General features: G+C 37.9%; 2 protein-coding genes and 1 long non-coding RNA gene across 6 annotated transcripts; 2 read left to right on the top strand and 1 right to left on the bottom strand.

The window, feature by feature from the left end:
* Positions 1-67,242: 67,242 nt before the first annotated feature.
* On the top strand, positions 67,243-99,766 carry LOC133854376 (O-fucosyltransferase 29). Its single transcript, XM_062290560.1, has 9 exons — positions 67,243-67,816; positions 67,981-68,071; positions 75,395-75,471; positions 75,728-75,816; positions 75,941-76,130; positions 76,436-76,617; positions 82,794-82,896; positions 83,188-83,516; positions 98,977-99,766. Exons 1-9 carry the CDS (start codon positions 67,532-67,534, stop codon positions 99,377-99,379), a joined length of 1,749 nt encoding a protein of 582 aa, XP_062146544.1. The 5' UTR covers positions 67,243-67,531; the 3' UTR covers positions 99,380-99,766.
* Positions 99,767-100,787: 1,021 nt separating this feature from the next.
* LOC133854374 (uncharacterized) lies at positions 100,788-124,469 on the bottom strand. 4 transcript variants are annotated; one of them, XM_062290559.1, is made up of 17 exons: positions 124,107-124,469; positions 118,359-120,346; positions 117,782-118,261; positions 117,041-117,196; positions 108,473-108,888; positions 107,777-108,255; positions 107,357-107,409; positions 107,167-107,274; positions 106,869-107,080; positions 105,264-106,790; positions 104,919-105,027; positions 104,446-104,626; positions 103,300-103,367; positions 103,080-103,195; positions 102,088-102,978; positions 101,282-101,378; positions 100,788-101,152 (listed from the first exon to the last, which is right to left on the bottom strand). In XM_062290559.1, exons 2-17 carry the CDS (start codon positions 120,334-120,336, stop codon positions 101,136-101,138), a joined length of 6,888 nt encoding a protein of 2,295 aa, XP_062146543.1. In that variant the 5' UTR covers positions 120,337-120,346; positions 124,107-124,469; the 3' UTR covers positions 100,788-101,135. The 4 variants fall into 4 exon arrangements, with proteins under 4 accessions (XP_062146543.1, XP_062146541.1, XP_062146540.1 ...); XM_062290557.1 differs by having other exon boundaries at positions 105,264-107,080; positions 124,080-124,176; positions 124,288-124,469; XM_062290556.1 differs by having other exon boundaries at positions 105,264-107,080; positions 124,107-124,176; positions 124,288-124,469.
* Positions 124,470-130,944: 6,475 nt separating this feature from the next.
* Positions 130,945-133,520, top strand: LOC133853678 (uncharacterized). Its single transcript, XR_009896702.1, has 3 exons — positions 130,945-130,992; positions 132,185-132,217; positions 133,117-133,520. It is a non-coding gene; the product is annotated as an uncharacterized LOC133853678 (long non-coding RNA).
* Positions 133,521-144,179: the final 10,659 nt, after the last annotated feature.

The following is a 144,179-nucleotide window of genomic DNA, read 5'->3' as shown; positions in this document are numbered from 1 at the left end:
TGTGGAGTTGGAGCACAGAGCCTACTGGGCCATTAAGCAGCTAAATTTCGATCTCACAAAGGCTGGCTCACAGAGGAAGCTCCAACTCAATGAATTGGAAGAGCTGAGGAACGATGCTTATGATTGTGCTAGGATGTACAAAGTACGGATGAATAAGGTTCACGACCAGAACATATTGAGGCGATTCTTTGAGCCCGGTCAGAAAGTCCTTCTTTACAATTCACGTCTGCATCTGTTTCCAGGGAAGCTCCGATCTCGTTGGACAGGCCCTTTCATAGTTCGATTAGTGTTTTCTTATGGGGCCATTGAGATTGAGGATCAAAAAAATGGCAGCATGTTCAAGGTAAACAGGAGACGACTGAAGCCATTTTTGGAGTTATAGAGCTCAGAGGTTGAGACGACCCTTTTAGAGGATCCGAGTTACTCGGAGTGATTGTCATCAGGATGGAAAGTCTGGCTGAAGACTGAAAACTTAGCTCTTGTGGGAGGCAACCCTCATCATTTTTCCTTATCATTTGATTTTATTTCTTGTATTTTAGTTGTGATTTTCAGGCCAGTGTCTGCCGTTCAAGTTTGGGGGAGCGCTTCTCTTGCAGTGTGCCCAACTTACATCACCATTTCGGTATTGTATCTCTAGCCACATTGGGGACAATGTGTCATTCTAGTTTGAGGGTGGGGTAGACATTTCTGTCTGTTTTCATTTATGTTTGCTTTGTTAATACTTGTTAATATATATACCTTATTGTTAGTTGAGCATGGTTACATCTTACTATGGTTTGCATCTCATTGGTTTGTTTAACATGTTGAATTTTGCATATTATTAAAATCTAAGATCTTTTGACTCATCTTTGGATTAGAGAGACTTGACATGTTTAAATTATTTATCACAAGCACATTAGCATTGTTTCTGTGGGGTATGAGATTTGAATTAAAAATAATGTATCTTGAGATTTGTAGGATGACTTGTTGATGAAACCTTGGCTTATTGTTATATATATATATATATATATATATATATGTAGATTCAAAAAAAAAAAAAAATCTGCTTAGAATAATATCACCAATTTGACTTCTCATTGAGTAACCGGGCCCCTTGCCTCATTAAGCATTGGGTGTTCGCGTAAAAAGATGAGAATTTCAGCTTGGATGATTGGTTGGCTAGTTTGACTTCGTAGCCTTTTTGACTTGAGTAATTAAGCCCTTAGGGATGTTTTTACATCTAGTGCCCTAAAACCATCTGGTTTGGGAGTCACTGGCCCAACACTCGTTACATGGGTCAATTAGAAAGCTTAATGGAGTCAAGCATTGCACAGCTGACACAAAAATAATAAATAAATAATAATAAACGTAAGATAAGCCTTGGTTATTTGATGGGAGTCCTGCGAATTTTTGGATATATGTGCTTTGAGGAAAATCGAAACCCCATAACTTTATGTTATTCACACCTTACACTTTTGAACATGTGTTGTCTCAATTTTCCATCTATGAGTTGATCAATTTTTGATAACATGATAATATGATATTCATTTTGTTAAATATACTCATGATGTGTGAACCATGTGTTTGAATGATGATTTTTGCTCAATTGATAATTCAGTTTCAATGTTTGTGGGTATCATTTCTGGCAAACCCTCACGAGACTTCACTCGTCCACTAGGGAGTCCTAGGGGTTTAAAAGGCTTGTTGCATATGCTAAATGCAATCGTTTCTCCCACGAAAGAGGATTTATGTTTCATGCTTTGATTTTGTTTTGCTAAGGGACTAGCAAAATGTAAGTTTGGGGGTATTTGATGAGTGCCAAATATTGTGTATTTGGACCCCTTGATTTACATTAGTTAGACGTTTAGCCTTGTTATTTTCTAATGATTTGGTTAGTTTTTGTGTTTTTATGTTTTGTAGGTTAATAAGTGAGGAATGGCAAAATTCATGTGGAATTGCTTGGAAAATTCGGAAGTTCTGAAGAACTCGATCGATCGAACTTAAAATCGATCGATCGAATTTTGCCCGAAGTCGATCGATGGAAATTTCCCAGAACTTACTTTTGCAGAAGCGCACCAGAACACCCAATCAGGAGCTTCTCCATGACAAAAAGCAGTTCTCCCTCTGATTTTCGCAGCAGAATACGCTGGTTGTATGACCTTGGTTGTCTCTAGCAAGAGAGGAACCCTAGAGGGGGTTAGAAGAGTCATTTTACATGGGTTTCTAGCCCTAATTTCCTTCTATAAAAGCCATAGCCATACCTCCTTGTTGGGAGTAGTTCAGAGAACAGTAGATAGGGTTTGATTTCGTGCATTTTGTAGTGTATTCCAGTAGCTTTTGTTCTTAGACACTTTCTTTTTGTAAAGCTTTCCTTTTATTTCCATGGTTGTTCTTCATTCTCTTGTGGTGTTCTTAGTCATGGAAGGCTAGTAACCTCAACTAAGGTTGATGATGAAACCTTTCCATTGATGACACTCACACTCTTGTTATAATACTTGCACATTTGATGACATATCATATTTGTTATTCAGGTTCTATTCATTTAAATGCTTTATCTTTTGCAATAAATGTGGTTGTTGGTAGATATAGGACATTTAATGTGTTTCAACCGATGGATACATTGTTTTATCGGTTTGAATGATGATATCCATTGTGATTTGTTCATTGAATGGATACATTGGATGATTTGATTTCAAATGGGTACTCTTTGTGATTTATCTTTGAGTTGGATTCATTTAATGGTTCTAGAGTATGTGGTTGAGAAACTTGAATGACACTCTAAGCTTAATGTTCTTTGGGTGTTCAAGTAGAAACCAAGAAGTGTGAGTTGTTGGATTTGGTTTGGTGGATTCCTTAGCCTTAGTTCCTTTTAATTTGCATATTTCATTTCATCTCTTTTGTTTAGTCTTTTACTCTTGAATCAATCCTCCAACCTTTAGAACTAGGTTAAAATGAGGTTGATTAAACAAGACACTTATATTTGACCATTTCCCTGTGGATTCGACCTCGCACTTGTACACACTATATTGCAAACGATTCGTGCGCTTGCGAGTACTTATTAAAACACACATAAAAAATCAAAACGGCATCGTTTTTACTATGACTTGTAAGCGCCTACGTGGACAAGTGCTGACTCACCCAGACGGAAGTTAGAAAAATGGATTGAAAAATGACGGAAGGATCATTTTTAAATTCGTGAAAAAAGTTAAGCACCAAATACTTACTTTTAAAAAGTGAGGGATCGAATTCAAATAGTGCTCTGACTCAGGGATTTATTAGATATTTACCCTTAATATATAATTTAATTAATATTATAAGAAACGATAGATTTTTTTTTTTTTTGGGTGAAATGTATTATTCCAATCTAGACTTTGTTAAACTAATTAAAGGCAAAAAGTTTTATTGTTGTTTTCACAGTTTTTGAGGTAATGACGAAATTGCATTCGACACCACCACCGGTCGGGGAAATTGGGGATGAAACTAGCTAGAATTAAAGATAAATGATACCTTTACAACTTTCATACAACTCCTCCCGTAAAACAGTTTTTTTTTTTTTTTTTTCAAATTAAATATTGTATTTATTTTTTACATGTGGATCATACATATCCAATGGTTGATTTTTATTTTTATTTTTTTAAAAAAAAAAATTATTGAAGTTGTACAAAAGTTATAAACGTATCATATATACTCAACTAACTAAAAATTCAATTTTAGGGGGCCTGGCTGGACTGTTAAAAAAATAAATAAATAAAAATTTGGGGCCAAAATAAGAAGAAGAAAAGACCTAAATTAATATATATATATATATATATATATATATATATATATATATATATATATATATATTAACAAATTTAAAGATTAAAAAAAAAAAATTATTTTTTTTAGAAGTGGGGACCCCCACCCACCCTCCGCAGTTCCGTCCGTGTCGCTGGCTGTATGTGTATAAAAATATGGATTTTCAATTAGTTACTTGTGAATACACTCATAGCTTACTAGACTTCAATGTGCTTTGGAGATTTGTCCAAAATATAACAAATTTTATCTGACTAACCTAGCTCAGTGAGTCTGAATCAAAGCAGAAAAGATGTCATCAAAGTTCTTCCTGAGCACTCAGAGTTGAGAAGCCAACAAATTGAGGTTGTCAGGTTGCAAGAAGATTGCTAAGATGCAGGTGGCCCGTGGCCGCACGCTACTGTTGCCTAAAGATACAATTTTTCACCACCTTGCCTATGTGGCAAGGTGGTCTCCCACTACTTTTTGAATTTTTTTTTATTTTTTTAAAATAAATTAAGGTGAGGGACCACCTTGCCACATAGGCAAGATGGTGAAAAGTTGTATATTTAGGTGGTAGTGAATCATTACTCTAAAATTAATTCAAAAATTTATGTGGTTGACAAATTCTGCTAGACATCACGTCAGCATTCACAAAATGGTGACATGTGTCGATCTTAATAAAAAAAAATATAAATCTATTAAAAATATAAATAATAAAACTTTAAAAATTATTTTTTTAAAAAAATAAAAATAAAAATTGAAAAAGAAACTGGGCAGCCACCCCCACCACCTGAGGTGGCCACCCCACCCCTTTCCTATTTTCAAAATTTTTATTTTTATTTTTTTAAAATTAAGTTAACATAGTGCAGCAATTGAGAGTCTGAATCAAAGCAGAAAAGATGTCATCAAAGTTCTTACTGAGCACTCAGAGCTGAGAAGCCAACAAATTGAGGTTGTCAGGTTGCAAGAAGATTGCTAAGAAGCAGGTGGCCCGTGGCCGAACGCTACTGCTGCTTAAAGATACAACTTTTCACCACCTTGCCTATGTGGCAAGGTGGTACCCCACTACTTTTTTTTTTTTTTTTTTAAAAAAAAAAATAAATTAAGGTGAGGGACCACCTTGTCATATAGACAAGATGGTAGAAAAGTTGTATATTTAGATGATAGTAAATCATTACTCTAAAATTAATTCAGAAATTTATGTGGTTGACAAATTCTGACAAATTCTGCTAGACATCACGTCAGCATTAACAAAATGGTGACATATGTCGATCTTAATAAAAAAAATATAAATCTATTAAAAATATAAATAATAAAACTTTAAAAATTATTATTATTTTTTAAAAAAATAAAAATTGAAAAAGAAACTGGGCAGCCACCCCCACCACCTGAGGTGGCCAGCCCACCCCTTTCCTATTTTCAAAATTTTTATTTTTATTTTTTTAAAATTAAGTTAACATAGTGCAACAATTGAGAGTCTGAATCAAAGCAGAAAAGATGTCATCAAAGTTCTTCCTGAGCACTCAGAGCTGAGAAGCCAACAAATTGAGGTTGTCAGGTTGCAAGAAGATTGCTAAGATGCAGGTGGCCCGTGACCGCACGCTACTGCTACCTTGGAAATGAACGAACTCTGCTCACGTTCTATCACATGATAGCAAAGTCCTAAGCTTTTCCTTTTTCTTTTTATGAAAAATTATATAATTAGTCCTTGTGGTTAACTTAAATTACAAATTTTTTATTTTTTTTTAATCAAAATTAATTCAAAAATTTCTATGGTTGGCTTAATTTACAAATCACTCCCTAGAGTCAAATTCCCTTAAAATGTTTGACAAATTCCGTTAGACATCACATCAGCATTAATAAGATTGTTGATACAGTTTTCAGCGTGGTGACATAGCCTAATGATTCGCCTTCTTCTTCATGATCTGTAAAATAATAAACAATGCGTCAGAGGGAGGGTCTCCCGACGTCCCCTCTCCGATGCCTAAGTCAGTGGGCAGTTTTTTGGAGAGTATTGAGAGTCGAGAGATTTTGAGAATTGAAATATAGCAATAAATTAGGTTCTTCATAGAAATTATTTTTCTTCTCCTCACCTGATACCTCCTTCCATTTTTATAAGATTATCATGTGGGTCAGTCATTGTTTGATGTGCTCCACGTTCATGTAGTGGTTGAGTGGGACCCTTAGTGGGATTAGATAGTGACTGAGTGGGAAGGTGGGACCCATAGTGGGATGAGATAGTGATTGAGTGGGAGAGTGGGACCCATAGTGGGATTTTATCCCCAACAGTTACCCCCCGATTCCCATGGCTGACTTGTCCAGTTAGTCGGGCATTGGGAATCTTCTTTGTACTTGCGACTGTAGTTACTTTTGTTCATCAATACTGCGGGTGCAATGTTTGTCATAGGTTTCGGGACTATCTCAGCATGCCGAAGAATCAGAGGCTAAGGATAACTTGGTTGTAGAGCTCAGAGAGAGCCAGAAACAGCGTGATGCATTTGAGGCTCGGGTATGTGAACATTAGACCGGGTTTTTGAATGACTTAATCGAGGTTAATGAAGATAAAGACCAGGTGGCCTCCGGGCTCGATGCTTCTCGGGCCGAGGAAGGAAATTGTTCAATTTTTCGAGCTTTCCCCAACCGAGGAGGATAACTGCCAAGTAGGAAGAATCTCAGTCCTGTTAATACCAACGATAATATTGGGATAAAGATCCCTTTATATTTCGCCCATATTTGCTTTCGGGACCAACTAGATGTCAGATCTGCGCGTGCTCTTCTTGTATTTCCTGGAGTTGAGCTTTCTAAGATGAAGTATGTTCCCAACCTAGGGGACGAGGTACTCAAAAGACTCTGACGCCCGGTCGGGTTCTCTGGTTTAGGTCGATTCGACTGAGCTTCCGATTTGACCATGGGCCCACACAGTCTCGGGTGCATGCCGACAGCGAGTGACTTAATCGGTGTTAACTGAATTGACTGATTGCCAAAAAGATAAAGAGTGTCTTTTTCGGAGCTTAATGCATATCAAACTCGGAAGATAGTGCTGGCTATATAGTTGTATGCTACTAAGGCTGAGAAGGAGCAAACTGTGGCCGGGAGGCAAGCGGTAATCCAGCTGCAATAGAGTGCTGAAGATCGATATAAGAGATTTCAAACGAGTTCCTTCACGGTCAGAGTATACCTGATGAAGTGGCATCTGAACTCATCAACTGAGTCGAGGGTTCTTCTCGGATATTCCGATGTTGGGGCGAGCGGGCCCCTAACTCCTAGAGTGGTAAATTCGTTCCCGACTTCTGGGCCCCCAATTGATAGTATTGAGGGCAATTGTGAAGAAGAATTGGACAACTTGTAAAATGGATATTTCTCTTTGACGAAATCTAGCTGCTGTTAAGACTGTTTGAGAGAAAGCCGATTAGGAAAAAGCACAGGCTATAACTTGGAAGAAAGTAGTTCTTCCGATCACGGAATTCGAGCGTGCATCTGGCATAGTAGAGTCCGAGCATGCGTTCGCGGATGGAGAATCATCTGGGAGTTCCATTTTGCAATTTTGGTTTTCGAATTTTGTTAAACTTTGAATAACTTTTCCTAGCCCCCTTCCGTTGGCTGCGTCCCTTCTGGGGCGTGTGCTTCAAATGAGGATTGCCAAGCAATCGACCGAGGCCATAGCTCGGGAAACCGTTCTTGAAGTTCATATTGGGGACTCTCCCAGGGCTACGCGAGATTCGAGCCCAGTGATGATTTTGCCCAATTTCCACATAGCGGAAGAAACTGCTGAGGAACATGTGTCTAGGGGGGAGAAACTTTGACTCTCTTCGGGAGGTTGAAGGGCTGTTCATCAATCGATTGCTTCTCGTCGAGTGAATACTGCCACACAGAAGCGCGAGAATGCTGACAAGGAGAGTATCATGGCCGGTGAGGCTGCAAAGAGGCTTCTGCCCGCTAGGGGCGAACTTGTGCTTGGTTTCATGGGCCAAGTGAAGAGTGTATTCAACCATCAGGAGTATGAATCTTCAGAGGAGCATATATCCACAAGGGATGCTCCTAGTGTCGAGCATGTCCCAGAAGAATCTCTATTTGATGCTGAGATGACAAATCTTTGTTTTCTCGTTCTTTTCATTCGTTGTCAAGTTGGTTGTGTTATGGCGAAACTTGAAAGTTCATAGATGTTAATCCCACGCCGGAGGTTCGAGTGGCCGAGATGCAAGTTGGCACCCGAGGTAGAGCAGTTGAAGAAGGATGTCCGGGCTCTGGACCAAGAACTGAGTGTTCCAGATTGACTGAGAGAGACTTGGGGTCGGGAGCTCAAGGTTAGTTGAAAACAGCGAGAAGAATTGCAAGGCCGGCGTTTGACTGAGTTATCTGAGTTATTCCCGAGGATGTTAATTATTTGACTGAGGTACCTTACAATCCGAGGAATGTAGCTCATATATGTGACCGAGTTATCTCTCAAACCGGTTGTATTTGAATCATTACTGAGGGAAATAATCGGAGTGACTTGGTTGTCTTCCCGAACCAGTTGTATTACAAATCGAGGGAGACAACACCTTGAGTTGATCCGAGTCACCCCCCATGTTCCAAGCCGATTGTATTTAAAACCGAGGGAGAGCACTTTGAGTTGATCTGGTTTGAGTGGAACCGGGTCACCCCCCGTGTTACCGAGGGGCATGACCGGGTTTGTTGTAGGGGTTGCCTCCCCATATGGTTTGTTGTAGGGGTTTTCTCCCCGTATGGTTTGTTGTAGGGGTTTTCTCCCCGTATGGTATGTGCTAGAGCCGGACCCCTGAAATTTGTTAGAACAAATGTATATATATTGAATAATGATTAGTTTGCATACCTGAGTTGATAGACTGATTTCCAAATATCTGTGGTTGTTGGCGTTGCAGCACAGAAATGCACTTTGAAAGCGCAATTATTGTTGATTTGATCTGGTCTGGTTTGATCTGGTTTGATTTGAACCGAGACATTCCTTAATGACTTAGACAAATTTGGTTATTTGTCCGAGTCATTGTTAAGGATATGATCGGTGCATGCTCTGGGTCGGTTGTATTTCGAATCGAGGGGAGCAACGCTTTGATTTGATCTGGTCTGGTTTGATCTGGTATGAGGCTTACGGCAGCTCTGGGCTTATGGTGGCTCGAGGCTTACGGCGGCTCGGCTTCGTGCTCGGACGTACCGAGGCTTTTGCTCGGGATTGCCGGGTCTGCTGGAGGCCATGATGAGGCTCTGCTCGGGTATTGTCAAGGCTTTTGCTTGGGATTGCCAAGGCTTATGTGTGCTCGATGCATGCCGAGGCCTTTGCTCGGGGGCGTGAGTCATGCCGAGTCTACTCGAGGCATGATGAGACTTTTGTCTTTTTCTCCTTTTGAGCTTTTCGATGGAGTTCCTGTATCAACACATCACCATAAGACAAACAGATCAAAAATATAAGTTTGGACTAGATGCTTTGAGTGACCATTGATTCTCGTGAGGTTTTCATCGAACGAGGCGACATGAAAGCTCCTTTGTGTGTTGTACAAGCTCGGGGTGATGTAGCCCCTTTCCTCTAGCGCCTGTGTAGAAGCTTTGAAATGTGCCATCGGATTGGACCTTCGGTCGAATTTGTGCCTTTAGGAAATTAGGCCCTCGAAAAATTGGACCCTTGGTTAAATTTGAGCCTCGATCGGATTGCTCCCTTGGCTCGGAATGATCTACTCGGATGAGATCCACGACTCGGAATGATATTTGGCTCGGGATGCACCCTCGGCTCAGCTCAGGATGGATCACTGGCTCGAATGGGATCCTTGAAATCCTCGGAGTGGATCCTCGACTCGGGATGAATCGTCGGCTCGGATGGGATCCTTGAAATGAGTTCTTGATTGGACCCTTGGCTCGGGATGATCTGCTGCTTAGGATGCATCCTCGGCTCGGGATGGTCCCTCGGCTCGGATGGGATCCTCGGCTCGGAGTGGGATCCTCGACCTTTTTTACCGACTCTAATAATATGAGATGATGGAACTGCCGAGAGGTAAGCAGAGGATGCCCATTCTTTGATCTCAAGCGTATTTGTTGGCATTGTACAGAAGCACCACAGACATGTTGGGCTTCCATAGTGGTTCAAGCCTTGCCAGCCCAGTCTCGGACACCAAATCCATAACTCAGTCCAATGGGTAGTTTGAATTCTTCGATTCCAAATGGTTCCCAAATGTCTTCCCAGGTTGCCCATTCTACGGCACCCACTATAGATGCTTAAATACCATATCTCCCTGTAAAGCTTGCATATTCTCTGTTTGTTCCCATCTGATGTTGAAAATGACTGAGAAGTCTCATCGCCGGATAGGTTCTACCATTTATGCTGAAGTGCACGGGGTTAACGCCCAGATCAGTGAACGCCTAACTGCAGACTTTGGATCGCCCTTTTTGAGATTCCAAAATTTGTTCTTCGGACAATCTTTCTTGTCCATGGACGTATGAAGGGTCCATGATTAGCAGTAGGAGGTTTTCTGCTCAGATCACAAGTATTTAGTGCCATTGACGCCAAAAGTATGAGCACATAAAGCAGTCAATATGTTCTAAAAATGCATAGTAGACACTCTTTTCTGTAATCACAACATAGAGTACGAATTTTTAAAAGTTTATGGGCACAGAATTACTGCTATCATGTTTTCAAATAGTCACGCTCAAGGCAGCAAGATTTGATTATTGTCCACTTCCGAAGGGACATATCAGATCAGATATTTATCCTAGCCATAAATTTATAATTTCTACAATTTAACAAAATGGAATGAAAAGAGAGGTAGGGAACTTATCCGGAGTATTTGGTGAGGACAAACTGCAAGTCCAGATCTGCAATCGCAGTAGGGAATTCCTTGGATCATCTTCAGGTATTCCACAATTTCACCTCTGTTAACATCAATAAGCACCTTCTATGCATGAGCTAGAGCATTCTATATCTAGCTTGAGTCTCCTTTGACCGCACCTCCAATACAAAACTCGAGCAACTAAACCTTGATATTGATAGACCAGTAAATGTTGATAACGACTTCACCATCTGTATCTGAACATCATCGCTAGGGCATTTGAAGAGGAAATCTTTAATAGAATTTGTTTGTCTGAGTTTTCCTGGAAGAAGGAGAGGCGGTCCACCAGTTACCCGATGGAGAATCTTTCCAAAGTCCGCCCCTTGAACAGCGATTCACCGACCTCTTAAACAGTTAAACCTCGCGGCGAATTTTGGACACCAGAGGACGTCGGGAAGTTCAACTCAAAGGAGACCCCTTCACTCCCTTCTTCATCGGGTCACTGCCGAATCGCACAAGAGACTCCAACTTTGCTCTGATGCGGTCGGGTCCGGATCTGATGGCCGCATCGATGTTGCCAAATTCGCCTGCTCGGGGTGACCGTAGCGGGTCCGGTGAAGGCAGGAGAGGTAAGCCGGTGTGGGCCACACCGTGGGTGCACAGATCGACGGATATACCCAAATCTGTGCTTGGGTTTCTAACTGGAGATCTCCAACTTGTTTTCTGCTGGGAAGTTCATCCCAGAGGAGGCCCGCCCATATCCTCCTTTACCGAGTCACTGCCGAATCGCTCGCACCACCTGAACCAGCGGCGAGGCTAGATTGTTGGGCATTCGGTGCTTAGAGGAGAAGTAGCGGAGGGATCATCCGTAGGAGAATCCACAAATCGGACTGGGTTGGGTCGACCCACTGGACTGGGTCCCTTTTTTTTTTTGTGTGGGTTAGGCGAATCCACAACTTGGACTGGGTTGGGTAGACCCACTGGACTGGGTCTTTTTTTTTTTGGTGGGTTAGGCCGACCCATCAGGCCTACCGAACCAGGGCATTCGGGTTAAGATACCCCCCTTTTTTTTTCTCTGGACTGCCGTCGCCCATCTTCAACCTGAAATCAATCACCAGCATATTTGAGGAAAAATGAAATCTTCTTTGAAATCCTCCAATGTCTTCGTCACATATGAATGTAGATCTGTGCGGATTTAGATCTGGCCAGTAGGATAGGTAGGATCTAAGGGTTAGAGAAGAAGACCCATCAGCCAGAATTAGCCGTAAGATTTGAGATGAGAACTGACATTCCTAAGACGTAGTCACCATTGCTGATTTCTTTTTTTTTTTTTTTTTAAGGAACGATTTGTTGTTCCCACAGACGGCGCCAAACTGTTGATACAGTTTTCAGCGTGGTGACATAGCCTAATGATTCGCCTTCTTCTTCATGATCTGTAAAATAATAAACAATGCGTCAGAGGGAGGGTCTCCCGACGTCCCCTCTCCGATGCCTAAGTCAGTGGGCAGTTTTTTGGAGAGTATTGAGAGTCGAGAGATTTTGAGAATTGAAATATAGCAATAAATTAGGTTCTTCATAGAAATTATTTTTCTTCTCCTCACCTGATACCTCCTTCCATTTTTATAAGATTATCATGTGGGTCAGTCATTGTTTGATGTGCTCTACGTTCATGTAGTGGTTGAGTGGGACCCATAGTGGGATTTTATCCCCAACAAAGATGGTGACATGTGTCGATCTTAATAAAAAAAAAAATATAAATAATAAAACTTAAAAAAATTATATTTTTTTTTAAAAAAATAAAATTGAAAAGAAACTGGGCAGCCACCCCCACCACCTGAGGTGGCCAGCCCACCCCTTTCATTTTTTTCAAAATTTTTAATTTTTAATTTTTTAAATTAAGTTTTATTTATTTATATTTTTAATAGATTTTTATATTTTTTTTATTATTATTGACACGTGTCGCCATCTTATTGGCGCTGACATGCACCTAATGGAATATGTTAAAAATTTTAACAGATTTTGATTCTAGGGAGCGATTTGTAAATTAAACCAACCATAGGGATCTCTGAATTAATTTTGATACCAGATGGTACGATTTGTAATTTAAGCTAACCACAGGGACCAAAGGTGCAATTTTCCTTTTTTTTTTAAACGACAGGTTTGGAAATATTTAAATTAGTTTTTGGGTTTTCAATTTTAAGAATAAGGTCTTTAAATTTTACTCAAGTTTGAAATTGTTCTCTCTATCACTTTACTATCAAAGCTAACAATTTTATATATGTCAGATGTGTCTTATTTGACACGCCACAGTCCATCTCAACATGAAAGTTAATGGTTTTTTCTTTAACGCTACAAATTTAGAAGATTAAGATGACAAAGAAGATAATTTTTGTTTTTGGAATTCTTTCGTTTTGTTTTGTTTTTTTTTTTTTTTTTTTTTTTTGTTTTTTAATAGATGATTCGACTTTTAATGATATGACATTGATAGTAGATGTTGATGTGAACACTAACGTATTAATTGAGACACACGTGGCATATGATAAACCATTCATTTTGATCGAAAAGTGATAAAACGACCTATTTAAAATCTTGGCAAAACCTAAGGACTATATTCTTGAAATTAAAAACTCAGTGACTAAATTAAAATTAAACAAAAAATTAAGGGCTAAATATGATTTTTTCCAAAAATTTATTCTAATTCAATCACTAAAAGTATTATGTCTCTTAATAAATGAGAAATATATATATATATATATATATATATATATATATATATATATATATATTAATATCACATACTTCTCACATGCTCAAAAAACACGTGGGAGTTTTAAAAATTTAGATTCCTCTAATCCAATTTAAAGAAAATTTTGTCCCTTTAGGAAGAGAAATGTTTGGTATTATTTTTTTTTTGCATATTTCTTCTCCATCTCTGTACAAGAAATGTACAAATTCACCGTTGAATCAATGGACTACATGTGAGCTTCACCGATTCAATAGTAAATCTAAAAAAAAAAATATGTAAGAAAATGACACTAAATACATGCTTATAAATTTTTTTTAGCCATTTACTGCCATGTAAGAGATAAGAAGAACGAAAAAAGTACATACAAGAATCAGAAATGATGATAAGTCTGTCTTTGGTTACTTTTGTTGAAGACAAAATAAAAATTAGCATCTCGTTAGTCTCAAACTTTCGTTTGATAATCTCCCCATGCATCTAAATATGTGACCTATAATATCTTGGGATAATTGCACCATTGGTCCTTGTGGTATGTCATTATTATTTTTCACTCTCTATGGTTCAAAAAATTCACGAGAGGTTCTTGTGGTTAGCAATAATTACAAATCGATCATTGAAGTCAAATTCCGTTAAAATTTTTAAGAAATTCCGGCAAATGCCTAGTCAGCGCCACGTGTCGCCAATAAGATGGCGCGACACGTGTCCATCTTAATAAAAAAAATATAAATTTATTAAAAAATAAATAAATATACTTATTATTATTATTAATTTTTTTTAAAAAAAAAAAGGGAAGGCAAAGGTGGTCAGGGGTGGCCCAATGGCCACCCCCAGCCTTTGGGGAGGCCGCGACCACCCCCAGTGGCTGGGGGTGGCCATCGAGCCACCCCTAGTAGATCCAGGGGTGGCCCGAAGGCCACCCCCAGGCCATTGGGGGTGGCTGTGCGCCACCCTCGGCCATAAGGGGTAGCCACGTAGCCACCCCTTTGCCTTCCCTTTTTTCTTTTTATTTTTTATTTTTTATTTTTTATTTTTTATTTTTTTATTAAGATGGACACATGTCGCCATCTTATTGGCGACAAGTGGCACTGACGTGGTATTTGACGGAATCTGTTAAAATTTTTAACGGAATTTGACTCCAGGGATTGATTTGTAATTATTGCTAACTACAAGGATCTCCCATGAACTTTTCAAACCATAGGGAGTGAAAAATAATTATGGTATACTACAGGAACCAATGATGCAATTATCCCTAATATCTTTCCTTGGGGGCGCGCGTAAAAGAATATAAAAAATATCATAAAAATGATGTTGGTACAGTTTTCGATATGGCCGTGATAACTCACTCCTCCTCCGTGATCTTCGTCGTTCGTTTCCTGCAAAAGAAACATGGTGAAGAGAACACACCGGGGGTTGGCCTGCGTTCCTCCCTCCGATGCCTAAATCAGTATTCGAGTGTGTATTAAGTATGTATGTAACTAATTGTTGTCTTCGTTTCATACCTGAGGTCCTGGTATATTTATAAGTCAGTTGTTAATTACCTTCTTACCCTTAGGGTTTTGTCTCTTTCTCACTTCCTCCCTTAGGAACGCCGCTGAGGTCAGAATTTAGCTCGTAACCGCACTTTCCATATCGGAATTCTTTCCTTAATAATCTCAAGAAGAGATTTATGGAGGCAAATTCAGGATTAACATCAATCTCTGATGGTTTCAGAATACTAGGGATGACGCGGGATACGTTCCTTAGATATTCGGGATCGCACATAACGGATTTCCGGTCCGTTGCGCTCCTTTGGGGCAATATGGTGCCCAGGGCTTCTGAACGCCTATTCTTGCGGGCTTATATCAAGCGGGCCTTGGGCCCAGGTTCTAGCCCAAACCGACATGGGTTGCCAAGCTTGTGGCTCCAAATATGGGCCGGGCCAAAGCGGGCCGGACCAAAATGGGTCAGGCTGAAGTGGGATTATTCCCAACAGTTACCCCCAAATTCCCTTGTCTGAGCTTAAAGTTCGGATAAAGGGAATTATTATCAATCTTCCAATCTGGGTCTCCATTTTCTTAGGATTCCCAGTGAAGTGTCCAAGGACTTTAGAGCACGTGACCTGTACTTATGCCACATACTGTGATGTTTCCCACATGCAGTCGTTTCGAATTCCCGCTAGTTGTAATCCTCGACCTGTGACGTAATTTGGGACACGTGCCCAGTATCTGGTGGTCCACCGTCGAGTCATAATGGGATGTCTCCATACGTCACGCGTTGACCAGCTCGTCTGACATTCCGACCATTACGCATCTTAATATAAGACGTTCCAGGTTTCCGCGCGGCATATTTAATGATTACCCACCATCCTTCGTCATGATGCTGCCACGCATCCCGGGGGACTGAAAGGTCTCATCATGATGGGCAGTCACCAAAGATTCTATCGTTGTCCAACTCCTGACATTCTGACCATTGCACTTCATGGGGTGTACCGGTCGAATCCTTATCCAAGGTATTTACTACCAACCGTTGCAATCGTGCCACATGTCCTGGTGCTTTTAGTATAAATACCCCCCTTCTCTCATTCGAAATTCTCTCCTTCATTCGTGCTTTTTCCTCAAAAAAACTCTCCTTTCTTAAGCTCTGCAACCCAATCTTCCCCTCACCAGAAAAAACTTCTTCCTCTGGTAGCTCTTTTGCATCTCTCTTCGACGACGATGATACGAATCTTGATCTTGCCCTCCTCGGCGTCGATTAGCCTGAGCCGATTACCGAGGGCAGCGAAGTCTCCGGCACAAGAGAGGTTTCGCTAGTTAGAGACGTTTTACCGAATATGGGGTACGCTCTAGGGCTACGCTCCCTATACTCGTTGGCGGACGAAACCTTCCTCTGCCACAACTAATATATTCCGGCGTCCATGAAGCTTCATTTTCCCGAACCGGATGGGACTGTTTTTCGGGAGCTTGGGCTCTGGGATATCTGCCTTAACAGGCGGATGCTCATGGCGGGCTTTCGTTTCCCCCTCCAGCCCATCATCCGGGAGCTTCTCGCTTTCCTTCAACTATCTCCATTCTAGGTGCTACCCAATGGATAGTGGTTGTTCCTGAGGTCGTACATGACCTGGACAGTGATCCATCTAGGGCACACGATGCCCATTCCTGAATTCTTCCCCCTCTACCACCATCTTTTGAAGGACTTTGGGACCAAGACAATGTCTTTCGCTGCCTGGGCGAAGCTAGGGCTTGTTTGGATAGATCCAAAGGGCCATTATTCAAACAACAAACACTGGGACCAAGAGTTCTTCTTTGTTTTGGGAGAATGGGAATCTCCCGTCGGTGAAGTTTTTCCCGAGGAACAGAGGGTGCCCCAGCAATGGGGAACACTGAAGAAGGAATGGGACAAACTTCCCAAGCTGACTCAGGACCAGAAGAAACGGGTCAAGGCGGCCCTCAAGTTCACTGAAGCCAAGACAAACACCAAGAGGGACTTCGGCGTAATTGTTATCGATGCCTCCCTCCAGGGGATGTTTGGGTATCAAATCCTAGAGGGGGACTTGATGAAGCAGCGGTAGTCAAAGAGCAAGACCCCGGCTATAGGGTCCAAAAAGAAGAAGGACAAAGCTGCAGGGGGGTCGTAGCCACCAGCTTCTAGAGCGATTCTAGCAAAGAAGCCCCCAAAGAAGAAGGTCCAGGAGTGTTAGTATTTTATATTAGCTACATTTTGGATGACAAAAAATACTTTATGTAATGGTTGCAAATTAACAGGATGATCGGTTCTTATTCAGAGTCTTCATGTATTCAGACAGTGTTCATTTCAAAGCATGTGACTGATCACAAGCTTCTAGAAGATGTCCATGAGGATTCCTTACAAATTCCAAGCCAAATCAACCGGTTCCTGTGCAACCATCCGGACGAGCCTTTGAAGGCGTCCAGACGCCCCGCAATGTCCAGCAGATTGAGTTGAAGACGTCCGGACGTTAAAGCAACACCTTCTGGATGCTAGGTCAATCATTATTCTACATTGAGTTGGATTTCAGAAGTCGACACTGTTAAGGAAATCTCTACAAGTCGTCCGGACGACGTGGCAACACGTTCGGACGCTGTCCAACATTTCAGAATATTCCAGTGTTCCGTTCGAACGCATAAATGAGTTATAGCAACGACCGTCCGGACGCTCGGCCAAGCCTTCCTGACGTGGACCTGATAAGGATAGAATTGCACTGTTTTTAAAAGGCGATCACAGAAGACTGTCTAGACTTGGCTAACTTCCGTCCGGACTCTCGACAGCCAGAGTCCGAATCTCAGCAATTTTAGGTTTTCTGTAAGCCTATAAATAGAGGGCCCTAGGCTTGTCAATTGTATGAATTCTGTATCGAATTCCATAGTGTTGTGAGAGGGTGTTTAGGGAGAATCGAAGATTCGCTAGCTCTCAAGCTGTTGTCGGTGTGTGCTCAACAGTTCGTGTGAAGTCTATCTCAGGGATCGGCCCTAAGGTAAAGGAATCCATTGAAGACCCCTTCAAGTAGGAGACTTGGTTGGGAAGCGTTCACGATGGGCTTCGTGTCAGAGTTAAAGGTATGACTACTGCATAAGGGTATGTGAGTACGAGTGTCTTGTAATTAGCTTGGTTTTCAGTATAGTGGACGTCCTGGGTTTGGCTGCTCCGAAGTGGTTTTTCTCTTCATAGAGTTTCCACTTCATAACAAATATCTTGTCTTCTTTATATTCCGCATTTAAGATATTTTTTTGCACACAAACACACACACTTGGTTGTTAGAAGTAAATATTTAATTTTCAAGGAGGATAGGAGGATCCCGACCTTGAATGAGCTTTTTCCTAAGTCTCCAAATTCTTCGGCTGCAAAGTGATCCCAGCCTGAATCTCTTAAAGCTACTCCTCCGCCCCCGTTGTAGTCTCCTATCGTACTCGGGGAATCCTGAGTAGAAGACTCTGCCAAGCCCGGCTACCATGTTCCAGGGGGCCAAGATGATATTGGGGTGGAGCGTGTTGGGGCTGAAGAGTATGCAAGAGACCCACCCGATGTGCCCATCCTGCTTCTGGATGGTGCACTTACATCCACTCATAGTCCGGTCTTAGGGATCCGAGGTGATGATGAACAGGACGGCTATGTGACTATCCTCTCCCGGAATGAAGACGAGATACAGGAGGAAATCTGAGCACTTGTTTAGAAGCGTAAGGCGAACAAAGGGAAGGAAAAAGTCGGCGAATCTCCAAAGACACCCCGACTGGATACTCGGTCGCAGGAACTTGGGAGCATCAATTCCGGGATAAGGGGGTCCTTTCCACAGCCGAGCTTCCCTAGACGGGAGAATCTCGGGGTATCAGCCCATCCTGCTACCCCAGGGGGCGGACTTGAAGCAGTTTCGGCCAATGCTGTGGCTTTGGGAGTGATTCTGGGGACGCATCGGTCAACGTCGTGGTCCCGGGACCCACTCCGAAGATGCCCCGGTCACGACCGTGGCTTGCCTCACCAGTCCTCCTCCGCAAGAGGTTAGCATCTCCTAGGGGGCTCCGATAACTTCTCCAACAACTCCCCCTTCATCCAGGGCTTCTGGAAACTCCAGTGCCGTGTACAGTGCCCCCCGGTGACTAGGCCTTTCGAGCGTAGGGCGCCTATGCTCTGATCTCTCAACGAGGAGTTGCAAGGAAATGTTGTGTAAATATCTAATTAAATAAATAGATAAATATTTGTACGTTTTACTCGCAAGTTCACAAGATCAAAATGATAGTATAATAGGCAAATACGAGATCATTCCCACGAGGATTGGTAAATTATGCTTTGAAAGATTTCCTAAATAATTGAGACGAGTGAAAAGAAATAAAAATATTAATAAGATCTAATAAAAGAAGAGACAAAAATATTGAGGAAATATAATAGGAGGTAAGGTATGGCTTCGATATCTACCGCTAATCATACTCAATTAAGATTCACAATGCCAATGTTACAATCATAATTTAATAGTTAATGTTTACCGGCCACAAGAGCATGGTATCTACCCCTAAAGCCATTGATTTCCCTAAGCCACGAGTTAGACATGATATTTATTCTAACTCTATTCTTCCTTGAAGGATTTAGCATGGTATCTACAAATTTGTTCTTCAAGAAAGCATATGGAAATCGGTAAACACACTCAGGCTGGAACATGGTATCTATTCCAATTGTCTTCATGTTGATTAATCTAAGAACCTGTGATGGGGTTCTTTTAAAAGCCTTTTTTTAAATATATCCTTTCCCGCTTTTCTTTCTTCTGTCAGTAGTTCCAACCGGTCCCTTTACTAGTAAGCCTCTATAAGCCTTTATAGGCCTCTATCTCAAATCTCTCGCTTTAATCGGTCGCAACTCTTGCATTTGGAAACTGGAAATGGTCTCTTGCTTGTTGACTTGCGGTCTGTCCATTCCAGTGGTTCAGGACTCGGGGCTATAAGGCCTTTTGACTATCGAAAAGAACCCTATTCAATCTATCTGATGTAGGAGGAGGTTACTTTATTATGCCCAGGACTCGGTCATCCAAATTGACATAAATAACAAATCCATACCACATGCATATGATGATCAAGCATAAACATGAGAGGAATTCAAGAAAATAGGAAATAATCAAGTTAAACATCAATATATAAATTATAGTAAAGGTGCCAATTGAAAACCTTAACGAGACATAATTAGGGCTTCAATTGAGCCCTAACTAAAGTATTAGTTACAATTAATATAGACTAAAATTATATACATATAGAAAATAAATAAAGTAAGAAAGAAAAACCAAAATCCTTCTTGAAGTAGCCTCCAATTCTTCCCCAAAGCTTGTGTGTTTTTTCTTCAAATGTTAGAGGCCTATTTATAGGGATTAGAGAAGGTCTAGAAGCCCTAGGAATCCTAGAGAAATTGTAAATAGGTCTCCTAGTCCAAATAGAATAAGTACAAGTATTTTCCTTTTCTGAAATTCCAATCTAAGTAAGAAAATGATTCCAAATTCGTACAAATTTGCGATCCTTTATTGCGAGGTGCTTTTGGCATAGTAAACGTCCGAATTGTTCCATTTGTTATTAACTTTCCAATACCACCAATTTCGTTGTAATCTGATACTTGAGACGAAGGCTATGATTAAATTACAGAGACGTACTTATTCTGGATTCTTTCCAAAAATAACGAATTTTTGCCGACTTCTCTTTTCTTAAATTTAATTTAATTTGGAGTTGAATTTTTCCAAAAGTGAGTTTGCCGACTTCATTATAGTCATGGAATTTGACGGATTTTCTTTCAAAACCTGTAAAATACAAGAAAACACAAAAACAATACAAAACATCAAACTATAAGAAAACCAAGAGCTTAACATATGTAAATTAAGGGGCTTGAATGTATAACATTCAGTGCTTATCACACCCTCAAACTTACATATTGCTAGTCCCTTAGTAAAACAAAACTGAAAATAAAAGGAAAACTAAAACAATAGCTACTCTACTTCCTTTGTCGTGGGAAACACATTGCATTTAGCGTATGTAATAAGCCTTTTAAACTCCTATGACTCCTTAGTGGACGAGTGAAATCTCCTGAGGGTTTACCAGAAATGATACCCACAAATATTATGAAAGAATTCATGCTATCCAAAATAGTTAAGTATCACCAAAATTATGATCCTCATTCATTAGCAAGTTTAGAAAGAAAAACTCCATCTTCAAAATAAAATAGAATTCCGAAGTTTAACCACTAACAAACGACAAGCTGAGGCATCACAAATTCAATTTAGTGTAAGGTGAATTAACACATAATTATGAGGCTTCAAATTAATTCCAATGTGCAATGACTCAATATCTCAAAGTTCACTAGGATCCCTGAAAAATGAAATTGACTTCTAAAAATAAAAGGCAAGTGTGTGCTTAACGTGTTAACAAAAATAACAATGCGGAAAATAAACAACACAAGAATTTTTGTTAATGAAGTGGAAACTCAAGATGAGAAAAACCACTCCGGGGCAGCCAAATCAAGGATATCCACTATTCAGAAGACAAAGCTAGATACAAAGCAGTAACACTCACATACCCCTGATGTAGTGGTCGTACCTTGCTCTCTAACATGTAACCCAACACAAACGTTTTTCAACCAGGTCTCCTACCTGAAGGAGTCTTCAATGGAATCCTTTACCTTAGGGCCAACCCCTAAGATAGACTTGCAGTGATATGTATGGACGCCGTCCGGACGGTGAACCTGAGCTGTCCGGACGGACAACTGTGCGACCAGAATTTTTGAGATCTTCGCTAAAAATCTTTCCTGTTTGAGAGCCGCATCCGGATGGTGAGGCACTATCGTCCGGACGGTCGAACGTCCGCTGCAAGTAATTTCCATATAAGGCTTTCGTACGTCCGGACCAAGGAGGATGGTCGTCCAAACGGTTAATCTTCAACACACAATTTCCATGTCAGATGAGCGCGCGTCCGGACCATGATAGGCAGGCGTTCGGACAGTTGAAGTTGAATGCGCAATTTCCATATCTGCTGAACGCGCGTCCGGACCAAGCTGGCTGAACGTCCGGACGGTTGTATTTGAATTGTGATTCTTGCCTTATGTATGAGCGCATCCGGACGGGAATCCACATCGTCTGGACGGTTGCATCAATCTTCCCTTATTTGAACTTGGAAAGAAAATCTGAAGCTGATCGATCACTGGACGTTGTCCGGACGGGCTAGTGAGACGTCCCGTCGGATGCAAGCTGGCACAGAAGCTTCTCGATGCAGTGAAGGGTCCGGATGGATGATGCTTGGTCTGTCTGGCGTCCAGACGGTATGGCACGTCGTCCGGACGGATGGAACAATGGACAGATGAGCGTCCAGACGGGATGGCACGATCGTCCGAACGGCTGATAGGGAACCGACTTTTCTGACTATAGAATCTTCTGAAACACTTCTGAATAGCGGAATCCCTTGTAAAACAGCACCTTACATACAAGTGATTTTGTCCAAACAGAATGAGGCCAATCACAAACTAACAATCCCCATCAAATTGAATAACCAAGGCATAATAGCAAAAGCTTTATTTTTTTATTTTTTTTCTCTTTCCTTTTTTTATTTTTTATTTTTTGGTCAAGCTGTGCAATGCTTAGCTCTCTTAAGTTTTCTAATTGACCCATGTAAGGAGTGTTAGGCTAATGCTCCCAAACCAGATGGCTTTAGGGCACTAGGTGTGGAAATACCTCTAAGAGCTTACTAACTCGAGTCAAAAAGGCTACAGAACTAAACTAGTCATGACTTTAACCAATCCGAATTTTTCACTTTTTGGCGTGAACATTCAATGCTTAATGAGGCAAAAAGTCCAGTTACTCAGTGAAATTTTAAAAAATGGCTTATTATTATTATTATTATTATTATTATTATTATTATTATTATTATTATTATTGTTATTATTATTATTATTATTATATATGCCAAGGTATTCATCCAACAAGTCACCCAGCTTCACCCAAGACATTGAAAAATACACAATCAGATTCATATGTCATACCTTACAAATTATATGTTATTGTGCTTGTCATAGTTTAGATTAAAACAAGTGAATCCTTAGATACCAAAAGTAAGTAGTAGGGCTTTAGAATCAATTTCAAATGATCGTGCATTCAACATTCTAAACTCATCAATGAAATTCAAATCACAATTTTTAGATCAACCAATGTCTTAAAAATAACATGAACATGCAATTTCAATTTTTTTTTTTTTTAAACAAAAAGTGTGTGTCCCATACCCCAAACTTAAATTACACATTGTCCTCACTGTGTAGATAGAATGGAAAGATCATACCCGGGAGATGAGAAAACTGGGCGGACTAGGTATGGCTTGTAGCATACCCCCAAACTTGAATGCATACATACTTTTCCTAAAAAACAAAACCAAGGAAATGAAAAGTAAAAAATAAAAAAGAATAGAAACTAAAATTAACCAAAAATAAAATGAACTATAATTAAAAACAAAACCAGAATTCTTTAAAGGATAAGGATTTTTAGTGCATGCAGTGGCCTCAGTACCACTAATCTGGGCAAATGTGCTTGAGCTCCTGGATTGCTCGAGCGCTTTTGGTAGTAGCTTTTGAGTTTAAACTTGAAGCACCAATCTTTTCTCCTCTTGGACCATAGAGAATGAATTCTACCTATAGAAAGATAATTCCTAATGTTCACATATCGGGGTAGATCACTCTAAGAATTCACAAACAGTTTCTCATCTGGAAGGGAATCATGAATGGAAATGCTCTGAGGAGAATACTTAGAGAGTTTTTCTACTTTGATGACCTCAGTTTGCTCGTCTAATAACCCTAACAGACTATTCTCGTGGCCTCTTGATAATTCAGGAATAGGAGTTGATGCTGAAAAAGCCTCAGTGCTCACTTCCTTGCCTTTTTCCCAACGTAGATTCTGTGTGACCTCAATTTGCTCCTATCTCCCCTCTTCCTCCTGATTTTTGACCACCTCTTCACTCCTCAATGTGGGGATAGCTTGCTCATGATAGGAAGAACTCCAATCCTCCATGTACTATCCACTAGGATTAGCCACTAACTGATTCTGAAGCTCTTATTCTCTTTCTCTTTTGATGTGGTTGATGATTTGTTCAACGAGAGCTTCCATCTTGGCGTCTATCTCGGTGATGAATTGGGTATATGTTTGATTAGTTTTCTCTATCTCACTTATAATATTCAACATTTTTTCATTAATGTCCGAATTCGACAGGAAAGATGGCTCCTCTTGGTGTGGTTGTGGCCAAAAGATCGAAGATGGCTCCATTTGGCTGAAAATAGCTAACACATTCTTTAAGGTCAAAACTCTATGGAGGGTGTGGCTCGGCCTGACATTGCTGGTGTGGAGCTGATTGAGAGGAGTATGATTGATCATAGAATTGCAGATATGCTTGTTGGAGCTGTTCTTGCAATGTCGGAGCATGATTTTTAGGAGTTTGAGCTTGCCATGAGAAATTAGATTGTTGGCTCCATGCTGAATTATATGAATCAGAGTAGAAGTCATTCCCCGGTCTAGAGAACGGTGTGTTCATATGCTCATAATGATAGTTAGAAAATTGTCTCATTTCAGGAGAATCTCTAACATGATGATAAGGATTAAAGCAATATGAACATGGTCCATAGGATCTAGGAATATCTCCCACATGAATAAAATAACAAAAAGAAATTAAAAGAACAAAAGGGAAATAAAAATCAAAAATAAAAATTAAAAGAAAAGCTAACAACCAGCCTGGAGGTGCAACCTTGGAGAATTGGAATCTGGACAAGTGCGCTTGATTGCAAGACCAGACACAAAATTCTACAGCTAAGTACTTAGAAACAAATAAGTTTATTATTATTTTTTTTAGATTAACATAAACAGAAATAACTAAAATAAAGAAAAATTTTAAAAGCACAATTTAACACAATCCCCAGCAACGGTGCCAAAAATTTGTTGTGCAAATATCTACCTAAATAAATAAATAAATATTTGTACGTTTTACTCGCAAGTGTACAAGATCAAAACGATAGTATAGTAGGCAAATACGAGATCATTCCCACGAGGATTGGTAAATTATTCTTAAAAAGATTTCCTAAATAATTGAGACGAGTGAAAAGAAATAAAAATATTAATAAGCTCTAATAAGAGAAGAGACAAAAATATTGAGGAAATATAATAGGAGGTACGGTAGGGCTTCGATATCCACTACTAATCATACTTAATTAAGATTCACAATGCCAATGCTACAATCATAACTTGATAGTTAATGTTTACCAGCCATAAGGGCATGATATCTACTCCTAAAGTCATTGATTTCCCTAAGCTACGAGCTAGGCATTGTATCTACTTTAACTCTTTTATTCCTTGAAGGATTTAACACGGTATCTACTAAGTTTTTTCTTCAAGAAAGTTTAAATCTATGAAAATCGGTAAACACACTCAGGCTGGAACATGGTATCTATTCCAGTTGCCTTCATGTTGATTAATCCAAGAACTTGTGATGGGGTTCTTTTGTTACTTTATTATGTCCAGGACTCAGTCATCCAAATCGACATAAATAACAAATCCATACCACATGCATATGATGATCAAGCATAAACATGGGATGAATTTAAGAAAATAGGAAATAATTAAGTTAAGCATCAATATATGAATTGTAGCAAAGACGCCAATTGAAAACCTTAACGAGACATAATTAGTTACAACTAATATAGACTAAAATTATATACATACAGAAAATAAATAGAGAATGTAAGAAAGAACTTCAGTTATTATTTTTTATTATTTATTTTTATTAAAACCAATAAAAACATGCTACAAAGGTGAATAGACAATCATAACCCTATCATATGGTAAGATCAAACCTGCCTTCATAGAGAATGGATCAAAATTAATGATACAGAAAAACAGTCGCCCGACGTACTTTTTCTGTCATCCCCAAATAGTACCTGCAAAATTTTCTCTAGAGCAACATGAGAAATATGGGGCAAATAACAATGGTTCCTGAATTGCAAAGCAAACAAAGATATGACATGTAGAGAATAATGCAATGCAATCAAACCTAATGCTCTAGGATTAGGAACCATATGTGTATCCTCACCAACTAGGTGAGTCCATTCCCCCTGAAGGGGTGAATGTTTGCCTCCTTTATGACCCATGCTTGCCTTCCTTGTGGTGGTTGTTGACAGGACTTCATCTTATGATCCATCCATTGTATCATACTCTGCATCCATATAGGCAGTTCCCTATTGAATTGATAATCCTCCATCTTCTGCTGCTTCTTCATGAATTGCCTTGATTTGTTAGTCTTAGGTTTGCCATTCTGATTGGCAAAAAAAAAATTTATGTTGATGCCGCTGATGCTGAGGAGCCTGATGCCGTGGCGCCTGGTGCCTTGGAACCTGATGCCATGGAGCCTGATACTGGGGAGCCTGATGCCGTGGAGCCTGATGTTGGGCCAGAGGTCTAGTGCCAAAATTAGCTTGTCTTTGGACCTCTTTCTTGACCTTTGATCTCCGAGCTTTGAGAAGAGAACACTAGGTTCAGATGTGCCGGCTTAAACCGTAGTGATGGCATAAAGAAGGTCGTCTAATGGTTTGGGGCTTCTGAGTGATCGGAATCTCCACCAATAACGCCCTTTCCTTTGTCCACGACTGTGAGTGGAGGCTCAGGGACTGTGGGCTTGACAAAAATAGTCCTAGAAGTAGAGGGAATGTCAGAGGGAGGAGCTACATATCCGAGTTCAATACTGTCTTGTCTATTGGACTCTTCAGAATTGACAGCATATGGGTCAGCTTCTCATCAGTGACCCTCTCCAACTGTAGTTGTGTCTCCAGTAACTTCTCCTCTAGATCCTATATCTTGAGCAGCAGAGAACTCTTATCAGTCTGTAAATTGTTCAGCTCCTGAATGTGCTGCTTACAAGTCTCCCTCAACTTCTTGAACTCTACATAAAGGATTTTATAGGCCTTTTTGAGTTCTTCCCCATCTTCATCACTGTGCTCACAGTAGTAAGAATCCTCATCTTCTTCATGTGGAGCCACAAAGGCAAGAAACTGATCTTGAGCAGGAGTTTCTTCTTCTTTGGACTGATCACTGAGAGTCGCATTATAGGCCTTCCCTTTTCCCTGGTTGAGATTCCCACAGTCAGCCCGTATATGTCCAAAGTCTAAGTATTCAAAACATTTGGGGCCTCTTGGGTCTTTCTTCTCAGCTTCTTCTGGTTCCAAATCTTTGGGGGCCTTCTTCAGTCTTTCAGAGAATTTCTTCTTAAATTTATCATTCTTCATCAATCTCCCAAAATTCTTGGCCAGCATTGCCACTGCATCTTCTTCTTTCTAAGAGCCTCTTCAGATGAGACTTTGGTTTTCTTCTTAGATGCCTTGAGGGCAATAGTCTTCACCTTCTTGACTGGGGGTAGGAAAAGCTCATAGGTTTGAAGAGATCCCACCAACTCTTCAATCTTCATTTCTTCTAAATCTTTGCTTTCTTCAATGGTGGTTACCTTGATTCTGAAACGCTCAGGCAAAGATATTAGAATTTTTTGGATGAGCTTTACACCTGAGACGGACTTCCCAAGACTCACCATCGAGTTCCTTAGGTCGCTCAACTTAGAGTAAAACTCTCCGAATGTCTCATTTTCAAGCATCTTAATCTCTTCAAATCTAGAAATCAACATTTGAAGTTTGGCAGATTTAACAAGTTTTGTGCCTTCATATGTTAATTCTAAGATTTGCCATGCTTCTTGAGCAATTCCACAATTTGAAATTTTAGTAAATTCAGACGGTGAGAGAGCTTGACACAGAGCATAGTGGGCTTTTGTCATTGGCAAGTCGTGCGTTCTTTTCAGTTACAAGCTCAATATTTGTATCTACTGGCTCAGTCCAACCAGTTTCAATAGTTTTTCAACAATCAATGGATTTGAAAAAGAAACGCATATGAGCTTTCCAATAGCCATAATTCGTGCCATCAAAGGCAAGAACGCTCATAAGATTTTGAGACATGATAAAATAAAATAGAAGTCAAAGGATAACACTCAGGAATTAAATCTAAATAGAGTGTACCAAGCTTTGATACCAATTGAAAAATAAAGTGACTTCTAATTTAACCTCTATGTGTGCAACGTGTAACAAAATATCAAAATGCGGAATATAAATGAGACGGATATTTTGTTAATGAAGTGAAAACTTAATTAAGAGAAAAACCACTCCAGGGCAGCCAAACCCAGGATTTCTACTATTTAGAAGACAAAGTTAGTTACAAAGCAGTAGCACTCACATAGCCCTGATGCAGTGGTCGTACCTTGAACTCTGACGCATAACCCAATGCGAACGCCTCCCAACCAAGTCACCTACTTGAAGGGGTCTTCAATGGAATCATTTACCATAGGTCTCCTCCCTAAGATAGACTTCAACATGGGCACAACAATAGCACTTCGACAACGGCTTGACAACAAATTGATTAGCACAGTAACTCTTAAATTATACTCTGTAAGCTCTAAGGAATTCAATAATCGAATTCTTACAAATTATATGCAAAGATGCTTTTATTTATAGGCTACAGAAGACCTAAATCGAATCTGATACGATTTTCTCTAGGCGGCGACTAGACGGTAGCTGAGAGCGTCCGGACTGCCAACTATGCAACCGGCTTTCTAAAATCCCTGATATTCTATCCTCAATAGGGCCGCGTCACGACGGTTGCACTTTAGCTACACGCAATTTCCATAATAAGGACTGGCATCCAGACGGTGTAGACCTGATGTTCGGACGGTTATAAAATTGCTATATGTCTTGCCTTATCAAGGATAGAATCTGGACGATGTAGACCTGTCCTCCAGACAAATGCAGTTGTCTTCCCATATCTGTGTCTGCGAAAGAAATTCTTTTACTTGTCGAATACTGAATGGCGTCCGAACGTGTTGCTGAGACGTCCGAACGAATGCAACCTTGAATAGTTCGAAGCTTCTGGACACTAATGGGAGTCTAGATGGAATAACCACGTCCTCCGTGAAAATAAACTATGACTTCTAATTAACCGTGTGTGTGTGCACAATGTGTTAACAAAATAATGTAAAAGCGAAATTCAAATGACACAAGTATTTTGTTAACGAAGTGGAAACTCAATGAAAAGAAAAACCACTCCTGGGTTGCCAAACCCAGAATATCCACTATTCAGAAGACAAAGTTAGTTACAAAGTAGAGTTTCTAGTAGTAGATCCATAATCAAAAAAGTGTTTGTGATTGTTCCAGTAGCACTCACATACCCCTAAAAAACCTTCAATAGCTTGATTTTGCAAAGCCTGAAACTGGTTTTCAGCAAATTGACATCCTTTAAGCAACTGGTCTAGAAGATAAATGAGAAGATTCACCACTAAACCTCTAACTGATACAGATCTGAGGAAGATGCTACGGAAGGCTATGCATGAGCTGGGGGGAAAAAGCTCATCTTAAATCATGAGACCTTTGGAAATATTGAACATATGACCTTAAACAAAATTAATTTTCCAAAGGATCCATCTGTCGGACACTTTGCTGGGAGCTACTAGATAACATATTCCTGAAAAAAAAAAATAGAAATATCTCCAAACCAAGAAAAATCAGATCCTGTTAGTTCCAAAAACAATGTGGTATTTATGACGGCTGTCAATTGGATGCCAAAGAACAATATAAACAATGCAGCAATTTATAAGGCAAAAATATATCATATCAACCCAGCACATAGACATAATAGGATTTTCATACACAATATCTCAAGAAAATATTCCAATCACCAAATATTCCAATATTCTAAAAAGCAGAAGAACTTTAAAAGAACAAAGGAAGACACAGCAAAAACCATGGAATGAGAAGAAATGTGCAAAGAATGCCAAAATCTCAGGAGAAATCCGCGAGAAGAATTCACAACATGACAAAAATAAGAGAACAATGCAGTGCAATATGTTAGTTTGTAATTGGCTTCATTCTGTTGGACAAAATCACTTCTTTGTAATGATGCTTTTAAACAGGGTTCCACTATTCAGAGTGCTTCCAGAAGATTCTGCATAGTCTAGAAGTTAGAAAAATTGAATCCCCTGTAGCCGTTCGAACGACATGATATACCGTCCGGATGACCAAATGTTCAAAGCATCATCCGTCCGGACGACGAGAACTTTCTGTCCGAACCTTCCTCTATGTCGAGAAGCTTCAAACTGCTCCAGCTTGCACCCGTCTGGACGTTTCAGCAGCACGTTCGGACGACACCCAATGTTCGACCAACTATGGGATTTCCTTCCAAAACACAGATATGGGAAGATCGCTGCAATCATCTGGATGAGGTGGATTCCCGTCCGGAGGCGCTCATCCATAAGGCAAGTCACGCATTCAAAATCTAGATGCGTGAGCTACTTATATGGAAATTGCGTGCATCTGATCAACTGTCCAAATGACCATTCCCTTGGTTCGGACCCGCGAAGCCTCAATATGGAAATTGTGTGCAGCTGAAGTGCGACTGTCCGGACAGCACCATCCGGGCGAGGCTCAAATCAGGAAAGAATTTCAGCAAAATTTTGGAAAGCAGATGACTACCGTCCGGATGGCGCCTAGGTTTTATCAAGCCAGATGCTCAGTTGAACCTACAGCCTATAAATAGAGGTCCCTAGGCTTGAGAACAGCAATAATTCGGTATTGAATTCCTTAGTGCTTAGAGAGTTCTATTGTAAGGTTATTGTGCTGAGTCAATCTCTCTGAAGCCATTGTTGTGTGTGCTATTGCTGCCCTTATCTGAAGTCTATCTTAGGGGTTGGCCCTAAGGTAAAGGATTCCATTGAAGACCCCTTCAGGTAGGAGACCTGGTTGGGAGGCGTTCGTGTTAGATTACACATTAAAGTGCAAGGTACGACCACCGCATCAAGGGTTTGTGAGTGCTACTACTTTGTAACTAGTATTATTTTCTGAATAGTGGATATCCTGTGTTTGGCTGCCCCGGAGTGGTTTTTCTCATATTGAGTTTCCACTTCGTTAACAAATTCTTGTGTCTTTTAAATTCTGCATTGATATTATTTTGTTAACACTTTGTACACACATACACTTGCTTTATAGTAGAAGTCATTTTAATTTTTCAATTGGTATCAGAGCTTGGTACACTCTGTTCTTACTTAGAGCATAATGATGATGGGGAAGAACTCAACGAGGCTTATAAAACTCTTTATGTGGAGTTTGAAAAGCTGAGGGAAGGGCGCAAGCAGTACATTCATGATATGAACAGTTTACAAACTGAAAAGAGTTCATTACTGCGCAAAATACAAGAGCTAGAGGACAAGCTACTAGAGACACAGTTTCAATTAAAGAGAGTCACTGATGAAAAGCTGACGCACATGCTATCTATCCAGAAGAGCCCAACCGACAAGACTGGTCTCGGGTATGTAGCTCCTCCTTCTGATACTCCCTCTACTTCCAGGACTGTCTTTGTTAAGCCTGTAGTCCCAGAGCCTCCCCCCACTGTTGAAGATAAAGGGAAGGACAAAATTAATGGAGATGCTCCGGGCACTCAGAAGCCTCTTTCCATAAAAAAATCTCCTATATGCCATCACTGTGGTCTAAGTGGGCATGTCCAACCCCAGTGCTCCCTTCTTAAAGCACAAAAAGCAAAGGTCAAGAAAAAAGTGCCCAGACAAGCAAATTTTGGCATAAGACCTCAAGCCCAGCATCAAACTCCATGGTATCAGGCTCCTTTTCATGCTCCTTGGAATCAAGCACCAAGGCATCAGGCTCCTCAATATCAAGCCCCTTGGTCTCATGCGCCACGGCACCAAGCATCTCAGCATCAGCGGCCTCAGCAGCGATTTGTACCTGCCAATCATAGTGGCAAATCTAAGACCAAATCCAAGCACTTTAAAATGCCGCAGAAGGTGGAAGATGATCAATACTGCAGGGAGCCACCTATTTGGATGCAAAGCATGATGGAGTTGATGGGTCAACAGATGAAGTCCTGTCAGCAACCACCCATAGGAAGGCAGGCTTAGGTCAGAAAGAAGGAAGACGTTCACCCCATGAGGGGGAATAGACTCACCTAGGTGATGAAGGTACTCATGCCTAGGATTTGGTTCCTAATCCTAAGGCATAAAGTTTGATTGCTTGATTTTTACTTGATATATTCTGTGTTTTCTGTGCAATCTGGGAACCATCTTTTTGCCCCTTATTTCTCTTGAGAGAATATTGCAGGTACTATCTGAGAAGACAGAAAAAACAAGTCAAGCAACTGTTTCTCTGTATTGGCAACATCGAGCTTACACAGGTTTGATCATGCCTTGCATGTTATATGATGTCATTTCCATATAGCATTTTATTTGATAAAAAAAAAAAAAAAAAAAAAAAAAAAAAAAAAAAAAAAAATTGGGGGAGAAATTGCAGGAAATTTTTTTCTTTTCTTGGCATGTCAGATATTGCTTGTATTTTTACCTGATATCTCAATTCTTTTTTCATTAATTTACTTTGCTTAGATATGATTGAGAGTTTATGACTATATCTGCCAAGTTTTTTTTTTCTGTACATGAAAAAATTGGATAGCTTCTTTCCTCATGCAATGAAAAAGTACACTATCCAAGATTCCCCTAAAAGTGCATCTTTCCTTCTTTGATTATTTGCTTTTGGAAATTCTGAATAAAAGAAAAGGTTTTTGATAAGATGGTCAAATTGACCAAAATACTAGTTGAACCTAGAACCTAAAAATTCTAGCACTCTCTCTAGGTTGCAGCATCAAAAGAACCAAGCAGTTACTCTTATGAATTCTGTGCTATGTATATTCACTGCTTATGTGCTGAATTAGCTATATACCTTGTCCTTCATGGTGCAAGTAAAATTTTACCTTGTCCTTCATGGTACAAGTAAAACAATTGGGCGTTGCATCTTAGGGGGAGTGTATCAGATGAGGGTGGCTAGGCCCTAGTAATTAATAAGGTTTGACTTTTGACTAATCTTTCACTGATTTTCTCTCTTGTCTAGAAAATCTGGTTGCTTTTTGTCATATCAATGAAAGTCATACCTTTTGGGAAAAGTCTTCACACACACACACACACACACACATTGCATGAGTTGAGTAATCTATTAAAATTTTATGTCCACAGGAAAATCTTTGTGCTGATTGAACTCTGGACTCTCTTTTATATCTTTGAATAATTTTGAGATGCTATTTGATTGCTTTATCAGTTGATTATACATGCCTGTTCTGAAGCTGACTTTAGAAAAAATAATTTCTGCAAATTTTTCCTCAGCTTTTGTCTTTTCAGTGTGAAGCGTCCGGACGGGTGTGGCTTAGACAACCGGACGGAAATGTTACACGTCTAGACACGCGCGGCTCCAACGGCCGAACAGTATGGTTACACGTCCGGACACGTGCGGCCTATCGCATGTTTACGAGGCAGCTCACGCCCGGATGGGTTAATGAGCAGTCCAATCGGGGACCCCATTGGTTTTAAAAACCCTAGCCGCCACATTTTTCAGCTACTCCACTCAATTTCTCACTTTCTTTTGGCTTCTAGTGCGTGGTTTCTCAAGATTTTTGCATTATCTCGCCTTCTTTTGTCCTTTTGTGCATTACTCTCCTCATTCCAGGTACTTTTTCTAGTTAACTTTATTCTTTTCAGTTTTTTTTTATAACTGCTAAAATATTGATTATTTTGGGAATGTTTTCGAGATTATTTGTGATATCTGCTGTGTTGGGATTATCTGTTTCGATATTATTGTGGACTGTATTGTGAAATTTACTGTGTGTAATTTTTGGAAAAGTCTCTTTTACTGCCAATATAATGCCAGATTTTCTATGTGAACTAGCAAGATTTTTTTTTGAATTATTATTGGCAAATCTTGTTGGTTACTTTTGCAAAATCATGTCTGCTGGCAGTCCACAACGCAGAGTCCGACAGAGGACAGAGGGAGATAGGGCAGCCCTTCGAGCAAAAATTATGGACTGACCAGTCATCGCTGAGAGAAATGTAGTTCGGTCAGACATCATGGTGGCACCTCTGGACAATATCCACCACACTATCCAGACCTTCCACTGGGGGTATCTGCACAACTGTGCCTGTGTTGTGTACACCAAGCTGGCTAGATTATTTTATGCCAACCTCGAGGTGGTTCAGGATGATGACCGTGGGGTGGTGCTTCAGTCCACTGTGGATGGGCATACTATCATTGTTGATCCCCAGATCATCAGTCAATTCATAGGGGTGCCTATTCTCCAGATCTCTGGCAGCCCGTACAATGAGGTGGTAATCCCTCCTTCTCTGGATGATCTCATAGAATTTTTCCATGAAGTTCCCCAAGGAGAGGAGCGCGCCACCACCATCAAGATCGGTGCCTTATCTACCCAACATCGCATGCTAGCCAAGATTGTCCAGCATAACCTTTGGCCCGTTGTTAGGCGTAGTGACCTGATATTGAAGAGGGCGCAATTCATCTATGCCACCAGTCTTCGCTTGCCCTTTTCTCTGTGCAAGCAAATTTTGGGCGTTATTCTGGAGGCTCGTGATGAGGGCAATACCAGTCTCCCGTTTGGCTGCCTGCTCACGTAGATTATTCTACAGATAGGCATCAGTATTGCTGGAAAGCCGAAGATGAAGATCCAGGACCCTATCAGCAAGCAAACCCTGATGAAGTCCAATGCTTAGCTACAGCGAGATGATCAGGATGATGATGTGCCCGCGCCTCCTCATATTCTTGTAGGAGTACCAGATGTGGCGTCCTCTTCGCATACTGCTCTACCACCTCAGCAGGATGCCAGTTACTCCCAAATTTTGGAGGCATTGGCAACTATACAAGGGGGTATGAGTTTCATGCAGCTGTCCATGTCATCTATGCAGCAGTCCATCTCTGCCATGCAACAGGAGGTTCACTCAATTAACCTCCGTGTAGAGCAAAACCAGCTGGATCTCCAGGAGTGACTCAAGTACCATCATCCGTCCAACAGTGATGATGAGGACGATGTCCCGATGGCAGATGCATCCTGATTTTTTTTGTTTTCACTTCGTTGTTGTTTTTGATGTATCTTGTTTTGGATATTTTGTTAAACTTGTTTAAAAACTCCTGGATTATATTACTCTGTTTACCTTGGTCCTTCTGAGACCTTTAAGGGGAGTAATTTTTATTTGGACCAAGATTGTATTTTTAACCGGTCAAGTGATTTTTGTCTCAAAATGGCCAAATGGGGAATTTGTTAGTTTGTAATTGGCTTCATTCTATTGGACAAAATCACTTCTTTGTAATGATGCTTTTAAACAAGGTTCCACTATTCAGAGTGCTTCCAGAAGATTCTGCATTGATATTATTTTGTTAACACTTTGTGCACACACACACTTGCTTTATAGTAGAAGTCATTTTAATTTTTCAATTGGTATCAGAGCTTGGTACACTCTGTTCTTACTTAGAGTATAGTGATGATGGGGAAGAACTCAAGGAGGCTTATAAAACTCTCTATGTGGAGTTCAAAAAGCTGAGGGAAGGGCGCAAGCAGTACATTCATGATCTAGACAGTTTACAAACTGAAAAGAGTTCATTACTGCGCAAAATACAGGAGCTAGAGGAGAAGCTACTAAAGACACAGCTTCAATTAGAGAGAGTCACTGATGAAAAGCTGACGCACATGCTATCTATCCAGAAGAGCCCAACCGACAAGACTGGTCTCGGGTATGTAGCTCCTCCTTCTGATACTCCCTCTACTTCTAGGACTGTCTTTGTTAAGCATGCAGTCCCAGAGCCTCCCCCCACTGTTGAAGATAAAGGAAAGGACAAAAAGAACGTGTCCGGACGTGTCCGGACATGTCACTTAAGAATACCTGAAAAGAACGTGAAAAGATTACCTGAAAAGAACGTGTCAGGACGTGGTATACACTCGTTCGAATGATCCACTTCCAGATTAGCAATCGGCAAAACCGCGCGTGTTTGGACGTGTCACTTAACCATCCAGACGTCTGAGCCGCAATCGTCCTGACGCTTCACACAGAAAATCTGAAACTTAAGGAAAATTTGCAGAAAAAAATATTTTCCCTAAAAATAGCTTCAGAATATGCATGTATAATCAACTGATAAAGCAGTCAAATAGCATTTGAAAAATATACAAAGATATAATTGAGAGTTAAGTATTCAATAAGCTCAAATTTCCCTACGGATAGAAATTTTTAAATAGATTACTCAACTCATACAATGCATGTGTGTGTGAAAGCTTTCTCAATAAGATATGATGTTTGCTGATATGATTTAAAACAATTGGATTTTCTAAACAAAAGAGAAAATCATTGTTAGATAAGTCAAAAATCAAACCTTATTGGTACGCTCAAGTCTCGACGACTACATACATGGATTTTAAATTTATATGTTTTACCACTCGCAATAGTACGAATCAATTATACTATAGTAAGGGTTATCGAACCACAGAGATTGGGGGTTGTTTTGCGTAACGGAATATTTAAAGAGCGTATTTAACTTAACTTAAAAATAAAAACAAATTAAAGGTTGTAGAATTGAAGCTACAACGAGTAAAGTGAAGAAAAGCATAAAATGAAACAAACTTAAAAGAAAACTTAGGGTAATGATCTTATCAAATCCTTAACCAATGGAATGTTTAAAGTCTATATGGATCTTCCTAACAAGTATGATATGAGCGCGTAATGGGTGTCAACCATTACGATGACCTCGACATGAAAACACTTTCGTTAAGACGTGATCATGAAGCACCTAGTTTCACATTAAACAACTCCACGTAAAGATTAGTCTATAATTGAAAAACGTTTACACTACAAAAGGTGTGTGGGGATTAATGCTCCCCAGCTTACTACTCTATAAAACATCCTAATAAGCATACACAATACATGGACACCCTAGTTAGGCCACAATGATAAGGTATCTTAGTTTCACACCGATCTATTCCATGAAAAGATTAAACTACAATGGAAAGACGTTTTACACTACCAAATGTTGAAATGACCGGTGCTCCCTGGCATACCCTATAAGGTAACTCTAATAAGTGAACATATATCATGTCAAATAAAACCATTGCAAAAGACCTCATTCTTTTTCAAGAATGTTGGTTTTATTCAAGAAATCAAGAAAACTCATAGATAAGTATAACTCTTTTTCATGAATAAATGGATTGAAATATTGAAGACAACTTTTTAGCATGAGTTTTGAAATCCTCTAGCCTTACACAATCATCAAACATATCAAGAAAAACTCAAGAACATCAAGAACACTCCAAGGATTTTGGAAAAGATTTGATCAAAACCCTAAGAAAGGGTTTGGCTAGACATGAAGTAAACTAATCTAAGCATGAAATCAAAGGAAAACAGTAAAGAAAACAAGATTTAAATAAACTAAGACTATTATATTAATCTAAGAGAATTCGGATTACAAAAGGAAATGAAAAGCACTAAAATTAACTAAGATACACCTGAGAAAATCGAAGCCCCCAAAAGATGCATGAAAATAACTCTCTCTCCAGTCTCCTATTTATAGATAAGAGAGTTTACAAATATCTAAGGAAGAGATAAGATAAGATAAGATAAGAGATATTTATGAAATATCTAAGATATTTTGGAAATATCTAAAAATATCTAAGAATATCTAAAAAATATCTAGGATATTTAAAATATCAAGGAAAAGTGACATGTCAACATTGTTCCAGATTGTTCCGAAAATATCCAAATTCGATCGATCGATTATAAAGTCGATCGATCGCATTTCGCTCGATCGCATTTGTGGTTACCCTGTCTCGATCGATCGATTTGCCTTAGCCGATTCTTCACTTGGCAGGAGCAACTTTGAACTCTGGAAATGACCAAATAGCCATTGATGTATTTTCAAGTCTAATTCGGGTGTTTTGAACTATATTTCAATTAAGACCTGAAAATAAGACAAAACACTAAAACACAACAAAATATTATATTTACAACACAAACTAGGCATAACAAATGTAAATCAAGGGGTCTTGAATAGAATAATTCAAGACTTATCACTTATCTTACTAAGGCCTAGCCACCCTCATCAGATACACTCCCCTAAGATGCAGCACTTTTCTTTTACTTAGTCCTTTAGTGACCGTCTATTTTCGCAATGATTTGGTCACTGATTGTTTCTTTAGGGACAAGTTTAAGAACATATTTATAGCACAAAAGCAGTGGATCTTTTTATTTATACATATTTATCAATTTTAGAATACTTTTTATCACTTGGAACTGCAACCTAGAGAGAATGATAGAATTTTTAGGTTCTAGGTGCAACTAGCGAGTTGGTCAATTTGAACATCTTACAAAAAAAATCTCTTTTTTATCAGAATTTCTAGACACTAAAAATCAGAGAGTAAAAAAATGTTTTTTAAGGGAGCTTTGGATAGTGCACATTTTTTCATCGCATGACAAAAGCAACTTTCTAGCATTAAGATGCATACGAAAACTTAGCAGATATCAGGCATAAACTCTCAATCATATAAAAGCATAGTTAATCAATACACAATGAACTAAGATATTAGGAAAAAATACGTACAATATCTGCAAAGCTATTAAAAGAAAAAATAAAATTCTATATCTTCTCCCCAATTTTTTTTATTTTTTTATTTTTTTTTATGTTGAAAAAAAAAAAACAACAAAAACATGCTAGATGAAAATAAATGCACAAAAACCTCATAGCATATGTGGTAAAATAAACTTGTTCACATGAAAGGTTCAAAATTTACCAAGACAGAAAAATAGCAGCCTAATGTGCTTTTTCTGTCATCCCCAAATAGTACCTGCAGAACTTTCTCAAAACAACAAGAGAAAATATGGGAAATAAAATAAATGGTTCCTCTAACAGAATGCAAGGCATGAATAAGATGTGACATGATAAACAATGCAATGCAAACATACCTGACATGCACTAGGATTTAGGAACCAAAATCCTAGGCATAGTGAGACTTCACCTTTATTAGGTGAGTCCACTCCCCCTCAAGGGGTGAATGGTCTCATCATTCTTGACCCATACCTACTTGACCCGTGGCGGTGGCTTGCAGGTCTTGTCTATGTTGGCCATCTTTAGCATGCCTTGCATCAGGCTCAACAACCCCTCATAGCTATGGTTGCTATTGGGCTTCTGCGGCTTTCTCTTGTAGCGCCTTGATTTGTTCTTATTTGGTTTGCCACTTTGATTGGCAGGAACAAAATGTTGCTGATACAGTGGAGCCTGATGTGCCATCAGAGGTAAAGTGCCTGATATAACTCTTGCTGGCAGCTCCCTCTGAACCTTCGACTTCTGAGCCTGAAGATGTGGACATTTGGGTCAAATGTGACCGGTGACGCCGCAATGATGACAAGTGGGCAGGCTTCTTTTGTTGGAATGCTTTTTGACAATCTCTGCAGATTTAATGTTAGCATTCTTACAAATAATATTGTCCTTACCTTTTATACGTCTCATATGCGGAGGGACATATTTAGATGAGAAAGAATTTTCAACTTTACCTTTCCTCGGAGCATCCTGTTTAATCCAAGGCCTGTGAGATTTCAACAAATAATAATTTGGTCTAATATGACTAATCTTCCTACAATTATGACAAGTAGGAACAAACTTACCTCATGTTTCTGATTCCTTGGACTTTGGCATCACATGATTATTTAAGCAAGAATTTTCTAAACAAGTTGTATCTACTATCACAAGCTTAATATCAATAGAATCTAATTCAGAATCAGAAGCATGTGAAGTAGAATTACTCATATCATCAACAATTAAAGTGGGCTTGTTAGAAATATTTGAATGAATACAAAGCATGCTTTTCAAATTATCACTAGAGAATTTTTCCAATTTATTCTCAAGTGCATCAATAGTATTAAGCAACATGGTATTCTTAGATTTCAAAGAGTCAGTCAAAACATGTGATTCACATAACTGAACAATCAAAGACTTTTTTTCTTGCTTCACCTTTTTGAGCTCTTTATTGGATTTTTTAGAAGTTTTACTCAATTTATCAAAAACCTTAAAGAGCTCAATATCATAATTCTCTTCAGATAACTGAGAAAAATTCATGATAAAAGGTGTACAAAAAATAGAAGCCACAAGAAGATAAGGATTACACTCAGGAATTAAATCCTTTAAATGGAGTGTACTTGCTCTAATACCAATTGAAAATAAACTATAACTTCTAATTAACTGTGTGTGTGTGTGCACCATGTGTAACAAAATAATGTAAAAGCGAAATTTAAATGACATAAATATTTTGTTAACAAAGTGGAAACTCAATGAAGAGAAAAAACACTCCGGAGCAGCCAAACCCAAGATATCCACTATTCAGAAGACCAAGTTAGTTACAAAATAGTAGCACTCACATACCCCTAATGCAGTGGTCGTAACTTGAACTCCGACGCATAACCCAATGCGAACGCCTCCTAACCAAGTCACCTACTTGAAGGGTTTTCAATAAAATCCTTTACGTTAGGGCTTCTCCCTAAGATAGTTTTTAATTGTAGCATAGCAACAACACACAACGACAACGACTTGAGAGCAAGCGAATCAGCACAACAACTCCTAAAATATACTCTCTAAGCTTTAAAGAATTCAATACCGAATTCTACCAATTGTACATGCCTAGAGGCCTCTATTTATAGACTACAGAAGACCTAAATCGAGTTTGATACGATTTTCTCTAGGCGGCATCCGGACAGTAGCTAAGGGTGTCTGGACGAACAATTGTGGCTTTTCAAATTCACTGAATTTTTTTCCTGAATAGAGCTGCGTCTGGACAATGTTGCCCCAGCGTCAGAAAGGTTGCACTTCTACTACACGCAATTTTCATAATAAGGACTGAGCGTTCGGACAGTGTAAACTGACGTCCAGACGATTGCAAATCTTCTGCACATCTTCTCTTATCAAGGATAGCGTCTAGACGGTTGCAGCTGTCTTCCCATATTTATGTTTGGAAAGGAAATCCTTTTACTTGTCGATCACTGAATAGGTATGGACGTGTTGCTGAGACATTCGAACGGATGCAACCTGGAACAGTTCGAAGCTTCTTGACACAAATGGGAGTCCGGACGGAAAGATCTCGTCGTCCAGACGGATGTTGCTTGACTAACGAGCGTCCGGATGGAATACCACGTTATCCAGACGGATGCAAGGGACTTCAAATTCACTGTATTGAATTCTGCACAGAGTCTTCCTGGAACTTCTGAAATAACCTTCTTCATGCTTGTGACACTAAACTTGTCATAATAATGCTCCTTCCATTTTAGAGAAATAAACTCTAGATATTTTGAAGATTCTGGAATATACAACATCCCTGTGAAAACAATAACATTACATGATAATGATTTTGTCAACAGAATGTAGCCAATCAAAAACTAACAGTCCGGACCGATGTTGCTTGACTGATGAGCATCCGGACGAATGCATGGGATTCAACTTCTCCGCACAGAATCTTCTTGAAGCACAAAATTGAAATGTAGACTCTGAATAACAACAGCATCCCGGATTAAAAAGCAACATTACATAGAAGTGATTTTGTTCAACAAAATACAACTAATCACAAACTAATATAATGGGTTGGTTTTGTTTTTGTTGTTGTGGTGGTGGCGGCGATAGCAATTGTGGCTCGTCTTCTGGTGGTTGTGGTATGTTGAATATATATGTGTGAGTGTGAAAGGATTGAGTCCTACATTAGAAATATGTAAGAATTGTGAATGGTTAATATAGTATAGTTGGGCTCGAACTCATAGGCTTAAGCTTTTGAATTGTGTGGTGTTTCAACATACTATACTATGAGATCACTAAAAAGATTTTTGAAAGTGTCAATCTCCCTACCATGGTGATTCATGGCCTTCACTTTATAAAGACAAAGCACACACCAAGTGGTCACTGAATTGCTTCACTCAAATTGTATCATATGTATTCACTCTCACACCGCGTAAGAGGACTATTGTTATATTTAGAACATTACAAGATCGTATATGCTTTTACAAAGTCAAAAGTGCTTTGGTTTATCACGTTGGTTGTTGGGGCTATTATGGTTTATCTTGTTGAGAGTTATTTGATTGTTGCTTTAGTTGTCGTAACTTGTGGGAGTTAATTATCTTCAATTTCTGTATAGATACATTTTTAGTTCTTTTTCCTGTTACGATCTTAAATGTCTCACATTACTTAAATATAATCTTAAACTTAAAATTTATACCATTTGATATCGGCCAACCATCATGTCGAGTGAGGTGAGATCGAGAGCATCTACTTCATAGTTCTCTGGCAACTTTCTAAATTTAGTCTCCCATCTCCGATTCCGCTTGATTCAAAAGCCTATTTTGCTGCTATTCAATTCATAATTTTTCATTTTCAAGCAATTTGTTGAAATAAAGACAAAAATTTGAAAAACTAGAAATATCAAGGAGCCAGTAACCTTTTTTTTCTTTTTTCTTTTTTATCATTTTTCTTGGGTTTTTGTGTGTAGATGAGTAATATAATTTGAAAACCTTTGATTTTTGTGCTTTGAAAGTTATTAGTGTATAATATTTTTTCACCAAACCTTAAGAGAGGTCAACATCATTTTCCTAAGGTATAATGTTACATGCAATCTAAGATGTAATTTAAAAAATAGTACTTATTCTTAATTTAAAAGATAAAATGACAAATATTTACTTTTCAAATTATATAGCCTGGTTTCTTATTTTAAAATATGATTGTATGTGTGAGAAAGAAATGAATATGTACGGTTGAGAGAGAGAAAAGTTTAGAAAATTGGGTAAAAAATTATGAGTATCATCTTGTCATATGTTAACCTTAATCAGATTGCATTTTTTATCATACAATAAACCAAAAATCCATAGAGCTATTAGAGCATCGAAGAATATCGAGGAATATAAAAGAGTTCATTTGATATAATTTTTTAAATGGTATTTTTTTATTTTTTTAAATTAAAAAAAAAATTATGATGAGACGTAAAAGTAAAGTTAATATAAAATGTTTTGTGAATATTTTGTATACATTTGAAGTTATATATATATATATATATATATATATATATATATATATATATATATATATATATTGTGAAAAAAACAAAAAATTTTCATTAAAAAACATGGGCAAACGAGTATATATATATATATTGTGAAAAAACAAAAAAGTTTCATTAAAAAACCATTGGCAAACGAGTAGCTTTTGATGTTAGATCAACCTTGACAATCCCACTACAGTGCTAGGAAGACTAGCAATATTTTTGTGCAAAAAATTGTACTAAAAAACATTTTTGCTTTTTTTTTTTTTTTTTTTTTTTTTTTTTTTTTTTTTTTTTTTTTTTTTTCTAGATTTCCTTTTGATATGGTCAACCTTCTTGAGCATTCTAACCTCTAAACTACTAGAATAGTCCACCAACAACCGAGACAAAAAAGTTTAATTCATTATTAGTCCTAAAACATCATTAGGTGACGGTTAGGTCAACCTGCTTTTCTCTTTTGAAAACCTCATTTTAAGATAATGCTACATTCTTTATCATCATTGCATTAAATAATTAATTATTCAATAATCTAACTTTTTCTCCTTTTTTTTTTTTTTTTTTCCTCTTTAATTTTTGTGTTCAGTAGTATGTGTATTAACTTATATCTCTCCCAGTTAATCACTTCACATGACTATCTTCTTTTTGGTCGTCGCTCCATCTGTTCCAACGGACCCTTACCCTTCGTTGCCGTTTCTAGTTGGCATTAAAGCCCTCCAACTTGGATCATGATTTATTATAATTTTTTTTAGAATTATAAATCCTTAAATTATGTGAATTTAAGTCATTTTATGCTTTTTTTTCTTTTTTCTTTTTTCTTTTTTTGACATGTTCACACAAGAGGGGAGATAGAGGATTAGAACTAGTGACCTCTTGTCTCCAAGGAGTAGCTCAATCGGTTAGAGACCACGCCTCATAAAGCGCAGGTCACTAGTTCGAATCCCCCTCCCCGTCTTGTGTGAACATGTCAAAAAAAAAAAAAAACTAGTGACCTCTACTTCATGAGGCGTGGTCCCCAATGAGAATTTAAGTCATTAAGTCATTTTATAGTTTATACATCAAACGGCATGAAAAATACTGTATATTAAAAATGTGACATGCTAACAATGAGAATTGAGTATTTTTTTATCAGGTTTCTACACTTTATATCATATAAAAACTTTGAGCAAAAAACTATCTTTTTGTTTAATAAAGAAAAATCGTCTCTTCAAAAGTGAAAATATGTATTTGAATTTTTTTTTATTACCTCAATAACATGTCATATCTATAATATATATAACATTTTTCATGTCATTTGATGTAAAATAGGGCCTGAAATCACATAATTTGAAAATCTAAATTTCTTTGAAATTGTAGAGGATCCTAATCCCTTGAACTTGCAAGTTGCGTCTTTGAATATTACTATGCTAATTAAGTGACATTGCCTTTTGTTTGAGGTAAAATGTTTTTTTTTTTTTTTGGAAAAATATTTTTTACGAAATTGTTTTTTCAAAATATTTCCCAACGTTTAGCTTATACGGAAAATGAATTACAACAAAAAACGATCGGTGAATTCTGGCAACCCCTAGCAGTGGTCCAGTGGAGGTCCCGCTGTTTGAGAAGGAAAAGCTCAACCTCGAAAAATGGTTTACGAAATTTAAAATAGTTAAATACATTTTTGCCCATGGTTTTATCAACTTTATTTTTTTCGCTTTGGTTTCACTTTCGATAACCGGTGATACCTCGCTTATAGGCATATACCTAAATAGCACCTATGTCAATCTGCAGTCAAGAAAGCTAACGAAATTTCACATCAAACCAATTAAAACATGACATGTGTCATATACCTTTAAAAAAAATAAAAAATAAAAAATTGGCCACCCCTATTTTGGCCTATGGGGGCAGTTGAGCCACTCCCAAATCGGCTTTGTCTGAGGTGGTCGAACGATCCTCATCCAACCGTAAGAGGTGGTCGAAACCACTCCTAAGCCAAAAAGGGGTGGCCGCGCCACCCTCAAGGCCTTTAGGGGTGGTTCAGCCACCCCCAAATCAGCTCAAGCTACCCATTTGGGTTTTTATTTTATTTAAAGTTTTAAAGTTTTTTTTAAAAAAAAAAAAAAAAAAGTCCACATACCCTCTCAAACTACCACCAAATTAACAATGTCCTCCTAAACTTTCAATTGAGACAATGTCCCTCCCAAACTATCAAAACATTGTCAATGTACCCCTAAGGCCAAATAAAAGACAAATATCTTACAAAAATACTGCTATAAATTCAAAAAAAAAAAATAAATGAAAATGTTTACTTTCTTAAAAAAAAAAAAAAAAAAATTAATTTTTCATCATTGACGGGACATTGAATATTTTTAATAGTTTTGGGGGGAGGGACATTGTCAATTTGGTGGTAGTTCGAGGGGGGTATGTGAACTTTACTCTTTTTTTTAATTATTTTTATTTCTTGATTTTTACATTTAAGTTTTTTCTTCTTTTTTTTTTTAATTTATTATTTTTTTAATAAGGTATATAACACGTGTCAAGTTTTGATTAATTTGATGTGGAATTCCATTAGTTTTATTGACGGCAAATGATTAGAGGTACTATTTGGGTATATACCCATAAGCGAGGTGCCACCTGTGATCGAAAAGTGAAACTGAGGAAGGAAAAAATAAAATTGTTAAAACCCAATAGACAAAAAGATATATAACCCAATTTAAAAACAAAATCATTTTCTGAAACTAAATAAGCTTTTTTTGTCAAACTGAAAATATTTTTAGTTTAACTATCATTTTCAGTCGAACTAAACACAAAAAAAAAAAATATATAGAAAATATTTTATGCCGAAACAAATGGAAATTAAATTGGTATTGAAGCCCTTGAAACCTCACTCTTATACGATCTATCCAGCCTATCCACATGTTTGATTGCTCATGCTTTTTTTGGGATAACCACATTAAAAATTGTTTGTATGAACTCTAACGCTGCCAGTATGTTAGCTGCCTTCACACATGACTTCATGGTAACGAAAAATGTTAAACCATGAAAGAAAAATATGCATTATTTGACGCATTACAATCATTTTGAATAAATGTTCATTACTTACTATCATCGAATCAAAAAAATGTCCATCTATAAACAATGGCAAGAGACTTTCTTTTATTATTATTATTATTATTATTATTGGGATTAATTTTTGTTTTAAAATCATCCTCAAACTTTAATTGCCGATTAACAAGGAGCAAACTGGTCGGATGTTAAAATATCACGTATACAACTAAGAACATCTGATGTGGTCTTTTATTTATCAAAATATATCAATAATAAAAATAATCACTCGCAATAGGACGAATCTTTGTAGGATAGGGCTATATTGAAGGTGTCGAACCTCAAGGACTACGTAGGAATTGCTATCAAGATTTTCAAGATTAAATATAACTTAATTAAAAGAATATTTGATTTGATTTTTGTTTTACAAAAATAAATACATAAAGTAGTAAAAGACATAAATGTAAAGAGAATATAGGGATGAGAGAAAGAATAAGGGGGGTTGAGGCATGGACCGTTTGCCTAACCACTAAGATGCGGTACGACCCGTCTTCCCTATGTATGAATTAGTTACGTCTTTAATAGGATACACAATCGATGGAATAGTATAACCCATCCTTGGTTGGTACGAACTGTCTACCTAAATTACACTAAACTAGGGTGTAGTACAATCCGTCTTCCCTACACATGGCCTATCTAACCCTCTTGATTATATATCAATTAAAACCATTGTATAACAATCATTCACATAATCCTAGAAAATATGAAGGATTGAATTCAATTAATATAAAAGACTTTCGAAGATAAGATAAGAAATTCATATAAACATTAAGATCAATTCTCACATTTTTACAACCATCATGCATATAGAAAATCTCAAATACAATTAAACCAACACCCTATTACGAATTTAGCCGTTCATCGTGGTGCTGGGATGACCTCCTGTCATGTTTTTCTCCTCTTCAACTTGTCAAGCCTCCAAGAAGAATTTTCTGTCTAAAGCTAAGCACCCATTATCTTGAAGCTTAAGGGTCTATTTATAGAGACTAGAAGAGGCCTAAAAGCCCTAGGAGACCAAGAAAAATTAGAACTTAGTCTCTTAGTTTAAGTAGGAAATTGAAAATTCAATCCAAGTAAGAAAATGATTCCAAATTCATTTAGATTTGCAATCTTTTATTGCAGGGCGATTTTGGCATAGTAAACGTTCGAATTAGGCAAAATCTATTTCTTACATATTTGTTAAATTTTTTATTAGCTTTCCAATGCCACCAATTTTATTGCAATTTGACAAGTTGCCAAATTATAAAGCGAGAAATTCGTTGGGATAAAGATGTCAAGCAAATGGCTCGCGTTGTCAGGTTTACTTAGATAGATATTAATTGTTAATGTTAGAGTAATATCTGCTTGGAAGCCCTAAGTCTATATTGATGATGCATGTTATTATTTATGGATTTATGTTAATTGTCTCAAATCATTTATTTCCGTTTTTCGCTCTAGTATACTCTAATAATTAGTTAGGTGTAGAGAATTCAGCTAATTACAAGTTAATTAGTATGAAGGCACTACGAGTAACACTCAAAGTTTAATAAATTTAATTATTTAATTTTGGGGGCGTTACACTTTGAAAAGTTAGGGATAATTACCTTTTCTCCCCATGAACTACCAACTTTTACGCAAAGCCCCCACAAACTACCAACTCGACCAAGATAAAGCATTCAACTACCAAAGACAACCCTTTTCCCCCCTTCCGTCAATCAAAGGGGTTAAAACAAACGATCAACGGGTCATGTGACCGTCACATGCTGTTTTACCCTCATTTTCTTCCTATTTTCCCCCCATGAACTACCATCATCTTCCAACATGCCCCCATGAACTACCACCATCTTCCAACATGCCCCCATATAAAACGGCACATGACGATTACGTGACCCGTTGACCGATTGTTTTAACCATCTAACTGACGGAATGGGGGAAAATAGTTGTGTTTGGTAGTTGAATGCTCTATTTTGGTCGAGTTGGTAGTTTGTGGGGGCTTTGCGCAAAAGTTGGTAGTTCATGGAGGGAAAAAGTAATTACCCCAAAAAGTTATAACTTCGTGTTACATAAATTTTGTTTTAGTATGTATATCTATTTGTTAGATCAAAAGCATGAAATAATTTTATCATGATATGAACCTATGTTTTATATGCCTTATGATTTGATGTTCTATTCGGTTTATGATTAGTAGAAAAGTTCAGTTTTGAGATAAAAGTTTTAAGATAAAGGTTTTGAAGAGAAAAGTTCAATAAGTAAGCATTATACGCTCAACAATCATAGGTCGAGTGGCATTGTACACTCGACAACCCAAGTCAAACGAGGATAATACGTTCGACACTAGTCCTAAGAGAAGTACTAGTACAATTAAACTGTAAATTCAATAAATTAGTCTTTTAGCTTATTTTTAGTAATTTAGTATTACTTATGCATGCAAGTTTAGATAAGCAAGTTCTTTACATTAAAGCATTTACTTATAGTCTTTGGTGTTAACAAAGATTTGATCAGTAAGTAGTAAGTATTTTTTGTTTGCTTTTAAGTTATTTTACATATGAAAGTAGAAAAGCTAGCTTTTGAATTAGTATAAGATTTCAGTTTTTTATATTTCAGTAAGCAAAATACTCCCTCTCTTGGTGTTTTAAGGAAAGAAATTTTCGCAAGTGTTTTTAGTAAAATCAAACTACATTATTGAGATTTCAAATGAAATAAGTGCTTTACTTAAATGAGTTTGTACCAGAAAGAAATTTTATCAGAACTAGAGGGCTCACATCACACACTAGTTTGGTGTAACTCCTGACTTTAAATACAAGTCATAAGTGGAAAATATTTTGATTTTCCGCGTGACGCTACTACTTAATATATATCAACAGAACTCTCGTAATAGAAAATATCATGTAGTATTTTTTTTTTCTTCATTTCGAAACCACAAACTCATCTCAATGAATATATCAGAGCTTCTAAATAAACTTTAACTTATATAAATATCAATAATGTTATTACAAGCCTTATTTTATATATATATATATATAGGTTGTTGGCTAAAAGTGCCACAAGTGGCACATCAAAATGCTACAAATTAACTAATGAAAGTCATCTTTTCCCAAAAGTTTGAGGCATCCTATCCAACTCAAGCATAAAAGCTAAGATACGCATACGAGTCTTCATCCTCTCCTTGACCTACAATATCTGCAAAATTACAACAATTTCACAAATGAATGTGTGAATCTACGACTCAGCAAGTCTAAACAAACTAACCATTTATAATCCGAGCACCCTTTTGAAAATAGCTCTAACTAGTGTTTATAATAATAACTATTATTGTACAGAGTTTCTTAACAGAGTATGCCACCAAAATATCATAGCTGTTAAAATAAATACTCACGTCAAGAAGTTTGTACACACACACATATACACATATATCTATACACATATATATGTATATATGTGTATACATATATACATATATGTATATATGTATACACATGTATGTGTGTGTACTTTTAGTGAATGAGGCAATTTGTTCTTCGCCGACGACAGCCTGCTCCTTTGTAGGGCAACTTTTAGTGAATGGGGCAATATTCTCCATCTTCTAAAATAGTATGAATTAGCTTCTAGACAAAAGCTAAATAGTGAAAAAACAACCGTCTTTTAGAGTCGAAACACCCTAAGAGAATTCAGAGACTTCATCAACTCCTCAATTGGGATCTCTGAATCGATGTCTTATGTGAAGTATTTGGGGCTCCCAGCTTTTGTAGGGCGTTCAAAAGTTTGGGTGTTCGCGGGGATCCAGAATAGAGTACTGATAAGTGTTGAATGTTTACACTCAAAGCCCCTTAATTCACATATGTTAAACCTTAAAATGTGCTGATAAATAATGTGTTATTGTGTTTTAGTGTTTTGTCTTAATGAAAATCAAGAGCAAGACCATTGAAAAATGGGTGTAAATATAGCAAAAAGGCTGCAAAATATCAAGGATGGAGGATCAGAATTTGATCGACCGACCATCAATCGACCCTTGAAGAAATCGAAGTCAATCGATCGACCAACAGGGTCAATCGAGTGACTATTCGATCGAGCGTATAGAACAGTCGATCGAGCGACCTCTTATCTTTCAGAAATATCTGCAGATGTCGACATATTTTTTGTGCGATCCAAATTCATCCTCAAGTTATGCGGTTGGAATTGGATGTCGACACTCTTCTCTTGTGCGGTTGAAAAGGATTGATTGGGATAGTTTTGATGTCTCAAATTCTCTATAAATAGAGAGAGAGAGAGAGAGAGAGAGAGAGAGAGAGAGAGAGAGAGAGAGAGAGAGAGAGAGAGAGAGTTTTTTTTTCTTAGTTTTTAGGTTGTAATCTTTTGATGCAACCCTTGCTTTAGTTTTTCCAGGTGCTTCTAAACGCCGTGGTGCAGTCCATTCCTATGTACGGAATGAGTGTGTTTGCACTACCAAAAACACTTTGTTCTAGTTTGAACTCAATGATGAATCATTTCTGGTGGGATAAGCTGGGGGTCAAACAAAGGAGTACATTGGATGAGTTGGTCCAGATTGGGGCTGTCCAAGCAATACGGGGGAATGGGCTTCAGAGATTTAACAACATTCAACCTAGCTCTTCTTGCAATACAGGGTTGGCATCTCTTGCAGAATCTGAACTCTCTAGTGGCTCATATCCTACAAGAAAAATATTTTCCTAGAGGTTCCTTTATGTAGGCTAGGCTAGGCTCAAAACCATCGTATGTTTGGCAGATTATGCTTAAGGCCAAGCCATTATTGGAGTACGGTTTAAAATGGAGAATTGGAAATGGGGAGAAGGTGCACATCTGGGAAGACAAGTGGGTTGACAAGTCCCCCAATTTCTAGATTCAGACCCCCTGTAATGGCTTGGACCCTGAGGCGCGGGTTAGTTCCCTTATCAACCTAGTTACTCGTCGGTGGGAGTATAATCTGATTAGCAACGTATTCTCCTTAGAGGACACCACTAGAATTTGCGGCATGGTTATTAGCCCCCTACGACAAGAAGACAAAATGGTGTGGACCGGTACGAAGCACAGGAGCTTCACGGTGAAAAGTGCATATCACTTGGAGATGTCTACAAGGTAGTAGCTGCGTGGGGAGAGCTCTTCGGCAATGCAGACTTGGGAGTTCTGGAAATTTATTTGGTGCAAGAATATTCCACCTGTCTTGAAGAACTTCACATGGAAGATGAACAACAACCTGTTTCCTACTAAGGAATCTCTTTTCCAGAAGAGAATTTTGGAGGACCCCCACTGTCCTTTCTGTCTCGAGCAAATAGAAACCATATTTCACATCCTATGGAGTTGCCCCTCTTCGGTGGCAATTTGGCAGGAGAGTTCTCGCAGAATTTAGTTAAGGAAGTCAATTGAAGAACTCTCCAGATGAGTCTGGGAGAGAGGCAGACAAGTAAGCGTTTGTTAAAGTTTAAGAGAGTGACTACTGCAAAGGGTTGTGAGTACGAACTTCTTGTAACTAGCTATTTCTTCTATTAGTTGATTTCTTGAGTTTGGCTACCCTGGAGTGGTTTTTCTATTTGACACAAAGAGTTTCAATTTCGTATCCAAATATCTGTGCTATTTCTCTTTACTGTTTTTTATATTTGGTTATCTGTTTGGTTGCAATTATTTAGGAGTCTAGATTTATTTTCAATTCGTATCATAGTGGATTCACTCATTTTGGATTAATTTTCTAAGTTTGATCCTAAACTCCTCTTTATTATGTCTCTTCCCCACTTAATTATGTTCTTTTGATGGATCAAACTATGACTGAAAGCACGCATGAGATTTTTTTCTAAAATCTATAGTGTTTGGTCTATTGTCGAAATTGCATGGACTCCACCAGTGACGGCAATAGCTGAATGGACTGTTCCTCAAAAACGAACTCGTGTTGTGAATGACAAAGCCAAGAATGCTATATGCCAAACACTTTAACCATCAGAACTCTTACGATTTTCTCATTGTGAAACTGCTAAGGAAGCATAGGAGGTCCTAGAAACCACATATGAAGGTACTCAACTTGTAAAATTTGCAAAACTTTTAATGTTGGTTTCTCAATTTGAATTAATTAAGATGTTGGAAGAAGAGTCTTTTAATGAGTTTTATACCAAGATAAGTGATTTGAGAAATTCTATGATTAATCTTGGAAAGAAAATTTCTGATGCTAAACTTTAAAAAGATTTTAAGATCTCTGCCTGAAAGATTTAGGATAAAGATTACCACTATTGTGGAAAGCAAGGACCTTGATAGTATGAGAATTGAAGAACTGGTTGGATCTCTTCAAATTTATGAATTTTCTTTGTCTCCCCTTAGAAAAACTAAATCCATTGCTTTTACAACTGCTAAAGAAAAATCTAAAAATTCCTCTGATAAGGAGTTTAATGATGAGGATAGATTAGCTATGTTTGCTAGAAATTTTAGGATATTGATGAATTCTAGTAAAGGAAAATTTAGGAACAAGAATGCTAAATTTTCTGAAAATTCCAAGGGCTACAAAGGAACTCAAGAAAAATTTGAATCTGACAAAAAGGATCCACGTGGTCCTAAGTGTTTTGAATATTCAGGTTATGGCCATATTCGTGCTGATTGTGGAAATCTTAAGCAATCCAAAGGTAAGGCTTACAATGCCACTTTGAGTGATTCTGACAATGATAAGACAACAGGTAAGGACTCTAAATCTTTAGCTTTTCACTGCATCATATGATAGTCCACATGAGTCTAATAGTTACTACTCTAAAAATAGTAGTTCAGAAGATAAGCAAAATGAGCTTCAGAGGGATTACAATAAACTGTATGTGAAAGTTACTGAGTTAAGAGAAGTAAACAAATAGCATGTGAAAAGGCTTAATGATTTTGAGATTTAAAGAAGCAAATTGATTGAAAAGATTAAATGTCTAAAAGATGAATTAATTGAATCATAGATGCAATTGGAAAAAATTTCTAGTAATAAGCTTGTTCAAATGCTAAAAGGTCAAAAGTGTTCATTTGACAAAATTGGCTTAGAATTTGATAAATTTGTTGCATCTTCTTCAAATATTGCTTCTACTTCTAAGACTATTTTTGTTAAGCCTGAAATGTCTGAGCCTTATGTTGCTTGTTTAGATAAAGGTAAGAATGTGATTGGTTATGAGAATGCTAAAATTGAATCTAATATACCTGTCAAGAAGTATTCTAAAACTGAATCCATGCCTACATGTCATCATTATGGTATCATTGGTCATATTCGACCACATTGTCCACAAATTCACTCTCAGAAACCTTGGACCAAGAAGCGTGATCTCAAGAAAGAAAAATCTAGTACTAGGCTTCCCATGACTCGTCATGCTCCCCGGCAAAAGAGACAACCTTCTCAAAGGTTTGTCCCCATTTGCCATCACTATGGAAAAATTGGTCATGATCAATCTAGCTGCTTCAAGATGAAGCCCCATGAGCCTAAAAATAATCATATTTATGAAGGGTTATTCAATACGATGAGGGATGTTTTGACTAGGTTGGATAGATTGGACAAAAGTCACAATACTGCACCTAGGGATAAGTGATGAGTGCCAAAAAGTGTATATTTGGACCCCTTAATTTACATTAGTTAAACCTTTAGCTTTGTTATTTTCTGATGTTTTGGTTAGTTTTGGTGTTTTTGTGTTTTTGCAGGATATTAAGAGAAAAATGGTAATTTTCAAGTGAAAATACATAAAAAGCTGGAAATTCAGAATTGCTGGGAAGTCGATCGATCGAATCTCAAGTCGATCGATCAAAAATTGCCCGAAGTCGATCGATCGATTATAAAATCGATCGATCAAATTTATGCGGAGCTGGAATTTCAAAAACCCTAGCTAACTCTATAAATACCATTCTTTTCTCATTTTTAGGGAGGAGAGGCCTCTTGGGAGCGCCCTAGGCGTGGTTCTCACTATAGTTTAGGGTTTTGGGGTTGATTTTGACCTAGAACTTCATTTCTTTGTAATTTTCTTTGATTTTTAATGCATTCTTGTTGTTTATTTATGCTTTCTTTAGTTATGTGTAGCTGAAATTTCGTCTAGGGGTGAGGATGAAACCTCACCATTGAAGAGAAACTGAGTTTTCATGCTTGTTTATGCTATTTGAGTTTATGGGTTTTGATTTTTCATTGTTCTACTTCGATTATTGAGATTATTGTTGGATATCTCTTGTGATTTCCGGATACAAGTGATGATTTGATATAGTTTCATTAAATTGATGGCTTGGGTTTTCATTTATCAAAATGTTGGATATTCGTTATGTTTCATTCCATGGATACATTTGATGATTTAGTCAAAACTAGATATCTTTTGTGATTTGTGCAAGTATGGATTCATCGAATGATTTAAACAACTTTTGAAGCAAAGTAGAGCATACATAAGTTTTGCATGTGAAAACCTCAAATATGTGTGATGAGCATGAGAATAAGTTGCTATGATTTGGTGAGTGTGGATTCCAAAACCCTAGACCACTTTATTTTAATTAATTTTGTCTATGTTTTCTTTTGTTAAAAATCCCTAAATTTGGAACTAGGTTAAAATAGGATTAGTTTGAATAGAGATTAATTTTTGCAACACAATTCCCTGTGGGATCGACCTCGCACTTGCATAACACTATATTGCAAACGATTTGTGCACTTGCGAGTACATTAAAATTTTCACAACAATAAGAAGGCTTAGGTAAGGAAGGATGATACCATTCAACCCTTGAGGGGGAGTGGTAGTAGACTCACCTAGAGGTAGGTGGTCACATGGCATGCCTAGGATCAATGATCCTTATCCTAGAGCATGTCAGGTTCCATGCATTGCATTTTGTATTTATTGGCTTATCTATTTGTTTATGCTCTGCATCTTGTCTTGAGGATGAACAATTAGCAGGTTTTACATGAGGATGACAGAAAAAGCACATCGGGCGGCTGCTTTTATGTTTTGATTGCTTCTCAGGTGATATCAAACCTCTTAATGGGGGCATGTTTGAATCTTCTCACATGCTAGGATTAGACTTTATGCCTTAGTCTTTTTCTCTCAAAAGCATGTTCCTATTTTTTTTTATTAAAAAAAAATGGGGGAGATGCAGTACGGATTTTTTTTTTTTCTTTTGTTTAGCTCTTCAGATATCTCATGTCTCTTTAACTGATATCTCAGTCTTTGTACTTTTATGAAATATTCCTACATATACTTGAGATGATATAGTTTAATATCTGCTTAGTTTTTCTGCTGCATCTTAAACTTAATAGATTATTCCTCCCATGCGATTGCTCTTTGTGCACTATCAAAGCTTAAGGTAAATTTTTTTTGTAAGATAGTCAAATGAACCAACTCGCTAGTTGAACCTAGAACCTAAAAATTATAGCATCCTCTCTAGGTTACAGCACTAAGAATGAAAAGCAATAAATTCTCAAAAAATATGGATATAAAAAGTCCATAGCTGAATATGCTCTGAAATTGTTCTTACACTTGTCCCTATAGAAAGAGTCAGTAATCAAATCATTGCAGAAATAGACGATCACTAACGGACTAAGTAAAAGAAAAAGTGATATTACTTAGTGGAAGTGTATCAGATGAGGGTGACTGACTAGGCCCTAGTAAAATAAGGTTTGACTTTTGACTCATCAAACTTTAAAATTCATTTTTAAGGCAATTCAAGTGTTTTAAACCTAATTAGTGTTTTTTTTTTTTTTTTTTTGCCTTATTGGATAAGCTTTCACACACTACACGCATGGCATGAATTGAGTAATTTTTTTTGTTTCATATTTTTGCAGAAAAAATTTTGCTCTTAAATTACTTAAATCTCATTTATATTTTTGGATATTTTTGAGTTGCTATTTGACTGTTTTCTCTGTTTTAAATACATGCGTGATCTGGAACTAACTTTGAAAAAATTTCACTCTGCTATTTTTCCCATTTTTTTTGAGTTTCTGTGGGAAGCGCCTAGACAGCCTTTACCTCCGTCCGAACACACGAGTCAGTAAGTTGGCTTCAGCACGCCTATCCAAACATGCATTCCCTGCGTCCGGACGTGCGCCAAAAAATCATAAAACATGCATCCCTCTTCTTCTTCCGGCACTCGACTTCTTGCTTTTTCCAAAAAAATTTTGTGTGCGCTCTCCGAGTTTTGGTGTTTCTCTTCCTTGGATTACTTGCTCATTCTCATTCATTTAAACATCAAGGTATGTTCTATTTTCTATATTCTTTTTCTTTTTGTTTTGATTTGAGGATTTGAGGTTTGAAATTCTAAGGAAAAGGATGAGTAGTTGGGGTTTCTAACCTGGTTTTTTTTATAATGCTTAATCTAGTATTTGATCCTTATTTGTGTGCTGTGGTTGGGATCATTGATACTTTTTGTTTTTAAGGCACATTGGATTATAACATGATATTAAACTTTTCAAAATTGCATGTGCACACCAAGTGTTTGATGAAATGCCCAAGTGAAATTTCATTCCCTTTTTAGCACTATTTTTGGTTCTCATTACTTCATCCCTTCTAGGACTAACTTGTGTTTTCATTATAATCTTGCATGTTTTTAGTATGTTTTCAGATATGTCTACCCTCCACACTGACTCTCAAGGTCGCATCTGCATCTGTCAAGGGAGGAAGCTGCTACTGCTATTGAACGCATCAATTCCAGAACCATCGTAATTGAGCGTGGAGTTTTGAAGCCTGACATTAGAGTTGCTCCATTGATTTCATCTACCATACTTTTCATGAGAATGGATGGGTGAGCCTGTTCGATGTTGGGAACATCTACCCGAGGCTCGTATATGAGTTCTATAGGAACTTGAAGATTGGCAACAACAGTTGTTCCCTCGTTTGGAAACAAAAGTGCGAGGCACTTCACTACACATCAATGTCGAGTTTATCAACAAAGTCATCGGCATTCCTCTCTCTCATGCCCTCGGTACACCTTTTTCTAATTCAGTGACTCTGCCTTCAAGGGAGGAACTTATGGTCTGTTTTGATCCCAAAGGCCCAAATGTTTGGGAAGAAAGTAAGAGCAATATTCCCATTGGCTGGCTTCAGTCTCCTCAGCGATTGTTGGCTCAGATAGTTATGCAGAACATCTGGCTTATTTCTCGCCACAATGACATTCCACTGAACAGGGCATGTTTGATCTTTGCCATTATCAATCGGATTCCTTTTTGCATGTGCAAGCACATAGTCGTGAAAATGATAAAGATGCAGGAGGATAGTCAAATTGCTCTGCATTTTGGAGGACTCGTCACGAAGATCCTTACGAAGAAGTTGACAAATATCCCTATCAATGAGCCAAAGGATATGCCTCACGAACCTTTTCGGAAGATTACCGTGATGAAGTCAAATGCCCAGCTTCATCGACTCCAGGCACAGGATGATCCAGTTCCTCTAGCTCCTTCCGCTCCTTCAGTTGCCTCTTCTTCACAAGCTAAGCCTTCAGATAATGATGTTTTGAGTTTGCTACCTCAAATAACTGATCGGCTGCTATCTATGGATACCCGAATGACTAATCAGTTTCAATCCATAGATAACCGACTTATATCCTTTGATGATCGATTTCTGACCATGGATCAGCGCATGCAACTCTTGGAGGCAAACGTGGCCCAGATCAAGATCAATGTACGGAACACTCTTGTTATATTCTTCCAGAAGACCAGAGGGATCAAATGCCATGACACTTGTTTTTCTTTATTTTGTAATAGTTGGTAAATTTTTAGACTGCTGAACTGTTTGGATATTTGGGACTTAATTTTTTTTTTTTCCTGGTTTCAATTACTCTGTTTACTATATGTCCTTCTGTGACAAAAATTTAGATTAATTTTAATTTTTGGGTCATAATTGTTTTTGTCCCAGAATGGCCAAAGAGGGAGTTTGTTGGTTTTTATTTATTGACTATATTCTGCCGACAAAAAAGATGCCATATTAGGGACTCTGTATTTGTAGAAGAATATTGCAAGTATTTTAATTAAGAATAGAAAGGACTAAACAATTGAAGATTTGCAATATATTTCTCAAGACATGAAAGAATTTATTGAAGAAGATCTTATGAAGACTTTAAAGAATTAGAAAAGTCGGTTTTCCTTAGAGTTTATTTTGTGTTGTAAATGTTCAACCATTGAAGTTTATCTAGAGATCCTCTCTAGTTAAGGAAGTCAATTAAAGAACTTTCCAGAAGGGTCTAGGAGAGAGGCAGACAAGTATGCGTTTGTTAGAGTTCAAGAGAGTGACTACTGCAAAGGGTTGTGAGTATGAACTTTTTGTAACTAGCTATTTCTTCTGTTAGTTAATTTCCTGGGTTTGGCTAACCCGGAGTGGTTTTTTCTCTTTGGTGCAAAGAGTTTCCACTTCGTAACCAAATATCTGTATTATTTTTCTTTACTGGTTTTTATATTTGGTTATTTGTTTGGTTGCGGTTATTTAGGAGTCAAGATTTATTTTCAGTAAGGATCAATTGATCTGTCCATTGGCGAACGTTCGTGTATTATTTAGGGTCAACAAACACTTGTTGTACAATATCGATCGTTCGTTTTACGATCTAACACACATGCCGAACGCGTAGGATGTACCTTCTGACACACAGTATAGCACGTCATCAAACATTCACAATAAGAACTTTGAACGTTTATAGGGGGAAGTTTGAACGTTCGCGGAGGGAGGTTCGAACGTTCTCAAAGGGATAAGAACGTGGTTGTGTCAACTAGGGAATCCATCGATCGTTTGCGAGGGAATGACGAATGTTCGTGCTAGGATTTCATCGAACATTCCATGGAATAAGGAGAACGTTCGAGGGGACTAAAAATGTACTTGTAAATAATTTCTTGAGTGATGAATTACATAATTTTTTTTTTTCCTAAATTTTAATTTGTAAAAATTGTTAGTTTTTATTTGGGCCATCTCAATAATCCAACTAGAATTTTGGTGCCTTACACAAAATTTGATGACATTATCACACCATACAGTCATTCATATTATTAGCCTTAAATAGGGGTGCTTGGCAGACTGATTATTAAGGGTGAGCATGGGGCAGGGGGCGGTTTTCCCCCTTTTTGGCCTTGCCCCTCAGTCTTGTGGGTTGCGAAAATCGCACCCGCGAACCGCACAAAAAAGGAAGAATCCATGTGGGGCAGGGGTGCGGGTTCAGCGGGTTTGGACGAAGAAGATGAAGAGACAAAAATGAAGACAAAAATACCGGTATCCAGAATCACAAAATTACAAAAACATAAAACATCTATCCAGTCTTTCCAAAATCCCAGATTGAAGACAAAAAATAGAGAAATAAAGATAAGAAGGTTACACATGTATCGAATTATCGTCGACCTCGTTGATGCAGTGCGACGGCGACTCGTTTGCAAGTCGTCGAACTCTCTTTCAGTTTCGATGGATTTGAAACGTGGAACCATGGAATGGGAGAATGGGTGCTTGGGTAGCCTCCTCATGCGGCGCCAGGAAAAAGGAGAAGAAGAAGAAGAAAAGAAGAGATGGGAAGAAGAAGAACCAGAAAGATCGGAGATGGGAAGAAGAACTCAAGAAGAAGACGAGAAAATATGAAGCTTCTAGAGAAGCGGCACAATGGATTAGGAATTAGGATAACTTAAATTTTAGGGTTTTTTCATGCGGGGCGGGTCTGTGGGTTTTTGCATACCCCTACTGATTATAACTACCTGCTTGCCAGCTCCACTCAACATAAGGGTAATGGGAAACTAGGCATGCAAGATTTTTTTTATTTTTTTTTATTTTTTTACGAAAAGAAATTGCCCAAACTGGGTAAATAGCAGGTTAAGGGCCGCTTACAGATACTACCCGCTACCCATTTAATGTTATATTATTATATTTAGAATATTTAATTTGTATCTAACATATATACAAATATAATACCAATTTTTTTTTTTTTTTTTTTTACAAATATAATACCAATTTTTTTGCGCTCGACCAAAAGTGTCGACCCTACCCTTCCTCTTCTACAAATTAAATTGCTACTAAAGTTTTAAGATGCACAAATGATAAGATACACCAAATAGCTAAAATTCTGTAGCCAAACAGATCATAAACGAGCTACTTTCCATAAATTGCTTGGAAGCATTCACACTTTTGATCCTCCAGTTGTATCTATTAGGATTAAAAGTGGCAAGGATCCTCCATTCTAGCCATTTTTCCCTTGTATTGTTATAAAAAATAAGAATAAAAAAGTATTTCTACAAACTCGATTTTTTTATTCTCTTTACCATTCCCTAGGAATGAAAAATTCAAAAAATTAAAGAGTTAAAATGCAATTTTAAAAACTAAATTGAAATCAACGAAAACTAATAGGTAGGATTAAATTTTCCAAAATTTTTTGACTTTACCAATCAAAATTAAAAAGGATATGATTTATGGATACAAAATAATGACTAAGCACTTAGCTGAAAAAGTTTGAGAAAAAAGAAAGTTTATGTGACAAGCAGTATTTATTTATTTTGATAAATTTCAAAATTTGATTCATAAAAAAAAAAAAAAAAAAAAAAAAAAAAAAAAAAAAGAAAAAAAGAAAAAAAGAAGAAGATAGAGAATGATGCTCTAGTACAATATACCTTATTTATGACGTGTTTGACTGTTGCTTTGACCAAATTATGCGTAGCAAAATTTGCTTATATGTGGACATGACTAGTCTTGGTACCTAGGCATCATATTTAAGAGTAATGCAAGCTCCATTGAGTACATTCAAAATTGATGTAATTTTTAAAATTATCATTAGATCAAAATTTAATAGTAATACATCACATATTTAATGAAAATTTAAAAAATCACATTAATTTTAGGAGGATTCAAAAAGGACACGAGTCTTCCTTTTAGTATTACTCAATATTTAATACATCTCAGATATTTTTCACTAACTATCTATATCTATTCCAATTCCGCTCTTTAGCCTTCACAATATTCACTATTTAAAGCGCATAATCTTTTAGGCATATTCATTGCGATTCCAAATTACGATTCGTTTGTTTCGATGTAAAATGGTTTTCGGAAAATGATTTCGGCATTTTCCCATGTTTGGTAGGGGCGAAAAATAATGGGAAATCAAAAAAGTTTGACAAAAAATGCTTAGTAAATTTTGAAAAATGATTTACGCTTTTTAAAATCATAAATCATTTTCCATAGATGGCAAACGCAGTCGGCCATCTTTTAAACGACGTAGTCAACCTTTACATTCAAGCAGTTGACTATCGTCGGATTCCGGCACCGGTTGGTGCCGGAATCCAGGGACGTCCGGCTACCGTCGCCGAATTTCGGTGGTATTGTGCCAAATTCTTGCTACATTGGCTAGAACAGCCGGATCCCCGGCCATCTAGCCGGGATCCTAAACGGATTCGACTGTTCTGGGCGGGATCCTGGACGGATCCGACCATTCTGGTTGGATCCGTCCGTTCTAGCCGAATCCCCTGCCAGTCTGGCCAGGATCCGGCCGTTATGGCCTGGATCCTCCTAGAACGGCTGGTTTCCAGCCAGGACGGCTGGCTTCCGGTCAATTTCGACCACTTTTGCCGGAATCCGTATGCGCCAAATATTAAAAAATATATATATTTTTATATTATATATTAATATTTTTTATGTTGTGAATAAAATTTAATTTTTTTTAAATTAATATGATTGAATAAAATTAAATTTTATTTAAATTAATATGAATGAATAAAATTATAAAAAATATTTGTAATTTTTCGTACGTGCCAAATATTAAAAAATAATTTCGACAAAAAATATATTTTTAAAAAATAATTTTCTTAGAAATATTTTACGATGAAAATTATTTTACACTAAAATAAATGGAGCATAAATTTGGTTGCATATAAAAAGCTGTTAATACGTCCGCTACAACTGATTCTAAAATCACCCATTTAATTGTGTTTCTAGAGGGAAGACCACGGCCCTCATAATCAGAAACAAATATGTTATTCTCATAATAAGTGTGTGATAGCTTTTTAGTAAACGCTTTCTTATTAGTAGAATGTCATCTTTCACGTGGGTCTGCATCAATCGAAGACATGGTTTACGTCTTTTAATAAAGGATATCAATTTCAAAAGGATTTATGCTAGCGACGCTTCCTCCAACTAAAATTTTAGCATGCACTTTCTTTGGAAAAACGATTTTGACCCCAACGCTCTAACGGCGTTACGTCGACTTATTATTTTGTATTTTTTTAAAATTTATTTTATAGTATTTTTTAAAAAAATAATCATTAAATTTATAAGATTCAAACGATAAAAGCTTGAATCCAACATATTTAATTTTTAATTTTTTTATTTTTTGAAGGAAAGATCATTCTTTCATTTAACAAGATGAGAGTACATAACAATCCACCATATAGGTGTACATACAACACTACCATAAAGGTGAATACCCCATCTGAGCCTAAACAGACTCAGACTCTAATAGACAGTTGCTAAACAAATAAACTAGCCAAAACATAATGATGCCTACTTCGTGAGATACAGCTATTCCTTGCTCTACGAGTAGGTCAGCTATTCTGTACTAAACTAATAACTAGGATAATCTGACATCATAACAAACTGTCTAACCTATAACAAAAGAGGAAAACCAAATACAAAAGACTATATACTGCAAGAACAAACATTAGGACCTCTCAAAACAATAAAGCACAACCCAACACAAGATAAGATGCATGGTCTAACAAAAGCCACTAAACAGCCCAAGCAATATCAGCCCATTGCAAAGAAACCCTGCAACAAGACAAGAATATACACATCCTCACAGAAAGATTCAACCACTGCCCTTATCGGAAAGGAGCAGGCCGTTCCCAGAGTCGGTGCATTCAAGGCACGCACCAAGGGTGACCCCAGCAGAACCCAACCACCACCAACCACTACAAACCAGGCTTGAGAAACGAAGCATAGCCCTCAAGCTCAGATATGAGAAACTCTGCGCATGCAGGCCATACGTCGGTTAGGGAATAGCGACACGACCACAACTTGAGACGGCTGGACCAGAAAACAGCGGCGAAAGCAGCTAGGGGGCACGTGTCAAGAGATCTCTGGTGAAAACGTACAGATCTAGCTCTTAAAAAAACCTTAAACGCACGGCCAACAAAGATGATAAACACCAGGGTCTCGAGCAAACAACCGGATTCAAACCAACAAAGTCACTAGAGATAATCTGCCGAAAAAACAAAAAGAAAACACAATAATCAACTCCACAATTCCGAGGAGTCAGGAGACTAAAACCACCACCTGATCTAGTCAGAGGGGGGACTAAAACTGTCATCCACTGGTTAAGCCAGGGAGGAATAAAAACTCCAAAGCTCTTCGAGCTTGGAGGACAAAAGACAGGGAGGAGGGAGGCGTGAAACCTCCCTCTCTCGGCAAGCAAACATTGAACTAGCCGTAAGTTGTTTAGATACGTGAGATAATTTTTTATTTTAAAAGAAAATGAATGAAGAATGAATTATTGATTTTAAAAGAAAATGAATGAGAGAATAAAAAATTACATTTCTCACAACAATATTACTGGTTTTTTTTTTTTTTTTTTTTTTTTTTTTTTTTTTTTATATATATATATATATGGTATTGCTCTCGTTACCCTCAACTCAAGGACGTTGAAAACTCTCATTATGGCAGCAATATTGTAATGTTACCCAAGCTTCTATGGCATTTCATTATTTACCCACTATTCACTAATGCTTCGTTTAAATTCGACGTAAAATACTTTTCGACATAAAATAATTTCAAGAAAGTTATTTTGTAAGAAAATATTTTTCGCCACAAACATTTTTATTCACAACATAGAAATATTCATGTAAAATAATATAAAAATCACCGGTAACGAGATTTCGTCACTGATCAATAGGATTCCAACTACTTTCATAGGATTCCGACTACTGTTGCAAGATTCCGGGATAAAAGCCGAAATTCGAACAGTTTCATCAGAATCTGGGTTGGCCGGATTCTGACGAAGTTGGCTGGAATCCAGTCGTTCTGGCAAGATCCGAACCAAATTGCCGGAATCCCGAAATTTGGGCTAACCGGATTCTGGTGAAGATGATTGGAATCCGGTTACTAGAATCCGGCGACAGTGACTTGATGTTGTCGGATTCTAGCACCGGCCAGATTCTGGTGGTGGTCGACTGTGTTGTTTAAAAGATGGTTGAATGCGTCTAAAGTCTAAGAAAAATGATTTACGCTTTCGAAATTTATTAAGCATTTTTTGTCAAACAGAAATCATTTTTCGGTTGGTTATTATTTTCTCCTCCACCAAACACGAAAAAATGCCGAAATCATTTTTCATAAACTATATTGTGCCAAAACAAATAGAGCATAAAAAAAAAAAAAAAAAAAAAGTATTCCATTATTTACCATACAAATTTCCTTATAAAATAAAAAATTCAAAAGTGACATACTATTTGGTAGGAAGAGAATAAATTATGGACCTTAATTTCACTAATTAAACCGACCAATAAAGGAGAACAGGAAAATCTGGGACCACCCTTTTCTGATCCTGAAAACAACTTAACATGACTGGCGCTTTTGTGCTTTCACAGTTTCACTCTTTAAGATGTGGGCTCTACTGTTTCATGGATGTCTGCCCAAGTATCATGGCGAATGTCTCGTGGCTCGTGGGATTGAGAGAAAGAGACAATAGGCTCCTATTGTCTCGTTTCATAATGTTTTTTGGACAATTTTTTGGCTCCTTGAATAATATTTTTTAGATTTTTTTAACGAAAACAAATAAAAGCATTAGTAAATAATTTTAAATACAAAATACTCAGAATTATTTTCACCTTAACATTATATAAGAACAACTTTTAAACCCAAAGCAAAATAGTACCATCTAAAAATTGTTATCAAACAAACCAATTAACTAAATTAAGTGACTCATGCAATTATGAGTTTTTAAGCCTAGTCCGACCTCTTTTGGATTAGCTAACAATCATATTTTCCCTATAAATGCTTATTTTTTAATACCTAATTTACTTTTTTAAAAATGAAAAATTTTCAATTTTATTACACCTTAAAAAAGAAACTAAGTGCCAATGGATTAATATAAGGTAAAATAACAAGTTTCATCCTTCACCTTTAATTTAAGTGCTAGATTAGTCCTTACATTTTTTAATTTAAACAATTTATATTTGTAATAAATCAAGCCATTTGTTCATTTTAATGAGTAAAAGGTAAATTGTTTAAATTAAAATCGTAAAGACTAATGTGACACTTTAGTGAAAATGTAAGAGTGGTATTTGTTATTTTTCTTAAAATATGAATAGATTATATTTTTTTCTAAATAAAATTTAAACAATATCTTTCCATATTGGTAGAAAGTATAAGAAAAGCATAACTAAGCCAGACTTTGGAACTCAATTTAGAAATAAGCATAACTAAAAAAACTAAAGAAATTGTTACACCCATAAGTTTTCTTGCGCTTAAGTCATTTCATTTTTATTTTTTATTTTTTTTAAAAAAAATCTTTTTAATACCTATAGATTCATATTTCTTAATAAAGGAAAGTTTATTAAACTAATAAAAAAAAACAATGTGTACATTTAAAAAAAAAAAAAGAAGTAACAAGAAAAGTAACACCAAATTACCAAACGAACATAAATTAATTATAAACTGGTTTGTAGCAATGAGCTACAAATTAGTTTAATAAAGTGATACATGTTTCTTAACATGTGAGAATTATATATTTTTTTAATAATATGTACTTCTCACATGCTTTAAGAACACATATTATTTTATTAGACTAATTTGTAATTAATTACTACAAATCAATTTGTAGCTAATTTTTGTCCTACCAAAGCACCCTTATCCTAGCATTTTCTGTGCACTACTAATTATGTTCAATGGCGATAATGATTTTTTCTTTAAGGAGGTGCAAAATTTGGTGAAGATCAATGACTAAAATAACTGGAGTAATAAATATCATCTAAATACTCCACGTTACAACATTAGTTAGCCAGCCACTTTTGATATATATATATATATATCTATTAAAAGAAAAATACATGTATTCTCTTCGAACTACCATTTAATTGTCAATTGTTCCTTCAAACTATAAATTGTCTCAATATCTCCCCTAAATTACAAAAAAAATATCAAAGAGATGTCTCGTTTGACTATTTGGGGTGACCAAACCACCTCCAACTGGCTATAAGCCACCCCTTGATCAAAATGAAGGTCATCAACCACTCTATTGGCCACCTAGTTGGCCAAAAGTTTTTTTTTAAAAAATAATATTAATAAGACATATGAAACAAGTATCAATTATTAATTAGTTTGACACGACACGTTGTTGAGTTTATAGGTGATACAAGGACGAAATGAACATCTTTATTTATTGGATGTATGCAAAGACCACCTAACACTTTAAAAGCAAGATATCTATTTAATAACGGGCTTACATGATCAATTGATAACAAACCTTATCACAAGGATCAAAGAAATTCAACCCTCAAAATAAAAAGTTACACATTTGACCCCTCTATAAAAAATAAAATTTGACCAAAAAAAAAAAAAAAAAAAAAGAATAAAAAAGGAGTGAGTCAAGCTACACCCATTGTCGGTCTAGGGGTGGTTCCAAGACCCTTGGGGTGGTTTTTACCACTCCCATTTTGCTATTTGGGGGTCGCTGAACCATATCATAGGCCATTATAACTAAGGAGTCACCCCCATTTAACAATTTGGTAGTAACTGAACCATTTTTGGCTAGCCAAAGGGGGTGGCTCGAGCCACTCATTGTGAAAAATGGGAGTGACCGATCATTCCATTGGCCACCCATTTTGACCAAAAGATTGATTTTTTTTTTTAAAAAAAACTATTAATAAGACATATGAGACACGTGTCAATTTATAGATTAGTTTGATGTGACATGTTGTTAATTTTATAGATGAAACATGGATAAAATGACCATTTCTATTTATTAGACATATCTGGCAGCCACTTTTACAACACTTTTTAAAACCAAATTAACGATTTAATAATAGGCCTTAGTGCCTTACCATAGCCATTTGATAACGAACCTTACCATTAAGAGTCAAATGAAAGGAATTTAGAGCTTGTTTGGCGAATAGTTGTAATTGCGAAATATTTGTTTGAATAGTAGTAAAAAATGATTAATGTAATATAAAGTATAAAAAAGTTTAGAATTGTTTTATAGAAAAATGAAAGTTTTGTTTTGTAGTGTATTTTTTTATTTGGATAATAATAAAAAATTATTGATGTGATGTAAAAAGTGAAAAAAAAAGAAAATTTTTTATTTGACTTTTTTCAGAGAAGAAAAAAAAAAATTAGAGGAAGAGAGAGAATTGTTTGCCAAACAACTTTTAAACCCTTAAAATAAGAAGGGTGAAAAAGAATTAAAATACTTTTGATATTTTATCCAAATACCAATTTTGCCCCAGCAGAAATAAACATTTCCCAAAACGGGCCGCCGTTACGTTGGTTATTCCCTGTTCCTTGATACCCGGAGAAGTTCCATATTAATTAATAGAGTTTTCAAATTCAGTCACAGATTTACCCCTCCACAGTAGTACAGCAAAATCACGAAACCCAAAAAGGAAATGAGAGAGACAGAAAGAGCTTCATTCATGCTCTTCCACTCCCTCACTCTCTCACTCTCTCTCAAGACTCTCCCACATTCTAAAAGCTCTCTCGCGCACACCCCCTCCTAAGTTAGGGTTTCCTCCTCCACTCCTCGCCTCCGCATTCACATTATTTACGCTCGTATCCCTCTTCTATCTCCCGCTCTGATCGCCCGACGCCTCCATCAGCGGCGACATTCTGGAATGGCATTTCGAGTAATTATGTGATGGGCGTGGCCAAGGCCTGGAGGTTTAGCTTGATATCGGCCAACAACCTGGCTCTGTTACAGGACCAAAACGGGAATGCTATCAGCAACAGTAATACGAATAAGCATGTGTGCTGGAGATCATCGGCGACGACGTCGTTTCAGATGAAGCCGATCTCGTGGTCGTTGGTCTGTGGGTTGATGCTCTTCGGCTTGGGCTTGATTTCGCTCTTCACCGGCCACATGGCCTCCGATCTTGAATGGTACTCTCAGCGCTTGGTCAGGCCAAGTTTGTACTCCAGACTGGTAATTTTTTTTTTTTTTTTACTAAATTGAAGGGTATTGGTTTGGAATTATGGCAAAGGATATGTGAAATTCTACTGCTTTTTGTGCTTATCAATGTGCCAGTTTTGAAAGGTTTTGCTTTTCTGACATTACAGTAATCTTTGTATTAATTGTGGAAATTGAAGGATGGGGGTCGGCGTGAGGCAATTGATATATGGAAATCCAAGTATTCAAAGTACTTGTACGGGTGCAGCGAGCGAGGCCGTCATTTTGCTCGTAAGTTAATTCTTTCAATCACCTTTGGGAGAACTTTAGCTTTCATTTCTACCAAAATGTCATTGCTTCTCAAATCAAGCCAATGTTCATTTCATCGACAATATTGTTATGTACCAATTAAATATTTTGCACCGGTGTTGTGAGTACCATTCTGTTAATAATAAATGCATTTTTGGTTCATGCGGTTTGAGGTAGGGGTGGGCACGGGTCGGGGCGGGCCGAGTATTGGCCATTTTGTCACCCGGACCCTCACATTGCGGGTTGTAAAAACCCAACCTGTGGCCTGACTACAATGAGTAGTATCTGCCGGGTCTTGGGTTGGGCGGGGCGGGTATTTGGTGTGCACCTCTACTCGTAACTAGAGAAGATGATTGAGAAAGTAGGAAGCTGAGAATGCTATGAGGAGCTGGGATTGTGGAGAAGAAGAATTGTTGGGGGAGGATATATATCGCGCTCAAAAGTGTGGGTGAGAAACTGCAAGGAAAGGGGTGAAGAGGGGAATTTAAAAAGAGTAAATAGAGAGTGAGATGCCAGCTTGATAACGCGTTGTTTTTTAATCAATTTGTGGGGGAGGATAGTCTTGCTCTCGCTCATCAAGGCAGAGTGGGAGGAAGATGAAAGTTCAAAAGAAAAAAATTGCAACTGTTGGAGAAGAGACTTGCGTAGGAAATTGGAGTCTCGAGAATGGAGGATGTGTTGGGAAGAGAAAGTCAGTGTTGAGTCAAATCTTTAACAGGCTAGTAGTACAGGAAGCGACAAGAGTTCAAAATAAATGAACGGTGAGGAATATGGCGTCTTGTGATCAACGGTAAAGAGGGACTTTGGGAAATGAGATGGAGTCATAAAAATCACGCATATTAGAGTGAGATTTAATGCTGGTCAATGGGTAGCGTGCGAAGGAAGTGGAAGCCAGTTGGTTTTTCCTTTCAACGGTCAGAAAATCAAAATGGCATGCTACGACCAATTCAGGCCAAGGTTATGTCAGTGGGTACCTTAAAATAAATCAAATGACAAAAGCTAATGTGAAAAAAAATGAAAGGAAAGAAAGATCGAGAGAAATGAAAATACGTAGGAGGGTTTCGGGGGCGGGCGTTCTGGCGGAGACGGGCTTCGAGCTCGGGGTTGCGCCTGTTGGTGAGTGGTGACTTGCATCACGCCATACCAGATCACCCTTGGAACGATGCCGCATATGGTGGCGAAGAAGGCAAGGAAGAAGGGCTTGGACTCCTTTGTCCTCTTCACTAGCCACCTCCACGTCATGCTCTTCTCAAACAGTATCGACATTCAATCTCTGTAACTCTTTCCGTCTCTCTTCTTGGACAAAGAAGGCATATCCATTTTTAGGAGTGGGTAGTTTAGGGGTTTTTTAGGTCTTAGTGTTAGACGGGGCGGGGCGGGTACCTGGGATTTTAAAAATGTTATACCCGCGACCCGCCCCGCACGGATAATCTGATTTTGTACTTGGATTCCACAATTTTAAACCTAAAATCCAGCTTTCGCGGGGCAAGGCGGGGCGGACGGGTCAGGTAGTGCAGGTTTGGGCGGGTCTTGCCCACTCCTAGTTTGAGGTTTTGACAAATTACTCCATGAGTTTTAAAACGTGATTAATCATTCCCTAGGGTTAGCCAAAAAAATAAATGGGTTCCTACCACCAGAAAACTAACGAAATCCGTTAAACTGACATGTAAGCACCAATTAAATAGTGACATGTGTTCATTTTGCTTGGGCACTACAAGAATAATACGGTAGGCTTGATAACAAGGTAAATTAAACATGTTGGACTCTACGTAAGCTCCCTCTCTCCACTTCACTCCTCTCCACACCAGCAAGGTAAATTAAAGAAACAAAATAGTAAAGTAAAAATTACTATCTTCATCGTTGTCACTAAATTCCTTTCCCCCAGACCCCTCTCAAATTCCCTAAATCAGTTCACCAGCCCAAACCTTCTGCTAGGCAAAATCGGGTACCCCACGATTGGCGAGAGCCTCAAGTTCTTGTCCACTAGATGGAAAGGCCATCCAAAAAAGTTCATCTTTGACCGCATGACCAAGTTTATATTCAAAATCTTCAAAACTTCGGTTCTTGGGCAGCCGGTTGCAGTCTTTTGTGGCGTGGCATGTAATTTAGTCAGGTTATTAAGGAAAAGAGGTAGTGAACAAAGTTACAATGTATTAACTTTGGTTTAACTACGGAATGATTTTATGGAGGAGTAATAATATGTAATAAATAAGTACGTCATATGGATTGATTCATTAATTTGAAAATACATATTAGAGTACAATTACATTTGTTAGTGGAATCTTTGATTAAATAGTGTCGTGTGATATCGTCACAGACATATTTGAAGCTAATTGTATTTTTCCTTTTTGGTTATTCAAAAGTTCTTGCTAATAGACTTAAAAGGGTTGTGGGGAAGATTATCTCGAATCCCCAAAATGCTTTTGTGATAGGAAGCAAATTCTTTATTCTGTTCTTATAGCTAATGAGTGTTTGGATAGTCGTATCAAATCAGGTGATCCAGGGTTACTTTGTAAACTAGATATGGAGAAGGCTTATGATCATGTTAACTGGGATTTCTTATTGTATATGTTGAGAATATGTTAACTGTTCTTATAGCTAATGAGTGTTTGGATAGTCGTATCAAATCAGGTGATCCAGGGTTACTTTGTAAACTATATATGGAGAAGGCTTATGATCATGTTAACTGGGATTTCTTATTGTATATGTTGAGAATATGTGGCTTCGAGGAGAGATGGTGTTCTTGGATATCGCATTGTATCTCTTCGGTGCGTTTCTCTGTTTTGGTGAATGGTACCCCTTCTGATTTTTTCAGCAACTCTCGTGGTCTTAGACAAGGTGACCCTCTGTCGCCTCTCTTATTTGTCATCGTGATGGAGGCCTTAGTAAGTTGTTCTCTATTACTGTTTAAAGGGGTTTCCTCTCTGGCTTCTCTGTGGGCACTGACAGCAATGGAGTGATTAACATTTCTCATCTGTTATTCGCAGACGATACTTTAGTTTTTTGCGGGGCTAATCCTGATCATCTTCTCTATCTTCGTATGTTATTACTGTCCTTTGAAGTTGTTTTAGGTTTGAAGATTAATTTGGACAAGTCAGTTTTGGTTCCTGTGGGTCATGTGGATAATATGGATGATTTGGCTGGCATCTTGGGCTGTGGAGTTTCTTCTCTTCCTTTGAAGTACCTTGGACTTCCATTGGGGGCCCCTTTTAAGGCTAAGTCCAGCTGGGATGAGGTAGTTGGTAAGATTGAGAGGCGGTTGGCTAGCTGGAAGCGGTTGTATCTGTCGAAGGGTGGCAGAGTTACCCTTGTAAAAAAACTCTCTCTAATTTGCCTACGTACTTCCTTTCTTTATTCCCTATTCCCTCCAGTGTTGCTAATTGCATAGAGAAGCTGCATCGAGATTTCTTGTGGGGAGGTTTAGGTGAATAATTTAAATTTCATCTAGTTAATTGGTCCAAGGTTTATTCTCCTATTTCAAATGGTGGTTTGGGCATCCGGAATATGAGGATCTTCAATAAGGCTCTATTAGGGAAGTGGTTGTGGCGTTATGCCCATGAGAGAGAGGCTTGGTGGAAATCTGTTGTGGATGCAAAGTATGGTTCTACTAGGGCTGGTTGGTGTTCTTTAGACCCCCTTGGGAGTGGGGCTTTAGAAGAATATTAGGAAGGGGTGGAGTTTGCTTTGTAGCCATACCAGACTCATTTTGGGAAATGGATTTAGGATCCGTTTTTGGGACGATGTGTGGTGTGACGAGGTGCCCCTTAAGGTAGCTTTCCCAGTTTTATATGACATAGCGCGTGACAATGATGCACTTGTTGCAGACCATTTGGTTGTGGGGAGCGGATCCTATCAGTGAGATGTTAGCTTCTTTCGAGCGGCCCACGACTGGGAGGTGGATAGTTTGGCCTCCTTTTTCTCTTTGTTGTACTTGACTAGAGTGGATGGTGATGGGGAAGACCGGCTCTGGTGGTCTCCTTCTCATAAAGGAAAATTTGATGTTAGATTTTTCTACAAGGTCCTTGCTTGCAAAAAGGGTATTCATTTTTTCTGGAAAAGTATATGGCGGATCAAGGTTCCCTTGAAAGTGGCTTTCTTTGCTTGGACGGCAGCGCAAGGGAAGATCTTCACCTTGGACAATCTCAAAAAGAAGCGTGTCATCGTGATTGATAGATGTTGCATGTGCAAAATGAATGGGGAGTCTGTGGACCATCTTCTTCTTCATTGCGAGGTTGCACACGCTCTATGGAACGCCATTTTCAGTTGCTTCAGTCTGTCTTGGGTTATGCCTCTTCGGGTGGTAGATTTATTCGCTTGCTGGTGGACGGGTGGTCGCTCTTGGAGAGCGGTCGTGTGGAAGATGGTCCCTTGTTGCCTTTTGTGGTGCTTGTGGAGGGAAGGCAATGATAGACAGTTCGAGGACAAAGAAAGAACCATTGAGAAACTCATTTCCTTTTTCTTTCATTCTTTGTACTCTTGGTCGGCTGCGTTCCTCACACCTTTAGTATTTAGTTTTAATGATTTCCTTATTTTGTTTTCTTCTTCCTCTTAGATGCCTTTCTTGTATACTTTTTTGATAGGTAAACAAAATGCATTAAAAAAGCGTAAAGGCGCCCCTAAGCATACATGAAGTATACAAAAAGGACACCAAAACAAAAGAAAAACAAAAAAAAGAACACCCGAAAAACCCAAAAGACAGAAGAAAAGTTACATCAAACCCCCAACTTCTTGCCTCTAACCCTATTGGAACCCACACCTCTAGCATCGAAATTAATCGAGCATTCTAAATTCTTGACCTCTCTTTTCCCCTTTTTCCTTTTTATCTTCTTTTCCTTCTTAGGAGGGGAGTCAGGATCATAGCGCTGATCCTCGGTCCAAGTCAAGAAGTCCAAAAAACCTTTCTCATCAGATCCCAAGAACGAAACCCCCATCGTGCGAAAACAAGATCTAGCATCTTGCACAACCCTGGGGTAAACTGAGGACCCCCAGTGTACTTGATTGCGCTTTGCGCTTTTTAATGATATTTCTCTTACTTATCAAAAAAAAAAGAAGAAGTTATTCATTTATTTATTGGGATTGTTTTATTTGATAAAACATGGGCCAAAGGAATATGATTTCTAAGTGGCTTATTACTTAGAGATGATTGAGCTTAGAAATCTATTTCTTAAGGGCTTAAACAATTAAAAAGCTTTGGGCTCTTGAAATTTATCCCAAAAGGCTTAAGTGGAGTTAAAAGTGTATTGGGCCTAATGGATAAGACCCAAGCTCATGCTTAAGAGTGCAGTAATGAGCTAGGGTTAAAAGCTTAGCCTTAGACTTATAAGGAGAATTTTTCTCTCCATGGCCGTGTGGTGCAGGGGCAAGGGGAATAATTTTTCCCCTGACTGTGCACCCTATAGGATAGGATTAGAAGTCCTAATCCTTCTAAGACTCTAGTTCTAGTTCTACTATGGATCCACTTCTACTTCTACTATGGATTCAGTTCTAGTTCTACTGTGGCTCTAGTCTTGGTTCATCTATGACTCCAGTCCTAGTTCTACTACTACTCCTTGTTTATCTCTTAAGCCAATTATGATTGTAAATCCAAGTTTATAAATAAAGTACCATAGTGAAGCATAATTCACTGTATCAATAGTTTGTGAGTTCACATTTACGGTCATAATCAATCATCAAAGAGAAGACTGGAGGTTTAATCAAGAACGTGTTCTTGATCATTCAACATGTAAGGAGAACCTCAGCCAGAGTTAAATCGCCCTATATGCATAGAAGATGCCGAATTCGATTGTAAGTACTTTGAACTTGTGTATTTGATTTATCTAGCCCTATTTATCTTGAAGCAATTTTTTTCCTGGGATCGGTTTCCTCTGCGCTTACTTTATACGTGCTTGATCCCTAACAGGGATTTCAGCGAGTCAACGACGACAATGTAGATATAAATTTTTGTTTCCTACCTTGCTGATGTGGATAGGAGTGACATGGAGACAGGGAGCTCACATGGAGTCGATCGTGTTTAATTTACCTTGCTATCAAGTCCCCCGTGTTATTTTTTTAGTGACCAAGCAATCTAACACGTGTCGTTATTTAATTGGTGTTGATATGTCAATTTAACGGATTCCATTAGTTTTTATGACGTTAGTGACCAATTTGTTTTTTTTGTTGGCTAACCCTAGGGAGTGATTAATCACATTTTAAAACTCATGGAGCAATTTGTCAAAAGCTCAAACTACATGGACCAAAAATGTATTTATTTGTAATAATAATTATACTTGTTTTTATTCCTTTTACTAAATGTAGTCTTCTGGGTCAATTCGGTTGTCAACTTTGTTTATTTATTCATTTACTAGATTCTTCTAATGCAATGATTAAGTTCCTCCAGGACCACCCGTGTCACTTAGACGGATTACGAGGTTCGTTTTTGCTTTAGGTTTGTTATGTTGGCCAAGAATGGGGACTATCAAGTTAATAGATTAAACTAAAGTCTGGAAGGCCGAAGAGTGCTGCGATTTGGAAGATGGTGTCTATTTGCATTTTTTTGGTGTGTTTGGAAAGAAAGAAATCTTAGATGTTTCAAGGATTCGGAGAGTTCCATAAAGGATATTTTAGCTTCGTTTTTTCATATGCTGTATCTTTGGACGGTAGCGTCTTTGTCCCCATTGGCTATTAGTTTTGTTGATTTCCTCCTCCGTTTTTCTATTCCTAATTAGGTGTTTCCTTTTGTATACTTCCAATGTACTAAAGGGCGCCTTACACTTTCCATAAATCTAAATTTACTTATAAAAATAAATAGATTAAACTAAAGATTTTTCCCAAAAAGACACATTTCTTCATAAAGTGACCAGTATTTATGTAATTTACCACCCTTTTCCTCGTGTGCCTACTGGACATGCCACTCAAATGCTCTTCTAAGCTTTTCTCCATGGAAAATTATTTTCTGGTCAAACATGCTGGACTTCTTCCGCTTGCGTTCTTTACAATCATTAGCATGTTTATGTGTGGCAACCATCTGTGGTGTAACTATCCATCTTAATTTTGAACAAGTTGCAGATGCTGCTTTAGTTTTAGCACAAATTTGCACTATAACACTGCTGCAATATTAGTTTTACGTGCATTATTTCACTAAGTAGATTATCTTTTATGATAGGACCCTTTTCTTGATCAACTGCTCTGCTTATTGTTTATATATTTCTGAAAGTACTTATCAACATACGTGTGTGTTTTTACAGGGTTTGTTTTAGTTTAACATCTGAAATATAATTACATGTGTTCATATATTGTTCTCCCTAACACTGCTAAGTTGAAATCTAGCTGCTATTCGTGAGCAATCATCAAATGGCTATTTGCTTATCGCAACAAGTGGAGGGCTGAACCAACAAAGAACAGGAGTAAGTGAACATCTCATTTTCTGCTACATTTTCCACTGAATACATCTTGTAGTAATATTATTCGCATCAATGACATCAACAATATATTTGCCATGTTTACTTCATTATTTGTTTCGAACAATTAATTTTGGCTTAGTTGTAGCGATGGGAGGTTGAATTAGGTTCTATCTTTCTGTCTTTGCCATGAAGTTCTTACTTTGACAAAGAAATAAACATGTTAGCCTTATGGAGATGACAATATATTTCCTGCACTCAGATAACAGATGCTGTAGTTGTCGCACGGATTCTTAATGCTACGTTAGTTGTACCTGAGTTGGATCATCATTCCTACTGGAAGGATGATAGGTAAGTTGATATTCTAAAACCTGCTGGTACTGGCACTTAATTGACTATTTTCCTCCACTGTTATGATGATGATAATCAACTTCACAATCCTTATCTTATTGAGGGCACCTTATTTGGCATGCAGTGACTTCATCAACATTTTTGATGTTGATTGGTTCATTTCTTTCCTTGCAAAAGACGTAACTATTGTCAAAAGAGTTCCTGATAAAGTCATGCGATCAATGGAAAAACCTCCTTATACTATGCGTGTCCCAAGGAAATCTGCCCCCGAATACTATCTTGATCAAGTTCTCCCTATACTCTTGAGGAGACGTGTAAGGCCAATTCCTTCAATTTGTAATGCATGCTTTTTTCTAATTGATTGTGTATATGCATAATCAAATCTAAGTTTCAAAAGTTCAAAAGTTTTAACGTTCAAATCTTCCCTCAATTTAAAGTTCACAAGTTGTATTTTTTGCTACTTGAGTATTCAATCCTCTAAAACTGTCAAAGTAATTTGTTCTAGTAATGTACTCTAGTTGCTTAATTGCTAATCCAAGTCGCTCTTTTGTTTGGGAGTTAAAATTCTTTTGTTGATTGGTTTTCTTTAGTGAGGCAATTAACACAGCAAATTCTGCAGGTTGTACAATTGACGAAATTTGATTATAGACTTGCAAATAATCTTGATGAAGAGCTGCAGAAGTTACGTTGCCGGGTTAATTATCATGCTTTGAGATTTAGAAAACCTATACAACAGCTTGGTCAAAGACTTGTTTTGACAATGCGAAAGATGGCCAAACATTTTATTGCAGTTCACTTGAGGTTTGTCTCTGTAACTTCCAAGTATAAGATTGGACTGCTAATTTTAAAATTTAACTGGTGTGTAAAGTAATGTTTTTGAGGTGTGGATGCTTGAACATAGCACATTCATCTGTGACCAACGTAACCCACCTCAATATTCTCATTTTGTTCTTGTTGGACATTTGAAGCGTATACATGGTATGCAATACTCTAATGGTATGCAATACTCTGCAAAGTGGACGGGACCATCCTTTGCGGAGGTGTTGTGCTCGGTTCCGTCCACCACTGTGAAAAAGTTGCCCTTCATGGGGGATCATTGTTCCGGGTTGAGGGCTTCGTCGGAGGAGCCAGATGCTCTTGTTCCCCTCCCGGCGACGAGTCATGCTGAGCAAGTCCTGAGCTCGGCGGTGGGTTGTTTCGCCTTGGAGTCTCGTCCTTCTGACCCGTTGGTTAAAGATCGGTCGTTTGAATCGCTGGGTAAAAAGTCGTCTCCAAGTTCAAATTCGAATTTTGAATTTTCGATGTTGCGCACGTGGAGTAAGCTGGTCAACGATTTGAAAGTGGTCTTGGGTCGGGCTATTAAGAATTTTTTGGGCCGGTTTGTCGGGTTTGGCCTAGGTCGAAAACGTTCTGGTTTTCGTTTGGCCCGACTCTTGCCGAAACCTAAATCCCGTTCGTCGAGAATCTTGCCGGAGTTGACGCCAGAGTCTTTTTCTGGGTTGTCTCTCATTCGGCCTCCTCCTGGGGGTTTGGTGGTTCCTTCGTCGGGGGAGGGTCTAGTAGCTCCAGGGGTGTCTCCTTTTCCGGCGCCGTCTCTTGCTCTTCTTCGGCCGGAGCCTTCGTCGCCGGCTGTTCCAAGGGCTTCTCCGGTTCGGACGTCTTCTCCTGGGTTCTCTCTAGATCGTCATCCTCCTGGGGGTTTGGAGATTCCTTCTCCGGGGGAGGATTTTGCAGCCCCAGGGGTGTCTCTTGCTCTTCCGGCGCCGGTGCCGGCTGTTCCAGGGGTTTTTCCGGTGCCGTTTTCTTTATTGGGGGGAGGGTCTAGCTGTTTGAAGGTAGTTCCTAGCCGGGTTACTGCCCCTAAGCTTTTCGGGTTTCCCCCCTCGCCGGCTCAGGTGTCCCTTCCTCCGGTGGTCCAGGTTGTTTCTCTGCCGGCTCAGGTGTCCCCTCCTCTGCGGTGCAATCCTGATGGTGCTTCTCGGACGGTCTCTCAACTCACAACCCCTCCTTCCATTGGAGCCACTGTGTTGGGAGAGAAGTTGCGCTCTTCTTTCCCCGTGGTCTCGAAGCCATTTCAAAGTTATATCAAGAAGGCGAGGATACTTAGGGAAGGGGTTTCGTTGAAGTGGAACGATGTGCTTCTATCAGATTCCCTGAAAGCCTCGAAGTTGGTTGCCGACTTAGCTGTTAATAAGGTTGCGATTGCAGAGTCTCCAGTGAAGAAGGGCATTCTTAGAAAGGGGTTTCTTAACCCTCCCCCAAAGATGCCAGCTACTCCCGCTTCTCCTCGGAAGGTCTTCGATGTTGGGATGGTTGGGCCTTCCTCCCCTCCTAGAGGTTGTTCCATTTCTTCACCTGTTGAGGGTAATAGTTTCTCCTAATCTCGGAATTGGCCGATCGGTTTTGATCATAACGGGGAGATTGTGGTTTGGGAGGAGGACGTTGATCTTTGGGATGTTTTGCCTTTGGATTGGGCGTTAGAGGGCGCTTTTGGGGACGAGGCGTTGGCCATTTGGGATGCCATGGAAGAAGAATTTTAGCGTGACAAGATGATATCGCGCCAAAAGTCCAAAGGTAAGAGGGAGCTTCTAAACCTGCATAGCTCTATCAACTATGGCGACGCTAAATCTTCCGCTAGGCGTAGGAAAGGAAAGGGCCTTATGTTGTAGAGTTGTGTGCCTTTGTGTGCAAGGGGTGGGTTTGTGGGCCATTCCTCGGGTTTGGTTTTTGCTTGTATTATTTTGAGGGGTGTTTCTCTTGGGTTTTTCTCGGGTTCTAGGGTTTTTTTCTTCTTTTGGGTTTAGGGGTTGGTTTGGGTGCTCTTAGGGTTTTTTTTGTATTCGGGGGTTACTATTGGAGGTTTCTTTTGTTTTGTGAAGGTTTCTATTATGCTTGTTAGGGGTTTTCTTGTGGGTTCCTTGTGGTTTTATTAGGTTTTTTATGTGGGCTAGCTGAGTTGCTTCTGTGTATACATCCTGTGTATTTAGGGGCGCCTTACACTTTTTTAATGAAATTCTCTTACTTATCAAAAAAAAAATAAAAAAAATACTCTAATGGTTGCTGATAATTAGATTGTTGTTATAATTGCCTAAAATCTGATAAAATAATGTTTCGTAATGAATTTAAAAAATAAATGTCCTGCATCATATTTGAGAACATTATGTGGTTTCCATCTTATACGTTTTCATCAATATGGCACTAAGCAATAACTATTAAGTGAGTGTAAAACTAAGAACCATCATTTGCCGATGTTCTTCATTTAGCGTGGGTGCTCATAATGATATATATATATATATATATAAAATACGTAAATCAAATTTATTGAAAGCGCTAGGGGTGCAACCCAAGTACAGTAGAAGTATACAAAAGAACAACACCCAACAAAATGACCACAAAATTCTACAGAGTTGGGGACATCGAGAATGACATTAACAGAGATCCACTCGAAGAAGGATTTAAGAAAACAAAGTTGTAGATTCGAGCTCCTCTTCTCACAATCATTGAAATTTCGGATATTCATTTCTCTCCAAATGCACCACATTAGACACAAAGGGATACATTTCAAACAACATTAAAGTTGTTCCTACTAAACCTTCTTTTCCAACACGCCAGGAGCTCCATTACTTGTTTAGGTATAACCTACTCTATACCAAACATCTAAAGAACCAAATTCATCAGATCTCTCAATGAGATGATCAAGAATTTTTCTGCTCTTTTTGCACATACAACACCAATCTATCACTATGATGTGATGTTTTCGGAGATTATCCATAGTGATAATTTTTCTTAAAAATGCTGTCCACGTGAATAAAGCTATCCTCAAAGGAGCCTTAGACCTCTAAATGCTCTTCCAAGGGAAAGAGTAGTCAATATTGGGGAGAAGAACTTTGTAAAATGTTTTAACCTCGAAAGCTCGTCTTTTGGAAGGAACCCAACAAAACTTGTCTTCATTTCCCCGACTCCTCCTGACAGAATAAAGAGTATTGAAAAAGAAGATACAAAATCCACCTCCCAATCATGCACTAATTTGATGAAATTCAAGTCCCAATGCACCTCATTATTGTGAGCAAACATATGGTCAGCCACTAAAGCATCCTGTCCCTTACAATGCTAAATAATTTTGGAAAGGATTCCATTGGAGGACAATCCCCATATCAAATGTCATGTCAAAACCTGGTCCGAGAGCCATCACCTAGCCCCTCCTAATATGTTTCCATAGGCTCACCCCATTAGGCTTGATGACAACTTTAGAGCACCGCCCACTTGCCAAACTGCCATATTTTTTATCCATGACCTGTTGCCATAAAGCCTCTCTCCACAGAATACTTCCATATAACCACTTTCCCAGCATAGCTTGATTGAAAGTGAGCAAACTCCTAATCCCCAAACCTCCAAGGTTAAGGAGAGTACATACATTGTTGCAATTAACAAGATGAAACTTATACTTGTTGTCCAAGCCATTCCCCACAACAAATTCTTTTGTAATTTTTCTATTCGATTAGCAACATTGACAGGGATAGGAAAGAGAGAAATGAAAATATGTAGGCAAGTTGGAAAGCGTGTTCTTGACTAGCGTTAACCGATTGCCCTTGGATGGATAAAGTCTTTTCCACCCTGCTAGTCTTTTCTCCATTTTCTCAATAATTATATCCTAAATAAATTAAGCCTTTAAAGGAGCACTCAGATGGAGGCCCAAGTATTTCAAGGACAAAGACAAAACCCTACAACCCAAGATGTGATCCAGAGCATTCACAGTCGGCAAATAACCAACATAACCAATTCAAATTTAGTCAAATTAATCTTCAACCTTGAGACGACTTCAAAGCAAAGAATACATTTTAGATAGTGAAGATTATCTGGTGCAACCCCATAGAAAAAATATGGTATCACCAGCAAAAGGAAGATGGGAGCTAGAAAGTGTATCATCATCCCCCCCTCCCGAAAAGCTAGAAATAAAACCCTAGTCATAGCACTGGACATCATTCTACTCATAGCATGACAATCGCAAAGAGGAAGGGAGACAGAGAATCATCCTGTCTCATACCACGAGAGCTATTGAAAAGCCATCGGTAGTACTATTAATCAGAATAGAGAATCTAACAGTGGATAAAAGTGCGCTATCCAACTTTGACATTTCTCCCCAAAGCCACATCACACCTTAACATGTATAACATAAAATCCCAACTAACGTAGTCATAAGCCTTTACTAGGTCCAATTTACATAACACTCCCGGCTAGTCCGATTTGTGACGATTATCTATGCATTCATTGGTGATAAGTACAAAATTTAAAATTTGATGACCTTTTATAAAAGCATTTTGATCCTTTGAAATGATACTCTCCAAGACAGTTTTCAATCTATTAGCCAAAACCTTCGTGATGTTCTTGTAAACGCCACTTACCCGACTAATAGGACAAAAGTCTTTAATCTCAACAACCCCACTTTCTTAGGAATAAGGGAAATGAAAGTCGCGTTCAAACTAACGAACTTGCCACACTCATGGAACTCGAGAAACACCTTCACACCTTCTTTGATGACATTCCAACAAGATTGGAAGAAAGCCATTAAAAAACTGTTCGGACCCGGAGCCTTATTCCCATTCAAATCTTTCACTACTTTGAAAACCTCCATTTTCTCGAAAGATCGCTCCAACCAAACTGCCTCCTCCTTACTAATAGAGTGGAAAGGAGACTATCCAAATATAGCTGCCAATTTTGGTTCTTCGAATAGAGCTGAGAAGAGATTGACCATTGATAATCAAATTCTCTACCATGCTACATTTTTAATTAGAGTTAGTCACATGAAGGAAGAACTTGGTACTTTTATCCCCCTCTCTTAAACCACAACACCCTCAACTTTTGCCTCCAGCTAACCTCATCCAAAAAAAAAAAAAAAGCCTTTTCCAGCTCTGGTGTAGCCGCATCTTTCCTCAATTTCTCCTTGCTAGAAAGCGATCTCTGTTCTTCAATTCCATCCACTCCTTTTAAATTATCAAGAAGAGCCCTTTTGTTCTTACCAAACTGCGTATCATTCCACGTTTTTAGGTCAGCTTTCAGAGCTTTTAATTTTTTAAGTTTTTCATATTTGGTACTTCCTTAGGATTTTGAACACTTACCTCTGCATCTTAAGCAGCAGCTTGGATGTGGCTCTGGTAAATAATGTACACATGACTCATTTTAATTTAATGAATGTTTCACAGCCCCGCTCTCTCTCTCTCTCTCTCTCTCTCTCTCTCTCTCTCTCTCTCTCTCTCTCTCTCTCTCTCTCTCTCATATTGCAGACTGTGTTTGCAGGCTTAGTATTGTCACTCTGTACATATTGGATACAAAACAGATGACAATTTTTCGCGAGTGCACATTCTTTCATCTCCTCAAACCCCAAACTTGTGTTCTCATGTTGTTCAGTAGTACTGCTTGACGACTAAAAGTGCATCAGCCACAATCAAACTGTTTCCTCTTCCTCTTCGCATTTGCCTTTTATTAAAATATTTAATTCATTCCTGAGTAAACACAGCCGTAAAAGATCTATATAGTCAATAATTAATATGTAGAAAATATCTAGTTTTACTTATTTCGAGATCCCCTCTACCTAGCACTGGGTATTGACCTTCAAATATTTCAAATCAGAGAAGCTAATGATAGGACGGGGTATTTTTCCCACCTTTACCTCTAATATTTTGAAAATGCATCTTATATACTCTCCAGCAGCAGATGTTTGCATATGCAGTGTGCTTATGTTTGTTTTTTTTTGGTCTATATAGCTAGAGAAAATGCTCCATTTTGTCATGGCTCTCTAAGTGCTTTTCAAGTTACCAAGCACTTTTAATCACATTTCTTACTAACATAGAAATGTTAAACAAACATTCATTCAGAAATTCACACATACACGATTATAGACAAACGTCTATACATATAATTGAACTTCTGCACATATGTTTGGATTCATTAGTTGTGGTTGAAAACTATTCTAATGACAGGTTTGAACCTGATATGCTAGCATTTTCTGGGTGTTACTATGGTGGGGGTGAAAAAGAAAGATTCGAGCTTGGTGAAATAAGAAAACGATGGGCCACATTACCGGTAAGATCACTGTCCTTTAATATTTATTTCAAAAATGCATGCACTACCTTGCTGTTCAATACCAATAGATAAGGAGTACCATGCTTGTGAAGATGGATGCTTATTATTTATTCGATCTATTGGTCTTCAGACCAAATGACATCTCTTATAAATAGGGAGTTTAGTGGAGGGTGACATCACAAGTTCAGTCTTATATGGTTTTGTGGCTTGTATTTGCCTATAAAAGGAAATGTATATTCTCTCTCCTGTAATCTGAAGTAAATGTTGTTTCTACCCTTGTTATTTTTGCAGGATTTAAGCCCTGAGGGAGAGCGGAAACGAGGGAAATGCCCACTTACTCCTCATGAAGTGGGTTTGATGCTACGGGCACTTGGTTTTGCAAACGACACATACCTTTATGTTGCATCTGGAGAAATATATGGTGGAGAAGAGACTTTGCGGCCTCTCAGAGAACTCTTCCCAAACTTCTATACAAAGGAGGTGCTGGCCAATGAAGAGTTGAAACCTTTTCTTCCTTTCTCTTCTCGCCTTGCTGCCGTTGACTACATTGTCTGTGATGAGAGTGATGTATTTGTCACCAACAATAACGGAAATATGGCCAAGATTCTTGCTGGCCGAAGGTAAGATATCTGGTACTTTTCTTTTCTTTTCTTTTTCTTGCCCTTGTGGGGGTTGAAGCTAAAGCTTAATTTGTTATTGTTGATTTGAAAGAATGAATGAGCAGATTATACTTTGCTCGCAAAGAATGCTGATGCTGACAAACTTTACTGCAGTAACCAAACAAAACATGAGAATGGTGGACAAGACTTAGAATATATACACAAGCACAAGAAAATCCTGTTTTTTTTTTTGGGAAAATATCAAATTAGCTCTTTGTGCTTTTAGTCATTATCCAATTTCTCCTTAGGAATGTGGGGGTTGCATGAAGTGAGTTAAGAAATCTTCTCCGAACATGGAAGATTGACATAGTAACTTTACAGGATGCTAAACTGGAAACAAATTTTTAGGAGTATAATGCCGAGTTTGTGAGGTGGGCACGTCTAGATTGGTGTCAGTTGGATTCTAGGGGGGCTTCTGCTGGTACCTTATTGATCTGAGATAGGAGAATTGTGAAAAAAGTCAAAGGTTGCGTGGATAACTACTCCATGGCATATAAATTCAGAAATGTTAGCGATCAGTTTGAGTTTGGCTTTTGCTAGTTTTTATAGCCCTAATTCAGATGTTGATCGTTGGTTGTTATGGGAGGAGCTGGTGGGTTTGAAGTTGGTGGGATGTTCTTTGGTGCATTGGGAGCGATTTTAACATGACTCACTTCCCTAGTGAGAGATCGGGAGCAACAAGCTTCTCGATCTCTATGGAAGAGTCCCCACTTTATCTTTGAGCGGGGTCTTGTGGATATTCCCCTCTAGGGTGGGAATTTCACTTGGTCTAGTAATCATGCTTCTCCTTCATGGTCTAGAATCGACATGTTTCTTTTTTCCCCTGAATGGGAGGATCACTTTCTGAATGTGGTTCAGAGCCGATTACCTGGAGTTCTCTCAGATCACTTTCCTATACTTCTTGATTGCGGGGATTTTTAGAGGGGCAAAAGTTATTTTAAGTTTGAAAACATGTGGCTGAAAACTGATGGCTTTGTTGAGAAGGTAAGACAATGGTGGAGCTCCTACTGTTTTTGTGGCTGTCCTAGCTTGGTTTTGGCTTAGAAATTAAAAGCTCCAAAATATGAACTAAAAATGTGGAATGATGCGGAGTTTGGTAACGTGATGAAAAAACAAAAGGGCTGTTCTTGAGGAAATAAAAGGTCTGGATGGGATTGAAGAACAAAGATCGCTTTCTAGTGTGGAGAAATTGAGGAAGGAACGCGGCTACGGTTGAGCTGGAGAAGACTTCTTTTGGAGGAGGTGAGCTGGAGGCAAAAGTCAAGGATGTTATGATTAGGAGAGGGGGATGAAAATACCAAGTTTTTCCATTAGGCGGAGAACTCTAATAGAAATAGTAACAAGATAGAGAACTTAGTTGTCAATGATGTCACCTCTGCGTTTTGTGGGCTGGTTCCTATTGGGGTGTTTGGCTTTCCTTCTGTTTTTTTTTTTTTTTTTTCCCTGTTTTGGTGTCCTTTTTGTATATCTTCTATATACTTAGGGGCGCCTTTATGCTTTTTATAAATTTTTCTACTTACCTATCAAAAAAAAAAAAAAAGTTGTCACCTCTTCTAATCTGATGGAAGTTAAGGATTATAGTCCACTTCTTCACAACTTCATACTGAGAATTAAATCTGGAGACCAGATTTGGATGGTCTTCCTTTCCACTCTATTAGTGAGGAGGGTAGTAGCTTGGGTGTAGCGAGCTTTTGAGGAAATGGAGGTTTTTGACGCAGTGAAAGACTTGAATGTGGATAAGGCTCTAGGTCCAAACGACTTTTCTATGGCTTTCTTCTAGTCTTGTTGGGAGGCTATCAAAGTGGATGTTATGAAAGTTTTTCTTGAGTTCTATGAGCGTGGCAAGTTCGAGAAAAGCTTGAATGAGACTTTCATTTCTCTTATTCTGAAGAAAGTGGGGGCTGTTGAGGACTTTCACCCTATCAACTTGATAAGTGGTATCTATAAAATTATTGCAAAGGTTTTGTATAATAGATTGAAAACTATCTTGGAGAATATCATCTTCAAGTCTCAAAATACTTTTATCAAAGGTCGTCGGATCTTTAGATTCGGTTCTTATCGCCAATAATTTCATAGAATAGTTGTCTCAAATCTGATGAATCGGGGGTGTTACATAAATTGGACTTTGTGAAGGCTTATGACCACGTCAGTTAGGATTTTTTGTTGTAAATGTTAAGGAGATGTGGCTTTAGGGAGAAATGGTAGGGCTGGATTGCGCATTGGATATCTACTGTTCGGTTTTCTATCTTGATTAATGGTACTCCTAATGGTTTTTTCAATAGCTTTTGTGGTTGAGACAAGGCGACCCTTTGTCCCCCCTCCTTTTTGTGATTGTTATGGAAGTTTTGAGTCAAATGATGTCAACTGCTGTGAATGAGGGCTTTTATTTATTGTTTGTCGTTGGGGACTAGGAACAATGACCAATTATCTATCTCTCAACTTTTTGCGGATGATACCCTTATCTTCCGTGGAGTTGCTTCAGATATTTGTTTGTATTTGAGTTGTCTTCTCCTTTGTTTTGAAACGGCCTCTTGGTTGAAGATTAATTTGGCTAAATTTGAATTGGTTCTGGTTGGTAGAATGTGGATGGTTTGGTTCGTATTCTAGGTTGTAGGGTTTTGTCTTTGCCCTTGAGATACTTGGGCCTTCATTTGAGTGCTCCATTCAAGGCTATATTTATTTGGGATACTATTCTTGAGAAAATGGAGAAAAGATTAGCATATTGGAAAAGGCTCTACCTTTCTAAGGGTGGTCGGATGACGTTGATTAAAAGCACGCTTTCCATACATATTTCCTTTCTCTTTTCTCTATGTCGTTAAGTGTTGCTAATCAGATAGAGAAATTGTAGAGGGATTTCTTGTGGGTTGGTTTGGATGACAAGCCGAAGTTCCATCTTGTTAACTGGAAGAAGGTAGGTACTCCGCTTAATCTTGCAGGTTTGAGAATTAGGAGTTTGCTCATTTTCAATTAGACGCTTTTAGAGAAGTGGTTATGGAGGTATGTCGTGGAGAGAGAGGCTTATTGGCGACAAGTAGTGGATAAAAAATATGGTAGTCAGGCAGGGAGGTTGGTGCTCTAATGTTGTCTCCGAACCATATGGGGCGAGTCATTGGAAACATATTAGGAGGGGCTAGGATGCCTTCTCTAGTTTTGTTAGTTTAGAGGTTGGTGATGGCACTCGGACCAGGTTTTGGCATGCCGTTTAGTGTGGTGAACGTCCTCTAAAGGAAATCTTTCTGGAGTTATTTTGCATTGCTCGGGATAGGGATGCTTTGGTGGCTGACCACATGTTTGCTCACAATGGAGAAGGTGCATTGGGATTTGAATTTCATCCGATTGGTGCATGATTGGGAGTTGGACGTTGTTTCTTCTCATCAATGTTTTCCATTTCGATAGGTTGGGTCGTATTAACGCACATAACAATTTAAGTGTATCTAAACTACTCAAGGGTCCTAGTGAATCTCTTGATAGTGCATCCGAGTGATAAGGATGAGTAGATAAGTTATGATGAAGAGTTCTAGTTGTATTCTGAATTCTATCTAGGTTTTATATTAGATTAGTGTTACCTATATAAGGTATATCTAAACTAGAGATAAGAATTATCTTGTAATCAAGGTTATCATGTAACCTCTATATATACTTCTATACACACTCACTTGTATGAGCAAGAGAGAAACTGTTTTAACACTAAAGTATTGTGAGTTCCTATATGGTATCAGAGACCTCATAGACTGTCGCCTTCCCCCCCCCCCCCCCCCCCCCCACCCCCTTCTCCCCCCTATCCATCAATATGTCTAATTCCGCTATCTCTTCCGCTGCACCACTACCTTCTTCAATCCTCCCTCTTCCAATGTTATCTTCTCAGTTCCCAACATGAATTACAACTTGAACATCAAGCTCTCCAACTCCAATTTCACGGGTTGGAGAACTCAGATTCTGGCTTATATCAAAGGTTAAGATGCATATGGTTTCCTGGACGACACTTCTAATCCGCCAGCCCAAATCATCTCGAACACTAGCACTGCTGCTGGTGCACCCACAACCATGGCAAATCCGAATTTCTTTGCCTGGTGTAAACAGGACAAGATGATTCTCAGCGTGTTAATGTCCACGCTCACAGAGCCCCTCATCATCCACGTCGTAGGATGTGCTATTGCCCATAATCTCTGGACAACTCTAGTCACCATGTTTGCTTCTCAAACCCGATCTCGTGTTATGCAGATCCACTACCAACTTGCAATGTCCAAGAAAGGTAGTTCCTCCAGCACTGAATATTTTCAATTCATTAAAGCCATGAGTGACAACCTAGCTGCTGCTGGAGAGCATCTGAATGACTTTGAAAGTGTCTCCTACCTCCTTGCTGGCCTCGGCTCCGAATATGATCCGTTTGTTAGCTCGGTAACAACTTGGTTGGACCCTCTTTCCTTAGATGAATTATATGGGCATCATCTATCTCATGAGATGAGGATTGAACATCACCTTTCCTCCAATGAGCCAACACTACCATTAGCTCACTTTTCTACTTGAGCACCCGTGCCTCGTGGATCTTCTTTTGGTGGCCCCAGTTATTGGGGCAGAGGACCTCTTTCCAGTGGTAGTGGTCGTAGCAACTACTTCTCAGAAGATCCAGCACCGCCCTCTCTACTTATCTGCCAACTTTGTGGAAAGATTGGCCATACTGCTCCTCGGTGCTACCAGCGTCTTGATCCTACCTTAGCTGCACCACATCCTCAAGTGTATTATTCATCTCCATCACTGCCTTCTGAGGAAAATTGATATCCGGATACTGGTGCCACGCATCACATCACCAATGACTTATAGAATCTGAACTTGTCTTCCGAGGAATACACTGGTCAAGATCAGATTCGCTTAGACAATGATAAAGGTTTGTTTATTAAACATTCTGGTTCTGTATCTATTTCTATCTCTTGTCACAATTTCCTTCTAAAACAATTGCTTCATGTTCCACAAATATGCCGAAATCTCCTTTCAATATGTCAATTCGCTCTTGATAATTCTGTTTTCTTTGAATTTTATCCTTCTCACTTTGTTATCAAGGATTGCAAGACCGGGATTCAAATCCACCAAGGCCAACTTAACTATGGTCTCTATCAACTCTTTCCTTCGCATATGCATTCAACTCCTCAAGCACTCATTGGTGAGAGGACTATATCACATTGATGGCACAAATGATTGGGACATCAAGCCCTTCGGATTGTCAACCTTGTTCTATCCAAGTTTCAACTTCCGGTCTCCAGTCTTGCAGGCCAAGGGCCATTAGTTGCCATTTTCCCTTTCAACTACAAGCATTTGTAATCCTTTAGAACTACTTTATTCGGATGTATGGGGTCCTTCCCCAACTCTTTCTTTAAATGGAAATCGCTATTATGTTTCCTTTATTGATGCCTTTAGCTAGTTTACTTGGTTTATCCGATTCAATCTAAATCTGACGTTATGTCTGTATTTCTCAAATTTCAAACCATGATTGAGCAACTACTTAACACCAAAATTGAAAGTGTACAAACTGATTGGGGTGGTGAGTATCGCAACCTCAATACATATTTTCAATCCATTGGCATTATTCATCGTGTTTCCTACCCCCACACACATCAACAACAAGGGTGCGTTGAAAGGAAACATAGACATCTCATAGACAACTCAAGCACTACTAGTTGACAGTTCTCTCCCAAAAATCTTTTGGGATGAAGCTTGTCTCACTTCTTGTTACTTGATAAATCGGCTGCCCACTCCTTTGTTGAAAAATATCTCACCTTTTGAAAAGCTTTTCTCTTGGGCCCAGGATTATAAATTCTTCAAGTGTTTGGATGTGCTTGTTTTCGTAATCTTCGACCTTACAATTCACATAAGTTTTATCTTCGATCCAAACAATGTGTCTTCTTAGGATATAGCTCCCATCATAAAGGCTACAAATGCTATCACCATGAATCTAGCCGTATGTATGAGCCTGTTTGGCAAATTGGTTTTTGTTTTTGTTTCTAAGAATTGTTTTCAAAAACAAAAACCGAAAACCGTTTTCTGTTGTTTTTTCGTTAAAAAAGCGTTTGGCAAACTGTTTCTGAAAACAATTTTAAAAACATAAAACAGTGGTTAAGGTGTTTGGACAACTGTTTTCAAAACAGTTTCTATTTACAAAGAAATCAAACCAAGCATATTGCTTCATGTCGCATACAAAATGTCTCTTATTTGGATGCCATCGTCCAGAAACATTAACTTGTCCATCGTGGGGATTCACCATCTTCAACGTGTACGTCAACTCCAACATCAACTATATTTTCACCCCCAATATCTCCATTATGTAGCTTCTCATCACCATCCAATATGTTATCATTGTATATGGTTCTTCATCTTCCTCATCAAGCTCTCCATAAGGTATCTAACCGATCAATTTCATCACAACTTCTTGAATATAGCCCAACACAATTTTTCCAGGCCTTCACAACATCTAATAGTAAAAAACAATAATAAAAATCAGTCCACTTCTAAAAATCAGAAGGATAACTTTCTATAAATATCAATACTTAAAGAGATCCCAAAACACACGGGAAAACAATTCAATCCAATCATTGTTTCAAAATTCAGTACGGTATCATAGTTATACGACTAGACGTCCTCTATTTTCTTCATCTGTTTCATTGAGGTTTTTCTTCAAACACCTTCGATCCCTACCCATTCTCATGTCAACTACAGATTCTACAACCTCAAGTCCAACTTCCACAATGTCCCGTCCCCATCTTCCTCCTATAAATACATCCAATTTCTTCAAACTAACAAAACATAAATACCATCTCAAGAACATGATGAACATCCAATGATCCAAATGCGATAGTCAAGGAATAATTTGTAATGAGCAGTGGTCTTACTAACCCAAAGAAATGGAACAATGTAATAATCCCCATGAGACCCAGTACCTAATTACCAACAAACTATCCCATAAATTCGAAGAATCAGATTTCTCACCTACAAAACCCATTAAATGAAATGACAAAGAAAAAAAGAAAAGAAAGACAGTGGTAGGTACCGAAAGACAGGGACGAAAGGGAAATCACAAGTGGTAGACCTCACCTCCAACAATTGTCCAACAATTTCTCTGTGGCTACTCCCTCTTTCGACAATTGCTTGGCTCTAGAGCACCTCGACATCTCTGCCAACAAGTTCTCAGGGGGACGTTGCCGGCGCCCTCTCCTTGTGCGACCATCGCGCCTTCTTGAACCGTTCCGGCGCTCCTGATGGAGAATCTGCGCCTCCTCTACCTTGCCGGCAACAGATTACAGGGCAAAATTTCCCCTAGGAAAAGCTATGTTTACTGGGTCGATTCCCGCAAGTTTGCACAATTGTTCTTAGCTGGTCTCGCTGGATTTGAGCTTCAATTACCTCATCATTCCCACGAATCGAACCCCAGATCAACACTTATTCCCTTGTTACTGTGCACTTAAAATAAGGCGCGTTTAGTTGTCCCGCAAACATACAAATGAGAACTGTTTTTGAAAACAAGTTAGACATGTTTTCAATTTTCGTGTTTTTCGGTGTTTTTGTTTCGGTTGTTTTTGTTTTCAAAACAAGTAGCCAAACGCTTAGCTACAGTAATAAAACCTGTTTTGCTGTTTTGAAAACAGAAAACTGTTTTCAAAACAAGCAACCAAACAGGCTCTATATTTCTCGTGATGTTGTTTTCTATGAGAATGTTTTTCCATTTTTTCCGAACTCATCACAGTCAGCCCAATCTTCTTCATATTCTCCTCCTTACACCTCATTCTCTCTTCCTTTAAATAGTACAAGTGTCTCGGGTTCCACTCCAAATCCCTTATCTTTCCCTAATAATTCTAGCATCTCCAATTCTCCTACTAGCTCTTCTTCAATTTAGGTAGAGCCAGATGTTTCTCCAGTCCAAACTGTGGACCCGACACCTCCTAGACTACACTCTATGCAAACAAGATCTTAGAATAATGTTCGATAGATTCGGCAACTCACAGATGGCATGGTTCGATATCCTCTCCCTCTGGCATTACTCTCAGAATCTGCCCTTTTAGAACCCTACTTGTTTCTCTAATGCTGTCAAGGTGAGTGAATGGCGCAATGCTATGCAAGTTGAGTTTAATGCCTTGCTCAAAAACCACACGTGGTCTCTTGTTCCTCCAATAGCAGCCAAGAATGTTGTAGGTTGCATGGGTTTTTAAACTCAAGAGAAAGGCTGATGGATTTGTCGAACGTCACAAGGCAAGGATGGTTGCTAAGGGATTTCACCAACATGCGGGTCTAGACTATGGTGAGACTTTTAGTCATGTGGTAAAACCGACTACAATAAGAGCTGTTCTGTCAATTGCCTATTCTGCAAGCTAGTCAGTCAAGCAAATCAACATCTAGAATGCTTTTCTGCATGGTATCTTGACTGAAGGGCTTCATTCATCCAAATCATCCTCAGCACATTTGTAAATTGCACAAGGCAATTTATGGTCTTAAACAGGCCCCTCGGGCCTGGTTTTCTAGACTTAGTGGATAGCTCCTCAAGTTGGGTTTTATCGGTTCCAAAGCTGATTCTTCCTTATTCATCTATCACACAGCAGTAGTAACTATGTATTTACTCATCTATCTTGATGATATCATCATAGTTTCTTCAATTCCTAGTGCTGTTGATGAATTATTGCAGCTTCTAAGCATTGATTTTGCGGTTAAAGACTTGGGAAATCTACACTACTTCCTTGGAGTTGAAGTCCTACCCGTGAAGGATGGTCTATTGCTCTCTCAACAGCGGTATATTAGAGATTTACTACACAAAACCAACATGCAGGAAGTAAAACCAGTCACATCTCCCATGTCTTCATCCTCGGTTTTGTTAGCATTCACGGGTGATCCTATGGAAGACCCATCTCTATACCGCAGCACAGTTGGCTCCCTCCAATACTTGTCACTCACTCATCCAGACTTGGCGTTTGCTGTCAATCGTGTTTGCCAATTTATGCATCGACCAACCAAACTCCATTGGCAGGTTGTCGAGAGGATCCTTTGGTATCTCAACTATACCATCACTCATGGGCTGCTTCGGCTGAAAACTATTTCAACATCTCTTCAAGCATTCTCAGATGCAGATTGGGCAGGTTGCCCAAATGGCCAACTTCTACAGAGGTGTATTGTGTTTTTCTTGGCTCCAATTTAATTTCTTGGAGTTCTAGAAAACAACCAACAATCTCCCGGTCCTCCACAGAAGTTGAATAAAAATCCGTCGCAAACACTATAGCAGAATTACTCTTGATCGAATCTCTTTTGCGGGATCTCAAACTGAAGCTTCCTTCTCCACCAAAAATTTGGTACGACAACATTGGTGCCACCTATTTGTCCGTTAATCCTGTTTTCCATGCACGTACAAAGCATGTGTAAATTGATTTCCACTTTGTTCGGGAACTAGTTGATGCCAAGTCATTGGTAATCCTCTTCATTCCAAGTTCTGACCAGCTGGCGGATGTGCTGACCAAGCCTCTAGTCTCCAACAGATTTCATCTTCTTTGTTTGAAGCTCAACTTTTGTTCACTCCTGTTGAACTTGAGGGAGGGTATTAACGCACATCATAATTCTAGTGTATCTAAACTACTCAAAAGTCCTAGTGAATCTTTTGATAGTGCATCCGGTTGATAAGGATGAGTAGATCAATTATTATGTAGAGTTCTAGTTGTATTCTAAATTCTATCTAGGTTTTATATTAGATTAGTATTACCTATCTAAGGTATATCTAAACTAAAGATGAGAATTATCTTGTAATCAAGGTTATCGTGTAACCTCTATATATACTCTATGCACGCTCACTTAGATGAGCAAGAGAGAAACTGTTTTAACAGTAAAGTAGTGTGAGTTCCTATAGGTCGAGGGATGAAGATAAGCTCTATTGGATTCCTTTGAAGAGACGATCCTTTGAGGTCAAAACTTTTTATAAAGTTCTCCTTTCCGACGTTGATTTCTCTTTTCCTTGGAAGAACATTTGGAGGTCTAATGCTTCTTTATGGGTGGCTTTTTCACTTGGACAGCATCCTTGGGGAGTTCACTATGGATAATCTCCGCAAGTGTCACATCATAGTAAACGATTCATGTTGTTTGTGTAAAAAGAGTGGGGAAACACCTGATCATCTCATTCTTCATTGTGATATTGTGAGAGAGTTGCAGAATTTGTTTTTTCAAATGTTTGGAAAAGAGTGGGTTATGCCCGAAAAGGTGGTGGAACTCTTGGCATGCTGGAAAGGAAGGTTTGGTTGGAATGATTTTAACATTGTTTGGCATGTAATCCCTTCTTGTTTAATTTGGTGCATTTGGAAAGGAATGAATGCTCGAAGTTTTGAAGATTGAGAGAAGATGAGTGCGGAGCTACAACCATGTTTTCTTAAAACACTCTTTGAGTGGATTTTTGTGAATGCCCTTCCCAATATCTATAGCTTTGTATATTTTTGCACTCTTTCCTCATTGATCTTGTTGGGTGTTTCTTGTATTCTTCCTGTGTACTTGGGTTGCGTTGCGTTCCTTGCCCTTTTGAAATGAGATTTTTGCCGCCTTTCATTAGTTAATTAGTTTATCAGAAATAATGCTTTGAAGCCTCTTCTCTCCCTTTTTCTCCGTTCTCTCTTCGTCTCCCACGCTTGCTTTTTCCTCCCCCTGCTAGCAGTGGCACGTGTAGGCGCGTTCCGCTAGAGCTTTCTTCTAGTTTGTTTTGCTGGGTGCAACAATTGGGTTTTCTCTGTTTTTTACTTTTTTCGAGCTCACTTGGTGCTGGGTTTTGGCTGGTGGTGCTGAGGGGTCATTTCGTGGGTATGTCTCCATGGTGTTTCTTCTTGTAGCTCTTCAGTTTTGGAAAAGATGGAGCGTCGATGCTTCTCTGTGGAAGCTAAATGTTTCTCCTTTTCGGCGAAGGCAGAAGCGTCTGAACTGCGCTTGGAGGAGAGGAAGGGGTTTTGTGGGTTTTTTTTTTTGGGTCTCCAAGGTTCGACGTGGTTGATGGCCATTGTCGATGAGGCTGTGAAGGCTCTAGGGAAGGACTTTGTCAAGTATTTTTGGGAGGATGTGAAAGCATTGATGGTACGAGGGAGTGGTAACAAGGCCAGTCGCTACTTGAGGTGGTAGCCTACGCTAAGTGTGGTCGAAAAGGGGCTATTTGGCTCCTTGAAGGCCGTGAAGGTAGGGGCTGGTCTCGGGTTGTGGGTGAGTTGGGGAAGATGCTCACTTTTCTTGGATCTAAGGCTCGGATGCTGGGTTTCTGAGGCGTCTACATCGGAGGGGCTACAGAAGGGGGGTGTTTTATCAAGTTGTCTGGGTGGGGTTTCTCCATCCTTTGTGGAAGTGGTTCGGGAGGAAGTTGTTTCTCACGTCAAGCATACTGGGCTGCGGGGTTCAGAGTTAGAGCTGCGTGGGCTGGATCTGCTTTCGGAGGCGTGGTGTAGGGTGGTCGAAGATGGAAGATTGGCGGTGAATTGCTATGATTTGGAGCAACCAAACGGGTCGACGGTGAAGAACACGAATCCAGTCTACTTCCTTGATGGCGGCGAAGCTAGGAAGAAGAAGAAGCTAGGGCTTTATCGTTCGTGGAAGGAGCTTCTTGAGTGGCTTTGGGCTGCTTTGGATTGGGTTTCAGCTTCCGGGTTCCAGTGTGCTAGGCTAGGTCTAAAGCCCAAATGAGGCAACTAGGTGGGGACTAAGGCCGTGGTGAAGAATTTTTTTGCAGGCCTTGGGTCTTCTTCAATAGACTCTACTCTTGGGTCTCTGGACGACTTGGCCGGTTTGGAACCCGGTTTTGTTCCTGCCCAGCCTGAGTCATCTTCGGTGGTTCTCCTAGTTGTCTCCGAGGACTCTGTAATTCAGCAGTTGGGGTTGACGTCTTCGGTGTTGAGTCCTATTGATTCTAGGTTTTCTTACCCCCCCGCCCCCGCGATCTCCAGAGATACTTTCTTCGACACCAGTAAGTAATGTTGTTGGGTCTTTTTCTTTAGGTGCCTCCTCTTCTGCTGTTGCTTGCTCCTTCGACGTGCTGCCTCTGCAAGTATCTTCTTCTTCTCAGTCTTGCATCACCTCCTCTCAGTTTTTTTCAGTGGCGGCTGAGTTGGGAAAGAGGTTGTGTTCCTCTTCTCCTGTATTGTCGAACTCTAAGCTGTTCCTGAAACACTACTGCTTCGCTAGAGAAGCCAGAGAAGTGCATATGGACAAGATTCAGGAAGCTTTGAGGCCAGCTTAAGAGAAGGGGTTTCTATCTCTAATTCTGAGTGATCCAGCCAAGAAGGTAGTTGTTGTTCTTCCAGTGCAGGATAAGGGTTAGTCTCCCTCTTCGGTGAGGGGTTTTCTTCGGTAGGGATTTCTCAACCTGAGCCCGGTTAACACACAAAGTGTCGGTTGTGTCTGCGTCGACTCCGGGTTTTCCGACCGCCATTAGGGGTGAGGAGTTCAGAGTGAATGGTTTGACCCAATCCCAAAAGTGGCTAGTAGGTTTTGGTCTGTCTGGGGATGTGGTTGCGTGGGAATAGAACGACAAGATATGGGATGGGGAGGATGGTGACTCTCCTTACCCTTTAGGTGTTTTACCTCCCAAATTGGCTTTGGATTGGGAGTTGGATAGTCATGAGGATTTGGATCTGCCATTGGCAATTTTGGAAGCCATTGAAAAGGACTTCCATCGAGGAGTTAAGGCAATATGTCCAAAGACCAAAGGTAGGAGGGAAGTTTTGAATCTAGCAAGTTCCATCAACTTTGGTGATTCTAGCGCGTCCTCCTGGTGTAGGAAAGGCAAGGCGCACATGGTGTAGGGTTGGGGTCTTCCATTGGTTTTGGGTTTGAGGGTTTGGGTTTTGAAGGTTGTTGGGTTTTCTTTCTTATTATAGGCTGTTTTTGTAGTTTCTGTGTACTTAGGGGTGCTTTACGCTTTTTTTAATAAAACGTTTATTACTTATTAAAAAAAAAAAATGAATCTTCTTTCCTTATCCAAAAAAGGATTTCAATTTTATTTTATTTTATTTTATTTTGTACTATGTTTTGGGTCATTATCAGACAGATCCTTTTGACCATTTTTGAGAAATTTTAACCATTCCACAAAGAACAAAATTTTGAAGACAAAAAGAGGGGGAAAGAGGAAATCCCTCCATGACCCACCCCTTCTGAAAGGGTTGGAGTCGAGGTTTCAGAGGGGCCGACTCAACCCCTTTGCGACCCACCACCTCAGTTGTATGACCTTGTTCCAAGTTGAGATGAGGAGAAGAAGAAGACGAGACTAGACGAGGATCCGAGAATGAAAGAAAGGGGAAAAAAAAAGAGAAGCAAGAAGAGAAGAAAATTTATGAAGAAAGAACATAACATGATAAAGAAGGAAGAAGAAAGAGAAACGAAAGGAGAAGAGGTAAAGAAGAAGAAAGAAGAAGGAAGAAGAAGGAAAGAACATAAAAGTATTGGATCACAAGACTTATCTTCTAGTGATAAAGCTAAAGTAGTTGAGTTAGACCAAGTGTCTTCCTATTTTAGATAAATGTCAAGTTGTTGAGTTGTAATTATATTAGGTCTTTATGTTAAGAGATACGGTTGATAGGTGAGATAGAAGTTGTTTTGATGTAAATCACTTCTAGAGATTATCTAGATGTTTGGGTATTATATATATCAAGGTACTGCTATACAATTGAGTATGCAGATTATCAACAAATACTCTAAATCATATAAAAAGAAGGAAGTTGAGATCGAGGTGGTGGGTCACTTATTTGCTCTTTTTTTCTTTTCTTTTTTTCATTTTTCCTTTGGGCATGATTGAAATTTCATAAACATTCTAGTATAAGAATTGTTGGAATATGGATGGAAGAATCTCTTTGACAATAATCCAAAACATGAGCTATTTGGCAAAATTAGAAACCTAAGGACCTATTTGATGACGACCCAAAGCACAGGTAGCTAATTTGATATTTTCCCTTCTTTTGGTGATAATTACAAAATGGAAGATAATTTCATTGTAGAACACTAGAACTGTTGCTTAGCTGGTAATTCGAGAAAAGTATTTTGTATTGATTTATTTTCTTTTGTTTTTTGTTTTTGCTAGGCAACGATTAGATGTTGGTTAGTTAGTTAGCATGAAGATGGTTTTGAACCCTGGCTTGATTCCAATGAGGTTTAATATCCTATAATCATTCGTATCTTCAAAATCTTCAAGTTGACTGCCAAACTTTGAGCATCATCCAAACTCTTGTACTCTTCCTTCCCACTATTCTTAAAGAGAGTAGAAAAGAAAAGAAAATTTGAAAAAAGAGAAGCCTTGTAGTATTTATTTTTGTCCACTCAGTGAAATTATACAATAAGTGATATTTAAGAGGCAGTTTTTACTTGGAAACATATACACATCCCTTTAAGATTAGTCTTACCCCTCATCAACAATTTCCTAGTCACTTGTGCTGCATACTCTACTTCAGTCTTATAGATATAGGTTCCCTGTTCTTATATGGTGGGGAAAAACATGTGGACCTGTCACTTGCCGTGGGGTTTATTATATATTTTTGATGATTAATGATAGAAAATATACTTACAAAAAAAAAAAAAAAGTAATCCTTAAAACTACATTTTTCATCCCAAAATGTTGATGTAGCAGTTTTAACCAACCCTTGGATCAGTTATTTAATGTCTTAAAGACAAGTAGTTAAATAATCTCCCTAAAGATAACACTTTGTGGTTCAAGAATAAGGGGAATGTGTGTTGGAATTTCGTGAAGGTAACAGGTATTGATGTGTTTAAATTCCAGTTTATCCTGCATGGTCATCCTTTCAAAGTATGTTTTCTGTTTTCAGCTAAACTATACCTCTGCTATGTGAAATGCAGGGGTTGATTCCAATTTAATTCCTAAATTTTGAAAAGCTCCAAAATTTTCATTGAAAACATTTTTGATTTGGACAATGTAGTCCTTCCATTAGAAATCCCGAGGCCACTTTCAAAATGTTTGACCAAGTTGGGATCTCTTTATATTTCAAATTTAACCTTTCACTAATCAAAAAAAAAATAAAAATTTAACCTTTCTTTTTGTATAACTTCTTCCCTAGTTTCAGTTTCCAAATACAGAATATTCCCTAAATATAGGTTTCCGTTTGATTTGTGAACCATAATCTAGACTAATTAAGCTCTAGCACAATACCAAGAGCTGTTCTCTTAAAATTTAACCAGCACCAGATGGAATAGAGGTGGGTGGAGTCTTGTTGCAATGTTATAGGTTCCAGATTTGAATAACTATATTTATTGGTGAATGTTGGGGGGATCACCAGTTGCTTTCGTGTTATCTCATCTTCGTGTGTGGTCATTACTGTACTTCTAGTCAGTTAGTTTTGGCTTTTCTTGATGCATTGTTCTGCTCGTTCTGTGTATTGTTTTCTTTCTACGTTCTGAACTAGCTATTGTTAATTTCATTTCATGTAAAAAGGAGGTACATGGGTCATAAGAGGACTATCAGACCAAATGCGAAGAAGCTCAGTTCTTTGTTCATGGCAAGGCATCAGATGAATTGGGATACATTTGCAAGAAAGGTGAAGTCATGCCAAAAAGGATTCATGGGGGAGCCAGACGAGATGAGACCAGGACGAGGGGAGTTTCACGAGTTTCCGTACTCTTGTGTCTGCAAGAAACCATTCAATGATGATGGAACTGGCTACAAAGGAGATCATCACTCGGAGCAAGTTGCCCTGGAATCTGTAACAAAAAATGAGTCCACATACAATCAAAAGAATGTAGTTGAGAAGAGTCTACCAATACTAAAAAAGGCGATTATGGCAGAAGAGCCAACAGCCTTAGCAGATAGTGAGGACAACGAATTTCTTTCAGACTAGTGGGGATGAGGAGGAAAAGAAAGATCAAGGAGAGAACATCCGACCCCAGATGGTGGTGGCATGGCTCTGCCAGCCTGTTCGTCTCTACGGCAATTTTTTTTTATCATGCCACAGGAAAAATTTTACTCACAACAGCATGTCAACCATGGCATCTTGTTGCTGTTCAATATCTGTTTCGGTTGCTGTTAGGTTCTCATGTATAGGCGTGAAAGGAATGATGAGCTGCAATTGTTTATAACTAGTTCTCTAGGTACATAGCCGTGTAGGTGTTCTATAAACAAACTTCTTCAGTATTGCCTCAACAAAGTTCAGGTTTATATTTTTCAGTTGGAAAGAAATTTTCTATAAACCAGTTTAAGAAAATTTCTTTAACCTAGTCTCTTAAAAGTGTTGTGTAGCAAATGTGTTTCTAATAGCATTGTCCGAGTTCATCTCAGTAAACAAAGTTATTCCATCAGTTTGCCAACATTCAACAAGTAGTAATTTTACCTTAAGTTTTGCCCCGTTGGGGCTGAAAATCCCGTTTGATAATGAACTATATTGGTTCTTAATTATGCATTAGATGATAAAAACTAGTTTAATTGGTTTTTTCAAATCGCCCAATGGTTCGACCTGTACGTATTATGACAAAATTAGCTGATGCAAACTAATTAAATTTCAACTCCAAGAACTCCCAAATCCTATCAGCCCACTGCATTTTTGTGTGGACGTAACCTGATCAGGTATGTTTTGCCTTTTACCCGCAAAATGTTGCGTCTTTTAGTTACACTGGCCTTGAATCAGGATCGAGCGCTCACATTAACTAATGCATTCGACTTTGATTATTGGACCCATATTTAATTAGGAAAAAAAATAAAATAAAATTTCAGTTTTGGTCTAATTTCAAGCACAACTAGATACCATAATAAATTGCCTCGTAGCAATATAATAGAGTAATGCTATTCAGTAAATTGTTATACGACAACCATACAACCTAATGATATAACAGTAAAAATCAAGGGATCAACACTTGTAAAAAAACATAAAATCAAATCAAATCCAAAGTTAACTTTTACTGACACGTCATCTCAATTGTATAACAAACAGTCTAATAAATAGGCTTGCTCAATAATAAATTGACAACCGGAAACATCGGAAGCAACATTAGTACCTGGAGACATGCAGCATGGGAATTACAACCAACAGTAAGCTGAAACAGCCAAATAACCTGGTCATTCCCTAACCCCTCCCATCTATATTGGTTAGAATAATAATAATAATAATAATAATAATAATAATAATAATCACATCTTTTTTTGTCATTTTTAGAGATTGGGGTGGAGAAAACACCCTAGTTTGTAGGAAATTTCTACCCCAAATAAAAATCTACACCCCATACACAAGGAAATACAGTATGCTTATGCATGCGTGAGAGAAAAAAGACACAGACAGCAGCACGTCAAAGATGTTAATTTTTTGCAAGGAAAGAAGCATCAAGATTGCTCATCTGCAAACTTCCTCGGTGATTTCAAGCCAGACTACATGGAGAATTTTCCATATACAACCTATTAGGAAGGACCTAGGGTAATCATAATTTAGAAGAAACTAAATCAATATTATCTACTGACTAGATTTTGACTAGGCCATAGGAAGCAAGAATTTCCATTTCTAATTTTCTCTCCTACTATAATAATATACACATGAACTAAGCTTGGTGTATTTATCATCTGATAGCTGATCTTCTCTGAACTTGAACACCTCATTGCAAAAGCTCCATTCAGCCATGGTTATTCCCTGATAAAAATCAAGCAATCAGTTTTATGCATGCTCATCGCATACACACAAGAAACACCAGACAAGACTTGAGATTGCTGCAACATAAAACTGGAAAAGTCCAAAATGAATTCTAAAATAACATCTTACCTCTAGAACCACTCCTATTCTGACTTTTGTAACCCTTGTCATGTGAAACAGAAGGAATCTTCGAGATGATCAATGAGCTTTGCAATCCTTCCAGTAGCTGCAATATCAACAAGCACATACGGTACAAGATTAGGAAGGCCCATATTCATGTGCTAATACTGCAAGAGCAAACAGGCAAAGGTGCAGGGCTTTTTTCTTCTTTTTTTTTTTTGGGGGGGGGGGGGGGGGGGGGGGGAGGGGGGGTTCATGCCTTAAGTAAGCACACTTCCAAAAAAAAGAAAGAAAAAAAAAAAGAACAGTTTAATAATTCTTTTTTTTTTTTTATAAGTAAAAGTTTAATAATTCTTTTCGGATAAGTATAAATGAGTAATTTACTAAGTCTAACGATACTACAAGAAAGGAAAAAAAGATCCAATTTCAATCAACAAAGTATGAACTTATTCAATTCACTTATAATCTCTCTAAAATATCTGGTCCTTAAACTTTTGTAAGTTATTTGCTTTCATTCTGCATAAAAAATAGATGTGGTTCGTTTCCCTGGTCATACCCGTAAGTATAAGTAATTTAACCAATGATTTTGAAAAATTATTTTTTGTAAAGATGGTTTTGCATGAACATGTGCAAGCGTCCAAACATACATGTAAAGACATGAGAGATTCAGGCCAGTTTCCCTAGATGGAAAGAATTTGTTAAATACTGAAAAATATTGCAGCAAGAAATATTAAGCCAAATGCACTAACAAATATATATATATATATATATATATATATATATATATATATATTCCACTGGTAACTTAAAATTACCCTTGACGTTGGTTGAATTCTACGATTAGATCTACGTCGCTCGACAACTTCAGAGGTTGATTTTGCAGGATTAGCATTAAAAACTTTGTCCTCCTCAATTCTAGCCAACTTTCCACCACCAGCAGGTGCAAGTTTTCCTTTATTTACCCTTTCAGATTTGGCATTTGAAGTGGAAACTTTCTTTAAGGATCCGTCTGATGAGGGAGCCAGTGAAGAAAATAAAATTGGGCCCTCTGCAGCTACCTCAGTGCTAGAAAGTGATCCAATTTCTGACTGGTTATGCTTTCCTGATGCATTCTCCAAATGACTTACAGAATCCTTGACTTTTGCTAAATGATCTGTCAAAGCGCCATCATCGGGAGCAGAAACTGCACTCAGAAGGTTGTCCTTTGCTGGAATAGTTCTACTTGAAACACTTTGCTGTTTTCCCGACTTAAAAGCTCTGGGCTTGGTTTCAGCGACTCGTTTTTCCTTTAAATCACCTTTAGAACTACTTTTCCATCCACGGGATCCTGATCCTTGAGGCATCATATATTTCACAAATTTAACTGAATCATTTGCTTCATTAATCTTATTGCTTCGATCTGCAACATAATGTTTGCTTACTTCCATGAATTTTCTCTTCTTTCCAGGCTTAGGAATACCAAAAATCACTCTTGATCCTTCCTTCTGCAAACCAGTCCTTATTGTTCTGAGGGCATCTGGCTTATTCTCATTTCTGCTATCCTTACCAATATTAAATATCTTGTCATTCGCTGATAAATCCAGTAATCTTGATTCTTCAGGTTTTCCTGATTCTACAACATCCTTGCTTTTCAACATCTTATCCTTCCCTCTGGCCTCTACCATTGGACTGCCCAACTTGAGTCGTTTTTCCTGTGGCATATCACCCTGAACACCAAATTTGCAATTTAGTACAGAAAAAAGAGAAGTAAAATGTCATTAGTTACTATAAGACAAACATCAAGCATAAGAACATTTAAAGATAGCACCTCGTGAGAAGCGGAGTCATGTTCTCGCGAATTGGACAATTCAATCCATTCCCCATCATTCCAAATGAGAGAAGGCCGAAGATCCCAGGCTCTCACAACTGACGTTTCTCCTTGAGCTGCAGGAACCAGATCATGATTCATTTTGAAAAAACAGGGTCTATACACAATAATTGGGAGCATAAAATGAGCACGGGTTTTCATGTAACCAAAAAAAAAAAACCTGGAAGTTGGACAGTTAATGTAGTCCCATCTTTACTGATCTTTTCGGTGATAACCCCTTCCAACCAGCTGAGAGAAAAAAATAAAAAACGATGAGATGAATTAAACTACTACTATACAACATTAAGGAACGGAGGATATAAATGCTTCCACTCTTTTTGTGCCCACATCATTGCCTTTTATACATAAAGGTAGCACGTTTAGTAGTCTTCATGTCCTGGTCATCAATGAAATCCAAAAAATTTCTTTACGGTATTCAACATGTGCATTCCCTTTCCATTGAATTTCTGCTTCTTTTTTTTTTTTTTTTTTCTTTCTCTGGCGATAGATTGATTGACACGATTCATTCATCTGCTAGGTTTGATCCCAAAGTTAGATGACTTTATCTAACAATTGGGTACTTCAAGGTTTCAGCTGTTTGAACATCTGGTCTGATTTAAATTTGGGTAACAAACATTACCAAAACCAACCCTTCTGCTTCTATAAGGTTTGCCACAGAAATAGTATAAACAATCATAATAATAGTAGACATTATTTTATTACTAAGACTATTGTATTTCAACCCGACATAAGTGCCTAGCAAATAGTATGAACAATCATCAAAATCAAATATCAAGTGTTGCAAAGACAGCTACTCAAAACTTTCATATGAGAAGTCCATATGATTGCTTTCTAAAATATTTTTCATGAATACTGTCTATACCAGAACCATTCAGGAAGTGAAGTACGCAAATAAATGAGTATCAATGGAGTAGAACAATCTTTTCAGGTCTGTGTCACACCAAGATCAATCACAGAGTGAAAATAACCTTCTGAGCTAAATGCAACAGATTATCATAATCTATGGAATCTTTTTTTTTAATACAGTTTTTGGAATTTGCTTGGCAATATGCAACCTAACAAAATGATTCTGAGTGTTAGTAATATGGCAAAGAGAAAACCATATTACTGTTTCACTTAGATAGCATCCAAAACACTTTGTTATGTCCCAACAAAAGTTGTATCCAGTATAAAAGATCGTCAAATTTTTCTCCTTTTAACTCTTTTATAATAATATATAACATTTCTCCAGTTTCCAAGATATGTTTTTCATCCCTCACAATGCATGAATACATAACTAACATACTTAGACCATGTACATGCATACCTGTCTCTAATCCATGCATCAACTCTATCACCGACAGACCAATTATAGTCCCCCATAGCCGCTCTGCGTCTCTTCCTTGTGCCTTCATATCGCACAGCAGTAACAGGACGGGCTATACGTATTCTTGGTGCCTTGTCTCCTTCACCTTGAAGCGCTACCCATTCCTTCAGCTGTCCCTCCCCTGGACAGTAGAGAAAAAGAAACAAATATAAATATAAATATAATATATATAAACTGAATGATCAATCGGTGTAAATGCTTTAAGCATTATTCGTTCTTTTTCAAAAAAATTCCTGCCTACATGGATTACACTCCTGGCAGCTAATGGTTGTGATAAGGAGTCCATGCAAGTATATATACATGCATGATTAGGAACGATCGTTCAAATATTTCTCTCTTCAAGGCACAAGGGAAAGATATACCCATGGCATAGGCAAACCCGCCTGCTGCTAACACCTTTAATAGCAACTTACCATCATCTGCTTGAAGTTCATTGTAAGAAACACATGCTTTTCCATCCTCCAAATTCAACACCTTGGCTGTGAACCAGGCTGCTTTAAATCCATCCGTATCTTTGAGAACCTAAAATATACACTCACCAAGTCAAAAAAGAAAAAAGATTACAAAGACCTTTCAGTCCAAAAGAACCAACAAACTTGGCTTAAAGTAAAAGAGAGTATGCAGATATTTGAAAGAAAACAAAGATCAAATTAGAACTCACATCTCAATAAATGCAATTGGATGCAAAAAGTTCAGTTTTACTTCAAAACAAATGCTAATAAATAGTTGGAAATTTAAAATCACTTCAGGTCACAGACCTCTACAAGTGAACCCTCCTTGATGCTGTTCTGTTTAAAAGTTTCTACAGCCTTTTCAGACTCATTCCGAACAGTAATGGAAAATCTTGCTCCAATCTCAGATTCAGGAACCACACCAATGGTTTTAGCCAAATCAGAAACTTTTCGGCCCTTTTGTCCTCTTGAATCCTTTCCATTAGTTGTGACAGTAGCTGAAATGCCATCTACCAATCTCATTTGATCCTCCATTGACTCCCTCGGCATCTCTGTTGGGATAGATGATTTATCATATTTAGTATTCTGAGTTTCTTTCTTATCTGCTGGTCCCTCTTTTGAATTCTTTGTAGAAATATCTGGACCTCCTCCAACACTATCATTGTTTAGGTGTTCTCTATTTGTGCCGTTTGATTTCGCAACTAGCTCAAAAGATTCTCTGGATACTTTCCAAAAACCCCCTGGCCCAGCTTCTACCAGCTCTCTTAACGGTAAAGGATCACCCATAGCAACAATCTTTCCAGCTTGTGATATCGCCTCTGCTGCCAGCTCAGCAGCTTTTACAATGGCATCCATATTTTCAGCTCTCTTTGTGGCAGCTGAAGCAGCTTCAACCCTCTTTCTAACAGCCTCCTTAGCAGCTATAATGATTGAATTGGAACTGTTTGTTCCATTTTCACCCTTCAGGATGGCTGCAGGAGTTGCCTTTTCAAGAAGATTCACACTATCAGGAAGAGAAGTCCCATTACCTTGACTGGGATTGCCATAACCATTTGCAACAAGTGCTTCTTCAGCCATTAGCTTTGCTTGCAATGCAGCATTTGATGCAACATTGGCAGCTGCAGCTGCTGCCTTTGCAACAGCAGCAGCGGCTGCTATTGCAACAGCAGCAGAAGCTAACTTAGCTTCAACATCTGACACCAGTCCAGAAATTTTTTGCTTTTCCAACTGACTCCATATTTCTTGGCTGTGACTAACAGCAGCAGCAGAGAGAACAGCAGCATGCTCTGCCTGTAACCTAGCCTCCTTAACTTTACTGAGGGTCTCCTCTGACAAAGTGGCCCTCTGCTCTACATCCTCGCCAACCCTTTTGAGATTATCAGTGCATGATATAGGAGACTGAGATATAACCATTTTCTCTGAAGTGGCCTTAGAAGCAGAGCCTGTGGGTGTTGCAATGCCAACAGATGTAGACAGATGACTAGTTAGAGCAGGAGTAGAAACTGGTTCTGGTTGAAATTGAGGTTGCAAAACAATCTGGCCTAGATCCTCAGACACTGGAGTCTTTTTCCTCCTCCTCGACTTTGGATCTTTAGTATTCTGTCCAGGTGATACTGTTACTTCTTTTGGATCAAGCAGGGAAGTGCTAGTAGGAACCCCACTATGAACCACTGGACCAGTGGAAATGTGTTTTATACCAGAGGAATGTAGCACAGATGATTCCTTTAAAGGAGTTGATTTAATTGTTTCTGTGTTAGGTAACACAGAAACACGAGTACTGGCATCAGGTGCAGAAGTTTGTGGAGAAGCCATCCAGGGACCACGAAAAGGGAACTGAGATATCCACGAAGTGTTATGTCCAACAAAGTTTCTAACTGGAGGAGTTTGATAAGGATGCAATGTAGTAAGTACCTGCTGATAATCCATGACTGAACCTCTTGGCATGACACTAGATTGCAGGGCATCACAAGAAGGGGTAGGAATACTCCACAGTGGTGATGAAAGGGGTATCATCGAATTTACAACTGTTGGAATACCCTTACTACTGGTTCGACCAAGAGGTGAACCGATACCTTTACTTTGAAGTGCACTTTGTTTAATTGCTTGTTCAGGAGTCCTAACACCTGTAGATGTGAATTCAGATGTGAATCCAGTTACAAACTCAATTAAATCAGCAGAAAAACTAAACAGCTTAAATCCAGAGAGGTACCAGAACGTGACTGCAGAGGGGTTTCAGGAGTGATAGGATGAGACTTTTGACCATGTAGCCTTCCCATGCATGCACGCCAGGCATTCTCCCAAATGCTCTTTCCACCATCTAAAAGCACAGTATGCCAGAAGTTAATATACGATTGTGATGTGTCAAAAGGGAAAACATAGGGGAGATATAGAAAGCTAACCAGGTCCACCAAATGCTGATATCATATGTGCTTCCTCAGGAACTGTTCCTTGACTGCAGAAAATTTCAAACATATAAATCTGACATATTATCGATATCATAATTAAGGTGGCAAATTTATCGTTTTCCCACTTCCTATTTAAAAAAAAATACCTAATAATCCCACATAAAGATAAAAAAATACCAATAATCCTCCAAAAAGAAAACACATCCCATTAACCCATCTCAAAGGGAAACAGTGGTGCGCTTTGGGTTCATTTGGAGGGAGGCTGATGCAAGCCACATGCATTAGAATGGTGTCTTCAAACACATTGTCATGCACAACAGTCATGGCCATAATACTGAATTAAATCAATCCTAGATATCTTTATCCCAGAAATATAAATTAATATGTCACAAGTATAGATACAACAGAACTCACATTAAAGCTCCATAAACAAAGATCTGAGCACGCAATTGCACTTGCTGTAAGTCCGTGAAAGGCTGTTGAAACACTGTCGATGGTGAAGCTGAAGTATTCAAATCCGGCAGACTAGATGTTGAAGCAGTAAGAACAAAAATTGGTTTTGTACTACTGCCTTCTATATGCCCGTAGTGCTGCATTTCACTGGATTGCACAAACTGGAAAATTGCAGATGGGCTCAGGGACACATTTGTTGATTTGTCCCCTCTTTCTGATTGTCTTGTAAGAGCTGTTTCTTTTGCATGATTTCCTCTTTTAGCAGTTTCCTTTCCAGTTGCCTTACCAGCTTGTCGCTTACTTTTACGCTCATGAGTACTTTTTGAATCGCCACGTGTAATCTGTCCTTCAGATACTTGTGGACATCCATAAGAAATATCTTGTGACATCTTGGCCTCCATTTGGCCTAAGCCAGAGGTTGAAGGAGAATTCAATACAACCTTCAAAATAATTCTTTGTGAGAAATAAAAACATAACAATTGTCTAAGGACATAATATAGACCATTTCAGATTTTCCAGACATATATCAGTAAAGGGAACTTGCCTAGATAAACAAAACAAACAAGCCAAAACAAGAGTAAGAAAAAAAAGAGTGATATAAAAATATAATAGATTCAAGTTTACAATATAGTCAATTATGAACAACATGAAACTTACAGGCGTTACATTGCCAGTGGAAATAGAAGGAAAGGGTTGTGAATTCTTGCCAGTGTCTTTTCTCGACGAATCTGCCAATGAACTAATCTCAAAACCGAAGCTCCTCCCATCTTTGGAGGTGCAGTTTCCTTTTGGACCCCCAGAAATAGACAAAACATTGCTGGCATCCACATCAATGACCTCCGAAATCGAGGCATTCTGACCTGTGGACCTGTTGAGTCCCTCCTCTGTGGACGCGTTCATTTCCTCCTTTTTATTTTCGCTCTGAGAAAGCTCAGCAGTTTTTATAATATTAGGGGAATAGGTCAATTTACCAGGATCACCAGAAGTACTTCCACTTCCCAGTGCACATAACATATTTTGAGATTTGGGCAAAAGAGAAGAAAAGGAATCCTCATGAAGTTTTAAAACCTCACCTGCAACATAGGGATCCAGTAATTAGAACAGAAATGAACTACGCAGGAAAAATGTATATAAGCTTTAATATCATTCACCAAGTAAAAAGAAGACTCCAAGGAACATGATTCTTAAATTCTGACGCAGGAGAAAATTAGGCATAAGATTTGAAGATTATTTGTTGAATAAGATTATCACAAGAATGGAAAGAATCATACAAAATATTTGAAGATTATTTTTAGATTATATTTTACTTTCTCTATAAGTATTTTACTTTGTCTTCAAGTTTTGGGCTATTTTTGTGTTTTTATTTCTTTCTTTTTTTTCTCCAAGTATTCTGCTTGTAAAGTACTCAAACTTTGCCTATAGAGGCATATCTGTATTATTTTGGAATAGAGTTTTGAAGTATTAATTAAATTTCAAGTCTTTCAGAGTTATTTCTATGTTTGATTTTTTTGGGCAACTAGGGTCTTTTTCTTCCCTATTTGTTATTTTCTCTTCCTGGATTCCCTTTTCAATCTTCAATCCTTAGTTTTTGCTACTATCATACTATTGTAGAACAATCTTAATTCTACCCGACGTCAGTTGGTATCAGAGCTTAAGCGTCTTCTTGGAGTGAATTTTTTTCATTAGCTTGCATAGCTAGTGGTTGTGGTTGGTGTGGACAGGTTCTCAATGAAGAAGTCCCCTACCATGAACACAATGTATAAGACGTGATGATTGAAGACTTGCAGAGGCAAGTTGCAGAGTTAACCTAGTGTCTAAAGGTGCGAAACATGGAGATACATCACGATATTGACAGTCGCGATTCAGAATCCAATTTCAAGAGCCCATATCACAATCCTATTCTGGTTCGAAAATAGCGAGTTTGGGATAAGCAACATGTACACTTAGACTTCAGAGTTGAGCTTCTAGAATTTTCTCGCACTCTCACCACCTTGACTGTAGTTAGCAAGTCCATCTACCAAACCCATCTCATGCGGAGGAGGAAGATGAATTTACTAAGGAAGATTTTTCTGTAGCTTGGGTCTCTCCACCAATCTATGACATCAATCCTAACGAAGAGGATTTATTGAATGAGGTTAGTTTTGTGGTTGATATAATAAAATTTATAAAAGAAAATAATGACTACCATGTGTTTGATGAATGTCCACATAATGAAGGATTTCAAGTAAGTAAAGATGAAATTAGTTATGTTGATTTACTTGGGATTGAAAATTTTCTATCAAATTCTCCTAGGAATAATTTGGATGTTGGTTTCAATGTGTGGGATGACAATTCTAATTTTTGTGGTCAAGAAAGAATTTATCATACTTTGAAGATTTTTATGGAGAGTGAATTTAAGACAATCAATCAAGAGCTTGTAAAAATTATTTCATCTCAAGTTGGTACAAGAAAATTCATATCTAATATTCAAAATCAAATTGTGATGGGTTGCAAGATTGTTTCTCTTCCGGCATAAAGTTATTTTGGTATTGAGAAGTACAGAATAGAATGGATTGATTGGACATCCAAAAAATCGAGGCAAAGATGATTCGAATTCGAGAATGAATTCTTTCCAAGTTGGGGAGACTGATGCAAGAGAAAATCAAGCAAATGATTTGAAGAATATTTTTTCAATAAGATCAACACAATAATGGAAAGAATCATACAAAATTTTGAAGATTATTTTTGGAACAATATATTTTACTTTCTCTACAGTATTTTACCTTGTCTCCAAGTTTAGGGTTATTTTTGTATTTTTATTTCTTTCTTTTTCTTTAAGTATTTTGCTTGGATAGCACTCAAACTTTGCCTATATAAAGGCAGATCTGTATTATTTTAGAATGAAGTTTTGAAGTATTAAGTATTTAATTTCAAGTCTTTTGGAATTAATTATCTGTTTGCTTATTTAGGGCAACTAGGATCTTTCTCTTCCCCTATTTGTTATTTTCTTTCTTCCTGAATTCCCTTTTCAATCTTTAATCCTTAGTTTCGGCTGCTATCATATGCTCTTAGAACAATCTTAGTTTTGTCTGGCGTCAAATTCCTTCAATCATAAAATAAAATTATGACCCTAATAGATTCAAAACCTAGGTGATGTAAGATAAGTCCAAAAAACATGTGAATTCTTATTAATACAAAGTGACCTTTTTAAAGTCAAAATAAAGTTAATTATATTAATTTGTTTTATCAATTCTTTCTCGATTTGCTTCATTATTGTATATGTATTTATTAATATTTTTTTTGTTAATTCCATAAATAGTTGTGCATTGATTCTAGTGATATTAATGATACACAAAAAGATATCTATGTATGTCTTTTCAATTAAATTTTTTTTAAAAAAATAATGGGATTTACTAAGCAAGAATATTTTTTCTTTTTTTAATCCACCAAATATTCTAGACAAGGTCTTAAAGTCCCTTTTTTATTGGTCCTACAAATAAATTCTTACCCTTTAATGATATTCAATGCCAGGAAAAACTCAACCAATTATTTCCTTCATTTTTCTTAATTACTTATCTTTTTTCTTTGTGCTTTCCAGAATAAGTGTTAACAAGACAACAAAAAAGAAAGCATGTGAAGCATTGCATTTTCACACTGTACGTTTTAAAGCTACAATATATTTCTTCATACAGAATATTTTCTTCACCAGGCATATGCTCTGATATCATGCCTCTCCTCCTTTTGGCTAAAGAGGAACTGTAGAAAAGCATCTCATTTGACTAACTGTTTACAACATGTAATGTGATCATAACTTCACAGATTACATTTGTACTTTTAAAGTACATAATTGGGCATCAAAAGTACAGAATAGACAAGAATTACAATATCAAAATACATACCATACAACATAGATGAACCGATTGCGGAAACAAAATTGCTTGCAATTTTACTTCAAATAAAACTTGTTTAAGAAAGCAATCCAGACCAATGGTATGAGCACTCAGAGAACATCTCAGGTGGGAAGATATCTAGATGTCATATTCAACCAAGTCACCAGATGCTAAGACAAGTAATAACTGCATATCAATGCATTATATAGACAAGAACTATGCCAAAACATATCTTACCCAAGACTCGGGTCATCTCATGTCAAACCCTGGTAAAATATCAAAATTTCTTGCAATTTTACTTCAAATAAAACTTGTTTAAAAAAGCGATCCAGACCAATGGTATGTGCACTCACTCAGTCATAGGGGTGGTAAGTTGGGTTTGTATCGTGTCGAGCTATAGGCATATGAATATCCATGGTCAATGATTTTTTGAACTCTTGTATACTTCACGTGTACTAGGGTTGCACTCCTCTGTACTTTTCTAATGAGATTGAATTACTTAAAAAAAAAAAAAAATTAAGTTGATACAATGGTAGACCACACCAAAAATATGTTAAATAATGATCAACTCAATTACTAATACGAAAAATCGGCATGGGAATTGTAACTAGTTCTTCCACACACGACTTAAACCTAGACTTAAGAGAATATCAAGTTTATAGATTAATATTTTTTTTATTTTTTTGATAAGTAAGAAACCAATCTCATTCAAAAAGCGTAAGGTGCCCCCTTAGTACACTGGAAATATATAAGGAAACACCTAATTAGAAAGAGAAAAGCGAGCGAGAAAGTCAGCATAAGTAAAAAACAAAGGGTGAACATAAGCATAGTCCAAAAGTACAAAGTAAGGTAGAACGAGGATAGAATCTCTTCTAAGGTACTTTCCAAATCTTCAAAACTCCTATTGTTTCTTTCCCTCTATAAGCACCAAAAGAGATAAATAGGCGCCATTTTTTTGTTAGAATATATGAAAAATATAATATATTTTCCGTATATTCCATATTTGGTTGATATTGTAATATTCTCTATTTACGGTGATATTGTAATATTTTTCCAAACCACAACGCTCCTTGGCCTTCCAGAGGACCACCAACAAGTAAGCAAGTCGAAAACCCGTCTGGGCATAACCCAAGACATCCCTAAACGACTAAAGAGAGAACTCCACAAAGCAGAAGCCATATTGCAGTGAAGAAGAAGATGATCCATGGACTCCCCAGTCTTCTTACACATAGCATTTGTTTATCACGATAACATACCGCTTCCTAAAGTTGTCTCCTCCATTGATGCGGACGAGTGTCTCTGGTTAGAACGAGGTTTGAGGAACTTGAGGTGTGGGAGGTGGTGCAGGAGATGAACGGGGATACGGCTCCGAATCCAGATGGTTTTTCTATGGCGTTCTTTCAGCAATGTTGGGGGGTTCTTAAAAACGATATTATGGCGGTATTTTCAGAATTTCATAATAGTTGCCAGTTTGAGAGGAGCTTGAATGCAACTTTTGTTTCCCTTATTCCTAAGAAGGCAGATGCGTTGGAGGTTAAGGATTTTAGGCCTATTAGTTTGGTGGGAGGGGTCTACAAAATTATTTCTAAGGCCCTTACTAACAGGCTCAAATCAGTGTTGAGGAAAATTATTTCGAGCTCTCAGAATGCTTTTATTGGTGAAAGGCAAATCTTGGATTTAGTTCTTATAGCCAATGAATGTTTGGATAGCCAATTGCGGTCAGGGGAGGCCGGGTTATTGTGCAAACTGGATTTGGAGAAAGCTTATGATCACGTGAATTGGAATTTCCTTCTTTACATGCTTCAGAGGTGTGGGTTTGGGGAGAGGTGGAGGAAATGGATTAAATTTTGCATATCGTCAGTAAAATTTTCCATTTTGGTTAATGGTACCCCTTCTGGTTTCTTTCAGAGCTCGCGGGGGATTAGGCAAGGTGATCATCTTTCTCCTTTGCTATTTGTGGTGGTTATGGAAGCGCTCAACAAGATGTTGTATGCGTCTATGCGCCAAGGCTTGCTGTCAGGTTTCTCAGTGGGTCTTAGGGGTAATGAAGCTTTAGTGGTGAATCACTTACTGTTTACGGATGATACCTTAATTTTTTGTGGAGCACAGGCCGAGCACGTTCAAAATTTGAGGTGTACTTTCTTATGTTTCGAAGCGGTGTCAGGGTTGAGGATCAATTTAGGCAAGTCCGAATTGGTCCCTATTGGCGAGGTGGAAGATGTGGAGTCTTTGGCACATATTCTTGGTTGTAAAATTAGGTCTCTGCCGATGACTTATTTGGGTATGCCGTTGGGGGCGTCTTTCAAGTCTATTTCTATTTGAAATGGGGTTATTGAGAAGGTGGAACGAAGGCTGGCTAGTTGGAAGAAAATTTATTTATCCAAGGGTGGTAGGGTGACATTGATTCAGACTACTCTCTCTAGCATTCCTTCTTATTATTTATCTTTGTTCCCTATTCCTGTGAGTGTAGCTAAGAAACTGGAGCGGCTTCAAAGGGAATTTCTGTGGAGTGGTATGGGTGATGAGACTAAATTTCATCTAGTCAATTGGCATCGTATTTGTACTCCAATCAAGGCTGGTGGACTTAGAGTTTGTAATGTTATCAATTTTAATCATGCCTTATTGGGGAAGTGGATCTGGAGGTTTTCTCAGGAGCGCGATGCTTTATGGAGATCGGTGATTGAGGTGAAGTATGGGAGTGTGAGGGGAGGTTGGTGTTCTTTGCCGGTGACGGGGCCTTTTGGAGTCCGTGTTTGGAAGTTTATTCGAAAGGGGTGGGATAATGTTGCCAAGTTTTTGCGTTTTGAGGTGGGTGATGGGTCTCATATTCGCTTCTGACATGATTTATGGTGTGGGGATAGGCCTCTCAAGCTTGGTTTTCTAGCTTTATTTTCTATTGCGCGTTTTCATGATGCTTGGGTGGTGGATAATTTGTCTGTGGTAGGAGGCGTGGCTCATTGGAATATTCTCTTTATGCGCAATGTTCAAGATTGGGAGGTGGAGATGGTGATGTCCTTCTTCGAACAGTTATACTCTACTAGGGTTCGGCATGGGGAGGTTGATAGGGCGGTGTGGACTCTTTCCAAGAGGAGGAATTTTGAAGCGAAGTCTTTTTATAAGGCTTTAGTTTGTCACGAGACGACTTCCTTTCCTTGGAAGAGTATATGGCGTGTCAAAGCTCCGAAGCGGGTTGCGTTCTTTGTCTAGACAGCGGCTTTAGGGAAGATTTTAACTCATGACAATTTACGTAGGCGTGGTATTGTGGTGGTAGAGTGGTGTGTTATGTGTAAGAAGCATGGGGAATCCGTTGATCATCTTCTTCTTCATTGTGACGTGGCTCGGATTGTTTGGAGTTCTTTTTATAGATTGTTTGGGGTGGAGTGGGTTATGCCTAGTAGTGTTGTGGATTTATTGAGTGCTTGAAGCACTTTGCTGGGTCGTGGTCCTGTTCACCGTATTTGGAAGCAGGTTCCTCTATGTGTCTTGTGGGGCTTGTGGCGTGAGAGAAATTCTAGGCTTTTTGAGGATGTGGAGGTACAGGTTGGGGCTCTTTGTAGAAATGTGCTTAATATGTTATATCTTTGGGTGTCGGCGCATAGCTTGGGTAGTATGTCGTACGCTGATTTTTTACTTTCTTGTTCGTTTCAGTCCTCTTTTTAGGGGCTTCTTTGTATACTTCATGTGTACTAGGGTTGCGTCCCTTTGCGCTTTTTAATGAATTCTTACTTATCAAAAAAAAAAAAAAAAAGGATCTTGCCAAGAGCCGCAGACCACACAAAAAAGACAACCCTTGAGGGAGCTTGACTGCGCCAAATGCTTCTCCAGGGAAAGCAACTACTCCCAGTGCAAGCTAATGAGTAAAAGAAGGACTTGACCTTGAACAAACCTTTTTTGGAGGAGACCCACCACAACTTGTATTCGCTGCCTCTGCTCATTTTGACTGAGTGCAACGCTTGGAAGAAAGAAACAAAATCATCCACCTCCCAGTGGTGAGCCTCCCTAGTAAAGCTCACATTCCACTGGTTGGAATTGCCCAAGAACTCCAAATTATCAGCAACAAATGCGTCCTTGACACTACCAATACCAAATAAAGCTGAAAAAGCTACTTTAAGAGCCGTATCCCCACACCACTAATAATGCCAAAAACTGATCTTGGAGCCATCTCCCACAACAAATCTAGTGAATCTTGAGAAAGAATCCCAACCTTTTCTGATGTTCTTCCACACCCCCACCCTAAAGGCCCCTGTCGGCTAGAGAGAGCACCACCCACCCCATAGACCACCGTATTTAGAGTCCACCATATGCTATAATTTAATATTGTTACGCCAAATATGGTTACTTGATGCAACCAAGGGATAAGAGTCAAGCTGCTATCCTTAGAGTAATTTCTAGTTTTGGCAGCTTAAGAGCTTTAATGTGTTATACACAAAATATACTAACTAGATTTAGTTAGGACCAAATCGGGTATAAGATTTGGTTTAGGAAGATAATATACTTTTGATAAAACTAGATCAATGGAAAGTAAAAAATAAATGATTACAGGTTTTTTTTTTATCAGTAGGTTACACACAAACCTAGAGGGTTTGGAACCCATGACCTCAGCCTTCTCCCTACTCCAATGAGGGGAAAAAAAATATGTGATTGTAGCTACAGCTTATTGGCATTCCAATGACTGTTATTTTCATAACAATGATGAGACGTATGTTGTGACTAAGGACAATTACTACCCAGAGATAGACATAACAAGGAAAACCTACAGTTCTTTTTTTTTTTTTTTTTTTTTATAAGTATATCAATCTCATTAGAAAGCGCAGATGGGCGCAACACAAGTATACAAGAAATATGCAAGAGAGACCCCAATTATAAGTAGAACCTCTTAGTAAAAAGAGATATACTCCACCAACCAATATTGAATCTCAAAATCTATCCCAACCCCAAGTAAAACAGCTGCTTTTTTTAAATTGGTACATTACAGATGAACCTAATGGATTTATAATCCTGATTCAACCTCCAACCCATTCCTATGGGAAGAAGTGTAATTCTAGCTATAGCTCATTAGCCTTCTAATTACAAGTGTTATTTTCTCAGCAAAGACGATATATATGTCGTGACTAAGAAAATGTACTACCCAAAATAGGCATGACTAAGCCTGAAATTATAAGCAGAAACCTGTTCATTAAAAGATATACTCTACCAACCATTTCAAATCCCAGAATCCATCCCAACCCTCATTCCTTATAACCAACAAAAATGGAGAATGCATATTAAAATGAATGCTGAAATAAATAGGAAGGCCCAACCTACAAAATTAGCTCGATTCTTAACAATTAGAAACAAACGGTCTAAAATGACTCACTATTGGTGCTTGGCATGGCAGTTTCCCTACAATTCTTATCTCCAGAAACTGTAGTATCATCGGCTTCCAGATCTTTTTGGCCAGTATCACGGCAAGATTCTTCCAATGGTAAAGACACAGATTGTGTGAGCATCATATCATTGTTTAGAATTGGTTCTGCATCAGCAACAAAATTACTTGGTAATGTTAATCAAATGGAATCCCAATATAGGAATTGCATGGAGTGTATTCCTCCAGAGAGAAAGGACAATGGTAATACACCTCAACCAAGGACTGATGACAGATAACATATCTCATCAATCATCAAAAATGCCGCTTGAGTTTTAAAAATTATGAGTAGCAATAATTAAAGACAAGGTAAATCTTTTCAAGAATAATTAGGCCATATGCAACACCAACAAATGATATGACAAGTTAATAATTGTGTGATTTACAAAAAAAAAGACATGCTGAAAAGTGGTCATGCAGGTTGAGGTACACAGAAATGACATTGTGGAAAATAGCTTTTCAATAGCTACCCCATCTAAAGCATATTAAAATAAAATTTGAAACTTTTTCCAATTTCTGTATTAGTAAAAACTACTTGGAACACACATATGGGAAGTATGCAAGAAAGAAGACTTACGAGATTCTTATTCAGTGTGACATTGAATAATTACCAAGAAGGAAGGAAAAAAAAATTACCAAGAAGGCAAAAAAAAAAAAAAAAAAAAAAAAAAAAAAAAAAACATATACTAATACCTGCAACTTTTGGGGCTGCCTTTTCACCACCCCCCACTTTTGCTGCTATATCACAAATAACAGCATGCACTTCCATCCCCCTCGCGCATTGCTGGTAAACTTCAGCAGCAAATATTGTTTGGGCTTCAGCCTGGCTTTCAGCATCACGGGTTTCTGTCATTGACAGAGATAGATCAACATTTTCTCGTAGCAGCTTTCCAGCAGAAGCATGAGATGCATCTTTTTCAGTCTCAGAAACAGGACCTGATTCAGTTTCCACTTCTGAAGATTCCATCAAAGTAGATATTCTTGCTTCTGAAGATGTCTTGGTTGCAGTTGGCTCCTTTTCATCCGAGTGAGTAAGCTCCCCAACAGAAGCTGTCATTTGAACCTCTTGGCCATCAATAACTCCATCAGTAGTGATATCATTAGAAGGCAAGAAAACACCATCCATCGTGTGACAGGATACCACCTTAGCATTTTCCAAGTTAGCATTTGATGCTGCAAAAGAAAAAAAAAATTAATAAAAAGCCTCAAAATTTGTAGATTCCATAAATATGTTTAAGCATTCATCAATATTGGATGAGTTCTGATAGACCTGATTCATTTCCAATAGTTGCATCAAATTGTAGTTTTGAAACTATTAACTCATTTCCAACAATACCTTCATGAAAAGATGAGCTCCCCACTCCCTTACCGATGATAAGAGATCTACCAACCACACCATCCACATTACTAGAATCAGAAGGCAGTATTGTGCTCTCCTTTTCACTAAATGAAACATTTTTATCACATTTATGAACATCACCCTGCCCACAGAATTTATCTTCTTCACATGTTTGAGTGGATTCAGCGATTAGATTCTCACTAGGCGCTCCAGAAACATCAAGGACAACTTTCAGAGTTCCAGTCTGAGGTGTTCCCCCAAGCAATTCACCTGAAGAACACACCAAAGTCACACTAGAAATACCTCCTACATGACGATTATTGTTTTTGTCGCCTTCACCCTCAGAAACCTTATTTTCCTCCATGGACGTCGTGGATGGCTCAGATTTGCTTACTAAAATCTTATTATCTAATTGGCGACTAGTTTGTAACAAATCATCCTTCTCAACATTACTTTCCTGTCCATGTGTTAGCTGAACAATGGCATCCATCTTTGGCACCATGCTTATGCATATTCCAGCACTGGGATCGCTAACTTGTACTGCATATCCCTCATTACTAGTATCACCCTTAAAGGCCAGTCGTGTGACCTCATGTGTATTTACTTTAAATGGATCACCAACCTCTGTGTCTTTTAACAAAACCACATTATCACATTTCCTTGGCTTGGCAAGAATGCTGGAATCTACATCATCTTTTAACAAAACCACATTATCACATTTCCTTGGCTCGGCAGGAATGCTGGAATCTACATCCTCTCTGCATTGTTCCACCATATGCAAGTCAGAATCATCATTCTGTAACATACTAGAAGGTTCCACCACATTACTGGTGCAATTTTCAATTGCATTTCCTTCTTTCACAGAGTCTATCTTTGGGAGCGAACCAAGAGGGCTTTCTAAATGAAAGGTACCACTTTCAACTACATTTTCATCCAAATTTTGATCATTCATTTTAGCCTCTCTGCTTACCACATGAAATTCCACCTCCTGCTCAACATTTCCTGTTTGCGGTTCCTCTGAGTTCATATTGCTAATATCATCTATCTGATGTTGGAGATCTTGATCATTCACCTCATTGCCACTTGTAATTTTATTGAGTGTACAGGTAACCAAATTATCAACTTGCATCGCTGATGCAGAAGAATCTTCTTGTGCTTTGTCATCCAGATATTCATCAGCCAACATATCAACACCTCTTCTATTTGCATCATTAGCTTTACCATCAGCAAATGGACTTTCCTCAATCACAGGTAAGCTACTCTTTACACTGACAGCATTAGGATCCAGTTCACCCGATCTTCCATCAGCAGAAAACTCATCTTCCTGAGTTTGTGAAGTATCTTCAACATGAGACCGCTCGGCCAGTATATCACCCTCTAACCCAGAAAAGTTTTCAGGAATCTCATCCTGCGGTAATGTAGACTGTAAATCTGTAACATCCCCTGATTTAGGAAGAATATTATCATCATGTATCAGACTAGGCTCCATTTGCTTTGTTAAGCAACCCAGTTCATCACATGCATCTAACTCCTTAACAACAGTTTGTCTGGGAATAATTTCTTCCTGGCCAACAGATTTCAATAGCATTTCAACAGATTCTGAGGAAGTGGCCTCAGACCAAACATTATTACGCCTCACTATAGAGCAAGATTCTGCTGCACTTGAACTGAACTCTATCCCACTACCCCCCCGAGAGAAATCTTCAATCCAACGGTTATCTTCGTTGCTTTCAATGCCAAGAAAAACTTCTGTTTCAACCAAACTATCAAACCTTAAATGCCCCTGAAGGCTGTCATCAAAATCAAACTTGGGAAGAGCATATGGCCGTAAAACCGGTGGAAATTTGGTGCTTCCTTCTCCAGCTAAATGAAGATTCTGGCTTTGAAAATCATTGTCATCATAATCCATGGGTGTATCCCTACAAAAAAGAAAAGGTGAGGGATATACAGAGAGAGGAGAAATAGAGACAGACTACAGCGCACACAGATCACATCTTCAAAATTTTAGACATATCTTGGTACAGGGTGAGACAAAAATATATAAAAGCAAATAAAAAGCCATGTCAAGTTGTGATGCAGTACAAATCACAAAAATTACGTCTTTTCGTGACACAATGAAGTTAAAATAAATAGCCGTGAGGATTACTTATTAGGAGTTTTAAAGTCTTTATTTTTATGAATCCCAGTCCAATAGGGATTACAAGTGCTTATTTGTAATAATTACCAGTGTTTATTTGCACCCGATATCAGCATGCTTACAATTGAATCAAAAAGGATCAATAAAAAATTTATATGTTACCCTTTCTAGACTATTTGAAAGCAAAAGAAACCCCTTCCTATTTTTTTGACAAAATAATTTATTTCATTGAAAAGCGCAGAGGGACACTATATGGAATATATACAAAGAAAGGCCCCCACTAAAGGCGAAAAGAATTCCAAAACTCCACAAAATGAGAGAAATTAGAAAAAGAAATATTAAAAGCCCCTGCCCAATTAAAGAGGGATTTGACCAAATTGTTTTTGAGCTCGTTCTTCGACTTTTCATGATCTTTAAAACATCTTGCATTCTGCTCTCTCCATTTGGTCCACTTTAAGCACAACGGGGCTATTCTCCACACAACTATAACTGAATGAGTACCCACCTGACATTTCCAACAAGCTAACAGATCTATCACCCTTTCAGGCATAACCCATGTAATGTCGAAAAGAGTAAAGAGCGCATCACATAAGTCTTGTGACACTTCATAGTGAAGAAGAAGATCTATAGATTTCCTGCTCCTCTTACACATGCAACACCATCCCACCACTATTAAGCCTCTCTTTCGCAGATTATCAGAAGTCAGATTCTTACCAAGAGATGTTGTCCACATAAAGAAACTCACTCGCAAAGGTACTTTAACTTTCCAGATACTCTTCCAAGGAAAAGAAGAAACACAAAGTAGATAACTCGTGAAAAATTGACCGCACCTCATACTTCTTCCTCTTTAAAGGAATCCACTTAGTACAATTCCTCCCCACCTTGTCTCCATCTAAGAGAATACAACATCCCAAAAAAGGCAATCACAACCTCTACCTCCCGATCCTATACAGCTCGTAAAAAAAGGTACATGCCATTGAATAACACCATCAGAAACCTGCATATTATCCCTAACCCTCAACTCCTTACATTGCGCAATACGAAATATCTCCGGAAAGGAGTCCTTCAGAGAATGATCCCCGCACCAAACATCATGCCAGAAGATAATATGAAACCCATCTCCTACTTCAAATCTAATAAATCTCAAGAAAACTCCCCATCCCCTCCTAATATGTTTCCACACTCCCAACACCAAAAAGCCCCTCAACTTTCTTATTACACCAAACTCCATTCAAACAGCCATATTTTGCTTCCACAACCAAACGCCAAAACACTTCCCTTTTTGTAGTAAATTGACATAACCATTTACACAACAATGCTTGAGTAAACTTGCACAAATTTCGAATTTCCAAACCACCAAACTGCAAAGGAGAACAAATCTGTGACCATTTAACTAAATGGAATTTAAACTCCTCATTTAGACCACCCCATAAGAAATGTCTTTGAAGCTTCTCTATCTTGTTCGCCACACCCAAAGGAATAGGAAACAATGATAAATAATAAGTGGGTAAATTAGACAAGGTACTTTTAATCAATATCAACCTCCCTCCCTTCGACAAATAAAGGCTCTTCCAACCTGCCAACCTCCTTTCCATTTTCTCGACAAAACCATTCCATATAGTAGTTGACTTGTAAGGCGCCCTCAACGGAAGACCCAAATACTTCATTGGTAACCGTGCCACCCTATACCCAAATAGACTAGCCAAACTTTCGATAACATCCACCTCACCAAACTGGAATAATCTATAACTTTGACAAGTTAATCTTTAACCCCGATACAGCTTCAAAGAATAAAAAAAGACATCGTAGATTACGACAAAAAAAAAAAAAAAAAAAAAGAGAATATGTTCACCATTTGCGCCGCAAAAGATCAAAGTATCATCAGCAATGTGACACAACCATGCCTGCATTATTTTTCCAACCCACTGAAAAACCATCTACAAGACCCCTATCTTCTGTGGCCGCCATCATCCTACTCAGTGCCTCCATAACAACCACAAAAAGCAAAGGAGATAACGGATGCCCTTGTCGTAATTCCCAATTGCTACTAAAGAATCCATAGGGGCTCCATTAATCAAAACAAAATAGCGAACTATAGAAATACAAAGAGCTATCCCATTTCCCCATGAAACCACTTCTTTGCAACACATATAATAAAAACTCCCAACTCACATGATCATAAGCATTTTCTAGATCCAATTAACATAATAAGCTTGGTACCCCATATTCGAGGCGACTATCAGTGCACTCATTAGCAATCAAAACTGAATCTAAAATCTATCTCCCCTGAATAAACGCACTTTGCGACTTTGAAATGATCTTCTCCAACACACGTTTCAATCTGTTCGCGAGCACCATTGATATTACTTTGTACACAGTGCCCACGAGACTGATAGGTCAAAAGTCCTTAAGATCTACAGCTCCAGCTTTCTTGGGGATGAGCGCTATGAATGTTGCATTAAGACTATTCTCAAAACTCCCTTTGCTGTGAAACGCTCTAAAAACAGCCATAATATCCTCTTTAAGAACTTCCCAAAATGATTTAACAAAACCCAAAGAAAAACCATCGGGTCTCAAGGCCTTGTCTCCATTCATTGCTTGAACCACCTCCTGATAACCAAGGATTTCACAAGAAGAAAAGGTCATAGTAAAAGCTCTCACTTCCTCCAACCCATCGAGAACACACAACTCTAAAACACCATCATCCTAGATGCACTAAGAGATATAGAACTCCAATTTACCCAATATTACACAAGAAGAAAGGTCGTGTGTTCAGATAATTCTTAATGTTTCTCCATATCAGCCAAGATTTAGGGATGACATACTCACACCTAAGATGCATGCCCGAGAGAAAACACAGTGGAATCATATTCTTAAAATTCAATTCAAGAGTAAACTCACAAGGAAGAGGCATCTACTTCAATTGCGTGATTCCCTTTGTAAATTAAAAAATAAAAAAAATAAAAAAATAAACTATACGCTCAAAGCTAGCTACGTAGCATCCTGATTTATAAAGTAGTGCATTAACAAGTAAAGCTATAAATTAAATAGTGGGTATAGTAGTAATAAACTGTGATACACATTAAAAAAAAAAAAAAAAAAAAAAAAAAAAGGATTAAACTCTTGTATTATTCTATTATCGACTGCTAAAACAAACCTTATCTCTTCTCTGTTGAGAAATGACAGCTGTATTTATCTATCAACACAACTTAAATCACGGTTAAACCCATTTCTCAAACTGGTTATACAAGCACATATCCTCACCTACAACCTGAACACCACCCAAAATACATATACATACAAACGAACTAATGTTTTAATCAATTTAAAGATTAACCTAGTAAATGCTTGTTTTCCGCACTAAATAAGCAGGCAGTCAAATAATTGATAAAATAAACTGAGCAACTGTTTGAAAGTAAACTCACCATTTGCAAGAAAACCAAGCAACATCTCTTCTCTAATTTACATACAAAACAAAGCCTATCACTTTAAGAAATGTAGGAAATGAACAGTACCAGAACAAGTAAGTCTAAAGACGCTACCTCCCTCCATCCGGTGACGAAATCCGGCTCGTTCGATCTCTCAACTGCTCCCCAATCGTACGGTCATCTACTGCTCCAAACAAAAATCCCTAGGGTTAAGTCTTTTAACACTCTCAACCAGAGCACACACCTCAAACCTAACAAAAGTTAAGCCCAAAGTCGCCGAAGACTGTGTACTTACTGGAGTCTTCAATTCTCCGGCGGATCGAATTAGGGTTCCGGCGAATCGACGGCGAGATAGAAAAATAAAGCAAAGAGAGAGCGAGAGAGTGTGCGTGTGTGTGATGACTTCGCAAGTGGTTTACTCCTTTAGTTTTCTTCGCTTCGGGAGGTTTACTCGTTTGTTTGTCTGGGAGGAAGAGTAAAATAATGTTCGATGCCGATCCAATTTAACACCAAGTGGGCCTTTCGTAAATGGCTTTGATCCGACGGGTATGAAGTATAAACGAAATGGAACCTGACACGTGGCTTTTTACAATTCGGAAGACGAAAGTATCTCCCTTTCAACGTGTGTCACAGGCTGTCGTGGATGTTAACAGTCACAGGCTTCTTGATTACCGTTCGATTTTGAAATGAAAACATAAACCACCATAACAGATGGATCGTGTTCCCACCAATTCCTCGCGATCGGACGGTGGGTAGGAGTCCATGACGGGAGGTTGTTTTGGAGGGATGTGACACTAGCTTGAATGTTTTTAAATAAAGATTTAATTTTAAAATCTAAAAGGGCGTATGTTCGGGTGGACACGTGGCTGGAGACCGTTAGATCGGGTCAGAGAAATATGTGGCCCTTATCTATGAGCGAAAAGTTTAGCATAATAAAAGGAACGCACTGGACCGTCCGATCGTGATACTATAACGCATTTCGACATTTCTGACTGACTATTGCTTGAGGTCCGGCACACGGGTGTACCATGTGGCTAATATCACACGTGTGCACGTGCTGAAATGTTTTTCTTTCATTTTCTTTTTGAAATAGGATCCTCTCCGGCTGAGTTTCAACGGGAGAGGATCCAAGTCCTTTCTTTTTGGTAACGCCGTCAAAATTACAAATACATGTCATATAATTGGGTACAGGGCGGACTCGATAGACATAGAGGCCTAAATCTATAAATTGAAGAGTTAAATATTTTTTTTGCTTATTGTGATTTAAAAATTTTATTTTTTTTGCTGTTTTAGTTTTTATTGTTTTCATAGGTGGTATTTGTGCTATGGAAAAAGATAGAGATGGTACCTCTATCCATTTTTCCGTCCAAAACTAACAGATTTCCACGTCAGCGATATGTAACACCATTAAAATTACAACACGTTACTCCATATATTTTTTTTAAGGTTTTTTCTTAAAAAATAAAAAAATTGTAGGGGTAGCCTACCACCCCCATCCTTAGAGGTGGTTCAACCATCCCCATGGGCTAACCACCCGAGGCCAAAGCCACCACCAAGCCAAATGAGGGTGGTTTCGGCCACTCTCATTTTGGCCCTTGGGGGTGGTTTTGACCACCCCCAAAACTAGCCTTGTGGTAGTTAAGCCACTTCTACAATTTTTTAAAAAAATAAAAAATAAAAATATATTTTTTTTTTTTGGCCCTTGGAGGTGGTTTCGACCACTCCCAAAACTGGTCTTAGCGACCCATACAATTTTTTTTTTTTTTTAAAAAAAAGAAAATTATTAAAATATAAAAAAATTTATATATGTATATATATATATATATATATATATATATATATATATATATATATATATAATGTGAAGGGATTGATTAGCAAAATTATTTTGTTCAATAATCTTCCGAGTCTCAGAATGAGTAAGATCATTTTTAGAAGATTTATAAGGAGAAGCAATGACAATAGTGTCATCTTTTCCCTTTACTCGGAGGGTTTCAACAAGAGGATGAGAGGCTTTAACAACAGTGTTGTCTTCAGCCAAAACAAAAGGTTTTTTAACAACATTTAAAACACCAGGTTTAACCTTTTGAAGAAAGTCGAAAAACAGAGTATGTCTCTGCTCTCCAAGCATCTTTTCCACCCACTGAAGTTTTAACAGATCTTGTTCCTTTCGAGAAAAAGATTTAAAATAAATTATTCTCTTCTAGCGATTTTCTTCAGATCAAAAATCTTTCTCTAAAGAAGGCCAGTCGAGATCATTAAAACCCATTTTCTTAGGTTCAGTAAAAGTAATAGCGTTGCAATTATGGAAAACAGGCTCTGGCATAGGAGCATTTAAATTAGAAGTAGAGGGGGAAATATCTCCTTCTTCAGCTTGTGAAGCTTGGGAAGGGACTGTCGATTGCTTGGCAGAATAGAAAGTTGAACAAACTTGGGAACTAGTGGCAACTCCCTTTAGCTTGTAATTAGCAGAAACAGAATCAGCCAAAAAGTTTTCAATATCTTTATCACGTCTTTGAAAACCTTCAGTAGTAGTTGAATCAGCAAAAGAATTTCTTCTTTTATTAGCAGAGAAGGAATTTCTTCTCTCATTAGGCAAGGGCCTTTCAGCTCTTGAAAGATTTAAATCTGCGAAGCTAATTTTGACAGATCCATCCATGTATTGTTGGATGTAATCAACATTAGCATCGTTTTGAGCAACTTTGGCTGGTTGAGTAATATTCTCAATTAGCCATTCATTTGGGAGTGTGATTTCACTCCATTTCATCATCCGAGGAATTCGGATGTTAGCATCACGGGTGGAGCTCTGAATTAACAGAGTAGATTCTCTGGAGTTTTTAATGACAGCTTGAGGATTCAAGTTGATCTTTAACAATTTGTAATAAATGCGGTAGATAAAAACTACGGGTTGACTACCAATCAACATGTCATAACCAGAAGTTAAAACATTCAAAGTTAATGCTTTAGAAATATTAACATCACTCAAAGAAAGAGTTATGTTAGGAAATGTATCAAAATAAACAGGACCATTGTACAGAGACGTATGGACCATGCCAAGAGTGCTAGTTCTGAAATCATTAAACCTAGCATCACAAAGGCACATTAATACAGAAGCATCAATTCCAATTCGTGTTAATGGTTTAACAGCCACTTGGACGGCACCAATATGCAAAAACTTAAAACCTTTAGCAAGAGATTGGTTAACAAATCTCTTGTTAAATAGTTCAAAATCCTCATTCCTATTTGAAATAGGAATGGTTTGCTCAACAGTTTTAACAGCAAATTCAGCTCTGAAAGAGCTTTTAAACCAAGAAGTTTTGTAAACTCCAATTTTTGAAATCAAAAGAGGAATCACCCTCAACAAAGTAATGTTCAGAATTAAAAACATTATCAGGGAGATTAACAGAGGACCTAGAGCTAACTGAAGAGTTAGACCTCCACATCTTGCAAATCACAATCAAACAAACATAATCAACAAAGTCTCTAACCTTAGTTGGTTATTTCACGACACATACCCTGACCCTAGACCTTTTTTTTCGACCAATCCCTAAACGCCTACCCCGGCTTGGACGGGAACCAGGTCTGTGCTAAAGAGCGGCCTGTACGAGGGGGTAGTTATGATCCCTAACCTTAAGGAGAAAGTCTTCGGAAAACGAAAGCTTTAACAGTTGAGAGAGAAGATAAACAAAATGAAACAGATCTTAACACTTAAGGCTCTGATACCATAAAGGGGGCGGAAGAGCGCGGAATAAAGGAGGTCAAGAGAGACCTGAGAAAGTTGCTGTGTGTGTGTGTATGAGGGAGATGGGGAAGGCGGTATAAACCTGCCAACAGGGGATGCAAGTAATGATAGTAAAATGATAAAATAAATTTTACAAAATTAACAGAATTATCAAACTGTAATTTATTTCAGAATGAAATACTTACAGAATTAACAAGGGATAATACAAAGGAGGAGATTGGAAGATCACTATAGGAGAATGAGAGAGCAGGAGATAGCAAATCAGGAAAACAAAATTTTCTTGTCTAAAAGCTTCTGCCTTACCCTAAAGGCTTTGGTCCTTTAAATAGGCCAATTACAAGGGGTATAATAGTAAATAAACAAGACTGTAGATCAGCATGCGACGGAACTGTAGCAGTTAATAAAGTTGTCGGCCACGAATGTCGGCCAGCTGCAGATGCAACCAATAATTCCGCAAAAGACAAATGAACTTTCGGTGGAGCTCAATAATGCTGTTTGAAGTGTGAATTAAAAGTAGGGGACCCACAAGGATTAATAATTGAGTTCTGGAATATCTTCAATGCCTGGAATTTCGTCTAAGGCATTAAGAGCATCCTGAGTAGTAATAGGGTCATGCCCGAATAGGTGGCGGTTTTCTCCGCACAAGCCAGTAGTATCCAGGGAGAATTCTGAAGAGTTATCATTTTCTTCATCTCCACTATCTTCAACATTATTTTCTTCCTTGTATGATTTGAGAAATTGCTGGAACATTCTCATATCATTCTTGGAAGGGCCTTTCTTCTTCTTCTTTTTAGATGAAAAGGATGAGGCAGCAGCAGACTTGTCATCTGGAACCCGTATCAGCAACAACCTTCTTTTCTTCTGGAGGAGGAAGGAATTGTGAAGGTGTAACAAGTCCAGTAGTAGTGATTAATGGGACCGTAATAGGAACTGCTGGAGAAGTACTATTTTCTGATGAGGACCTCTTAGCAAAATCCTTGTAAACAGTCTGAATAATAGCATCAGTTTGGGGGAATTTGTCCCACCATTTAACAAACCAATGGCAATCAATGGTATCACCATCTTTAATATAATTCCATTTTAAAATCCAAGAAATCTTGAATTTTATAGCAAAATGCATTATGGTGGGGAATTTCTTTCCATAAGCATCAATGTTGTAGTAGTCTCTGAAGGTTCCAAAAGCTTTGGTGAGCTGCAGAGGGAAAATGTCTGGAATTGCTCCGAACTGTCCCCACCATTTTGAGAACCAGAGAGGAAGTATCCCAGTGAACTTTTTATCAAAATTAATAAACCATGAGTGGTTATTGGCAGAGTTCTGGTAAAGCATAAATCTGAACCAGGCATCAATATAATCATAATAAGAATAGGACAACTCAGAATTAGCAAGCATTCTGGGTTGGGAAGGATGTTCACCCCAATCTTTGAGAAGGAGGATCTTATCAAAGTAGACACTCATGTAGAGAGTCTTACCAGTTTTTTGGTCAGGAATTGGTTTGAAATGGGCCGATTTTGTTTCAACCAAAAATAGTGGTGTAATATGCAATATCTTTGAGGGGGTGTTCTGGAACCCAATGAAAACGAGGGGGAAAGTAAGCAAGAGCCAACTGGCTGGGATCTTTAATGGGAGCCATTCCTATCTCAACAAAAAATAGGTTCTGGAAATAGGGTAGGCGAATATAAGCTGAGGCTTTTCAACCTTAATGACTTGCGTTCTTGGTCTATGAGAAGGACCAAGGAATGGGTTGTATTCAGAGGCAAGAGCACTACTGTAAGTAATATTTGGTTTAGGGCTGAAAGTCATGAACTGATTAGTAAGTACCAACGAAGTGGTAACAAGAGCGGCAGCTGGGGTGCCAATAGGGGAAGATTCTGACTTGATAGCCAGAGGCTTATTAATAGAGGGATTAACAACTTTTCCTTTTCCTCGATCCTTTTTACTTGCCATGGTGGCACTGCAAAAATTCACGAGTGAGAAAATCAGGGATGGAATTGTTAATTCCTTTAATGTATTCAATATCAAAATAAAAAACACTTAAAATTGCTTGCCATCCGGCAAATATTTGTTTTGAAGCAATATTTTCAACATCTTTTTTCAAAACATATTTTGCAGATTTGCAGTCGATTCTTAATAAAAATTTCTGATTTAATAAATCAGATTGAAACTTTGTAATGCAAAGAACAACGGGGAGGATTTCTTTTTTAATAGTACTATAGTTCTTTTGTGCATTATTCCAGGATCCAGAATGGAATCGAACAATTTGTTCAGATGATCCTGGTGAAACAATCTGTTTCAGAATTCCTCCATAACCAATGTCGGAGGCATCAGTTTCAACAATTTTGAAAGCAGTATCAGTAGGTATTCCCAAACAAGGAAGAAATCTAACATGAGTTTTGATCTCTTTAACAAGAGAAGTATGAACTTCTGTCCAAGGAGGAGGATTGTTTTGCAACCTATCAAACAAAGGTTTGCAATATTTTCTCAGATCTTTGTAGAAGTCAGCAATATAATTTAAAGATCCAAGGAATCTTTGGAGCTGGTTTTTATCAGTGATAACATCAGGGAATTTGCTAACAAATTCAATGGCTCGATCAATAGGACGGATTTGTCCTTCAGCGACGTCAAAACCAAGGAATCGAATCTTGGTTTGAAATAGTTTAATTTTCTTTGCAGAAACAACAAGTCCATTGGTTTTAATGATTTCTAGAAACGAATTCAAATGTTTCCAGTGCTCATCAATGGATCTAGAATAGATGAGGACATCATCAATGTAAACAATGGCAAAATGACTAAAGGGGTTAAGAATGTCATTCATAATCCTTTGGAATTCACTAGGGGCATTCTTAAGGCCAAAAGGCATAACATTCCATTCGTAATGTCCAAAGGGTGTGGTAAAGGCAGTCTTATACCTATCCCTATCATCAATCTGAATTTGCCAAAATCCAGATTTCATATAACACCCTAATAATAATAATTAAAACATTTTTAAGATTAGATAATAGGTTGCTAAAAAAAAAAAAAAAAATAGGCAGTACAGATGGACGTGTGAGATTTTTTTTGTTTAACATGAGATTTCTTAGCATGAGATTTTTCTGATTAATTATGGTTGTCCGTGAATGCCGTGATCTGCAAGTTCTTTTTTCTTCCAAGACACGTACGCAACTTTATCTAAATTAAATACCCTTGAGTCTTACTTCTTCTACTTCATCACCTCTTCACTGAACTGAGAAAGCTTGCAAAACCCAGAGCAAAACCAGCAGGTATTATCTTGAGTTCTAGTGCATTTCGTTTTGTTCTCTAGTTCTTTAATATTCTTGGCATATGTATATTATTTCTTTTATTTTATTCTTTATTTTTTTTTGTTTCCTTTCTCTTCTTTCAATAATCGTGCGTGTCCCTGCAGACAGCACTTTGATTTTTTTTTTTCTCTCTTCTTCTTTCCTTTCTTCTTCTTCTTTTCCTTCCTCTTTTCTTCTTTCTTCTCTGCTTGTTCTTCTTCATTTTCTCCTTGCACCAACTGAGAGGGAGACGTGTGTGAGTTGAGGTTGGCCGAGTGAGGGAGGGGAGGAAGAACTTGGGGACCCAGTCGGTGGGTCGACCACCGGACTGGGCGGACGAAGCCGCCGGACCGGCCGGCCACGGTCCCTTGCCGGCGACGTCCCTAGTAGCTTTTTCCGGCGATTTTTGCCGGTACCCCTACCTTTGGAAGCCAGATTTTCCATGGGTAAGTGTAATCCTAGTACTTTTATATTTTTGGGTTGATTTTTGGATTGATCTTGGGAGTAGATTCCTTGGGTAAACCGGTTGAGTTGTGGGAAGTTCTTAGTTCAAGAAAAAAAATTTTGGTTTGGTTGAGCTGGGGTGTGTGCCATGAAGTGGGATGTGATGATTTGGTGGTTTTTGATGATCGTTTTTATTTGGTTGGCTTTGTGGGTTCGGCCGGTTGGATGGAGGTTGACAGTGGGTTTCATTTGTGACTCTCAGTAGAGGGAGTGGCCTTGCTAGTGTACTGATTTGGGTTGCAATTCAGTCGTGTGTTGACTGATTCGTGATATTCTTCCCTGTGTTGGATTTGTGTTATTCTGATTTTGAGTATGTGCTTGGGTGTGATGCTGTATGACCGAATCCATGTAATTTAGAAACAAGATTTTTTCCCCTGTTTTAGTCATTTTCTCTGTTGACTAAATTTGAGTAGGCTAGTTTGATTGGTCTTTATTATGGATTTTGGATTGATAGTTGGGTATTAATAATTGAGGACTAATATGTTTTAAAATGGTTATTTTAACTAGCTAATTTGGTACCGGATCAGTGGGCTTTTAAATTAGTATAAATAAAATGATAGTGTAAGTATTAGCTCTAATTTAGATTTTAAGGTTTATAATTAACTGTTATAACGGCTATCAAAACTTCAGAATATCCTCTAAATAAAATTTACCTTTGTGTTTTATTTAGGTAAAAGCAACTCTGACGTTAAGGGCTATCAAGGTAAGGGGATACAACACCGAAAAATCCCAACAATATTTTATTACAAAACTTTTGAGAAAAATGTTGGGAAATTTTACAAAGTATTATATTCATGTGAAATTTAAAATGCCAAGCTGTTATTTCTCATATGTTATTGTTCATGCAATTTTATGCACATTTACAATTATAATTAAGAGCATTTTTTTTAGTTATGGATTATACATACTTACAGTTATGAGAATGAGCAATTCAAAGATTTGATTATAGAGTATTCTAAAGTTTATGATTTACATAGTTTTGAATGAAAAAGAGGATCTAAAGTTTAAAGTCTGCACATGACTATAGTTATAAAAACGGCTCTTACAGTTTTAAAGCAAAGTATACAGTTATAGCAGAGCCTACAATATTACAGAAAATGTTCATGTGCAGTATTTATTTAAATCCTGAGGCACTACTACAGTTAAGATCGGTACCATATAGGGTAGCAAGGCAAGCATACCAAAATACGGTGTGTGCTACTGGCCGGGGTTGGCCTTCACCTAGGGAAGATCCCCAACCCGGCGACTCTTCTCTGTGACAACTGGCTGAGTCTATAGGTCCATTGGACAAAGCCAACGTGCACTGCTCACGGGAATTGGCGGTGTAGAGTCTATAAAGGGGTTAAACCACAGCTACAGTTTTAAAAGAAAATAGATGAATTTACTTGATCATACCTCATGTTATTATTCATGTTTCTCGTTTATCTATTTTAAGTGAGGTTAATTATATTTATGAATTCAGTTTTAATTGTTCATTCAATTATTTTGTATAAACTGTCTTTATGCATAATTGATGATTTTATAGCATGTTTTATTTTCCTGGTGTTGATATTTCCTTACTGAGTTGTCGAACTCACCCCTTTTCCTTATAACCTTTTTCAGATGAAGGTTTATATAATAGTCATGAGGGGAGGAGTACCAGTAGGACTCCTGGTTGTCAGTGATCCACAGATCTGGCCCCATCCGTGGGCAACTTGGACTTACTGTTCTGTGGACTAGTTGAAGATGTGGATTTTTGTAAATGGTAGTAGTTGTAGTATCTGGGGACTCCTTCGTGGACAAAGACTGTAGAGCTGATAGATCATAATAGTACAATTATATTTTGTGACAGAAACTGTACTCATTTCAGTTCTTTAACTTATGCGGTGGTTTTTTAAGCAATGTGGATTGCTAGCTTTTGTATTACCACTTCACTTTTGAGCTGTAAATAACCTCGAGCCCCAGTGTAAAATTTTGATACTGCTATCATAGTTAGTATAAATATTAATACTACTCGTGTCTTGAAACTCTCCGTCTTTATTTACTTATTTATTTATCTTTTAGTTCGCGTTTCCCTTATTTTTCCAAAACAGGGGCGTGACATTTCATATCAAACTTAGAGAAGACAAGGGCTTCACTAATGCGGTTGACTAGGTCTTTCCTATTAGGAATAGGGTACCTAATCCATTCTAGTACATCATTCAAAGGTTTGTAATTAATTACCAACCTAGGAGAACCTCTTTCAAGTTCAGCATTTTTCATAACATAAAAGGCAGCACAAGACCAAGGAGACTTGCTCTTTCGGATAATATTCTTTGCAAGTAAATCAGCAATTTCTTTTTGGCAAAAATCTAAAGTTTCGGCATTCATTTGGATGGGCCTAGCTTTAGTGGGAATCTTCCTTTCGGAGAAATCCTTGGCATAAGGTAAAGCAACAATGTGCTTCTTCCGGTGCCAAAAAGCATTAGGTAGGTCAGAACAAACAGTATCAACTAGTTTGTTATTAAAAGCAACAATCTTTGATTGTAGCAATTTGTCAGAGAGTTGCTTGTCAATTCTCTTACTTGAGTTCCTGTTTTAAGGAATTCAGGTGTCTGGTTTTAGCAGTGACTAGGTTGAGCCGGTCTAGCTCAATATCCAGTCTGGATGCAAAAGTGAATTTCACTTCTGTACCCATCTTAACAGTTGTTATCCCGGTTTCATCAATAGAAGAGATGGGGTAAAGTAAGTAGAGGAAAGGATTTCCTAAAATTACTTTATCACTCTTCATGTTTTTCACAAGCACAGAAGGAATGGGAAAACAAACATCATTCTGGCAAACATAAGCTTTAAGCTCATACTTAATATGAAGAGAATCTCCACTGGCAGAATTTAACCTTTCAGTAGATTTATCAAAATATTTACTAGGGACTAATCCCTCCTGGATACAGTTCATGTCAGATCCAGAATCAATCAAAGCAATAGCATCAAAAGAATAATCTTTTGCAACAGTAACAATAATTTTTGCATACCATTTGGGTGGTATGAAACTCTTGACGAGTTTAACAAATTTTAAATTACTACTGGAACAGACAGTTGCATTGTTGGATTCAGGATCATTAGGATGCTCATGTTGGTTGCCAGTAATGTCTTCAATTTTTAAATCTTCATTTTCGATTTGGAATTTTTTATGAAGATTGGTTATTATCAGTTGACTTTTTAAGTCTTGATCATCAGATTTAATATGATGCATATCATTTTTTAAATCAACAATATCTTTCTTGATATTACTTATCTCATGTTGTAAGTCTGAGATAGTAATAGCTTTGGATTTTTGTTTTGAAAATCTTTCCAAAGTTTCATCAAGAGAGATTTTGGTTTTTACAGATTTTCCAAAATCATGCTTCATTGTTTTCTTAAGTTTTTTAAGATATTCATCTTTTAACTCATCATTTTCAATTTTTGAAATTAAAGTGATTAGTAAATTTTCTTGTTCTTCTTCTTTAGAGGTAACATTACAAAATTTACTTTCACAGCAGGATTTACTGCAGCCAATTTTGAAAACATCTTTACTGGATGATTCGCTAGTAGAATGATAGCAAGAATCATCAGAAGTAATGGCTTCATCAATGTAGGATGAGTCAGAGTCGGAGTAATCTTGGGATTGTAAAATCCTGAAAAGATCATTCATGTCATCTTCATCAATTTTTAAAGAATTATTATTTTTTTTTTAATTTATTAGGTGGGTTTGGACACTTATCAGCATAATGTCCATTTTTACCACAATTGAAACATCTTCCCTTAGAAGACTTAACAGGTTTAGAACGCTTATGCTTTCTAAAGATTTTATTAGGCTTTTCAGGCTTAATAGTTCGTCTTTTAGTATGACGGTATTTTTTAGTGAACTTATCCGGTTTCTTCCTGTGTCTCCTGCTTGGAGCAATAGGAGGTAAACCAAATTGTTCACATAAATTACCCATTTCATACTTAGCTTTCTTACCATTTTTTAATTGTTGTCTTATCATCTTCTGATCGACACACAATTTAATGCCAAATTTTTTAATAACTGAAAATAGATCACCATAGGTTAAGTTTTCATAATCAATGGATCCTGTAGTGGGATTAACAAGTTCATCTTTTACTTTGTGAGCAAATAATGAAAGTAATCCATCAATGAACTTTTGTTTCCAATAAGGCTTAAAACTATCAGTTCTAAGCATAACACGAGAAATAAAAACATCTTGATACCATCTATAATCAGACATAGTAGGGCATCTAAGATTATTCAAATAATCAGAAATACGAGAAGTAATATTGGACGGAGTCCCAACAAAGTGTTTAACGATGGTGTATATTAAAGTATTGACACCATCAGGCAATTGCTTGCCATCATTAAGGACAGGAATCCCATCATCATTGGTCTTAACAACGGTTTTAATCCGGGTTTTAGCATCTTGGGAAAGATGCTTATCCCACCAAGCATTGAGGGTGCCGAAAAAACCAGTGGTTAATAATTCAACAATATCAAAGTCAGAAATGTCATGGTTAGTCATGTAAACATTAGCAACTATAGACATATGATTCATCTTATTAAGGATTTCATGTTCAGAAAAACCATCAATATTCCACTCATATAATTTATCAGCAGAAACAGAAAACTGGTTTTAGAACACCCTTTCTTCAAACTGCAAATCAGGAGGAGTGGGTTTATTATACCAATTCTTGGTAAGGTTAACAGGTTTAGATTTAAAAATTGTTTGGTTTTTTGGATAAATGTCAATTTTCCCAAAATTTTGTTCAAGAATTTTAATATCTTCATCAGTGGATGAGTCAGATTCAGAAGAACTAGATTTCTCTGATTTTTCAGACTCATTATCAGAATGTTTGAAAACATTTAAAACATTTTTGCCTTTGTCCTGGTTAATGGCGCAGGCTTTGTTAATACTTGGAGAAATATTTGAAGAACTGGTTTCAGGGACTGGGACAGTCTCTATGGCAGCCTTGCGAAGGCTTATCTCCAAAAGCATTTCTTCAATTTTTTTCCAAATTCTTTTGGCTATTAGTTTTTAAACTAATTCCCCTTCTTTCTTCTGGTAAAGAAATCAAGGATTTTTCAACATCTTTCTTAACAGCCAAAGGAATAGGTTTTTCAATAATTTTAACAAAAGAATCAATCTTTTCTTCAATACGATCAAGTTGTTGACCTATAATGTGAAGGGATTGATTAGCAAAATTATTTTGTTCAATAATCTTCCGAGTCTCAGAATGAGTAAGATCATTTTTAGAAGTTTTATAAGGAGAAGCAATGACAATAGTGTCATCTTTTCCCTTTACTCGGAGGGTTTCAACAGGAGGATGAGAGGCTTTAACAACAGTGTTGTCTTCAGCCAAAACAAAAGGTTTTTTAACAGCATTTAAAACACCAGGTTTAACCTTTTGAAGAAAGTCGAAAAACAGAGTATGTCTCTGCTCTCCAAGCATCTTTTCCACCCACTGAAGTTTTAACAGATCTTGTTCCTTTTGAGAAAAAGATTTAAAATAAATTATTCTCTTCTGGCGACTTTCTTCAGATCGAAAATCTTTCTCTAAAGAAGGCCAGTCGAGATCATTAAAACCCATTTTCTTAGGTTCAGTAAAAGTAATAGCGTTGCAATGATGGAAAACAGGCTCTGGCATAGGAGCATTTAAATCAGAAGCAGAGGGGGAAATATCTCCTTCTTCAGCTTGTGAAGCTTGGGAAGGGACTGCCGATTGCTTGGCAGAATAGAAAGCTGAACAAACTTGGGAACTGGTGGCAACTCCCTTTAGCTTGTAATCAGTAGAAATAGAATCAGCCAAAAAGTTTTCAATATCTTTATCACGTCTTTGAAAACCTTCAGTAGTAGTTGAATCAGAAAAAGAATTTCTTCTCTGATTATATATATATATATATATATATATATATATATATATATATATATATATATATATATATATATATATAGGGTCACGTGTCGCAATTTTAATGGTGTCATGTGTCGCTGACGTGGAAATCCGTCAATTTTTTGCGAAAAAAAAATGGACAAAGGTATCTTCGTTTTTTCCCATAGCACAGGTACCACTTATGAAAAAAATGAAAACTGAGGGGGTAAAAAATAAAATTTTTAAACCATAGGGGGTGTAAGGTATTTAAGGTCTTTAACCCTAAATTTAAATGGAGCATTTTTTTTTCTTTATTTAAATAATTCTTTCTTAGGTGTCTTCTGTATAATATTAATATCTTAGACATTAAATTTTTTTTTAGGGAATAAATTTTTATTATCAATTATTATTTGGGGCCTTAGGCAACTACCTAATTTGCCTAATAGTGTAACCGACCCTGATTGAGTACTACAACAACTAAACGAAAACATAGAAGAAAGGGTTGTATAGACTTGTGTACACAACTCACAACATCTTTTACAAAATTGCATCATGATTTAATTGCTCAAATCAATCTAGGGAAAAACTTCACTTATAACCCCTGATATTTCATCACTTTTTCAATTAAGTACTCAAACTTTAAAAAGTGTCAATTTAAGTTATCCATCTTTTTATTTTTTTCAATTTCAACCCTCCATTAGAATTTTTCGATTAATCTTATCAAAACTTATAAAATACCCATCTTATTTTTTAGGGAAAAAAAATTGGAAGGACTTAGGTATTGGTCAGAATTTAACGGAATTTGCAAAATTACTCATGCTTGTATCTTTGAAAAAATTTATAATTTAAAAATTAAAAAAAAAATTAATATTTTGAGAATTTTGATAGGATTTAACAAAAAATTATAATGGAGAGTTGAAATGGAAAAAAAAATTGAAAGATTGATACCCTAAATTGAAACTTTTTAAAGTTTGAGTACTTAATTGTAAAAGTAATGAAACATCAGGGATTATAAGTAAAGTTTTTCTATGACGTTATGCATCGCCTAACACCAAGAAAACGCTTAGAAAACACTCTAAAATCGAGTTTTTGGGTGTAACGACACACCCTTAACGATACCCATGCTTCTTTAAACCTTTAGACTACACCAATATATCATCTATAGTCACTATAATAAAATAATCAAAAAAATCACAAAGTACTTTATTCATCAAATCCATAATGTAGATAGAGCATTAGTCAATCAAATATCATAACCAAAAATTCATAATGTTCATATTTAGGCCTGAAATCTGTATTTGGAATACTCTCATTCTTAATTTTTATCTTTCGGTACCCTGAACGCTAATCAATCTTTGAAAATACTTATGCTCCATATACCTAATCAAATAAGTCATCAATGCGGGGAAATGAATATTTATTCTTCATTGTAACTTAATTTAATTCTTTGTAATCAATACACAGTCTTGATAACCCATCATTTTTCTTAACAAGTAACACTGAAGCTTCCCAATGAGATATATTAAACTAGATAAACCCTCATTCTACAATTCTTTTAATTGTTCCTTAAACTCCTTCAACTCAACTGGAGTCATCTTCTTAGGTGTCTTAGAAATAGGTGATGTCCCAAAATAAGGTTGATGGAAACTTTAATTTTTTTTATTCTAGGATAACCCTAGTAAATCACCAAGAAAGATATCTAAGAATTCTCTTATGGGAGATATCATCTATCTTGAATCATTATTATAAGTTTCCGCAACTACATAAACCAAAAGGCCTTAACACCCTTTTCTAAGTAAATAGTTAGCCTGAAAAATGAAGATTATTTCAACAAAAGAATTTCCCAAGACTCAAAAAAATCTTAACTCTAATTCACCAATTGATCGAAACAAAAATTCTTTACTAAAATAATCAACATTAGCATGATAGACTGCTAACCAATCTATTCCTAGAATAACATCAAACTCAAACATATCCAATAGAATCAAATTCGCACATAACTCTCTACCATCAATGTTTATAATACTATATATAAGCACCAAGTCTATTCCAATACAATTCCCTATAGGAGTCGACACAAAGAATTCACAATTTCTAGCTAGTTGACCACATCGAACAAACTTAGCACTACAATAAAAATCTGGCAAGATTTATATTTAAATGAAAACCTATTGCCCTAGTTAAGATCAATATCGTTTCTTAACTATAAAAGTCTACAGAATCATAACATAAGCTTGGATACCATTTGTAACGACATGCCCTCAAGGACACAATATTGTCCGGTTTTGGCTCCCCAAAATCAGACTTCCTACAATGTCACCCATCCTGGTACTACTCTAGCAGAAATATGCTTAACTGCAGAGTTCTAATAGGTTCATGGCCATCACAGTTTTGTAACGCATTGTATCAAAAAGAATGCGAATATATATATATAAGCACATCTTCATTCCCATACCCAGGTAATGTGGGACGTCACAATAAAAATGGTATTATAGTCATTGCCTAGCTTGAGATGGGGGAGCGTGCACAAGCCCATGAGGGTCACTAGTGGGCACTTGCTAGGATGCCAAGAATGTGGTGATCCCATGAGGGTCGCCAGCGGGGATGCTGTGTCCCAAGAGGAAGTAATTGTGAAGTCCCTTATTGCCTGAGTATGGGAATGAGAATGTGCTTATATGTATATTCGCACCCTTCTTGACACAACGTGTTTTAAAGCCATGATGGCCATGAACCTATCAGAACTCCGCAATTAAGCGTACTTTTCCGAGAGTAGTACTAGGATAGGTGACCTCTTGGGAAGTCTGGTTTAGGAGAGCCAAAAGAGGAGAATATTGTGTTGTTGAGGGTGGGTCGTTACACTGGGGTTCAGGTTTGGACGAACTACTTCTGGGTCCAAACAGGTGAAGCAGGGAACAAAATTGTGTTCCCTAGGGGTGCTGTTCGGACAAGCACTACCCAGTGTCCGAACAGCAGTTGCAGAATGATAATTCTACGATTCTTGCACGCGTGTTCAGACAACCTCTTAATTTGTCCAGACAGCACGTGATATAAACCGAAAATTAGTCTTTTCAGCTCGTTTTCGCACAAGTCTCGCCTCTCCTCTCCGTTTTCTCTTGGGTTTTGATACAAAATCCATATTTCTTGAAGATTCAAGCCTCTAAAATCAAATCCTACTCTGAAAAAGTGATCAATGCGAAAGGATCTACTTTTTCACCGATTGATTTGAGATAATTTCGAAAACTCATGTCTCTTTAGATTTTGAGTTAATTCTTGAGAGATTGAGCTTGATCTTCTATTTTTCTTTAGTTTTTGTACGTTTTGAAGCTTCCTAAACGATCCCCAAGCTCTGGGCTACGTTTGGATGAATTTTTGGTAAGATTTTCAAAACCCAGTTCTTGGGTTATCGTCTAAATTGTGGTTTTAAGTGTCTAACCCTAAGATTATCTTATGGGTTAGTGTTATTTGTGGTTGGGTAGTTGAATGGAACCCTAGAAATATTATGGGTTTTTCATGGGTTAAGCCCTTGAGCAATTCAAAAGCTTTTGGGAAGTTTAGTGTTAGAAAATGCTAATATGTGGTGCAATGTATTAATACAATGGTGCACGACTCGTTGGCTATGAAACCATAGTTGAGCCCCAACATTCGAGCAGCCATTGTGAGTATTCTACTCACGGAGAAATGTTACTACGCTTTGTGTATTTTAAAGTTATGCTAAATGTTATGTTGTTTTGACTCGAACCAACAATATATTGATGATATGTGTTTTGGATGATTTCAATATTTTCATGTATGTTAAGATATGAAAATGATGTTTATGTGATTCAAGATATGATTATGAAAATATGATTTATGTTTTAATGAGATTTAATGTATTACGGGGTTGAGATATAGATTATGTGATTTATGTTGAGAAAATGATCCGTTGAAATGTTTATGTTTCATGAGAAAATTATGTATTGAAAGCATGATCATGAAAGTAAATATATGATGATTTGAGCATGAAGCATGAGCATGGATATGAGTGAAATGCATAAGATACTTAAGAATTGAGGGCAAGCCCTCGATGCTGTGAATGGAATGAATGATATTATGAATGACAAGTCTTTGGAAGGAGTGAGTTACAAGCTCTCACTACCTTTAGGCAAGCTCCATAATGTTATGTATGTGCACGAAATGATATCCTAGAAAGCTGTGGGACATAGTGTTATGATGTTTTAAGTTGTTTTCATGACTAGATGTATCAATATGTCTATGAAGTTGAATGAAACAACACGTATGTAGACAATTACAGCTAGAATGCATTGATGAGTTTTCATGCTAGATGTGTTAATATGCCTATGAGGTTGAATGGAACAGCACGTATGTATATGGTCACGGCTAGACTGTATAATATATTTTAAAGGCACTAAGCTTAATTGTGCTTAGATACTCGTATTTCCCAAAGGTTTGGAAATGATCATATTTGAGTATAGTTGGGTTATGATATGCTTAGATATACTTAGATACTTGTATTTCCCAAAGGTTTGGAAATGTTTGTATCTTGTATTGCAAGGCATGATGCCACTCGTATTCTAGTTAGACGTACTTATATGCTAGTATTTCCCAAAGGTTGGAAAGCTGGTATACATGTATATAGCTAAGTCACCTAGTATGTATGTAAAAAGATAATATGTGTAGATGGGCTTGTACATATGTACTTCCAAGTGGTAGATTGGAATGCGTATATATAATCATAGCTACGTAGTATGATGTTCACATGTTTTTGAAATATCAGTGCTTACGTTATCATCTACAAAATATTTTAAAGGGAAGGATTTTATAAATGGTAACTGTTATTGTAAATGAACAATAAAATATGGAATGTCGGTTCTATGTGAAAACTTAGTGAGTATTATATTGCTGAGTTGGTGAATTCACTCTTTCACCTATGCGGATGTGGCTAACACTACGACCGTGTAGATATTGTTCATTTGGTTGCAGGCACTCCGGATGTAGATGATGATGCTGTATTGTACTTGGGATATTATAATTGAAGTTCACCGTGATGGTTGTAATTGTTGGACCATGGGTGTAACGCCCCACTTTTTACAAAAAGCGTAAGTGAAAATTTCGATTTCCACGTAATATTACGACATCATCAGAGTAAGAAATTGGAAGCGTATACATATATATTTTTCTTAACAAATGGGAAACTATCACTTCAGAACTCACTGAATAACCTCTTTGTATAAAAATACGAACCATGTGTTTTAATGTAATAAATACAATCAAGCAATGGGCTTGTTTGGTAAGCAACGTTACAGTGCGGAATCGTGCATCTGGGTCCCACGTCTACCAAGCTGCTTCTTATTCAAACAGTCGATCACTCTTTGCTTCAGCCTAATGAGAAAACTAAGCCACGTTATCCCCATTTCGCCCCTCCTTGCAAAAAGGCCCACAAGCCACAATCTTCTCTTTTCGACATTTTCCCTTCACCCACGAACAAAACTCCCCTTCTCTTTTCAATTCATTTTTCAAACATTCCTCTTATAGACTCAAGCTTTCCTCTTAAGATTACTGGGATTTATTAGAATTCAACAGATAATTCTGGAAAAAAGGAGAAATTTCTTTAAATTCAAGAGAGAATGGGTACGCGTCAATGAGAGTGTAATCGGCGTGAAAATGGAGGGATCTAGCGAGGGTGGAACCAGCAACGCCTCCAATGCTTGACAACCATCTTCCTCCTCGCCGCTTCCATTTCTTGCGTCTGAGTCTGAGTGTGTCTTTTGGATCCCTTCCATTCTTAGAGCTATAACGTGGCTGGTTCTGAATTTGTCCATAGAGAAATAGAGGAATTGAAAAGGGTTTTTTGGGCGTGGAATTGTCAACGTCTTCTGTTTAATTTAATTTAATATATATATATATATATATATATATATATATATATATATATATATATATATATATATATATATATATATATTAACCGTTGCTGTTTTACCATTATTTTATAATGGGTGTTGGCCAGCTAGAAGAATAAGCCAAATCCAAGTCAGAAGGAGCTTCAGCCTGTGGGCCTTTTTGCAAGGAGGGGCAAAATGGGGATAACGTGGCTTAGTTTTCTCATTAGGCTGGAGCAAAGAGTGACCGACTGTTTGAATAAGAAGCAGCTTGGCAGATGTGGGACCCGGATGCACAATTCCGCACTGTAACATTGCTTACCAAACAACCCTAATAACTTATGTGTCACATGCGGCACTTAATAATATAGAACCATTGTTTTATCCTAATACATACCGCCACATAACAAAAGGTCTCATCTCAAAACATAATAATCCTAGTGGTTCCATCCTTCGTTCTGACCTGTATAAACTTGCATGTGATTGTGGTTATCAACATGATACGGTTTTATAATTGCCGTGGGTCTTTTACCATCTCCGATCTTACCATAGATAGTTGCTTTGGGACTTTAACCACATCTTTTTCTTTCATTGGTACCGTGGACTTTAACCACCTCTTTTTCTTTCATTGTTTCCGTGGACTCTAACCACCTCTTTTCGTTCATTCATTTATTCATGCCTAAAGACTTAAATCTTCGGTTCTTCTTATTAACAAGTTCATATCTCATGACAGTATAATATGCAGTGCCATTTCATAAGCAAGCTCATATCATTAAAATATGCAGATCCCAAAAGATATCACATATCATTAACTATAACAGAGATCACAACATCATAAAAGTCAATATCACTGTATAATTAACCAAATCAATTACACCATAGAATCAAACAAGCATTATTCCTAGTAAGTATTCTAGAAACACTTAC

Source organism: Alnus glutinosa, chromosome 13, assembly GCF_958979055.1.
Source record: "Alnus glutinosa chromosome 13, dhAlnGlut1.1, whole genome shotgun sequence".
Lineage (NCBI taxonomy): Eukaryota > Viridiplantae > Streptophyta > Magnoliopsida > Fagales > Betulaceae > Alnus > Alnus glutinosa.
This window is presented reverse-complemented; position numbering and strand designations above follow the sequence as displayed.

Excerpts from the sequence above, each read along its gene's own strand:
- LOC133854376 (XM_062290560.1), top strand. The coding sequence starts at position 67,532 with ATGGGCGTGGCCAAGGCCTGGAGGTTTAGCTTGATATCGGCCAACAAC. Across the intron at positions 68,072-75,394 it reads GCGAGGCCGTCATTTTGCTC|CTGCTATTCGTGAGCAATCA; the intron begins GTAAGTTAATTC and ends GTTGAAATCTAG. Across the intron at positions 75,817-75,940 it reads TCCTACTGGAAGGATGATAG|TGACTTCATCAACATTTTTG; the intron begins GTAAGTTGATAT and ends TTTGGCATGCAG.
- LOC133854374 (XM_062290557.1), bottom strand. The coding sequence starts at position 120,336 with ATGGATTATGATGACAATGATTTTCAAAGCCAGAATCTTCATTTAGCT. Across the intron at positions 108,889-117,040 it reads TGCCATGCCAAGCACCAATA|GTGAGGTTTTAAAACTTCAT; the intron begins GTGAGTCATTTT and ends CCTATGTTGCAG. Across the intron at positions 105,028-105,263 it reads AGGAGGGTTCACTTGTAGAG|GTTCTCAAAGATACGGATGG; the intron begins GTCTGTGACCTG and ends TGTATATTTTAG.